The sequence below is a fragment of the Typopeltis vanoorti genome, chromosome 6, assembly GCF_054136105.1.
Source record: "Typopeltis vanoorti isolate ZY-2024b chromosome 6, IOZ_Tvanoo_1.0, whole genome shotgun sequence".
Taxonomy (NCBI): Eukaryota; Metazoa; Arthropoda; class Arachnida; order Uropygi; family Thelyphonidae; genus Typopeltis; species Typopeltis vanoorti.
In genome coordinates this window covers 154,579,327-154,701,222 of record NC_143554.1, presented here as the reverse complement: position 1 = coordinate 154,701,222, position 121,896 = coordinate 154,579,327, and the positions used below count along the sequence as shown (strand labels likewise).

General features: G+C 35.0%; 3 protein-coding genes across 4 annotated transcripts; 1 reads left to right on the top strand and 2 right to left on the bottom strand.

Moving 5' to 3' along the window:
- Nucleotides 1-1,462: 1,462 nt before the first annotated feature.
- Nucleotides 1,463-12,062, bottom strand: LOC150106120 (TNF receptor-associated factor 4-like). 2 transcript variants are annotated; one of them, XM_090393865.1, is made up of 7 exons: nucleotides 11,907-12,062; nucleotides 11,634-11,792; nucleotides 11,416-11,532; nucleotides 9,557-9,709; nucleotides 6,325-6,447; nucleotides 6,021-6,179; nucleotides 1,463-1,770 (listed from the first exon to the last, which is right to left on the bottom strand). In XM_090393865.1, exons 1-7 carry the CDS (start codon nucleotides 12,006-12,008, stop codon nucleotides 1,732-1,734), a joined length of 852 nt encoding a protein of 283 aa, XP_090249991.1. In that variant the 5' UTR covers nucleotides 12,009-12,062; the 3' UTR covers nucleotides 1,463-1,731. The 2 variants fall into 2 exon arrangements, with proteins under 2 accessions (XP_090249991.1, XP_090249992.1); XM_090393866.1 differs by lacking the exon at nucleotides 9,557-9,709.
- Nucleotides 12,063-14,154: 2,092 nt separating this feature from the next.
- Nucleotides 14,155-41,799, bottom strand: LOC150106119 (XIAP-associated factor 1-like). The gene is made up of 12 exons (XM_090394633.1): nucleotides 41,692-41,799; nucleotides 39,392-39,549; nucleotides 38,932-39,090; nucleotides 30,158-30,316; nucleotides 26,916-27,074; nucleotides 26,462-26,620; nucleotides 21,077-21,235; nucleotides 17,812-17,967; nucleotides 16,103-16,261; nucleotides 15,629-15,784; nucleotides 14,785-14,943; nucleotides 14,155-14,211 (listed from the first exon to the last, which is right to left on the bottom strand). Exons 2-12 carry the CDS (start codon nucleotides 39,452-39,454, stop codon nucleotides 14,155-14,157), a joined length of 1,545 nt encoding a protein of 514 aa, XP_090250759.1. The 5' UTR covers nucleotides 39,455-39,549; nucleotides 41,692-41,799.
- Nucleotides 41,800-57,494: 15,695 nt separating this feature from the next.
- Nucleotides 57,495-120,635, top strand: LOC150106118 (uncharacterized). The gene is made up of 22 exons (XM_090393864.1): nucleotides 57,495-57,604; nucleotides 59,773-59,931; nucleotides 60,662-60,820; nucleotides 67,274-67,432; nucleotides 68,230-68,388; nucleotides 69,925-70,083; nucleotides 71,517-71,675; nucleotides 75,177-75,335; nucleotides 85,490-85,648; nucleotides 88,432-88,590; nucleotides 95,320-95,478; nucleotides 96,543-96,665; nucleotides 97,939-98,097; nucleotides 105,313-105,471; nucleotides 111,122-111,280; nucleotides 111,471-111,623; nucleotides 114,179-114,334; nucleotides 114,429-114,587; nucleotides 114,806-114,964; nucleotides 115,687-115,815; nucleotides 118,871-118,966; nucleotides 120,247-120,635. Exons 2-22 carry the CDS (start codon nucleotides 59,797-59,799, stop codon nucleotides 120,592-120,594), a joined length of 3,366 nt encoding a protein of 1,121 aa, XP_090249990.1. The 5' UTR covers nucleotides 57,495-57,604; nucleotides 59,773-59,796; the 3' UTR covers nucleotides 120,595-120,635.
- The last annotated feature ends 1,261 nt before the right edge of the window (nucleotides 120,636-121,896 follow it).

Here is a 121,896-nt window from a genome sequence, read left to right as displayed (position 1 = left end):
CCTCTGCAGTGTTTACATTTTCCCATCTTCTTCTTTCTTCCATTTTTCTTATCATTTCATTTTTAATCCATGGATTTTTAATTCTTTTCCCTTCCACAAAACCTATCTCTTCAGCAGCTGTTTCATATATCAAGTTTTTCAGTTGATTCCATTTTGCATTAACATCCATAGTTTCTTCAGATATATTCTCTTTGTTCCTTATTTTATTTTCCAGTTCTTCTTTGAATTTCCTACCTGCATCTCCTTGGAGTTTTTCTAGGTCTTTCTTTTCTTGCTTTTACCTTTGTTTATTTTCTTATATTGTATTCTTAATTCCATAACAAGCAAATTATGGTCTGAGTCAATATCAGTTCCTGGATATGTTGATATCCTTTCTACACTGTTTCTGTATCTGTTTTATATTACATGGAAAATGCCATCTGGTATCTTGCGATATCACCTGGCATTTTCCATGTATATCTTCTTCTCTTTGGAAGTTTAAACCACGTATTACCAATGATTAGTTTGTGTCTTTTACAAAACTCTATAAGCCTTTCACCTCTCGCATTCCTTTTTCCAAGGCCATATCTTCCTGTTATTCCCTTCTCTACTTTTTCACCTACCACCGCATTCCAGTCTCCCATCCAGATGGTACACCTTTTAGTTCTGTCTTCTTACATTATCTCTTCTATTTGATTATACTGTATATCTCTTCTACTTCATTTTCATCATGGTCACTTGTAGGCATATATATCTGTATAATCATTATGTCCACAGGCTTTGCTTTCAGTTTAATCATAATCACCCTGTCACTTTTATATATTATTTTTTCTACTGAATTTTTAACCTTTTCATTCAAAACAACGCTACTCCATTCCCCCCCCCCCACCGTTCACAACTATTCGACATTCTCACAGTATCTATCATACTTTGCCTTGAACTCATTCACTGTCATAGCACACACAATAGACTCTGGCAGCTTATTCCACTCATTTAATATTCCAAATTAATAGTTCAGTCAAATTTAAAGAAGTAATTCCGTAGAGTGACCAATCCTTCTCCATTTTTGGGAAGATAACATCAGCAGTGTTTCAGTGAACTTCGTTCAAATTCTACCCGGGTTAGCATTTTTCTGTATTTTTCTTATGCGTCTCTGTATATAGCAGGATTGTGATAGTAGGGAGAAGAGACTGTTCGATGCATTCTTATTCCATGTTTTAAAAAAATCCATATTTTACCCCCATGGGTTATATACAAAACATTCCATTATTAACGTCTAGCTTCCAAAGGGTAAGATTTACAACCGAAGAAGTCTTACACTTCGACAACTTTTTCAGGATTTGTTACTGGATGTGTAAGTTTGCTCAGTTTTCCAAATTGTTAATCAGGAGAGTTCAATCTCTTTGCAATGATGACAATCAGCAATATTTATCTGGTGAAATATGTATGAAAGGAAATGTGGATATTAATAATAAGAGTCATATATAAATACTCATTTTATTTTGAAAAATCACAAAGTTGTCGGCCATTTCACAAAGACTAATGAAAACAGAGAACCAACTTTTAGAAAGAGAAAAAAAAATAAACTTGAGATCAGGTATATCGCAGCAGATGAGTGGTTTATGTCTTAGAATGAAACCACAACCTCATTTGAGTGAGAGCCGTCTACCAAGCATCTAATTCGAGATTTCTCGGCGTATCACTATGGGAAGTTGCGTTTCTCTGGTCTGGTCTGGTTGGTATTGGTGATAACTAAGGAGTGCTCTCTGTGGCCGCCAAGAATTCGTCTTTCTGCAAATAAACATTATAAAAAGAAATTATTATTATTATTATTATTATTATTATTATTGTTATTATTATTATTATTATGCGGACACCTCCATGGAGTCCGAAGACTCATTGTGAGAGGCCCAATCTATTCACACAATCTATCATAACTTTCTTTGAACCCATTAACAGAAAAAGCACTCACAGCTGATTCTGGCAAACCATTCCACTTATTCACAACTCTCCAAGCAAAAAATCTAGTCCTCACAACCCTACTAATCACATCTTTATTCAACTTTCAGGGATGATCTTTTGTTCTGGTCTCTCTGGAGAAGTGCTTAAACATTTCTCCTGCATCTATCCTATAAAACCCTTTAAGCAACTTAAATGTTTCTATCATATCCCCTCTTTTACTCCTATCAACCAACTTCTGAAGTCCACACACCTCCAATCTACCCTCATAGGGAACATTTCACGGGCCGTTCACCATCTTGGTCACTCATTTCTGAATCCTCTTCACCGCTTCCACATTCCCAAGAAACCCAGGAGACCATACACGAGCACAGGTCATCTAGAATCGGGCTTTATAAAAAGAAATGACAACTTCCTTATTTCTACTTGTTAATGTGTTCTTCAATAGCTAGGTAATCTTATGGGCTACCTTAGCAATATGTCCTCTAAACTTCAACTCTCTGTCTACCGCTACCCCTAAATCTCTAGCTTCATCTATTTCCTGGAGTACAGTGCCAACAATGTGATACACGGCTTGTAATCTATTTAACCCCAAATGAATAACTTTATATTTCTCGACATTAAACTGATACCCACTAACTCTTGTCCATGGTGGTCGTTTTCCCCTTTCAGTCGTTTCCGACACCAGGTGATTTTGTAGGCATTCCCCACAAAATTTTCCTTGCGAGATTTTTACAGGGAAGGATAAGTTCACCATTGCTTCTCCTCCTTCCCAATTTTATCCAGGCTCGGGAGCGGCATATGGCTGGGACTTATTCATGACTATAATCCATGTATGTTCACGGGACCGGTCTGCCTGTTCTAGGGACGAAAAACCTGAGTTTCCAGGTGAACCCCCCCCCCCCCCCAACTCCGTATGAGACCAGCTAGCTCACTTTTCGTCAAAAGAGAACAACCAGATTAAGGTTCCTCATGTCACTGACATGAATCAAACTCGGGTTTTTCCAACTGAAGGGATTCGTCTATATTGACTGAGCTATGGTGGCTCTAACTCTTGCCCATACTGACAGCCTATTGAAATCGTCCTGGAAGCTTTCTACATTGCCTTGATTAACTGTTACTCTACCTAATTTTGCATCATTAGCAGTGGCGACCGGTAAAAAATTTACGTGGGGGTGCTGCATATACAAAATAAAAATTTAAAAAAATATATTTTTTCCTAATCAGTAACCAATTTATTAATAAATAACTTTACATATTAAAAAATTGCTTTATTAAAAATATTTCATCCTCACCACCAACAAACATCAATAATAAAAGTTTCGTATCTCACAGAAATAACGCACACAAGCATACGATACACTGCCCAAACGAGCCGTGTCGGAATCACTTGTAACGTGCAATCAAAAGCGCAAACGAATATCGGCAAGTCTAGCTGCAATTGGCCGAACGTGATAATTCCGACACTGCGTTAGATCGCAGTGCATTTGTTTCGTAATCTAAAGCGTTAATCGAACAATTCCAATTATTTACTATTCAATCAATGTCAACACACAAGCTGCAACCTTTAACATGTTGTATTGCATTTATATAATGTTGTAAGCATTGTTGTTATTTATAAACACAAACAAAATTTAATTTTTTTCATTTTTTCCTTGGGGGTGCTGCAGTGTCGCAGTGTTTATGTATGGGCCGACACTGATCATTAGCAAACAACTGAATATTTCCTATATCATTTATGTACAAATTAAACAGCAACGGTGGGCTATTGCTGTTACCCTCTTGCCATGATCATAGCTTATAGCTCAATAACACATTATCCCTACACTCTCCTCTACAGACAACGGGGAATATGAAAAGCTTTCTTGTTTCGCCCCTTTAAGCCAATAATGACTATAAGGATAGCACTGAACCTTCCAGCTCACCACTAGTGACCTATTTTCGCCTCGATTTTTTCCATTCATATATCACTTTTTGATATCTGTCCAGCTGCCACTTTATCCATTCGAGCAGTGTCGCATCCCATTATTGTAATACTTTTCCTCTGTGGTGTTAACGTTAAAAAATGATAAGAATGGACGAATTTAATTTATTCTTAAAATACATAAAGTTCAACAAATAAAATTCAAATACTTGTATATCCATCCACGAGCTTCTTAATACTTAGGTTTAGGTGTTCCTACAGCACCCACAGCTTTTTCCCTTCGTAATGAAAAATGTTTTTTTTTTTTGTTTTTTTTTCATGCAATTCTCGTCCATCCTAGACGAGTTGAGATACTCCAATATCTTCCTAGGGGTTTTAAGCAATTAATGCAGCTAGTTTACCACAGCTACCCTAAGGGTGCGTATGTTTGTAGATTCAATTCAACTGACATCAGTTCGTATCTAAGCGGCTTAATATCTAGCATCTCAAAAATATCACTCAGTAGCTTAGAACAAAGCCAATGAGAGTGATTTAAGGTATAAACATGTTGCAATATTGAGTTATGGTAGTTATTTTGTACAACATTATGTCCATAATAGAATGAGTGTAAATGAATGGGATCCGGAAAAGTGGCCCCTCGCATTTCGCCTCCCACATTTCGCTCCCGGCACATTTCCCACCCTGTAGATAATGAGTATGAAACAAAAATGTAAATAATACACCTATTTTTTTAATAATTCTAATTTATTTTGTTTTAATAAAATAAATGCACATTATTATTGTTTAAAGCTCGAAGTTGTATGCAATGCCTTTAAGGTAATCCATCGCATTACGATTTTGAAAATCTTGGACTATTGTTTTGATTCTAGCAGAAATTTCAGGATACTTCTTGTTTCTTTGATTGCCTGAATTACCGGCAATTAGTTGTGTAATTTCGAAATTGTGCAGTCCTTGTTGTTTCTTTAAAGAATCAATGAATCGGTAAATATTTGGGAATAAAGTAGCACAAGTTTCCTGAAATCCCCTGTGCTACTCCGCCACGCCGTTGTTGATACGTTGCTGATCATTCAGTATTCGTGTGTAAACATTCCACAATTCGATGGCAAATATGGGTAATTGCCGGCCTCTCCGTTGTCTTCTTCCAATATATGTATCTTCAAAGTAGTTTGCAATCACCATAGCCTCAATGGGGAAGTCATCAACAAAATCTTCAAATGCTTGAATAACGTTAGCAGGAGGAATAAATGCCAATGTCGAATCATTCGGATCTAACGAGCAAATTCATGGTCTTGTTCGTATCTGGCTTTTAAACATTCATTGTGTACCTTTCGCCAAATGCTTTGGGAAAGATAAAGACAACAACAACCGGTATTTACAATACCAGGAAATTCTTGTTGAAAGCTTTGCACGGCACTTTGTTCGAAATCTGTCATAAGTCGCTGTGGTTGGAGACCGGGTGTAGATTTTTAACTTCTTTGAGGTATGTGGCACGAGTTTTGTTTGGCAGAAGAGCGTAGACCAATAGAATAACTGAATTGGTTTGAACCACATGAATTGTATAAAGCTACTGGAAATGCATGGGTACTGTGCTAAAAGTTGCGCCAGCAAACCACTCCTGGCTACGCGCTAATAACTGAAGATTGTTACTAGAAAAAAAATAAGCATGCGACCCGGGAGGAGTTCATCTTGAGAATCATACATCAAAAACTCTTGTACATTGGCATCGATAATATCGATAATGAAAAAAGACATACAAAAGCGGAGAAATTAGTTTAAAAGCTACGTGACAATTTGTACACGAATGTAATTTTGGAATTTGTCCGGAAAAGGTAAAGTTATTACCGAAGTTCAGTTCGATTAATCGAGAGAGTTTAACATTGAATCTCCACTAAAGGGGATGGGACTTCAATAAAAATTCGAGTTATCTAGAGTTGACTGTATTTATATTTTTGTAACGTACTCATTATCTACAGGGGCGAAATGTGTTGGGGGGGAAATGTGCTGGGGAGAAATGTGAGAGGCGAAATGTGGGGGAGAAATACGAGGGGCCACTTTTCCGTAAACCGTAATGAATATATCAAAATTTGTAAGGAAACACATAAGATATCAATGAAGGTTTTTCAAATATGGGCATATTAACGCACAGTTCACTACCTACCGAAATTTCCTCTTTAAAGATTTCATTCACAGAAAGTAAAGAGAAAACTGTGTTCTCAGGAGGCGTTGAAGTTACTTTCGCAGAAGAATTTATCTTTTTCTTTTTCCCTTTTTGGGCTCCATCACGACTTGCTGAAAGATTGCTCATCTGTTCAGGATTCTTCAAGAAAAAGAAGAACCAGATATTAGAAATGGAGAATCAATGCTATTAAAATAAATAAGCAGTATATTAGACTTGCAGGGTTCATAATAAAATTGGTGTTTATGTGGATGAGAATATACTGAAGAATATAAATCGTACTTACGGAATTTTCTTTTTGAACTTTTCCAGAAGCAGAGCAACTGATTGTATCATCATTTGGGTGTTTCTTCAAATCCTCCTGGTCTCGAACTTTGGCTTTAGCTAAACTGCACGTACGTCTGTGATTCTGTTAGAAATCAATAAAAAAGAGAATACTTGTATAGTTTGTGCACTGAACAGAGATCAGTAATTATTGGTGTATGAATTTGTTGGAAATACTTTGGTTTCATATGCAATTTCTAAATAAGCAAATATCTGTAGATTTTTAGCTTGAAATATTTAGCTTGAAAAATATTTTGTTTCGTTTTAATTAATTTCAAATGTATTTTAATTCATTTTAAGAGCTACAATTCGACCTGAAGCAGACTATAATTCAAAGGTGAATATTATCAATATGTGTCGCTTATATTTGACAGGGGCATTCAACAGAATCGTCTTCAAATGTGAAACGTAAAATTACACACTTAACAAAAATTCCAGCACTGAAAATAAAGAAAACCTGATCAACACAACGTGATTTTTTATTCACTTTTTTTTACCTCTGCAACAGCTTTTACGCAAATCCTTTTACATGCTAAATAGTTTTATCGATTTTGATCAACCATTTCGTATTCCGTCAACCACACTGGACTAAAATAAAGGTGGAAGAGAAGAGCGATTTTTCTTCATATATCCACATTCACAACCAGGGGTGTTTACAACGTCCTGGTAATGAATTTTTGAACTTTTTCTTAGATATCGCTTTTGCATGATGCCCAATATATTCTTGCAAAGAATACATTGTGTTTCGAATCACATGGATCACTGGATGGCGCTCCATAAGGCCTTAAACAGTGATAGCATGATCGCCTTGTGTATTCAAATAGGAGAAACCATATTATCCTAAACGTACACATATTTATGAAAGCCGATCTAGGCAGGTGAGTAGAAAAGGTTTCAAATAGTGGAAAAAATCAAGGGTAAGGTTGACTGCAATTGAAAATAGATTACTTGTTGATATTATTTATTGTTTTAATTACATAATATGATTTTTTGTTTGAATTGTTAAGGATGTAAATTCCTCTTCAAATTCTGAGAGTACTACAACAGCACCATCAACCATCCCCAATTATCTCTAGTAATGTTAGTAAAGTAATCCCTTCTAAACTGCAGTCAATCTCCTGTCTTCTCGGTAGTAGCTCACTTTTCTGCATATGTGATGTTTTATGAGATTTCAATATACCATTTTTGCTTCTTTGAGAGGTATCCTGTTCATTGATGACATGTCTCGAATCTTGTTTCTACCATTAATAATGGGAGTACTATTGGAGTGGATGTCCCAGTCTGTTAAACTTTTGGTACAAATAGTTAGTACTATTCTTTTACTTAGAGGTATCACCGCTCATCAATATTTTGGCGATAGCCCAAATAATAACTGCGAACTTCTATTCAACATCAATCTCCCATTGTTACTAAGCGTACTGTGATGTCCTGAGTAATCATTGTGGATGGGCATACAGTTCTTTCTTTTACAGTATGATACTTGTTCGTCCATTTTGTTACACATGAATGGTAAATAAAAAGCGTGACAGAACTTTATAGCAAAGAACAGGATGATTAGACGACTCATAAAAGGTCAGAATAATTCACCACCAGCAAAGTAAGCTGTTACCTAGCACTTACATTGCTGCTGGCGAATCGTGGAGCGCTGTGGGATGGTAATGGAAGAATTTGCTTATATTGCATGATCCCTACGTAAACTATTCTATCGAATAGTTTATGTAGGGATCATGCCCTCTCCCCGTTTATTTATTATTATATTTAATTAAGTTATTTTTATTTTAATGTTTATTTATTTTTAATACAGCCTGTTTATAATAATAAGCTGACCTAAATTGCTATTTTGGTAACACACGGTATTTAGTTTAGATAGTCGTGTTTTATAAATGCTAATATTAACCACCATTTAGTAAAACATGCTGTGTATTGTTCTAATAATTCATAGTTAATACCAGTACAGTGGTATCTCTCTAATCCGAACTAATAAAAACCGCGCTCGTTCAGATTAGCTAAAAGTTCGGATTAGCGAATTTTCCCCAAGAGACAACAATAGCGTTTAAGACAAAAATAATCAGATTCCAATGGTACATCAATTTAATTCTGTAAATAAATGAATTAACCGATAGAAAAAAATGCTACTGTACTGTAATATAAAACTTAAAAAAATAATACTGTACGCAAGTTTATTTTAGTAAAATATTTAGTTTGTATTTACCTGTATTGTTGAGGATTCTGATTTCATAAAATTGCATAGTTCAGTACATAACTTAATTTGCGTAAAAATATAACTTTCTTGTACACAACACACAAAAAAAGTTTCACAAAATAACACAAAAAGTTTTTTTTTATTTCTTTTTAAAAAAAGTCACTGATTTTCTTTTGCTTCTTGGAAGCTAAACTTTTTTCGAATGCTTCTTCTCGGAGCCGCATTAGCAATAAAATTTTGTGGAATGGCGTATCATTCTGCTTAGCCCATTCTATACACATATTAAAACTGTCAACTGCTTTTTTCGTGTTTTACTTTTTTTTTTTTCGAGTTCTTTATCGTCATCATCGTCTGCTAATTCATTCTGTAGCGTCATATTTATAATTTAAGCATCTGATTTGATTTCGAATTCACTTTCGGTTCTACCTGCAATCCATTCCGTAACATCTGTTTGTGAAATTTCAACATCTGAATTTATATTTTTAACCAAATTATGCCCGTTTTGAATATCCGCTTTTTGTGTATCACCGTAGTTATCTTGGTAAATTCTAGAAGGCCACAGTTTTTAACGACAGCGGTGATTCATGCCGACAATACAGTATGTACTGTACAGTAAAAAAAGGCAAACGTGAACACACAATAAATCAAAATAGGCCTGCAGTGTAACCATACAATCGACAGTATGAAAAAAATATATACCATACTGCAATAATAATAAAATAAATAATAATAGTTAAAATAATAATTATTAAATAAAAATAATAGTACACAAAATAATAATACGTAATAAATAAAACTTTTCTTTCTTTCAAACCGCACTTCGGATTACTGGAGGGTTCGGACTAAAGAGGTTCGGATTAGCGAGATACTACTGTATATACTTTTCCTATTCTTATAACTTTCTGAATGCATTTTAGATTTAGCTTTTAATACATAATTTAACTTATTTATTTATGTATCCTATAATAGTTACAGAATCTGTAAAACTTACAGGAAGATCTCTTTTCTTCATCTCATCGCCACAATATGAACACTTTGCAAGCAACATATCGCATGCATAGTCGACATGCCATTCGTAATCTTGTGCTTTCACTTTATTTCCACATTTTTCGCATGGAACTTTCTCAGATAAGGGATCGTAGTTCTAATAAAATAATAATAATAATAATAATAATAATAATAATAATAATAATAATAAACAAATATATATTGAGTACAGAGCGGATGGATTTCCAAAAATATTCCCGCTACCTAGAAATAGCAGCATATTATGGAATCATTTCTGAAAAGCTTTTAAATTTAAAAGCTTTTAATTTAACAAACTGAATTGCTTGATCGATCGCCACTCACAAGCATACACACTTACAAAGTGAACAATTTAAATACAGCTTGATTCAGAAGCATTTCTCAATATTTATCATAACTTTATTTAATTGGCTGTGCTGGATGCAATGTCGTGTATGAGAATTTTACATGGAATGCCCATTTTTTGTAAAACTTATTTTATTTTCCTTAAAAACAATAGTGTAACTTATATTTGACTCCAATAAAAAAAACTTTTTTTATAATATTGAAAAATTTCTCTAAAATTCTAGAACTATATGATACACCTACAAAAATTAAGCTAGTGGAAGAATTATAAGTGCCGCAAACGATGTTTGCGAACAGTATATTTCAGTCTATTCGCATTGTCTGTCAGAGATGTCAGAGATGTTCAAATTTATCAGGACACCGACATCCCTTACATCTCTTTCCTTCAGTCTCTTGCAGCAAAGTATTTCATAAAAACGTCTACACATCCCAATCTGCAGGTGCAAGAAGCTTCTGACTATGATGAAACGGATCTCTACAAACACGAAATACCTAAAGCCATCCTAATTTCAAGAAATGATCTATAATCCCCTTGCCCTCTCAGGGCGAGCATATTGCTCATAAACTTTTTCCTTCACTGTATCCATTTCAGACAGCGGGGAATATGAAAAGCATCTTGCTTCACCCTTGAAGCCAGTAAAGTTGAAGTTGAATTGTAATCAGTCTATTTAAAGACGGTGGTAGTTTATTGTGCGATTATTTTCATAAATCCCTTACCTGCTTCAAACATTTCGTGTCATCTGTTTGTCTCTAGCAGATAGTCAAACAGATGGAAATATGAATGCAGGTGCGTTGATCATGCTCCTCATCATTCCAAACAACAGGCTGCACGTTGGAATTTAATCTTCGGTTTGATTTATTCTTCCTAAATTTACTTAAATATATTTAAAAACTGCAAATGTCTGCTGCACTCTCTTCCTCGAATGCCATTTAAAATCACTGATGGTCTTAGGCCAGCTTTCTGTGATTGGCTAAGAATGAAGATTGGCTTCTCCCAGTTTCCAAAGGTTAGGGTTAAACGGCCTCGCTTATTCCCTTTTGGGAATAAAAAGCGTTAGCGAACTTTTTATTCGATTTTCATCTACTTCTAATACGAGGAAAATTGTTATCCAAAGTCAAGCCACAGTACACATGGCTGTGTGATACAAGATACGGTCTTGTTGCACGTGTTCTTTCCTCAAGAATTCCATGACTGTAGCGTTATACAGAACGCAAAGACACACTTCGACGCTTATGACGGTATCAACAGAAAGAAGTGGATCGATATTACGAGATATGCCCGCACACTTTCAGTCGGCGTAGAGTTATAACAATGCTACCCGGTCATACGGGTTGCCAAATTGGCGCTACATGCAACTTTTCTTAAGTTGTTTCTTAGTTGAAATCTTACCCATAAATTTCTATATGTATACAGCGGACTTTCTGTTTTAAATTTATATGTATAAAGCTTGCATAAGACTTTGTATTTTGAATATTTACCTTCACTTGTAATTTAGGACACATCCCATGCACGTGAGTATCGTAATCCTTTCGATTTATCTCAAACCCGCATTTATCGCACTTGACTTGAACAAAATCACACACACTTTCGTGCTCCTAAATAAAACAAAATAAAAACATTGAAAAAGCACATTGCACAAGAAGCAAAGAGTTGAAACATGATCCCAATTAAAATTTCAATATCAGATTAGACTAACTTTCATTTCTTTTCTTCGATATAACTTTTCACAAGCAGAGCACTTGACTTCGGCCTCTGGACACTCGTTCTTGACGTGCCCTTGAACGCACATGGGTTGTATTTTAGCGCTGCACAACATGCATTTGATTTTATTTAAATCGCAGATGCCTTCATGGATCTATGAGAACAAAATTTCCGATAATTATAGAAAAATATCGTAACATTTTTTTAACTACTTAAAACCAGTTTCACAAATAAATTGAAATGATATTAAATCTGAGGATACACTAACTAGAAGTTTATCTTGTTCTAATTCCTGATTACAGTATCGACAGTTTACAAGCATTTTTGGGCATTCATAGTTGAAATGTAACTCGTATTTCTTGCGTGTCATCCTGGCCCCACATTTCTCGCATTCGACTTTCACCGAACTCCAGGCTGCTCTCTGATCCTAAAGAAAGGAATCAATCAAACGTGGTTATATTTTTAGATTTCATTCGTTATTCACAGAGAATTAAAATTCTAGAGTATATTACTAATATATATATATATATATTTATATAACTTGAGATAATATTAATAAATTCAAAGCAATTCTCAACAAATGTTTCTACATTACAGATGTAAGAGATTATGCTACAGTAATGCTTTATAGAATTATCTGAAGCTATCTTTCTATAGAAAAGCCTATAGAAAGGAATCTTTCTATAGGCTTTTTCAGTTGAAGGTGAGTTAGCCATCTCATATGGTGGTAGCAGGGTTTTAACATGCACAGACAAATCAGCCTTTAGAACACACGCAGTTTACAGACAAAAAAAAAAAAAAATACTGTTCATGGTGATGGGTTATAGATGGCGTTGCTGGTATTTGTGTGTATTGGGGAATTACATAGTAGGGAGAGACAGTGTGATGTTTGTAGCGGACTGGAGTAGAGTGCCTTCCCGCGATGAGTCCCTGGACTTCCAGGAGGTGTAACGTAATAATAAATTATCGCAAGTTATACATATATTAGCAATCTAGCTTATAAGTTTAATTTAAGTTCAACATTGCCAAGAATTTGATAACTCCATTTTAATGATATTTATCACACATATGATACACCTATAAAATGGGGGGGGGGGGGGGTGGGGGGGGGGGGGGGTGGGGGGGGGGGGGGGTGGGGGGGGGGGGGGGTGGGGGGGGGGGGGGGTGGGGGGGGGGGGGGGTGGGGGGGGGGGGGGGTGGGGGGGGGGGGGGGTGGGGGGGGGGGGGGGTGGGGGGGGGGGGGGGTGGGGGGGGGGGGGGGTGGGGGGGGGGGGGGGTGGGGGGGGGGGGGGGTGGGGGGGGGGGGGGGTGGGGGGGGGGGGGGGTGGGGGGGGGGGGGGGTGGGGGGGGGGGGGGGTGGGGGGGGGGGGGGGTGGGGGGGGGGGGGGGTGGGGGGGGGGGGGGGTGGGGGGGGGGGGGGGTGGGGGGGGGGGGGGGTGGGGGGGGGGGGGGGTGGGGGGGGGGGGGGGTGGGGGGGGGGGGGGGTGGGGGGGGGGGGGGGTGGGGGGGGGGGGGGGTGGGGGGGGGGGGGGGTGGGGGGGGGGGGGGGTGGGGGGGGGGGGGGGTGGGGGGGGGGGGGGGTGGGGCGACGATTTCTAATATATATATATATATATATATATATATATATATATATATATATATAATGAACATAATAATAATTCACACATGAACAACCTTTTTGGATATTCTTTGAACACGTGTTCTTCTTCAAACTGGACAGAGGAGGTTTTCATCACTATATTATTATTATTATTATTATTATTATTATTATTATTATACAGGTATCTCCATGGAGTCCGAAGACTCATCGCAGGAGACCCAAATTATCAAAACAATATTTATCATACCTCTTCTTGAACTCATTTACAGACGAACTCGCAACTGAGGTCAGGCAACGCATTCCAATTATTCACCACTGCACAAGCAAAAAAAAAAAAAAAACCTAGTCCTCTCACTCTTACTTAATTTCCAGTGATGACCTCTGTTCTGCCACAACTATCCCACTGCTGAACCATTTCTCCTACATCAATCCTATAAAAACCTTTGAATAATTTTAACGTTTCTATCATATCCCCTCTTCTCCGTCTATCAACTAATCTCCGCAATCCACAAGTTCTCAATCTATGAATGTAGGGAGCATTTTTACATCACTCATCAACTTAGTCGCTCTCCTCTGAACCCTCTACACAACCTCCTCATCTCCGAAGAATCCAGGCGACCAGACTTGAGCACAGTAATCCAAATGTGGAAGTATCAACGCCTTATAAAGGGGAATAATAACCTCTTTATCTCTGGATGTTAGTGTGTTCCTCAATAACCAAATAATCCTATGTGCAATCTTGGACACCTTAGCAATGTGTCCTCAGAACGTCAACTCCCTCTCTACCAACAACCCTAAGTCACTAGCCCCATCAATCTCTTGAAGTACCGTTCCATCAATGTGGTACATAGCTGCTCATCTTTTAACCCCAAAATGCATAACTTTACACTTTTCCACATTGAACTGACATCCATTACCCTTTGCCAATTTTATAGCCTCTTAATAAGAAATCACATACAGCTCGATGGCCCTATGAAAGAAATATATGCAAATGAAATAAATTGCACCAGAAGAATACTGATAATAACAATTTCTAAGTAATTTTCACTGTGTCGCACTTAAAGTCTCACAACAGCTAAATCAGGAGGCACGTGAAAGCCCCAAGGCCTTCATACCATAGCGTGAAAATTATTATAAAAATTATTTGTGATGCACAGGGAGTCACGTGAACTCGAACAGTACATTCAAGCCAATTGTTTGGGACGAATACCGTGTGTGGAGTAAACGACCTTTTTCAGGTGTTTTTACGGAGGCGGGGGAATTTTCTCCAGAAAATAAGATTTCCCATCCCTAAGAAGAGGCAAAGCGTTTGAGGATTTATTTTACCAAATCTTCTATACACTGCTCATTTTAGTGCTGTACATCAGTAGTATTATCCTTCGATTCCACGGTTTTAATATACGTTAAGCCTTAAGAAAACAAATTTTCTATTGAATTGCAAATTGTTCGTTTTTAATTTGACCTTTAAAGGTCAACGTGCAAGATAAGCGGTGACTTTGTAAACCCACTAAATATTAACAGAGGTTACAATAACAAAACTTACTTGAAGATATCTTCTTTGAAACTCTTTTTCACAAAGGAAACAATTTACGAGTACTTTTGGACATTGTTGATCCACGTGTGTCTTGTAGTCTGCTCGGATTATTTGCTCTGAACACAGCTTACATTGAACTTCAACAAAACCACACACTTTCTCGTGATCCTATTATAAAGAAAACAAACGTTTTAACAACTATCGTTCGATGCGCCCTCTACAATAAATTGAAACACTTAACAAATAAAAAAAAAAATATATATTCACAAATATCTTTAAATTAATTTAATGTTTAAAATTATTATATAACTTTGTTATCGATATAATTAATTATTCATAATCTGAATCGTTACTTCTTTTATCTATTTTTCATATTTTATTTTACGAATACTGTATATTTTTCAAATATTCATGTAATAAATAAATATTATATCAAATAAATATTTTATTCAATAATTTATTCAGTGGAATTTCATTGTCTCCTTTGAGGACTAGAAACGTCACGTTACTTTTTAAAAGAATTGTAGCTGTTTTTTTTAGAAATAATTATTTCGTTGAGAAGAAATCACATAAAAATCTTCACATTGCTATGTAAGTGGTAACGTAAACCAGATGGATAATTCAGATATTACATCAGAGCTATCTTATTTAGAGCTCTATACGCTATCTTTACTTATAAAAGCTATATTATTTATGGAGAAATAATTATCATATAATTCCACCAAAGGGAATGTCACTCTAAATCCTAATACTAACAAACTAGAAAAATATTTTAATTTTATTAATTAATTTATTTTTTCAATATTCAAACAGGAAACCAACATTTGAGAAGTTCAATAGCAAATGGACTCACTTGAAGTTTGTTTCTTAGGAACTCTTTTTCGCAAAATTGACATTTACCAAGCATACTTGAACATTCTTCATCCTCACGTGATGTGTAGTCTTCACGAATAACTTCCCCAGAGTACTCAAACTTAAATTCAATCAAACCGCAGACTTTCTCGTGATCCTAATGAAACAAAATTAGTTCGTTCAACTGTATTGTTTTACAACAGTAAATATAGTTTTTTTTTATTAATAAATGGTAATTTTCATTGGCTTATCAGTGGATATTTCGTTGCCTTGTAACAGCTATGTAATACTTGCTGCTATTTGTGATAATTATTGTGTTATTATCCCTTTTCATAGTCATTCTAATTTAATTACCAATAAAATATAGTAAAGCAGGTGATGCGCTTTCTATGAACATGAGTGTATATATACTATTTTAAATATTGTATCAACAAATTTTGAAATAGTTTTATTATTTATTTAAAGAGCAACCTACCGGCAAGTATTTTCGTGCCATTAACATGTCACATTTTGAGCATTTCCCCTCTGTTTCTGGGCATTTCTTATTAACATGATTGTCTATATTTTTGCGCAAAATTCCATCATTGCAGTGTGGATCGTTTATTTCTTCTGCATGACAGCTGACTTCGTGTTCCTTAAAAAACAGAGAAAGAAAAACGAAGATAAATTTAGTGTTCATTTATTATTATTTTTGGTGCTTGTTTGAGTGAATAACACGATTCAAACAATGAAACTACCAGTTATCACAGACACACGAACAGAAAACAAATGAATGTATAAGTATCAACGTAATATATTTATTTTTAATTAATTTATTTTTCTCGAATAAAAATGGATTTTATTTCATTCACGTTTTTTATGTATGAAATAAAAGCAATTTATTATTTTTATTTTTATTTTTATTATAATTGTTTTTAACAAGCAATGTCTTGATGTGCATGTAGTAAATTATGTAATGCCAAAGCTGAAGCAGATTGGCATTTAATGTTGCTCATATTGACATCAGTGTCATCAACATGAGCAAGAGAGCATTTCTCTAAACTATTATTTCCAGCCCAATTCGCAAATATTGGGTCTTCAGTTTACCTGATAAATTACAATCATTAATATATTGTATAAATATACCTTTTATTTAATTACAGATTTTGTATTGCAGTTAGACATAAGTATCTCATGTTTGTGTCGGGAATAAGCATAGTTTATCTCTTAAACTATAGGAAGATTTAGAAAAATTTACGATGCAAAAAGAAGAATTTGCAATTAGTGCTTATTGTAGCAAATTAGTTACTTTTGATTATTTGGATCATCTCTACAAAAAGACAAACAAAGAAAGAGTTCACAGTCAGAATTGGAGAATAGCATCTCTCCGTATTCAGCTGAGAAGGCACAAGATTAAGTTTATATATATATATTGTAAAATAGAGTTGAATGACTAAAACCGAGAACTTTTAACTCGGTTTTAGTCATTCAACTCTGTTTTACAATATGTATTTTAAATCAACCGAGTCAATGAATCTTCGCGCGCATGCACACACAAACACACAGAGCTAAGGACTAACTATATTTTTACTGTATTTGAAAACAATTTCATTACTGCAGCCAATGTGGAGTGAAATTTATTGCCAGCTTACTAATCAATTATAACCAATTATAAAGATAGCTTACAGAGCTCTAAATAAGATAGCAAATTAAATTTCAATACCAAATCTTTACTTGTTTTATATATTTTTTATGTTATTTTACTAATATTGTATACTTTCAAATAGTCATGTAATAAATAAATATTATATCAAATAAATATTTTATTAATTTATTCAGTGAATTTCATTTTCAACTTTGAGAACTCTAAACGTCACCTTACTTTTAAAAAGAATTCTAGTTGTTTGTTTTAAGAAATAAATATTTCATTCGACAAGAAATCAGAGAAAGAATACAAAGTTGAAAATGAAATTCACTGAATTAATTAACAAAATATTTATTTGATATAATATTTATTTATTACACTTATTTATTACTGCTAACCTAACCACCAATAGTGGGTGACATAACACAGCTATCTTATTTAGAGCTCTGTAAGCTATCTTTAGCTCATAGAACTATATTATTTATGAAGAAATAATCAAATAATTCCAATATTCAAACAGGAAACCAACATTTGAGAAATTCAATAGCAAATGGACTCACTTGAAGTTTGCTTCTTAGGAACTCTTTTTCGCAAAGTTGGCATTTACCAAGCACACTTGCACATTCTTCATCCTTACGTGAGGTGTGGTCTTCACGAATAACTTCCTCAGGGTATTCAAACTTAAATTCAATCAAACCGCAGACTTTCTCGTGATCCTAATGAAACAAAATTAGTTTGTTCAAATTATTGTTTTAATAGAATATATATATATATATATACGTAAGTGAAATTTTGAACCACCCTCTATACATATTTTCTTCTTCTTTTTTTTTTTCATCGGTTTATCATTAGATATTTAGTTGTGTTGCATCATCTATTATTCCCACGGGTTTCCGCATAGTATAATAGTTGCAGCAATTGCGTTAGAATTTTTATACATAAATAGACTGCAAGAGATATTTTTGTGCTGAGATCGCTATGGCTAGTTACGTGCAATTAACAGCTCGCAAAAAACTGTGTTCAAGCTTTCACTTGAGAAGACTGCTCGTCTCGTGAAATAGCTAAAAGGGTGTCCTGTAGTCAATCTGTTATGATACTGCTGCTGTTGAAAGTGAAGAAAACCAGATCTGTAGAAAAGAAGACGGGGACAGGAAGAAAGCTACTGTTATACCATGCCAAGATCGAGTTCAAAAGCGGGTCAGCCTCAAAGTTGCTGTGAGTCGTTTGGAGAAACGGGATTGGGAAGAACTGAAACGGGATTGGGAAGAACAAACAGGAGTTGTGGCAAGCTCTGTAACTGTCAGCAAAAGACTCATTCGACATGAATTGATAGTTAGGAGCCTAAAAAGAAGCCTTGTTAACCAAGAGAGAGAGAGAGAGAGAGAGAAAGAGAGAGAGAGATGGCTCAGTTAAGTGGGTGCAAAGAGCATACCAAATGTATCCCTGATCAGCGAAAGACAGTAATTTTTCTGATGACAAAAAGTTCGAAGGACATCAGTAAAAAAATTGAACCCTGATTGTTTAGTGTCAGCAGTTAAATTTTCATCCATTCAGATGATTTGTGGCTGCATTTCGTATCATGGTGTTGGTCCCTTGCATTTCACAAAAGGTTCAGAAGGTGTACCAGAAAATTATAAAAGAGGAATTGCTGCCTGCTATCAGAGATTACTTTACCGTAACGACGAACTGTATTATTCAGGATGACTTTATCCCTTATCATGGGACAAAAAATTTAAGTAATGTTATTATAACCATAAAATGAACCAATTGAGTACATTTCAGGAATTGAGTACATTGTACGAATTGAGTTTAGTACTTAGAAAGTTTTAATTTTTGTTGCAGGTAGCTCAATGAACAATGGATTCAGATACTAAAGCGGAGAGAAAACAGAACTTATGGTACCAAATGAAGAATTCGTGTGTACTTATGGTACACACGAAGAAGCTGAAAACACTTCGAGAGAGAGACCAAGATGCCAACGGAATGGAACTATTAAACCAAAAATTGCCAGTTGCATCAAGCAGGAAATTGATTTTCTCAATGCCCGCCGAAGCTAAGCTGTAATAAAAACAAGAGGAGGACCCACGAGGTACTAAACGGCAACATGCGAGTTGTTTAGCTTTAGATGTTAGTAAAACTGGGTAGTTGGAATAAATTTTGATATCAGTATTTTATTTTGTTTTGTTTTCCCAGTCAAAATATCACTGTCCACTCCAGTTTGAAATACGAGCGTGGTCTGAAACATTCTCGGCGTCTACCATAGATGGCAACACTATCGGCAAGATTTTTCTTCGAAGGTTGTACATCTGTCATAAGCATCCATGTGAAATTGCAAGTCATTCTATCAAGTAGTTTGTTGTATAAAGTTCTATGAAGCAAAGGTGTTGTCTGTATCCCTTGAAACGGATAAAATTGAGTATCGTGCGGTTATAAAATTCTTTGTAAAAGAAGGTTTAACGTCAAAAGAAGTTCATCGACGTTCATAAAAGTTTATGGGCACTCGTCTTCTTCGTTTTCGACAATTAACAAATGGGCTGTCGAGTTTAAACGTGCTGTACCAGCCTTGAAGATAATCCGCGTGAAGGACGTCCAAAAAATGTAAAAACACCAGAAATCATTGATCAAGTGCACGATACGGTATTGGATGACCGCCGAGTCAAAGTGCGTGAAATTGCTGAGACCATAGGCATTTCAAAAGAAAGTGTAGGATATATTTTGCATTCAGAATTGCAAATGAAAAAGCTTTGCGAAAGATGGGAGCCGCGCTTGCTCACAGGAGATCAAAAACGCACACGTTTAAAAATCTCTGAACAGTGCTTGGAGCGTTTTAGCAAGAATAAATTTGATTTTGTGCATTGAGTTATTACTATGGATTCACCATTACACACCAGAATCCAAACAGCAGTCAACACAGTGGACAGAAACCGATTGTTGAGCGCCAAAGAAGAAAAACTCAGTTCCATCATCAGGAAAGGTTATGTATCAGTGTTTTGGGATGTTAAAGGCATATTATTTATTAATTATCCTGAAAAGTATAAAACAATAACCGGGGAATACTACTCCGATCTTTTAACCAGGCTGAACGAAAAAATTCGTGAGAAAAGACCCGGTTTGCAGAAGAAAAAATCATCTTTCATTAGGACAATGCACCTGTCCACAAAGGTGTTTTGGCAGTCGGAAAATTAAAGAATCTGCACTATGAATTACTAGAACATCCACCCTATTCCCCAGATTTGGCTCCCATTGAATCAAGGGGTGATTGCAGCTGTGATGGAGTATTTTGCAGATCTTACTGACACCTACAGGGACGGGATAATGGCGCTGGTGCATCACTGGAATAAATGTATTAGTCTTCAGGGAGATTACGTTGAAAATGAAAAATAATTTTGAAATTATAAATTCGTTTTTTCATTGTAAGGCCGAGAATGATTCAGACCACCCTCGTGTTTGTCACGTTTGTTGTCATTTCCTAATTATGTGACATATTGTTGAAAAAGATCCAAATATTAATCAAAAATAAAAATAATATTATTACCTCTATTAATAATATATTTAATATGTGATAAATAATATATCTCTATAAATAATATTATTAGATATTACCTCCTTCATTATTTGTGACAATTATTGTGTTATTATCCCTTTTAAAATAGGCATTCAAATTTAATTACCAATAAAATATAGTTACAGCTGGTGATGCGCTTTCTATGAAGATGAGTATATGAATAAGCATATGAGAATATGAATGAGCATATATATAAGATTTTAAATGCTGTATCAACAAATTTTGAAATATTTTTATTATTTATTTAAAGAGCAACCTACCGGTAAGTATTTTCTTGTCATTAACTTGTCACAATTTGGGCATTTCCCCTCTGTTTCTGGGCATTTCTTATTAACTTGACTGTCCATATTTTTGAGCAAAATTCCATCATTGCAGTGTGGATCTTTTATTTCTTCTGCATGACAGCTGACTTTGTGTTCCTTAAAAAACAGAGAAAGAAAAACAAAGGTAAATTTAGTTTTAATTTATTATTATTTTTGGTGCGTGTTTGAGTTAATAACATGATTTAAACAATGAAACTACAAGTTATCACAGACACACGATCAGAAAACAAAGGAATGTATAAGTATCAACGTAATATATTTATTTTTAATTAATTTATTTTTCTCGAATAAAAATGGGTTTTATTTCATTCACCATTTTTATGTATGAAATAAAAGCAATTTATTATTTTTATTTTTATTTTTATTATAATTGTTTTTAACAAGCGATGTCTGGATGTGCATGTAGTAAATTTTGTAATGCTAAATCTGCAGCAGATTAACCTTTAATGTTGCTCATGTTGACGTCAGTGTCATCAACATGAGCAAGAGAACATTTCTCTAAACTATTATTTCCAGCCCAATTCGTAAATACTCGGTCTTCAGTTTTCCCGATAAATTGCAATCATTAATATAGTGTATAAATATGCCTTTTATTTAATTACAGATTTTGTATTCCAGTTAGACATAAGTAACTCATGTTTGTGTCGGCAATAAGTATTATTTATCTCTTAAACTATAGGAAGATTTAGAAAAATTTACGATGCATATATATATATGCATATTATGATAATATATATATATATATATATATATATATATATATATATATATATATATATATATATATATATATATATATATATATATTGTAAAATAGAGTTGAATGACTAAAACCGAGAACTTTTAACTCGGTTTTAGTCATTTAACCCTATTTTACAATATGTATTTTAATTCAACCGAGTCAATGAATCTTCGCGCGCGCGTACGCACACACACACACACAGACACACAGAGCTATGGACTAACTATATTTTCACTGTATTTGAAAACATTTTCATTACTGCAGCCAATGTGGAGTGAAATTTATTGCCAGCTTACTAATCAATTATAACCCACTAAAAATGAGTTATAAATTTCGTACAAATTAAATTTCAATACGTTTTAGGCCTAAGTTACAAATTTTCTAAGGACGTAGTTAACTAATGAAAGTAAAGTGTTTACAGATGACTATGCGGAAAGACATATTAGTATGGAATGTGTCCACCACGAATTGAAGTGCAGTTGTCACAAGTCGTTCCGTCCTTAGCAACAAATTATTCGGGAATTCGTGAGGCAAACTGGCCCGACACTCGATTCGACTCGATTACTGTCCTCGGTCTCCACAAGATCTCCACTGCTCGTGCATATCGTTCACCGGTCATAGTTCATTTTTCCAGCAGTTGTAGCTCGTTGCGTCTCTTAAGCACAACGCCTTCCCACCCCATGATCCCAGCACCACCAACACCATCCCTTTGAAGATCATTCTTGCAAAGGTAAGCAGTAAAACCTTCAGTCCCAGACATCTTAAGGGATTACAAAAAACCTTTTGTAACAACACACACATAAATATAATACAATAGTGAGTGAAACTAAAGTCCTATCTATAGATAGGACTTTAGTTTCACTCATTGTTGTATTGTATTTGTATGTGTTGTTACAAAACGTATTTTGTAATCCCTGAAGATGTCTCTGTGACGGAGACGAAATATTAGAAGTATTAAAATTGTTTTTAATCCTTTCTCAGTGCTGATAATATTCCATTAAACCTCCAACATGAATCCATAAAGAGTGCATGAGCCAATTTGTGTCTTGTCCCATTTTTATGAATACAACTCTATTGAAAACGTCCTCTACGTAGAAAAGTGACACAGGCTACTGGAATTCGGGCGTATAGGCTTATTTGTCGCAGACGTCTCGCCACATTTGTCAAGATATCCGTGTAACTGGGCTTGAACGGAGCCGACTTACAAACTGACCTGCCGTGGTGGGTCAGTTATGTTTTGCTGTTGTAACCAAAAATCTGTGATGATGACCGTAGTAAAGCGAGGCACGATCCAGAGCATAACTTAAACGCTATGAGATTTAAACCTCTCTGGAAATATGAATAGTTTTGGGCAGTCTTTAAAATTTACAACCCCCCCCCGCGTGAAACAATGTAGATGATGAGACATTGCAAGACATCGAAGTTTGCAATTTTATTCCCTAAAAAGAAAAAAAAAAAACTTCTTTCCAACACAGTTCGCTTAGCGAAGCCTATTATCCTGTTGAGTGATATATACAGGGTGGTTCAAAATTCCACCTAAAGACTTTGAGGGCAGGTGGAAAACATCAAAATAAACCATATTCACATAGGAAAGCATGACCGGAAACGCCACCGGAAGGTACTAACAGGGCCACAAAGATACAGAAATAACACAAGGCAGTAAGTAGAGTAAAAAACTTTATTAGGCGTAACTGAACAGTCCAATAGTAGTTGCATGCATATGGTAAACGAGGTGGATGTCTGCTATCTCAGCGTTCGTAAAACGACGCATGTTCTTCGTACGACGTTGAAAGCTTGAATGAAGACGCCCCAATTATTTACCTGGAGCGCTGGGGAACAGCGTCACCTATCACTTTCGGGTCGTCATGTTTCCCTACGTGAATATGGTGGATTTAGATGTCTCCACCTCCCCTCAAAGTTTGTACGTGGAATTTTGAACCACCCTTTTGAACCACACACACACACACACACACACACACACACACACACACACACACACACACACACACACACACACACACACACACACACACACACACACACACACACACACACACACACACACACACACACGCATATATATATATATGTGTGTGTGTGTGTGTGTGTGCGTCTGTGTCTGTATGAGTGCGTGTGTCTGTGCGTGCGAGTGTTTGCCTGATGCAACGGATTTTCTCGGCTATGTGACATAATAATGAAAGAAATTTAATAACTGGTAGCCGAGGGGATTCCAAAACAGAAATATAAGTAACTATTTATTATTTGAAGACATAACTACTTTCGTCCTTTTAAAAGACTTCATTAGGTGCATGACATGAAAAGAGAAATACAAAAAAATATAAAAATTAAGTTGCAAACGTGTTTCTGATATTTGGAGACGTTCTCGATGCCAAAGTATTGTAGGCCCGTTCACGCTTTAAGATTTCGTATACGGCCAAGCTGGATGGCAGAAGAATGACAATTCGATAGATTATAACTAAGGTTAGCATTAATGTCAACCGGACTGAGGACAATTTATGTTGATTCCGCGAATCCAGACTTTCAAATCTCACTGGCAAATTCATTCTGAAAAAGACATTGATGGATTCATAAAACGAGGAATATAGTGAAGTTTTCTAGAAGGATAGAAAAATAAGAACTTCGTGATGGACACAAAAAATTAAAGAACCAGTCCTGGAAAAGAAGAAAGTGTACCAAACTATTCTAGAAAATAAGTTGCAGCTGCCCTAAAAGAATGCAGATGAAAATGTAAGAGAAGTAAACTGTTTGTAAAAGTAGCTAAACGAAAGTTACAACAAAATTACTTTAAGTAATTTCAGAGTAATTACTTTGAATTGTTAAATGAACCAAGCAGTGACAGACTAGAAAATATTCAAGAAGAATGCAAAGAGGATTACATATCAATACTTGAGGTAGAATAGAAGTAAAAGTTGAAGTGTGGAAAAGCAGCTGCTGTATATGGTTTTCGACAAGAAGTATGGAGGTGAAAAAAGATCTGCAGTTGCTTCGCTGCATAATTACGATGGCCTAGTACGAATGTTGAATTCCCAATGAGTGGAGCAGAACTCTCAGTGTACTCATCTGTAAAAGGGAACAAAGAAGAATGTGAGAATTACAGAGGAATTTCTCTACTAAGTGCTCCAGGTACGATTTATGCAAGTATACATGAAAAGAGGTTGAGTAAGATTGTGGAAGAGAAATTTGGAGAACAAGTTGCGATCAGGCCAAATGGAGGTAGACAAAATCAGATTTTCAGTTTAAGACAAATAGCGATTTAGCAACTATAGGAATATGACAAGGATCTGTACTTATGTTTTGTATATCTGGAAATGGCATACGGCAATGTGCCCAGAGAAAAGCTTTCTGGAACACTGCAATCATGTTACGTAAATGGGACATTAAATAGAGCAAAGCATAGTCTATATTTAAGTTGTCAATCAGCAGTTAGTATTGACGGAAATACAGAAACATGGTTTGATATGAAATCAGGGAGAGGACACGGATGCAGATTATCTCCACTCCCTATTCACCTTAATTCACTCGTTATTATCTATATAGATCACATTATGAAAGAAAGTGGATGAGGCCTAATATTAGAATTCAGTGGTCAATTTTATCTCTTTGCTTTAAGCACGTGATGTTATACTCATAAATACATCTAGTGCAAGTATCCAGGATTCTTTAACTAAACTGAATAATAGATGTAATAAATTTGACATAAAAAATCAACAAAAAAAGACTAAAACTATGAAAATAGGTGGGAGCCATTTTCCTAGTTTTCGAGCCAGACGCTATCCACAGAAAACATCACCTGCATTTTAAATAGAGATCCTATAAAAGAAGTAAAACATTTAAGCTATTTAGGCATCGTTTTTAATGAAGAAGGCAAGTTAAATCTGGAAATTGACAACAGATCAAGCAAAGCTGGTATCATGGGTGGAAGCCAGTTGAATAATTGTGTATGGAATAAAAGAGAAGTTTGCTGAAACACCAAACTAACAATACACAAGACAGTTGTACTGTTAGTTTGGTGTTTTTAAGTTACAGATCTGGAAGTTCGGTTAGAGACCACAAATAGGAGGGTTCTGAGAAGAACTAGGGAGAGAACCGATGGCATTAATGGCAGAGTTATATATAAATGAAGATATTAAAAAGGAAGGTGGCATTGTTAGCATTCGTGAATGTGTTAGCAGAGCTAATCTAAAGTGGTATGGCTACTTAAATTCATGTCAAGAGGACAAGACAAAGACCCAGAGGTAGACCAATATCTAGTAGACCAATATCTAGACCAATATCGAGCAAATTGATTCAGTCAGAAGCACGAAATGCTAGAGGACAATATTGGAACGCTCGGGAGTAGATTGGTTTGGAGAAAAATTGTTGATAACAGATTAATAATAATGTAAAATAATCATGTAGTACTGTCATAGTAACTTAAATACCCATTTGGAATTGATGATGATGATGATGATGCGTGCGCGTGTGTGTGTGGTGATGATTCATTTCTACAAAAATGGATATAAAATTGAAATATAAAATCAGTATCTGGATCAAGATTAAAGAAAAAAAATCATCCTTACTGTAATGTATTTTCGAGCCACACGCTGTCCACATCCTGAGCAGTTTGTCTTTGTTTTTGGGCACTCCGTACTTAAATGCTCACTCAGATTCTTAAACCAAACCTCAAGACTGCACAGAGGGCATTTTATTTCTCCAAGAACGCAGTTATCTAAATGATTCTGGACAATAAAAAGAAAGTGATTTTAGTATTAATATATGTGACTCCATTATCCCATTGATGTGTAATTTCACTATTAGCGATACACATTGTTAGAACCAAATGATATAAGAAATTGCGAGGATTGCTACGATGACTGCAAAATCAGATAACGAATAAAATATATATTTTTTAAAAAATTAATATCGGTTTGGTAAATGTACTGGTTGCAAAAGAGAGGACATTTCTAGTATGAAACATTAAAAATCGATGCTCGTATTTTTCACAGGAGTGTGTGCTTCTTTTAAAATACTTACAGTCATTTCACTTCTTTGCACAAATTCACCACAAAACGGACACGGTAAAATTGTCTTAGAACATCTGCCACTCAGATGACTGTCATAATCTTTTCTAAAAACCTTCTGAGAACAAACTTCGCAGTTGACTTTCATAAACTCGCATTCCTTTTGATGATCCTATTAAATACAGAAAAATTTCTTTTCTAATTCGCAGAAAATAAATTGATTCGTGATTAACATACTGAATGTATCATCGTCACATAGATTAGTCAAACAATATATTTAAGTTTAGAATCTTTACTGGGTTATGTAAGATGATTCATTTTAGTAAAATATTAATAACCAGTAAAATCAACCAAAAGTTGAAATTATTTTTGTAACTTTACTGATTTCACTGTTTATGCACTCAGCTTAGTGAGTGCACTTTTGTCGCCTGAAATATCTTACAGATTGTAAAAAATTCAGTAATTTCTTGAAAATACATCTAAAATAATGTTTTGAAACTAGAGTTCGGATTGCACTTTAGGACGTGAATAATTGAGTCCCAAATGTTTTTGTGTGAGTTTTTTTTATTTGTTTTCTGCAAACCCACAAAGGGGCTATATAATGCACTGATCTAACTGATTTATATATCTGCCACGCAGTCCTACCAGCCAGGCTATCAGAGGGATTAACGCATCCGCTCTTCAATCGATGGCTCGTAGAATCGATTCCTACCATGGACATGGATTTTTGCGATATTCTGATATGAGCGAATTAGAAATGATAATATCAGTTGCCCACACCTCTATACTAGGAATGAAAAGAGAATCTCATCAGCAACCACCTTCTTCACTACCTAGTGTTAGATCTTGAATGGGAAATTTTCATCAGAAAATTATTTCATTCAAGATTTAACAAGAATAGAATAACAACTGTAGGTACAAGCGAATTTTGTTCCTGTTTTTCGCTTGGACCTGCAGTTTATGACCAATAGAAAGAAGAACTACGACGTCAGACGGCGAGCTCTACCCATAGATAGATGCTTGATGGGTACCAGATGAGCAGTACGCAAGATGTCGGCATTCACCAATTTGGGCCGTCGGTAGAAGCCCTACCGGAATAAGGCAGCAGAAAGTTCTACCCGAGAGGGACGGTACCGCTGACCGTAGTGATCAGCAAGAGATCAAGACGAACGCTAGCAAAGCTGAGTGCAGAGAATGGCCTTATGTGATGAACAACGTGACCTCCATGTGGATGCAACCTGTTGAAAGTGCCAAGTCTTATGCAGCAAAAGAGGACGGACCAAACGGACACTGTAACCAGATACAGTGATGGTAATGTACAGAACTTTCTTACTTATTTTCCAATTGCATTAGAGGGAAAGGCGAATCAGTTTCTAGTGAAAGGAAATCATGGACCGATACTTAGAGAACTTCGAGTGACTAATATGCTTAGCAATGTGTTGGTTTTCATTAGACTGGTTGTCTGAAACTTATGCGCGTGTGTGAGACCAAATTAATGAGAGGAGCCAGTATTGTAGTTAAAAATTAGAAATTGTATTGTGTATGTTATGTGTGTCATTGATTAACCTAGAGGCTAGAGTTATTGTTCATTTATTAGAATGCTCTCTTGCATTAGTCAGTTTGATTTGGTGTTAATAATGATTAAGATTTGTGTAAGCTTGAATCAAATTGTAAGTACTCTAATGAACATGTTTTATTATGTAAACCTGAGTTTTGCGTGGGTATGAAACCAACCTACCACTCATAAAATCTGAACCTATGCATGAGGGGAAAGAAACGAGAATTTAGAACGTTAGGGTCACGACTGCAAACTGAGAATTCTACAGACGTTGTAGACCGTTAGAAAAAGTAGGATTAAGATTCTGGGAAAGTTTCTCTGAACAAGGATTCTTCTGTCCTAGGACTCTGACTGACGCAGCTATAAAAAAAAAAATTTGTCAGTGTCTGAAAAGGAAACGGCCGCAGAAAGAAAGTCTAAAGAACTCACTCTTCGTTGGTGGGTAATTTTCACTTTCATAGGGAAATTAAAAAAGGGGTGAACCTGAGTTTTAAGACTAGAAAAGTTTGCAAGGTTAGATCACAGAATAAGAAAGGAAGTTACACTAAGGAAAATATTAAGAATTAAGATTGAAAGGAACTTCGTAACACTAAAAACAAAATGGGGTTTAGTTATTTCTGATATGGATTCGACCATCTATTTCTACAACAGTCCTTACCAAACTTATGCACTTTTGGAACAGACCTGAAAAAATTTGGTTTTCGCTTTAACATAAGGAATTGTTAACATAAGGGGAAATACGACTTTAAACTGGCAGTGCATCCCTTACCCAATTGTAAATATTGAAAATACTTCAAGATATGTTTATTTGCAAATATTTTGTTCTTGAAGATCTTTAAACTTCAAAGGGGGGGTTTAACAAAGGGGGTTTTACCATTATCTGCAATACTTAAATATATAAATTTCTTTTCTGTAAATTACATTTTAGAAAATATTTAATTTACTGGATGTGATTTGTGTTTAGTATAATTGCACTGCCTGCATTGGATCTTATATTGAAGAGATACCTTTTCACAGAATAGAAATTCGTCCTTGGTTTGTTGCTGCCTATTTACTTAGGCACTTGATTGACTATAGCTTAGGAAGCTTAGTGAGCTTTGATGTGTTCACTATTTTCCTTAATGTTCCAGTGGAGGATACACTACAACCTTTTTTCCAAAATAATCTCCCTCATCCAAGATTTGGATCTTCTTAAGCATTGCCTTTAATCTGGGTATTTTTGCTACAATAATCAACTCTTTAAACAAACTGAAGTTTAGCAATGGACTCCTCATTTGATATCGTATTCAGAGGTTCTTTTGAAACTGACCCAGTTCACTCCCACTGAAACCCAAAGTATGGCTGCTATATATTGACGATGTCATTGCTTAGTCGTATGGTCCACAACATGCCTTAGAAGAAAACTATTTCATCAGGTCGAATAAAGCCAAGTTGTTTCAGTGCAAAGATCTTGTTTCAAATCACAGAACCATTCAAATAACAGAAACTGCACCGTCCTGCTCGAATCTGCAGAAGTGGGTTCGAGTACGACAGTGACATGAGTGTTTATCAATGTGTTTAGGTGAGAGTTTTTAGCACCAACTATGAGGCTACTCTCCTACTCATAGATCAATGATAGCTAACTGAAAGTACTATTCAGCGTTCAAACGAGATTTTCATCCTATTAAAAGATGTGTACTATTTTTTACTTAACTTACCTGCACAAATTTGAACAACATCTCTGTTTTACAAAAGATACATCGACCAGTTCTCTTCGAACACCTCTGTGTCACATGATTTTCATAATTCTTGCGATTTAACTGAGCATTGCAATGCTCACACTGAATCTTAACGGAGTAGCATTTGTTTACATGATCCTTAAAGAAAAAAAAGGAAAACAATTTTAGGTTGTTTATTTATAAACGAAATAATTTGATATCGTTTAACACAATTTGGTATAAAATTCTGCTATAACGTAAGATGCTTGATTTCCATGAGTGTTATATGTTCGAATGCGTGTTAATTTTATATTAGAGTTATACTTGACTCACGTATCGAACATCTAGAAAAGTAGCGCTGCTCTTTCAGAGTCATAATAAATTCATATTAAATGGAAGAGGTTTATGGCATGCAGTTGATATGAGGCGAAAAAACGTACTGTCAGAGAGTATTTTTAGTATATTATTGTAGTTCCTTTAGTATATTATAAAATTGATGCCGAGGGAGTCACCACTTCTAGTTTTCCGGGAGCGAAAATTAAAAATATGACAAACGTAATTGAAAACCAAAAAAGAAATGTAAAAGAAATAGTGGTTTTGGTAGGTACAAATAATTTAAGTGGTATGAGACAAACTTAGTATGAGAGAAGATATGAAAGGTCTGTTAGAAGAAGCGAGAAAGAAATGTGAAAGAATAAAAATTGTACCAAGATATGATAGTACTGAGTTAAGAAGGAGGACGATGATAGCAAATGATTTCACGATTATGGAGAAGATATGGATGTGAGTTTCTAGACGTGTGGGGTGTGTTTGATGGCAGAAAAGATTTGTATAAGAATGATGGCCTACACTTGAATTCATTTTATGGCATCAGAAGCCTGGAGAAATTATTTCTTGGTATGAGACTTAATGCAGAGAGTTAGGGAAACTAGATCATCAAGGGCGGAATAGGAAAAATGTGTGTGAAAGTTCAGCTATGGTATACAAGAGTGATAAAGATATAAATGCCTTTGAACATGGTTATGTATGTGGCGAAAGAGTGGAAAAATATGCTTTGGATTCGGACCTTTTAAGTATATCTGGGGAGGGAAAGAGAAAATTCTAGAACAAGACCAACTAGATTGCATATCTAATTATAAGAATAGGCTTGGTCGTAATTTATTATGTCTACACACAAATGCCAGGAGCATTAGAAACAAAGGGGTTGAGTTTGTTTCTTTATTGAACATGATGTGGCCTAATATTGTTGGCATTAGTGAAACCTGGCTATCAGAGTCAGATATGGTAAGTGGGATCGAGTGTAACGGATATACTATTTTTAGGAATGACAGAAAAAAGGAGAGAAGGAGAAGTGCTACTAATGATATCAGATGACATAAGTCCAGTTAAGGTACAAATACCAGAAAACAATAATGGTAACAAAGTCCCATGTAGTGAGGAGTTTGAGTCTATCTGGTGTGAAGTGAAGGTTAACAGAATGAAATATATGGTGGGGGTGTTGCTACAGATCTGGCGGCTCAGTTGTAAGGGACGAAGAAATGCATCGCCAATTCAGCCTTATGGGTACTAAGCATTGATCGTTATAGGTGACTTTAATTTTCCAAACATTGATTGGGTAGAAGAGAAATCTTATGATAAGAAAGAACAGGAATTTATTGAATTGTTGCGAGACAACTTTCTTAAGCAGCATGTAAAAGAAGGAACTAAAGGTCAAAGAGTGTTTGATTTGCTCATAGCGTCAGAAGGGATCTCTGTCAGGAAGATGGCTATTTTACTACCTATTGGTGAGAGTGATCATGCTGTTCTTTCTTGGGAAGTATTTTCTTATATTGAAGCTCCGATTAAAACAGGCTACATGCTGAATATCAAAGCTGGAAATTATGATCAACTTAGAAGAATACTATCTTTGGTCCCACGGGACCAGTTAATGAATGGAAAAAAATGTCAGCAATGCATGGGAATCTTTGAAAAAATGCTTGAATGAGGCAGTATCTCAATGTATCCCTAGTGTTCGAAGAACAAATAGGTTGGGAGTGAAATGGATGTGCAGCCTTATTAAGCAAGAGATCCACAAGAAGAAGATGATCTGGAAAGAATACCGTGAGAATAAGAGTGAGAGGAGTTATGAAATATGTTAAGTTAAGGCTAGAAAAGTAACGAGTATTATGAGGAAGGTTAAAGCGGATTATGAAAAGAAAATTGTCCATGCAAGCTAAAGGCAATCGAAAATAATTTTATCTCAAATTCCACAAGCAAAAGAAAGAATGAACGTGGAAGAATAGCTTTATTGAATGCAGATGGTACACGAGTACCATCTGCATTCAATTAATAAGGAGATTGTTCAGTCAGTTAATGAGTGCTCACTTTTCTAAGATATATCAAGCAGGTGTATGTAACGTGGTGCACAGTGCTACTGCTACATTGGATGAAGAGTTAGAAGTTCATGAAAATGAAGCTGAAGAGCTTTTGCATAAACTGGATAAGAATTTGTCAATAGGGTCAGATGGAATATCATCCCATTTTCTAAAGGAATGCTCAGTCGAATTGACTACGCCTTTCACATGTTTGTATAACTTGAGTCTCAGCTCAGGAACGATACCACAGGAATAGAAGGAATGTATGATATTATATTGTACAAGAGTGGTACAAAACCTGACTACCGACCTATTAGTATCTCTGGTGTGATAATGAAGATTTTAGAGAAGTTGGTAAGAACTCGCATACAGAAATGGGTAGAAAACCATGCCATTTTGCAAGGAACAGCATGGGCGTACTAAAGGAAGGTCATGCTTTAACAGTTTGTTCATATTTTATTAAATGTTATAAAATATGAACAAATTGGGCGAGTTGGATAAAGGGAATGGATACACTATGATAATGTTGAATTTTTCTAAGGCATTTGATAGGATACCACACGATAGGCTGTTGTGTAAACTGGAGAATATGAGATTGGAATATAATCTCTTGACGAGGATCAGGGGTTGGTTGACAGACAGATATCAAAAACTTGTGTACAGTCGATGTGAATCTGCCAAATTTAAAATGACCAGTGGTGTATCTCAGGGTTCAGTCCTTGGGCCATTATTGTTCAATCTGTACATTAATGACTTCAAGCAGGGTCTGTCATCAGATTTGCAATTGTTTGCTGATGACGCGAAGATAGGCAGGGCAATCAGGGATGATACTGATATTCAGAAATTACAAAATGATTTGAATAGACTGGAAATCTGGGCAAACAAAAATGGCTGTCAGTTTAATGTTAGTAAGTGTAAAGTTATGCACGTTGCTACAAGAAACTGAAGAGGCAAGGGATCTTGTTGTATTGGTGGATAAAAATTTAAAGTTCAAAGGTCACATAGCAAAAGCTTCAAATACAACTCAGAGGATAATTGCGATGTTGAAGCGAACCTTGACATGTAAGGATAAGAAAGTCATTTTTCCTCTTTATATGGCTTTGATAAGACCACACCTGGATTATGGTGCGCAGATTTGGTCTCCCAGGTTCCAAAGGGATAAAGAAGCTGTGGAGAGCGAGCGTGTAAAGAAGAATTACAAAGATTATATCCGGATTATGGGATTTAGATTATGAGGACAGATTGCGAGTATGTGGATTGCAGACTCTGGTTAACAGGAGAAAGAGGGGTGATATGATAGCGGTCTATAAACATTTGAAGGGGTGTTATAGCATTTCAAATGATGAAATTTTTCATTACATACAAGGTGGGGAGAGAATATGGGGGGAGGGTATCCATGAAAGTTAAGTTTGTTCACAGTCAAGAAAGGTGTAAGAGCTAGGTTTTTCTCTCAAAGAGCAGTAAGTGAGTGGAATAACATGCATTCAATGTACTCACTGTCCTTAGGGGTAGTGAGTGCATCGAGTGTAAATGAATTGAAGCGGGAAGGTATGATAGCTGGGTTGGGTAATTTACAGCCTCCCTTGATGAGTCCTTGACTTCCTGGAGATCTCAGATAATAAAAATAACTATTATTATCATCACGCAATTGTAAATGCGTAAATTTTCAGGATGGTTTGTTTGTCCATGCGATTTGCATTAAAGCAAGCGATGATAGCATGAACATCGGCAAGAATTTGAGCACTGCAAAAATCAGGTTGTAGGCGATGTCATTTAGAAAAAAAAGGCGAGAAAGTTTAAAAACATCTAGGATGAATGAAGATCAAAGCAATAATGAATAAAGCAAGAATAGGAGAAACGACAATTAAACATGGCATATACATTTCTATTTTACTTTTAAAATTCAGTTAACTACATATTATAACCTGAATAACTGAGTAAAACAAATAAATAAACTGTATGTGAATTATTTTCCCACACTGTTAATTTTCATTAGACTTGTTTGTAGATAACTGAGTGACTCATATCCGGTCAGAACTCGTTCAGCGCTTGGGAACATTAGTTAGACATTTGTAATAAATAATCACTTTCATAGTGATTATTTCATAGACGTATCGTGGTTTCTTCAAAGGTAAAATTTTTTCCGGGGGTTGTACATTACTCATGATTACTGATGTGATTAATTGTTTTCGAGGTGATACAGGAATTCATTACACTACTGTTGGGTAGCAAAGGTTTGCAATTTGACCTCGTGTGATCGATGAGAACTAAGTTATTCGATGTCACATGTTGTCGTTATCGGTTTTCCATTGGTTCCGATTTTTTTAAAATTAACTAATGGGCTCGGTGCTTCCCTTTGTCTTTCTAGTATTTGGAATATCTGTATGCATTCAGAGGTTCGTAGTTCCAAAATGAGTTTTTCTGGAGAAAATGTAAGTTAATTTTATGTCATTTTTACGGCAATGTCATTTGAAAATTTTAGCATTAGTTGAATTTTTTTTAGTGACTACATTAGCAAATTTTGTCTATAAAGTTAAAAGGTGGTTTTTGCAATGGAAAATTAAAACAGATTGAAAATCATGTTCATGATTTTCAATCTGTTTTGTGTTAAGTGAAATCCCATAAGTCATTATATATATATATATATATATATTGAGTGTGGTTATTTATTAAAATTGTGTTAGTGAAAGCATCGCATCGCGTAATGTCAAAATTGCAAAAACACTTTATGATGAGTAACATTTATCTGAAATCTAGAAAGTAATTTTTTTTTAATGTCTAAGTTTTTAACATATAACTTTATAAGGTGGTTTTGCAATGGAATTAAAAACATGTTCATGAAAATACTTCAAACTGTTTCGTGTTCAGTGAAATGTCCATAAGTCATTATTATTTTTATTTTATTTTTGTTTTTGTTTGTTAGGATTTTTTGGAAAGATTTTGAGGGGTGATGTTTAGTAAAATTGTGTTAGTGAAAGGATTGCGTAGTGTCACAATTGCAAAATCACTTTATGATGATTAACATTTATTTATAAAAGAGATTTCTGAATCTAGAAAGTAATTTAAAAAAAATTTTTTATAGCGATCATCAGTCATTCGGTTTGTTAATGGCAGCATTGTGCATAATCATGCACCAGTTTTTATTGAAGTTGATTTAACAGATTCATCTGTAAGTGAATATGAACAACAACACACAGATCATGGCATTAATCCACATGTTTCTCTCACTGGTGTGGCTGGAAGCTCTCGTGACCCCCCCCCCCCACAATTTTTACATTCTGAATGTGAAACTAAAAGCTCTTCTACCACTACTGACCCCTCACTTTACAGGGATTTTTATAGTGTTTTGGTGGGCCAATCACGTAATTCTATCAAATATCAAACTCATCATATGGAGTTTCAAATTCGATTTCGTGATCTTGAACTCCTACCATCAGAGTGTTTTTTTTTTTAAATGTGTTGAGATATGCTTAATGAGATCTTTCAGCATTTATCGAGTTTAGGGACTTTTTCTCACGTTTAGTTGGGCGTTAGTGCATCCAGTTTAGAAAGCAATATTAACTTATCATTCATGTTGTTTTCTGAATTAACTATCCAAAGGATAGTTGATGCATTTTATGCTGTCACCCAATCGAAACGTGAGTTTCTTTTGGCAAATGATCTTACTATTGATATTGTACTTATTAACATCAGTGACAATGGTGGAGGCAGATCCAATGTAAAAAGAAGAATGCTGCTTAGCCTGGATGAATTTGTGAAAATAAAAAAAGCTATTGTGGAAATTACCAACAAAGACAATCTTTGCTTGCCCAAAGCACTTGCTCTGGGTGTTTCTGCACACTGATGATGCCCAAACATACAGACAAGTGCAGTTAGATTGAAAAAAGATACAAACCAAGAAGGCTTTAACTGTCCACAAAATTGCAGGGGTTCTGCTTATTTCTTGCAGTATTCCAGAAGCAGGTCTCTTTCAAAAGCATTTGACTGTGGAATACAAAATCATAATTTTTTGGGGTGATGCTCATTTTTCTGTGGTGTTTCGGGGACCAAAGGCCAAAAAGCAGATCTGTCTTTTATACCACAGCTCTCCTTATGATTATGTGCGTAGTGTGCCAGCTCTGTTTGGGAGTTCCTATTATTTCCCCAGCTGTTTGAAAACATAAACATTCAAAGAATCTATCCAAATGCAGATGCATAGATGTATAAATGTATGCATCTGTTGTTGTACAAATGGGTTTCATAATGTGCAGAACCTTCTTTTGTGTGAGTCATGCAATAGATTTTTCTATGGCAACGATTGTCTGGATTTGCACATAGAAAATAATATTTGTTCAAAACTCCATCGTTGTGGACAGTGTTTGGCTACTTTTTCTACAGATAAAACCCACGTCTGTCCACCTGAAAATTTCTGCACCCCCCTGCAAGTTAGTTCACCCAAAACAGATGTGCTTTGTGCAAAAATCGGAGGTCTCAAATAAGCAGGTTTCTATGATTTTTTTGACACAGAAACTATAGCTAAAAATCATTGTCATGTACTAGTCTTATATATAGTTGATTTCGGTAGTCAGGAACGCAAGTTCTGGGGTGAAAACTGGGTGGGTCAGTTCCTAGACGAGTTGTTTTCTGTCAAGAATATCATGAAAAGGGATCGAGATGGTAGGATCCTTTGGACTGTTAAACCAAAATACGAATATATTCACGTGATTGCACACAATTTTCATGGTTTTGACGGGTATTTTATTTTGGAATATCTTTTTTCAAAACATTTCCAACCCCATGTAGTGTTTGATGGATCGAAGATACTTGCTATCTATTATGACCCATTAAACATCATATTTCTTGACAGTTTTTCGTACATAAGTGTCACTCTTAGGAAACTACTAGCAATGTTCGATCTCCCAGAAGTTTGTAAGGGTTTCTTTCCTCATAAGTTTCACACATCCAATTCTCTGGATTATCGTGGTCATCCCCGAAAAATCATATTTCCAGCCGGAATTTATGAACAAAGAAACTTGTTCAGAGTTCGAGACTTGGTACGAAAATCAGCTAGACACTGAATACTGTCTGAAAGTGGAACTTTTAGCTTATACGAAAGATGAATGACATGCATCTTTTGGGTGACAGTTGCAATACTTTTCACACTCTTTTCATACCGCTCACCCAGATTGATCTTTTTCTCCATGACATTACAATTGCAGGGGTATGTTTGAGAGTATTTCTCCAAAACGTTTTCAAACCTAACACTTTGGCCATACTTCCTGCTCGGGATTACATAGGGGTAAACGTGCAAAGTTGAAAGGCTTTGGTTTTGCTCAAATGTCTCATTCTAAGTATGCAGACTGTTCCTGATTGATAGCAGAATAGATTTTTATCCGAAACATCCTGGTTGAATTTCCGTAAAATAGTTGGAGTAGGTAGTGCATTGTGCCACATCCTCCACTGAATATTTGCATTGGTTTGGTAATCCTTGTGCGATATGGTAGGGCCACTGAAATGGTGTTTGGTTGGATGATGCATAATTTTCCAATTAAGCGCTTTGGTTCGACTGTTGTATGACAGTGCTGTAGATTTTGTTTATGTTGCGGGATATAAATCTCTCCCATGCATTGTTGGTTTTTATCAGAAAGATAGGCACTGGATCTTCTGAGTCAGGAGGACTGAGCCTGTTTTCCTTTATTCTATCAGGCATAGCAGCTTGGTGTCACCCAAAACCTTCATGTTTCGCCACCTCCATGGAGGAAAGAATATCTCTTTCTGAGTGATGAGTTCCTTACAATCGTGTTGTGGAAGATGGATTCCATGAGGATTTCAGGAAGGAATGCTGTCTTCACGGTGTGCTGGAGGTGTAGCTTCTTCTGTCTTCGAAGGGCGTCTTTATAGAAATTTGTTGGATTCACTGGCACGTGCGCTGTTGTCAGTTTTAAGGTTTTGGAGAAAGAGAGACCTCTAGTGGCAGAAGTGAAAATATATTCGGTTGAGCGTTTGTGTGCCATTTCCTGTTGTACAAAATTAATTAAAAAGAATCGATTAAGGAACCAAAATAGATATATCAATGGACTGTGTTACCATATATGAAGTAGATTCAACCCTTTCGCAATGAAAGAGGCGTTTAGTTCATCTTCGCAGAGTGTAGACATATTTGTATGAAAGAATGTAGGAAGAGGAAAGATAACCACAGTCATCCATGCCGAATGATGGCTGCGGTCATCGGATGTGTGTGTGTGTGTGTGTGTGTGTGTGTGTGTGTGTGTGTGTGTGTGTGTGTGTGTGTGTGTGTGTGTGTGTGTGTGTGTGTGTGTGTGTGTGTGTGTGTGTGTGCGTGCGTGCGTGCGCGCGCGCGCGCGTACGTGCGTACACGTATATAATTGAGTCATTTTCACAAAAATTTGGATTAGGAATTAAAGAAAAAATCATCCTTACCGTAATGTATTTTCGAGCTAGACGCTGGCCACATCCTGAACAATTTTCCTTTATTTCTGGACAAACATTAATTAAATGGTCGTTCAGATTATTAAACAAAATCTCTTGATTGCAGTGAGGGCATTTCATTTCCCAAGGAACGCAGTTATCTAAATGATTCTCGAGAACAAAAAAAAAAAAAAAATTAGTATTAATATATCTCATTCTATAATCTTGTCTATATAATGCGCATATAATGTCTTGTTTGATGTCTAATTTCACATTAGCAAATTTATGTAGAAAATTGCAAGAATTATTAAGATAGTTGCAAAACCTTCTGATAACGAATAAAATATTTTCTTTATTTAATATCGATTTGTTAAATATACTGGTTGCAGAAGAGAGGACATTTATACCATGACAGATTAAAAATTAATGCATGTATTCTTCACAAGAACGTATTTTTCTTTTAAATACTTACATTTATTTCACTTCTTTGAACCAATTCAATACAAAATGGATACGGTAAAATTGTCTTACACATCTACCAATCAGATGACGCTCATAATCTTTTGTGAAAACCTTCTTAGAACAAATTTCTCAGCTGACGTTTATAAAATTGCATTCATTTTGATGTTCCTATAAAGCAAAACAAAAATCACTTTTATGATATTTTAGTTCATAATTCATATTTACGATCGTAACAGAGATTAGTCAAACTCTATAATCAGCACTGATCTTTATTACGTTATGCATCATCATTCAAGTCAGTGAAATAATAGTAATAAAATGAATAAATATTTATAAAAATTTATACGATTTTATTCACCAAAAGTTAAGATTAGTTTCATAAAGGTTATGTTTCTTTGATTCGCGTTTCTCTCGACAGAAACCACAGGGACAATGTTGTTTAAAATGTCAGATTTTACTTCACTTTGTCATGTACTCTGCTGACTGCATTCGTTTCATATCACCTACGGTCTTACTGGATACTGAAAAATGCAGCCATTTTTAGAAAAGCACTTGGAAAACGTGTTTTGAAACTAGCATGCGAACAACAGCCTAGGATGTGAATAATCTGGTCACAGATGAATAATCTGTACATCGTGAATTTCTATCTTCAGTATATGTTCCCTTTAGACAATTACAGGGAAGCTATTTCACTGAAAAATGCCTGGATAAGCGACGGGATATCAATTACCCACACCCAAATATTCTTCAAATGATGAAGAGACTCAACAGTTATCCTCATCTTCGTTATCTGGAGATCCAGCGATTATTTAGTGATTACCAATGTGGATTCAGTCATTTGCCTTCTACAACTGGCTTCCTCGCTAAATACAGCTTTGGATCAGATTCTGGAAAGATTGGACCTTTCCGGCGAGAATTATGTGTCAACTCTTCAAATTTCGAAAACATTTGATCAACTCTGCCATCAAAACCGTCTTACGCAAGGGCCATCATATAGTCTTTATCGTGCTCTTTGTGACTGGATCCGGGCTTCCTCTCCTGTTGTTTACTGGGTGCTATGGCGGATGATTCCTCTCATCTGATTTTTCATTCAATGAGATCAAAGAAAGACGTTGCCCATCCCTCGCGTTTGATAATATTCCGCTAACCACCAAGTTCTTTCTTCTTCGATTGACTTTTACATTTATCCAGCCTATCTGCACATAAACATTTCACTTAGATGATCTCTTCAGCCTCAACTAGCTTTTCATCCTGTTACTTCATTCAGCATACATCTGTCCTTTGGAACAATCTTCGCATATCATTTTTGTCAAAGAATACATCCCTCACATTCCTTTCTTCACTCAGATAACTAGCGTACACTCTCGGCACTGCCATGTTAAAGGTCTTGAGATCGCTAGAGTGTTAAGTCGATATAAAAAAAAAGTTCCAATAACATTACCAGCCAGAAAAGAAAAAAAAATACCGCATAATGAATAAATTAACAAAAATTGTAGTTGATTATGTCTCATATTTTTAATCACAGTAGTAAGTTTTTTTTTTTTTTTTTTTTTTTTTTGTACAGCCATTTGTATGACTGTTCGAACATCTGCTATCAGGTTTTCATACTAGGAATAAGGATATTTAATCGCTCTATGACTGGAAATTATACTCTACATTGAAGGATGAGTGAACAGTCTATAACATTTGCTTTATCTTTGTATTATATATTATCTTTATCTTTGTATTGTATTATCTTCACTCTTGAATCTATATGTGCTACTTTATTACAGAAAAAAGAAAGTCCAATCATTTTTTTTTTTATATTTGATCCACACACGAAAGGCCACAAGACATGTTGGATTATGTGGACCAATCTTATTGTTTGAAATTGAAATATTACGGATCCTTTACCCAAAAAACTCTTTCTACCCCATTCTACAGATTTTCAATTCTGTTACGATGATGATTGTGTGCCGACGAAACAGTGTAGATTCACCCGCATGTTTGCAAAAGATCTGTGTTTTGTAGCACGCGTATTATCCTGATAGATATTCAGGTTTATTCGCTTGCCTTAAAGGATATAAATATCTTGTGGTTCGAATCGTTTAAAAGTCGTAAAGTAATGAACATGAGATCAGTATTTGAATAATATTATTTTCCCATAAATGTTTAAATGATAAATATCAGAAAATAATTAAAATTCGGTAGTCAAAATTTAGTGACATAAAATAAAATAATAACTTAATAAATGAAAGACGTATAGCAAGCGATAACCTAAGATAACAAACAATATATATTCGATTGAATGTAATAACGAATGTTACTTACCGAACCACTAGCTACAAAATTCAGCGGATCTTCCCATTTAGAAGAACATGTTTGAACTGTTGCTACAGCATTACGATTTCAAACCAAAACTATAAATTCAATTATCTTTCTGAAATGATGCAATTGAACCTTGCGCAAAATGAAAAGACTTGTCTTATTTTTAATTTTCCCCTAGGGAGCATAAAAAAAAAGATTATCATCTTGATACCAGTCTTATCTCTAAAATGCGCACATGTGTGCTAGCATTGATATCGACAGGCATTTACACTCAGCTTTAAGTAAAACTAATTTTTATCATACTGAAGTTATTTTTATGTTAATCATTTAAATAACAGATGACATAAAAAGGTTTTGATTAATTTTTTTTATCCAAAACATAGAAGAGTACTTTGAGTTACCCAACCTGCTTTACAGCTAATTCGCCAACTACACAATCCACAATACATCGTTAGCACTATGCCATCTACCGTCGACTAAACACATTATAAAATACATCATTCAAGGCACAAATAACACACAAACAATACGACTACAAGAAATTTTGTCTTTTAACTGCGAGTGTCCTCTGCGTAATGCGGGTAGAATATCCCGAGTTTCTGGGAGGAAAAAGCCTGCTGCCAACATGAGAACGGCTAACTCATCTTTATTTTTTTAAAAAAAAGTCCTTATAAAGATTCCTCTAATCTTAAGGAGAATCGAACTCTAGTCTTTTCAAATCGAAGGATGCTATATAACCCACCTTTCCTCCAGGCTTCAGTAATATAAATTTTTGTGGCTCTTTTCATCTCAATTCAGGATTATAAATACAATTCAGGATTATAAATATATTGGAATCTTCATTAAAATATTATAGTCCTTATACCTTATAAGGACTGTCTTAAAGGGGCGAAGCAAGAATGGTTTTCATCTTCCCCGTTATCTGTAGGACAGTGTAGGGATAAGGTGTCATTGAGCTATTAAAGCTCTGATCATGGCAAGAGGGTAACAGCAATAGCTGAGCCTCAGTTAAAACTTCATTGGCTACAGCACTGCCATTCATTACCCTCCAAGGGTATTAATCGCCGCATCTCACGGTCGATTCTCTTGCCTCCCAATAAAATATTAATATCATGAATAACATTATTATAATTATTTATAAAGGTTAAAATATGGTTGAAGAAAAACTATTTAAATAAACGAAAGTTTATTAAAACAATCCTGTAAAAGCGAATATTTTTCTATTTTAACAATAGTTAAAATAATATTTTAGAATTATTCTCGAAAGTTTATCAGTCTGTTCTTGTATTATCTCGATATTCCAAGTTACAACATTGCCCTCTGGTGTGTAGAATAAGAACTACTTAAACAATCACTGATAGAGCAAATACAGTATTATAAACAGCGATGACTTTTTTTTTTTGTATGAATGAAACTGACTTAGTTCCTTTTTTTTTTTACCTTGGGTAATGTATATTAGGGTTACTAATAATTAAAATTAATTACTGAATAAATTAATGAAACTGAATTGTTGATTAAATTCGTGTCTTTGACGTAATACAGCTAATGTGTAGTTTGGAATATTCATCTCAACAGTAGTTGCAATTTCAGTTGTAGTGCTTTCGAGTTCTGAGTGAAAGTGATTGGAGAATGGCCTTGAATCACAATTCTTTAAGGTATGGACCATATTGTTGATACTTCTGATTCCAGCTACTCCTTAGGTGAGTATTTTAATTAAAATATTTTCAAGGGTAATTTCGTGCTTTCAATACAAAAAAAATTCCTTTGGATATGTCGAACATAACTGTTAAACATAAAGAAACAAGTTATCACAAAGACTTCATTTTGCAATTAGAAATACATTAAGATTAGAAATATATTCCGAAATTAATCGTGTTCGAGTTGTTATAACATAGAGGATTAACAAATTAGGGACTTATTTGCAACCTTCAATGAGGATCATACATTCCATAATTTGAATATTTAATTTTGAACTAAATTTCTTTACATAAAAATTGTCATTTTATATATTTACTTTAAAATCTTCGTAGATTTTAAAAATGGATACAGAAATTAATTATTTTATGATATAATAAAGCACGATCCAGAAAAAAAAAGATGGCGAAACTGCCTTGTTTAAGTTTGCCTTGATAGTTAAAACTAAAATGTGAGTAGAATTGTTTATACAGTGGAATTTCTCTCTCTTGCAAGCTTATAATGCCTTCTTACCATGGGAGGGCTAAGAATCTCTTTATATATATAATGTATGTTTTATTTATTTTTTTCAGAATCCGAAACCCCTCCGAGAGCTACCTGAGGTCTCCACTAAGGGGAGTGGTGATTTCACATGGGGAGATAGAATTTCATCTTCCACCTAAAGACAATCACAAATATCGATGCCTATAGCGCGATTCGAAGTAGTAGCCCGTTGATTGAAGAGCGGATATCCTAAAAACCAGACTGGTAAATATATAACATAAAATTATATAAGCAAAGTGGATATTAGATCCATCATTATTCAAAGCCGAATGTAGAAACTAATGAAGTTTCGTAAGTTGACCAGAGAGCTTACTGGAATACACTCCCCGGCATTCACGAGTCGCCTTAGTGTTAAAAGACATAGGCGCCACCCAAGCGTCTATATATTCGCTTTTTATTAGTCCATTTTGATGAGGTTTCGTTGACCTGGTAGCTGTTTCGAACTAGTTGGTTCTCTTCAGAAATCAGGTAGAAACCTTAAGAGAGCAAAACCTCTCGTTCAGTATTACAAAACCCTTATTTTCACTAAAATGTCCATGATAATTTCTTTGGAGTTTCACTGAACAACTAAAATATGCACACGGGATGTCACTTCATTACTCAATCTTTTTTAAGTGGTTTGTGCAATTTAAAAAGAAAGCCAGTGTCGAGAAACATCGAGAAGGTACCTGCTAACACCTGGTGGAATATTCTGGAACTACCATAACCGTTGAATTATTCATATAAGAGTTGCCAGGCCAATTAAAACACTCGTTTATGTATATGCTAAGTATAGTAAATGTTAACCATACAGCAGAAAATTGTCGCACTTTCTTAAAGACTTGCAATTCCATGAATATTCGCAATCCTTCTAGGAAAATCTAAAAAACAACATTTGCATTCAAACATCTTAAGTCAAATCCACTTAGGAAAACACAAAGAGTATTTACCAGGTTTTAGGTTCTCTTCTAAAATTCGGATGAGGTTTTGTACCAACAAAACAGACAAAACAGCTGCAGAACACACCATAATACACACTCCTCATTGCCTACTGACTTCGTTAACTTTAAGTAACTGAAGTTACTCGCCAGAAGGTTTCTGCTTCTGGCGAGTAATTTCAGCAATGTTCATCAAAGGTCGCCACAGTAATGGCAAAGCTAAGTGTGGGATGGGAGGGTTACCCGTAAGGAAATTCATATGCTAAGCAGACCAAACTGGATATATTCTATAACCAATTTGGTGTACTTAACAGGAAGATCGAAAAAATAGAAGGATAACAAACCGACCAGGGATTTTAATTGTCCATTGCTCAAGTGTTATGCACGGGAGTGTAAAGGTTTAATGTACGTGATGCAATTTCAGATCGGCATTCTGCAATGAGTGAGACCAGTTCTTTGGAAAGAAATATAATTATCCACAGAAATTGTTAAATGATATCAGCAGTCGAAATCAATAACCTCTTAAAATGGCAGGAAATCAGAAGTTGTCTGAAAGGAAAAGTTGCTATGCATTTCGTCATCCAAAGGTGAAATGAATGACTTAAAAAAAAAAAAAAAATTCGAGTTCCATATATTGTGTAGCTGTGAATTAGAATAACAGGTGTCGTTTCAGTAGACGTCTGTAACTTGAAATAAATGTTAATATAAAATTTCAAAAAATATGGAACAACAATGAAAAACAAACGCCATCTATTATTTAGATGGCGTTTGTTCTTCATTGTTGTTCCATACTGAACCATCATATGTTTCCATGCTGTAGTAAGTCGAAGTGGATAAAGAGACAAGGGAAGATAAATTATATAAGCAATCTCTGAGCGTTTTACATTCTTAGAATTTTTCAAATAAATTAAAGAAAAAAAATGAAATATACTGAGTGCCAACTCACTTATATAGGAATATTCTGACTTTAAAATAATAAAAAGGTAAAAGTAAATATAAATGTATTTCAGTCTTACCTCCATCTCTCCTCTACTGACATCGCCAACGCCCGAGTCCATACAGCTTTCTGGGGTCGAACATTTTGAGCTTTCGTCGTCAGAAAACGAAACATCGGAAGTCTTTTTACTACAGGAGATTAACTGATCCTAAAGAAAGTAGTAGAGAAATCATTTAAAACCGTATTTAAAATAAATACCTAATTCGAGAGAAATTATAATACTACCTAGAGACAGACTAGCCACGGAAATCATTGACTGGGAAGCAAACGAGTCATCAACACGCATGCGTTTGATAACTACAATTTGATTTTAAGGTAATGATGCGGTGAATAATAATAAACATCCACCAGGTATCCGAATATGAATTTAATATTGAATATATTTTTTAAAAAATTTACCAGTTCGAAGAACTGGTTTGTTTAGCAATACGAAATGTTTTCTCATTTTCCCTCCAATATTTTCCTAAAAATAAAACCGCCTGAGATCCCATAAATTAAGGCCAGAGTTTTCTTTGCACTATCCATTGTTTAAGGAAATAGGATACTGAGATAAATGATGAGTAAACAAAATCTCAGGAAAAGAAAAGTGAAAAATTCTTACAAATTAAATTTTATTGGGAAACAAATTGATGATAGATGGCTTTCATCCTCCGATGTGACACTGAAGGAGTGGACTTAAGTGACTTACAAATATCATATTTGATCTTAGAAGATAGTTTCTGCACTCTTTTCAATCCTAAGGTCACTCAAGGAAATGATTTCGTACCTTTCTTTGATAAATTCGTGATTAAAATATTTAAGTATACCCAATAAAACTCGAGGAAGCGTGTGTAGCTCAAGAGTATCGTTAAAATCTCACAACTTCGTGTGCTATTGTCGTTTGCACTCTGCAGCGCTTGACAGCACAAAGAAAGACTTTGGTTCAAATCTAGTCGCCGACTAGAAGAATGTACTAAGCCTTCTCTTGATCGATTAGTTAGTCGATCTCTGGAACGGGCAGCGGGTGTTTTCTGCTGGAAACTCGGTTTTTTTCGTCTCGTAAATTCAACAAAATCGGCCGCCGAATCGACACTATATTCAGTGATTAAAAATATTCTTTTAGGGTCAGGGACCACAAGATAGCGGCACTTGTTAGCCGTCTTCTTCACTGCGTACCGATTAATTAGTAATAGCCTTGGGCCAATTATCTCTGAATGGCTACCAATGGAGAAAGAACTGCCAACTCAGTCTCCAAAAAAGTTAGATAGGGCTAAAACAACCTCGAATACTCCTTGTTCCCTACTCGCTATACGGGAACAAAAAGGCGTTGGCTGATTTTTTTTAAATGGATCTCGAGATAGTGCATGCGTATAATACGTTACTCTTTTATAGAACGGTTATGAAGAGCCAATGGAATTTTGCTAAAACGTACTGAACACTTTTCATCTGCTTCTGGACACTGATTAGTCACGTGATACTCCAAATTCCTGCGAATAACTGCACGGTTGCAATGCGGACATAGTGCTTCCGCCATCTCACAACTGCCCTGAGGAGCCTTAAAGAAGAAAAGACAAAAGGCTTGAAAGTTCATCATGTGTCAGAATAGAGATAAAAAATAAACCTTTATTTTACTTAAACTACAACACAATTAGCTATGCATTTAAAAAGATAATAGTGAAAGATAATATTCTAAAGAATGCATATGTCATCTTTCCATTATCTTCGTTAGCATTGAAATAAGAAGTTCATCCTGTTCTTAATAAGTAGAAATTTACCTGCATGTCTTTCCGAGGGAAAATATTGCAGCAGTTAATACACTTGACTTCTGCCTCTGGACAATCCTGATTGATGTGTCGCTGCATATTCTTGAGACAGAACTGATCGCTGCAGTGTGGACACCTGATTACTCTCCAGTCACAATTTTCTTCATGATTCTATAGCGAAAATAAAACATTGACATACAACAGTCTGCAGATAAATAATGAATAAAATTCAGGTGTTTATATTATTAGCGAATGATTGGCATATAAAAATCAAAAAAAAAAAAAAAAATCCAAGATGGCTGAAACATGAACTCACTGGGATTTCATTTCTTTGGAATTGGGTTTCACAAAATGGACATTTTACGGTCGCCTTAGGACACTCGTATTCTGTGTGAATCTTGTAGTGACTGCGAATGATTTTAACTCAGCACAATGCGCATTGAAGTCCCATAAAATCGCACACCTTCTCGTGCTATTGGAAAAAATAAAAGTTTGTTATGAAACAGGAGGTACTCCTGTTGTCTGGGAAATAATAAGATGTGTAACACTATTCAGATAAAGAATGAAATAAACAAACTAACGTTTACTTCAAGAAGTAGTTGTAGGTCAAAAGATACACGACTAATAAAACTACTACAGTACCGCCATCTTGCCCAGAAATGTTCTTGCTAGTACCGTACTGAAATGGCTTATTTCGTGTGTATTCTTTTGAAATGTCATAATGAAACACATTTCTGGGCACTGTTGGTCGAGTGGTTGCCTATTTTCTCCCCAGTTAACAGACTGTGGGTTCCAATTCTAGCAGGGCATTGGTCATAACCTTAAAAGTATTGTATGAGCGGATAGTTGTAAAGCGAAGCCTCGTAAAGCGGGGTAATACTCTGTGTATACGCACACACAAAGAAGAATTCATTTGCTGCATGCAACATGCATTAGATTTTGAAAGTTTTGAACATTATCACTTACTAGTAGACTGTCTTGAATAAATTTTCCGCATAATTCACAGCGAATCAACATTTTAGGGCATTCCTCGAATATGTGGTCTTCATAACTGCGAGAGTTCAAATTCTCATTGCACTACAAGCACTTTAATGAGAATTCACACGCAGCTCGATGGTCCTATGAAAGAAACGTAAATTAAAAAGGTATCAGATGAACACTCAGAATATCTTTATTTCTAGAGCACTGTGAAGTGACAGTAAAATCGAGTATGAGGGATGATGGGAAATCCAAATGGATCGAAAAATGTTTGCTAATAATAATAGTTATCAAAACTAAAATTAAGAAATGCGACAATAACTAAACTCACCTCCAGATCGCTTCTTTGAAATTCGTTTTCGCAAAAGGAACATTTTACGAGTGCTTTTGGACCTTGTTGATCCACGTATGTCTTGTAGTCCGCACGGATTATTTGCTCAGAACACAACTTACATTAAACTTCAACAAAATCACACACTTCCTCGTGATCCTATTATAAACGAAACAGATGGTTTAACAACTATCTTTCGATGCGCCCTCTGTGATTAGAACACTAAATAAAAACTATTCTTCATATAAACGTTTACATATAATGTTAATTAAATTGGACTAAATCGATCAAAGAGGCATATCTAAAGCCATCTTTTTCTATCACAATTTCACAGCAGTCTTTTTAAACATATTTAAGTTAAGGGATATTACATCCCATATTGTTTCTTAGTCGAATAAGAAACTCAAAGAGTTTCATGCCGAATACAGAAACTATATAAAGTTCGGCGATTCCAAGCCGGTCTGTGTAGTGACCTTCTCTCATAATGTTGAACAATAATACAGCTCCTGGGAGTTTTCACATTATGGATAAATATCAAGAATAGTGATCGGAGCTTGCTTTACCTTTTACATGAAATGCCTCAGCTTGCACTACCTTCAAGGGTCAGTTGCTGCACTATCCAGGTATTTGCTTACGCTTGGAATCGCCGAACTTTATATAGCTTCTATATTCGGCATGAAACTCTTTGATAGAGAAGTCAGCATTCCTTACATCTCTTCTCTTCTCCATGAATCTAGCAGAAAAGTTCTTTACCAAGACTAGCAATAACCCAAACCCGCTGTTCAATCAAGCTACTGACTGCAATGAAGCAGAATGTAGAAAATACAAGAGACCCAAGTCGAGTTTAATATATTATTTGAACCCTTAATTCTAATAAATCTGAAATCGCTAAATTCATCATCTGCTACGTACAGTACTCACAAGATGTAGTCGTGCTTTTACGAGTATTTAAACTTATGTGTCGGTTGCTTTATTCACAACACAGCATAAAAAATATTGAATATATTAATTTCTACTAAAAAAATATTTTTTTTTGACACTTCCCTCTTAGTTTCACCTTTGACACTACCATCTTGGCAGTGTCAAAGGTGATCATTTATTCATTCATATATTTAAAAGCAGAATTATAGTCTGTCAAATGTTTTGAGTAATTTATTGGCAGATTCTAGCCAGTAATTATAAGGAAGGTATACGCTGCTTGGAAAGAAGTCAATGGACACCCCAATGGGCAGGGTACATCATGCCATGTAATGACTCATTTTCTGTAGCCGGTATAAATTGGAGGAACATCATGCTCCCAATTTATAGCAGCTTTGTCCCAATGAAATTGCTGCTAGAAGGGAACTGATGGAGTTTGAAAGAGACGTTATGAAAGAGACGTTATGACAGGATACCATGTTGCAAGCCTATCTGTTTGGCTATTGGCCATCCCAGGTCAACAATCAGTTATGTCCTACTGAGATGGAGGCGCAGGAGTCAACTGTGAAAGTTACCCAGTGGACGATCTACCACATTCACCGGTGCTACGAAGGATAATATGGAACATCGGCCATTTCGGACGATACGTTGAATACGTTGTTCCGGGCATCGATTGAAACATGAGTCTGCACAAAAACATTCAGAACCGAGGCTCACAACAAGGGTTTCATGGTAGCACTGCAAAATGCAAGCCCATATTACCTGACATGCAGCGTCGTCTTCAGTGGTGCAAAGAGGATGTATAGTGGGAAGCGGAAGCTATGTTGTGCCTTGTCCGTTGACTTCGACGAATCATGCTACACCCTCTGCCGAGCAGATGGACGGCTACTGCTGTAACTGAACGTCGCCACACTTGAATGGCCTCCACTGAGCTCTGATCTCAACCCTACGGAACATCTGAGGAATGTAGTAGAGCATCGGGTGAGGTCAGCGGACGCCCGCCCCACAACAGTCCAGTACCTAATTATATGCCTACAGGAGGGAAGGAAGGATGATCCAACATTCCCATTGATTGCTATCGTACGCTTGTGAGTATGCCTAGCAGGATTTCTGAAATCATAGCGGCGTAAGGGGATCCTACATCTTATTAAGGTGGTCCCCATCGCTGTTTGTTCCTCATAATATGGAGTCCGTTGAGTTCTTTTTGACTAGTATATAAGCATCGTACACTTTATAAACATTTCACTATGGAAATACAAGATCATGAAATCATTGAATGTCTGTTGTGTTAAATTTTGGAAACTTTGATGCTCCTTTTTATATTTAACTATAAAATATGGCTGGATCCATAATATCCCATATTATAGTATCTTATTGATGCCAAATTGAAGCGTTTCGACTCTAACCAATCAACAACCAACACCCGGGATTACAGTCCGTTGTGAGACTCAGCCTCCTGTGCAAATTGACTCCACAATATTCTATCCTTGGTTAATCTTTCCCAGTCTTTCACTTTCATAATAGTCAAGTCTTGGCTTACATTATCGATCCATCTTAATCTCGGTCTTCCTTTTTTTCCTTGTTGCATATATTCTCTCTCTCTCTCTCTCTCTCTCTCAGATTCTTCTTAGCATACGAAATTTTTCTCATGACCATTGCAATCTTCGTGCTTTTATGAACCTGATAATATCTTCTTCATTTGGTATCTGACTGATTTCCTTGTTGTATGTTGTACCATATTCTCCATACACTGTTTTCTTCAAAAAGTCCATAAATTCTTCTTATAATCTTCCTTTCAAATTTCCTCACACTCTGTAGGTCTTTTTCACTAAGAGTCCACGCTTCGCTTTTGTGTAACCACGGGTCTAATGAGCGTTTTATATATACGTATTTTAGTATTTCTGCTTATTATCTTCCTCTTAATCATTATCGTATTTGCATGCTGTGCTTTATTACCAGCTTGAATACTTTCTTTAATTGCTGTGGTCGATCCTGCTTCATTCTCAACAATATCTCCTTGATACTTAAATCTAGTTGTCCTTTCAAAAATGTTCTGTCCAAGTTGTAGATTCTGTGGTTTTCTTTTTATTTCTGAAGTTGACATCACCATTTATTTAGTTTTATTTACATTGATCCCTAATCCCATTAGTTTTTCTTCCCAGTTCATTATACACACCTTGACACGATGACTGTATCATCAGCATAAGCACATAATTGACTTGATTTATTAAAAATTGTCCCTCTTTGATCTAAATCTTTAATCGCATGATTAAAGCTATGATGAGTAATGTTTCTGATTGTGCATCTCCTTGTTTTACATCTTTATTAAATTCGAAGGAGTCACTAAATTTATTATCTATTTTAATATTTTCTTTTGTTTTTTACATCGTCATCATTACTAATCTGATTAATTTTGGTGGTATCTCTAATTCTTTCATAACCTTTTGTAGACTATCTCTCTTTAGACTCAAACGCTTGCTCAAAGTCTATACATAACACATGTAGGTCTATTGCGTGTTCAAACCATTTTTCCACCATCTGTATGATAAAAGTTGATGAATGGTACCTTCTCTTTGATCTCAATGTACATTGATATTCTCTTATTTTCTTTTCCGTAATTTCGATAAGTCTGTCATTTTTTTATAGATGTGATAATTTTACAAACTACATTAAGTAACGTAATACCCATGTAGTTACTAGTCAAATTTATCTCCTATTTGATAAATAGGATAGATTATGCCAACATTCCAGCAGTGTGACATTTCCTCCTTGGTCCAGACTGTCGAAAATATATCCTGTAGCACCAAACATATTGAATTGAATCCCCTCCATGTTTCATTAATTCTGCAACTGTATATTGCCAGCAAAGGTTGGTCGATTGGTAGAGCCTGTGCTAGTAATGGCTCGCAAAAAGTTAAGCAAGTTTGTGCGCGGTTAGTAGTTGGAAGAGGTTAATCGTTCGATGCTGTTGGCACGTCCTCCCTCGATGAGTCTTTGGACTCCCTGGAGGTGTCACATAAAAATATTATCTTCTCCCGGTGTTTTATTATTTCTCATGTTTTGTATTATAGCTTCAATCTTGCTAGTTGTCGGTGGTTTTATGGGAGTATTCTCCTCTACATCAATGTCCTTTCTTGTTTCTAATTAAATATTTTCCTCATTTTCTTCACTATTTAATAAATTCGTAAAATATTCTGCCCATCTCACTACTAATTTCTTTCCTCTCATAGTAAATTTCATTTCTTCTCTTTACATTCGCTGGTTCTTGGTTGAAATTATTTTTTCATTTTTCGGACGGCAGCATAAAATTTTCACTTTTCATTTTGAATATTAAGTTGTTCTATTTCTTTAATTTGTTTCATAATAATTTTCTTTTTCTTCTGTAAAATATTATTTGCTTTTCTTCCAAGTCCATTGCATCTCTCCCGATTACTTCCAGCATTTAGCTGCATCATTTGTTCTCTCACTCTGTTCTTCTCTTTTATAGCTGATTCACATTCTTCATCAAACCATTCTTCCTTACGAGTTCTTTCCTTTTCACCTATCATTTTAGCAGCCGCTGCTTCAATCATATTTTCTACTCATTTTTCATCAATACTATTAAATCTATCAGTTACATTATGTTCAATTTATTTAATTTGGTTTTCAAGTTATGTTAGTATTTCTTAGTTTCCTTTACATCATTACTAAGTTTATCGTCCCATAACCCAACCTTCTTTTTTTTTTATCAATCTTTATCATATTTCATAATCGTTCTCTTACAATCATGTTCATTAAATAATGGTTTCTGTCAGAATTAGGGCCTTTACGCTCTTGACCTCAATGACTGAGGAGAACCCTCTCATTTAAACAGAAATCCCTGTAGTGTTATTTGTTTTCTTTTAATTGAGTTGTGGTTAATGAATTATCTAGTGTATTTAGTGGACGGTAGATGGCGTAGTGCGGATTGTGCATTATGTAGTTAGTGAATTTAGTGTTGTACACCAGCGCTTCCCAAACTGTGGGCCGCGGCCCCCTTGGGGGCAGTAGGTTTTGTTAAGGGGGAATAATGAAATAATGAAAACAAATTTAAATAATGAAATAATGAAATAATGAAATAATGAAAACAAATTTAAAATGTTTTAAGACTAAGTAGATTTTTTTTATTTTAAAAGAAACGTATTTAACTTTTATTATTTATTATTATTTTTTGTTATTTTTTATATTTTAATAGAAAAATTAACACATTGGTGTTGGTTCACAAACTTTGCTTCCTGCGTATTTCGGCGCTTAATGAATATTAGTAAATATTGCTTATTCATATGTTTCATTTCAAAGCAGTGGTTAATTGTATTTACTTCGAATGCTCTCAAGCATTACGTAATCAGGGACTGTTGATATTGAGTTTATATACATACCAAAACTCGTTTTATATTATCAATGTCATCTGAGCTAGTTTTCTGTTACCAATAAAAGTTTCGCATATGCTTCACACATGAAGAAAAGCTTAAACAAATTCATGTGGGAGATAGTAAATCGCTTGCAGTGGTAAACAACACCCCTCCCTAACAGCCACTATACTGCAGAGGCAATAAAAACAAGTACTTTTATTATGCCAGTGAATAAGGTATGAGGAGTCTGTGTAATATATTTTTCAACAAATAGTGCAATTAGAGACAACTGGGATAAAAACACACTAATTAATGAATCACATGTTCCCTCATATAGAAAGTATGCTGTATAGACTGAAACAAAACCATATGTTGCACGGGCAAACACAGTATCTAACTAAAAACTATTGTTATTAATTAGGTGTGTGCGAGTTCGATTTCCCAAGGCAGCAATAAAATTCAACCGAACGTGTTAAAATTCGTAAAAGTGTTAAATGAATGTTATGGCAGTTTCATGCTAATTTCATGTTATCAGTCTGTGGTGTGCCAGTATCGGTAAGTGGTGATATTATTTGATCTATTCTACGTTAAAAAATTTAACCCTGAGATGGATAAGTGGCTGATAAAAAATAAAAAAAAATCCCGCGAACAATCAGAAGAAGAAGAAACAAACTAAAAAAAAAGGACAGTATTTCATATTTTACCAGAACAGCCCGCATCGTCTTCAGAACCAAACGGTAAGAGGCAAAAAATGTAATATATGCATTTGATTTTTGCAATATTCGCTGTGTATGTTTTGTATTGAATATAAATACAATATTATAATAATATATCTCTCTATTACGATTTTTTTTCGAGGGCGGCCATGAAATATTTTAATTTTTGCAAAGGGGGCCCTGACATCCAGAAGTTTGGGAAGCACTGTTGTACACGGTGTATTGTATAGTGCAGTTTCGATTCGTTCTCGGACATCTGGGAGGTTTCATGTGATAACATTTTTTTCCCAATTATAATTTCGTTTATTTTGATTTACAATTTACATTATTAATTTTTTTTCTTTTCTGTTAACATACAACAGGAATATTGAATACATTTATTTCACTTTTTCACAATGCTATTTTTAAATTTAAAATTTTTTGCAGTACTTTTACAGTATTTATATAATAACAATAAATTATATATATTTGCAATTTACAAGTTTTACTTTAATGTATTTAAATGCTGTAGTTGTAATAAATGTTTTTTTTTTTATTTTTTTTTTATTCATGTTGTTCCCAGATGAGGTGTAATGTCTCAACTTGCATGTGGAACCTTTTTTTTTTTTTTTTTTTTATTAAGCTTAGTTATTGTTTATTGGTTTGATTGCTGTATTGGAAGCAAGATGATGTTTGATAGGTCTGATACTCACCACAGCCGTGGGATGCGAAATTCATTCACACACACATGCGCACACGCGATATTTTGAATGTTATGACACCTGACTGAACTGGGAAGCCTGAACTAATATTTTGTGTTTGATTAAGTCTGTAAGGTGCGTAAGATGCGTATTTCTCTTTCATAGTTACGTTCTTAAGTTGTAGGGATGTAGAAGTTTCGCGTGGCCTTTCCGTAGTGATTATTGTATTTATATGTGATATAATTAGTAGTCTGAGGTCTTGTTATACGGTATGTATTTCTAACTGTCCTGCAGTTGGCATCGAAATAATGTTTTAGCAAAGCTGCATAGTGACATAAATGTTTTGCTGTCAGTATTTTGTGCTCTGACATTGCAGTGTATATAAAGTCGTTATTTTCTCTTTGTTCCCAAAAGATCAGTTTTATCATTTTGCACTGTAGCGACATTTATCTGTTTAATTTGTAAGGTGTACAGAAAGCATACGTTGTTATAGCGTATCTTAGTATATTTTGGCATAGTGCTTTGTATATTAGTATTTTTAGGAGTGTGGGAACTATGTCTTTTAATCTGTAGAGTTTGCCACTTATTGTTCGGTGTTTGTTGTGTAGATGTTTTATATGGCTATTCCAGTTCATATCTGCATCGAGGTAAATTCCAAGGTATCGCATTGTTTCAACCTGAGTGATTGTAGTGGTTTCGCTGTTCTGTGTGTTTTTTTATGTTGGAGAGTGGATGTTGGATGGTTATATATTTGTTATAAACTGGTCGAGTCAGTGGATTTCTGAATATCATTAATTTGGTCTTATCTGAGTTTAGGTGTATGGAGTTTTTCGTGAGCCAGTCTATGATCAGATTTATATCATGTTGCATATTTGTTTGGGTTATGCTTGCGTTATTATGGATGGATATTATACTTGTGTCGTTTGCATATTGGAAGATCTTGCCTTTGAGAGGTAGCTGGTTAATATCGTGCATATAGATGTTGAGTAGAGCTGGGGAGAGAACAGCTCTCTGTGGCACTCCACAGGTTACTGGTAGCGCTTCACTGCATTTGACTCGATGTATGTGATATGTTTCTATTTTATATATAATATATATATCATATAGTACAACAATTCGTGTGTTATGAGCAGTAACAACGAGTTTAGTAATAGTTTATAATCAGTTATGGTTCAGTTACACAGGATAGATTACACAATTATCTATCTATCTACATATATATATATTTTTTCAGTACAGAATGCTAGGAAAATATCTTATTTAATTTGCATAAATAATGATATTAACAATGTATTTTACATCTTTTTTCACATTCATATTTATAATAATTCATTTAAATTTACAATGATTCATTTTGTATTATCGATTATAATATTTAGTTGGTTCTTTGGGTGGCTTCTTCCTCGAATCTTTGCAGAGTTTATCTGAATAATGTTATCGGTATCTTCATTATTGTATATACCTTACTGACTATTTTGTTACATAATTTGCAGTCTTTGATTATAAGGATTACATGTGGATGAATGAGGTGAGTTAATCCCACCTACTTCGAAGCTTGGGTTCGCTTTTATGAATACTACTACTACTAATAATAATGTAATCGACAATTTAAAACATCTATATTTGGTGACAAACAGTGAAAAGGAAGTGTTGCAAGGGCATCTATTATTTAAAACTTGTGATATAAAAATAGCTTCAGTATTAGAAAAACATGATATACTTCGAGCCTGGGTGAAAAATTGTTATCAACGATATTGCTACAAAGCACACAGACTTGCTTTATCGATGAGACCAGTATCAAGGCAACACTCATTGTTATCTTCCCTAGCGGATATTACAAAAAAAAAAAGAAAGAAAGAAAGAAAAAAGATAATTCTTTTCATTTTGTGCAAGGCACAGCTGCACTTTCAGTAAAGATAATTAATTTATAGTTTTGATTTGAAATGCTAACACCACAGAGAGGGTTTTTGCAAGTATTTTTCTGAATGCTAGAAGATCCGCTGAATTTTGTAACTACAATAAAAGCTCGGTAAGTAACACTTATTACATTCAATACGTTATTGTTCATTATCCGGTTGGTTATCACGTGCTACATTTCTTTTGCTTAATTCGTCTGCCTGCTTTGTGTATGTTGTGGATATGTTTTACTGGATTTTTGAACTTAGAATGATTGCTGTATTCAATAGAAAATTATATTTATAGGAAATACGATAGGAATTATATGCAATTCTTTTTCGAGGCAGTTCAAATTTCAGTCGAATAAGTTTTGGTCAACGGAAAATATTTCTAAATAAAGCAGACAAATAAATTTTCACTCGCTAAACAATGTTAAAGTTGATTTGTTTAGACAAATATATTCTGCTTATCGACTACTTCTGTGAAAATTAAAGATATTTTATTTGTTTCGTTTTAACAGATTTTGACATGTCGAAATCGATTTGAGTTAAAATTGAAACCAAACCAGAGTTTCTTTGCTTTAGCCTGTAAGAGAATGTTACAAATAACAATGAAAAAACTCACTACGGTATATATGAACAAATCAGCATTAACCAGGTGTGATTTGGTTTTCTGAGATTAAAAAAAAAAAAAAAAAACTGAAATTAAATGGCTTCTAGCAAAATTCAGACTGGTCAAAGCGTCTTAGTTATTAAAGCTCTAACGAGACCAAAGAATTCCAACTCTCCTTTCTTTCAGAAGATTAATGTATTTTCACAACTCATCCACATTGCATTTAAAAACTTTTGGGGAAATCCCTTCTTATAAATGAGGTCAAGTTCCTTTTCAACTGCCATTTTTAAATTCACTGTAAGGCTAATTTCGAGCACAAAAATCTAAAGCAAAGTGTTCGCTACGACCCTATCAAATGTTAGTAGTTTGGAGTAAGATTATGACGCATATATTTATCTGATATATAAAATCTTATCTTAACATTCTGATATATAATGCTATCAAGAGACATACCTATGACTTTAGTCCAAATAGCCAATAGTTGTTACTGTTAAAAACTCGACTTATTTTAAACGTTTGTTTTAAGCAAAATATTGTCCATCTGTCAAATTTGTAGAACAAATTTGACACACACACACACACACACACACACACACACACACACACACACACACACACACACACACACACACACACACACACACACACACACACACACACACACACACACAAATTTCATTTTTTATTTGATTTATTTGCATCTTGTGAAAACATCTGCAAAGATGTTTTCACAAGATCCTCCGTAAGTTTCGCTTGTCCTGATTTGCATTTATAACTGTTAGTTCGCCAGTCATTACATCCAACAACCAAACCGGGCATTCAATTTTAAATTTCTAGGTAATGTTTTTAGTGTATTCACGCAAAGAAGATTCAATATACACGTTTGATATCTGAGTATCGAAAATCGAATACAATAGTCCAAAATTTGATTTTTTAGCGATTATTCTGTATCGGTTTGCTGTTGTGATACTCTTTTAATCACAACAGGCACAGATTATGAACTGAGAACAAATGTAGCAAAGGACTGCATTCGAATTCATGTGTTTCGCACCACGTTAATATTTAAGGCATCTGGATGCATTATATAATATTGTTATTATAATGATATAATATAATATAAATAATATTATTCATACGAGAATTAACAATAAAATTACCATGAAAAGAAGTTCGTTTTTTTTATTAGCTCTAAAATCATTTCTGTTTTCAGCTCACAAATAGTTTGATGACCCTTAGGTCATCAAGCTATTTGTGATATACCAGGAATAAAATGTCCGCTTTGCGATCATCATATTTTGCCCAAAGATCCTGAAAAGGAAGTTAACTGTTCACGATGTGAACCTAAACTAAGCTTCACATTTTTATTTAATCCTAACATAATTTTTTTTATAAATTCAATAAAATTTTATCTAGAATTTCAAGTACAATTACAGAAACCAAATACTTTGTTAATCCTATTTTAAGAAATGCCCTAATTACTTTTTTGATTGTATTCTTTTCAATTTTTTAATTTTATTTATTTCATTTGATTATATTTTGACTAAAATTAATGGTGTTTCATGAACTAATAAGAATTTTATATGTGATGATATCGTTTGACAAGTGTCTGTTACGATACTGAATAGGAATCATGAAATAAAATATTATACGCAAATTATCAAAGCGATTTCATTTTTGTTTGTTTTAAAGGAACATCAAAATGAGTGCCATTTTATGAAAATCAAATGCGAAAAGTGTTCTGAGAACATCATCAGAAAAGATTATGAGGGTCATCTGACTGATAGCTGTCCCAAGACAATTTTATCTTGTTCATTTTGTAGCAAATTGTTTGAGAGAAGCGAAATGAATGTAAGTAATAAGAAAACACACTGTTGTAAAGAAAACATGCATTAATTTTATTTTTAATTTTTTAGTTTTTACTTGACCATCTCCTGTATAGGAGATGGTCAAGTAAATGTTAGCAGATCTTCAATATCTAGATGCTAGATCTAAAGACCATCCTTGAACTTTTTCGACTCACTTCCGTTCTCCAATAAGTGTGATGTGGTCTCACACCTGGCGGTGAAATTCATCTATACCACCTAACGACATTCACAAGCATCATCCTACAATGAGCACCTAACGACATTCGGTGCTCATTGTAGGATTCGAACTCATAGACCATTTGGAGAGCTTACGTACGATCCATTTGGTCAACCAGGCATGATAATGAGTTGTGCAAGTATTATGTGTGTGTGTGTGCGTGGTCACAAATGTCGTTATATGTTTGCAAAATTTCTGGATATTTCGATTTATTGGAGAAATGAATTAACACGAAAAAAAAACCAAGATTGTTTATAGGGCTTTTTTAATGTTACTGACTATTCAATGCTCTAATTGGTGCTACAGAATTTTCAATCAGCAATAACAAAATTACAATAGCAAATATAACTGGAAGATAAATCATTTTATTCTAACAGTATGTATTGCTAACATGAAAACAAACTGAAAATTAACAATAAAATAAGACATATTAGTACTGCAATCAGATTTGTCCTGCTTAAATTTACTAAAATCGCCCGTTTTTTTCCTTCTCAAGAATTATCAAGATAAGTGCGATCTTGCAGAAATAAAATGTCCTCAGTGCAATGGCGAGATTTTGCTGAAGAATCTCAGTAAGCATATAAGTGAGGAATGTCCAGAAACAGATAAAACATGTTCCGGATGTCGAATGCGTCTTGCTCGAAAATACGTCATAGTAAGGCTGGATTTTTTTTCCCTTTAATACTTAGTACAAATACTTGTTATTTTATATTTCAATTTTATATAGTTTTGGGGGATATTATTGTAAACGCAATTTCACCATTAATCTCGACACCCATAATCCAGTGTATTATTATTTTTTGTCGTTTTATTGCTGATTTGCATACCAAACTACAAAACTTATCAGTTTAGGTCCCAAATACTTGAGGTGGAGTTGCTTCTGGGAATAACTTGTTTTGCATAAAGTGTTAAAATAGATATCTGCTACTTATTAGCTTTAACCTTTTTCCTTCCATAATGTGATCGATGTAGATCATTGGTTCCCAACCGGTGGTACGCGTAAACCCGGGGGTCATGCTGGGTCGTCAAGAGGTACACCAAAAAATAATCGGTAATGGAGGAAAAACAAGTAAAGTACACAAAATGCAAAATGTTAGTTATGGAACAATAAATGTTAAGTTTGAATCACCGCTAATGGAGACACTTCAAAACTAGCTCACATTAGCGAATTACCCATTTAACGATGGATCAATGGGTAATAAAACAACAAACAATGTGCCGGTTAAAAACGCTTCGATTAGCACCAATGAACAATCGAGTGACGTGCAGCCGGGCACGAGTCCAAACCTGCCTCCAAACCTGAAGTTTCTAGTTAGCAAACAACAGCATCACACTTCTCATTAACAAATTACTTGGCTTTAGTTTAATTTCTTTATATTTTTGTAAGAGTAAATGCTTCTTTATTATAATAATAATAAATGAAAACTCTATGAACATTCAAATCTGTTTTATTTTACCTTTTGGCCATAAAAAGTTTAGTGGGTCACGAAGATGAAGTATTAAAATAACTGGGCCACGGAAAAAAGTTTGGGAAACCTTGCACTAGGGCATTATCTTTGGGTGGTTCGGCAATAATTCCAGGCAGTTAGCAACTGATTTGAAATATCACCAGCCTAATTGGACGAGTGGAATAATTCGTTCTAAAGCCTAGATCATGAATTGGAAAGCCCTAAGGCATGCTGTTTGAGAATGTTTTTAGAAGGATTTGTTGAGTGCTAATTTTGTAACCCATATCATTCTTATTTATAGACTTTAAGTGGCTTGAAAATTTTAAGTTCGCTTAGTTCATTTTTTTTCCCTTGAAATGTTTCATGTTGTTCTGTATGTTATCTAACACTTAATTTCCCAACTTCTTAATGTATTATTAGTTTGCTCTCTTCAGTGAATGACAGAATGTTGTAAAAATTGATTGAATTTGGTCGGATCATTCGACTATAGGAATGAGTACCGAGGAGAGGAAAAGTTATGAAACAGAATTGCGAATACTTACACTGAACAATCTGAGAGAGATAAAATTTATGCAGTAATATTTCGAAACAGTTTCAATTTATTTATTTATTCTTATGGCAAAAGCAATATAGAAAACTAGTCAATGTCCAGTCTGGAAAGCCAATCCAAGGCCTCATCTGTCACTTCGTGGATGTCCTGTAGACCACCATCGTGAAAATGGCACCTTGGACAGTAGTTCACAATATGAGTAATCGTCTAAGCCACTGGAGAACAATCACAATAAGAGTGGTCTAAAAGCTCCCATTGATGTATTAGGTAGCCACATCTGCCCTGGTTAGTACTGATCCTGTTGATTGATGACCAAATCTTCCTAGGAAGAGCAAAACCAAGCTGCGGAGCACAGCGATCTTCTACCAGGAAGCCGTTTGTTGGGAGATTGTTGGACCAGTATTCTCTCCACAGGGGGGATTGAGACAGCCTTCCGTTCCCCCCGCCAGTAGTGTTACCTTGTGGTACATTGGTGGTGCTTCACACAAAAGAAACCCCAGAGATGAATCACAGGTAACATGAAGCTAATGTCGCTAATGTCTCAAACAAGGCGTCCAAAGGTACCAAGCTTCCTGGACCACTTACAGCAACTATGATGAATACAAACATTTTCAATGAACGTTATTCACTATTAGATTTAATTAAGAAAATTGTGGAATAATCGGAAAATAAAAAATAAATTAAGTTACCCAAAAGGAGCTTATTTCCTTTAAACCTATTTCGGTTAGGTTATACAATCAAATGGCACGTTTTATTAAATATTTGAGACCTGGAAAATAAATTTGGAAGAAACTTGTAAGGATTAAAGTATTGTAGTAATACCGACTTAAGCAGGGAGTACTAACAGAAATGTAATTTTTGCCAACCTAAAGAAATATCTCCTTCTGCATCCATGTCCTGAATCATTTTCTGCACCTGATAAATAGGATTATCTTTCCTTCATACGTTTCGCTTTTTTCTCATTCTTTTCTACCTTGTTTTTATCTGAGTCCACGGGATAGTCTTTCATTCTCATTCGTTTGTGACGAGAAAAAAAAAAGAAACAAATGCTGAAATTTAATTATTTATTTTACTTAGATAGGTTTCGTAACAAAGGTTACATTAATACTTAACACGATTCTTAAATAAACACGTTAAACACATATGGGTTACTTATCATGGGGATACTTCAATACGAACTGAATCCCAAAGTTAGAGACTGTTAGCATTGTCACTGCTAATATCTCTGATGCATGAATGATCAGGGATTTTAGTCATTCCCTCCACCCTTTCAATCTATAATAATGAACGAATAATGTTATTATAACAATTTTAAAGACTTTATCTTCTGAATTAAAAAATATATAACAATGTTGTTAATTGGTCAAAGAAACTACGTGTATGAAACCAATGTGTTATAGTGCATTTGATCCTGCAAACGAGGTTGATAAAAACCTTCAAAAGGACATAAATAGATCAACTTAGATAACATTTCCTTCCTAGTTCTGATCACCGTAACGAATTGGCATAAATTGTTTCCAGTTAACAGACTGAGTTCGAATTGCACTGCCACGACGGATGTTTGTGAATGCCTTTTGCCTGTAGAAGTATTTCCTTACGACATATAACACCACTTATTTTCTTAGAGGAGGTTTGTTGTGACTAAAAAATTCCATATTTAGTCTCCAGAATGGACTTTCCGAACTTTGTAATCCTCTGCTTCGAATTACCTATTTTCTAATATTGTTACCATTAGGATACTGGCATCAGGAAAGTCAATATTCAGTCATAAAAGAAAACAACGAAATGACCTAGACATTTCGTTGTTTTCTTTTAGTTGCTTTGAAGTAAACCGAAGATTAACAAAAAATGGAAAAAAAACTGCTCAAGTAAGTAACACTCGGATACCCTACTACACGTTTAAATATGTTATCGAGTGTAAAGGGTACAGTATTTGAAGGAAGGATAGAGAGAATAGGAGAGGAGAGGGCGTGCTGATAATGATATCGGCTGACTTGCATCCAGTTAGAGTTGAGATCTATGAATGTAGTAATATTACTAACAGTATTTCATGTGGAAATGAGTTTGAAGCAATCTGGCGTGAGGAGGAATCTAACAAGGTGGATTACATAGTGGGGTGTTGTTACAGACCTGGTGGATCGGTTGCTAGTGATGAAGAAATGCATCACCAAATAGAAAAGATGAGCGCGAAAAGAGAAATCATAATGGGAGACTTTAATTATCCAAATATTGATTGGTAGCAGTAGAATCTCACGAGAAGAATGAAAATGCGTTTATTGTGACAAGCAGCATGTGACAGAAGGAACTCGAATAAAAGAGTGTTAGATATGATTATAGTGTCAGGGGGTATTTCAGTTAAAGACGTAACCATTCTGCCTTCGGTTGATGACAGTGATCATGCAGTACTCACTTGGGAAGTGACTAAGTTTATGAATGTTCTATTCAGAAAATACTACATTCTGAACTACAAAGCAGGAAATGATGACCAACTGAGGAGCATACTGAATTCAGTGGAATTGGATCGGTTGCTGGATGGAAAGAATATCGACAGGACATGGGAAGCATTTAAAAAAATACTTACATGATGCGATATCAGAATGTGTCCCGAGTGTTCGAAGAATAAATAGGGAAGGGGCCAAAGGGATATGTAATCTTATTAAGCAAAATATTCGTAAGAGAAGGATGATATGGAAAGAATACCTTGTGCATATGGATGATGACCGTTATGAACGTAATAAGCAGCAGACCAGAAGAGTCACAACTGTTGTACGGAAAGCTAAGTGTGTGAGTATGAAAAGAAACTGAATCTGCAAGCTAAAGATAACTCCAATGAATTCTCTTGATATACTGCAAGTAAAAGAAATAATGAATTTGAAAAGGTAACTCTTTTGAATGCAGATGGTGTAAGGGTGGCAGATGCAGAAGAGTTTGTTTAACAATGAGTGTCCGTTTTGCTAAAAGCTATCAGCATGGTGTAAGCAACATTGACTTCACTGATAACTATTCCGAAGAAACTCGGGTGGATGAAGAAAAGGTATTAGAGCTATTGCACAAACTGAATAACAATTCAGCAATAGGGGCTGATGGAATATCAGCACGTGTGCTAAAAGAGTATGCAGCTGAACTGGTTATTCTCTGACCCGGCTGATTAATGTGATTCTGAGAACGGGGAATGGAAAGAATGTATGGTAATTCCATTGCATAAGGATGGTGCAAAGAACGGCGTATCCAACTATCGACCAATCCATATCTCAGGAGTGGTGGTGAAGATTTTGAAACCATTGGTTAGGGATCGCATTCAGAAATGAATTGACAATGAATCTCTACTTTTCAAAGCAATATGGGGTTACTAAGAGTAAGTCATTTTTTAGAAACTCGCTCACATTCTATAACAATGTTACCATTGAACTAGATAAAGAGAAAGGATACACCTTGACACTTTTGGATTTTGTTAAATACAGCATGGCAGACTGTTGCATAAATTGAAGAATATGGGTTTGAATTATAGAATATTAGCGTGGATAAGAGGATGACTGACTGACAGATATCAAAAAGTGGTATACGGGGGATATGAGTCGGCAAGAATTAAAGTAATCAATGGTGTGCCACAAGGATCAGTGCTCAGTCCATTGTTATTCAGTCTGTACGTTAATGATATTGGGAAGGAATTCACAAGCGACCTACAACTATTTGCTGATGATACAAAGATAGGTGGTATGTATTCAGGAATGCTACTGAAATGCAGTACTTGCAAAATGATTTGAACAGGATGGAATTGTGGTCATGGGAAAATGGATGTCAGTTCAATTTCAGTAAATGCAAAGTCATTCGCTTCGGCATGATGAAATATCCTAAAATATCCAATGTCGTATTATATTGGTATGCTTGAAGAAACCGATGAGGCTAGGGATCTTGGAGTGTTAGTAGATAGGAATGGAAATACAGAGGCCATGAGGCAATTACATTCTGAAATACAATATAATTGCCTGAAACGAACGTTCATATGTAAACATAAGGATGTTATTTTGTCTCTTTACTAGGCCTTGATAAGACTTCACTTGGACTATTATGCGCAGGTCTGGTCTCCTGGTTTCCGTTGTGATTCTAATACAACGGAAACCAAAGAAGGATATGGGGATTATGGAACTGATTACGAAGACAGATTGAGAATTTGTAGATCGACTGCAGACACTAGCAAACAGGAGAAAGAGGGCTATTATTGAGAATTACAAACTCCTGAAAGGGTCATGCAGGATTTCAATTTATGGAGGGTGGAGAAAGGACGAGACAGCATCCTCGAAAGCTGAGAATGAAGGCCGCTAAGAAGGGTGTGAGAGCTAGATTTTTCTCTCAGAGGTTGTTGCGTGATTGGAATGGATTTCCATTGGATGTTGTGAGTGCAAGCAGTGTGAATGAATTCAAGAGTAAGTATGATAGCTGGTGTGTGTAGTATGTGGCTTCCCTCGATGAGTCCTTTACTCCCTGGGGGTTTCTCTTAATAATAATAATAATAATAATAATAATAATAATAATAATAATAATATACAAAAACCTTCATAAAATCTTTTTAACCGAGGATGGATTGAACTGTTGAATAAATAAAGAAGAGTCAAGTTTCTGTCATGGAAATTGATTTTTTCATTCTTCTAAACAAAGATACCTTCCACAGAGCATATGGAGTTACAGCATAGCAGTTATCCTAATGTGATAGACCAGTGAAGTTGGGATTTTAAAAGTTAAACATTGCCCACTCAGTCTCCAAAAAGTTAGATAGGGCTAAATGGCCTCGCCTACTCCCGTATATACGGGAATAAAAAGGCGTTAGCTGATTTTTTTTTTTTTTTAAATATGTAATTTCTTGATATCTTTAATTTATAGTATAGCGAAGTGAAAAAACTTCCAATAACTGTCTCCAATCCGGAGTTATTTGTTTTTAAATGAAGCGTTAATTAGCTTTTTTCATCGAGGAATCCCATCCTCAACAAACTCGTTAAAATGAAAAGATATAAGATTTACTTTTTGATAATTTATACCCAAAAGAACTTTGCAGTTAATGATTTTGCGTTTTTATAATAAACAATCTGAAAGATTTTTTTGTGATTTTTTTAAGATTCACGAAACCAAATGTAAATATGTTAAAATTCCTTGCGGACATTGTAATGCTAAGGTAAACCGAAAGAATTATGAAGATCACGTGACATCCAGGTGTCCCAAAAGAATGGACCGATGTACCTTTTGTAAAAAAGAAATTTTGTTCAAATGCATGCAGGTAAGTCAAAGTAAATACTTTTCATTGTGTAAGGTAAATAAACGGCATATTCGTTTTAACTATGTAGCAAGTTAGATTCTGCGATTTCATTTTTTTAGGTAATCTCACTTCATCATTGAAATCCCAGTACAGGTTTGGGCTAAGTATAACAAGTACCGAGGGTGTGTGCATGTAGAGATGTGCATGGAATTAAATGTCCAATTTAATGTGTGTACATCGGGATCTAGATCGCATGCGAGATCTATGATACAAGTGAAGCAAATTGCTGCTAATACTGTACTTGCTAATTTCCTGCAGCAGAGATCGGTTGATTCTAGCGCAAATATCTACAAAAAGTGCTAATTAATGACTATAATTGAATATACATTTTGTTTTGTTTTGTGGTGTTCCCTAATTACTAAAATTAGCACGTTCTCACGCATTCACCTACTTAATTATATATAATAATACAAATTAAAAACTAAAGAAAAATAAGTGTGTAAATCAATATAAACAAAATGAATAAATTAACAAATCATTTGTTACATTGTCTTTTTATCCATTTGTTTTGTTTGGAAATACGATATGGTGAGGGAAAACAACAACTGAACTTCGATACCCGTTTACTGCATAATGTACATCGTTGTAGTTATTCAGTCTTTTTTTTCCTTTGCGTCATACCGCATTATGGCGCTGTGTGAATTGACATCTGTTAGACTCAATCACTTTCTGCACATTGTATGCGCATTTTGTGTTAGTCATTCGATTAAGTATCAAAATTAACAAGAGTAAAATTGTTGCTTTTTCGTTTATTTAAGGAACACATATCAAACTGTGACGAAGCAGAAATAAAATGTCCACACTGCAACAATACCATTTTGAGGAAAGATCTCGATGACCATATAAAGAACAGATGCTCTGAAACAGAAGAAAAATGCTCAGGGTGTAACAAGTCACTTGTCCGAAAATACATTCAGGTGAGTTTTTATTATTATTATTATTATTATTTAATACTGTATATGACACGATGAAGCTACTAAATTTAAAAAATGATATAAAGTTCTAATTTTTTAATACCCGATAATACTATTATATGGGGATCCTTTAACTTGATTTAATTTGTGAGATGCATAAGGAATGTGAATTAGTTTGCTTTCTAATATCTACTTTGAAATATTCTTCATTTTCGAATTCGAATTTCAATTCTGAACTGGAATCCATTTTAACACAGCAGCTCGCAACAGTTCTAGCCTTTTCTTCAAGCTGAGTGTGTCTCCCTCTGGTGGTAAAGTATTATCCGGTTTGTTACGTCACATTAAATACAATCCGCTTAATATCAGTAACCTGAGATCCTAAGAAATTTTAATATGGTGAGGAAAAGCGAAAAAACAAACACGTTATGTAGATAAGTTATATAGATAAATATCCAATAACTACAAAAGGCTTAAACTGTAACGGAGCAAAAAGGTAATGATATTATTAAAACACACATCATTATTATAAGAACGTTTTGAACAGAAGTCACGAATAATTCAAGTAAATATATTATTTAATTAAGCCAGAAATGAAATGTATAATTCATATACACTGATGAACCAAAACATTATGATCACCCAGCCAGTTTCCAACCATCCAGATTGCATCGTTAGCCGGAAATATTCCGCTGATAGTAGCGCTATCCTAGTATAGGGGATTGTTCTCATGGGCATCACTAGATCTTCTCGTTTCCTTTCAACACACCTTGATATAATTCTTATGTAGGGATTGTTTCAGACTAGATATTATCCTACATTTTGACACTATGACCCGAATGATCTAGACTCTTTCAGCAAGCCAACGCCAGATGTCACAAGGCTCTTATTTTATAAGTAGAGCAGGTAAAAAAAAATCCTTAGTCTAGGGTACAAATGTACTATAGGTCTACTAATAGCCTTTCGTATGTGAGAACACATAAAATATATTCAAGAGTTATGTGAGTCCTTTGACCACCTAATTCCCCTGAGTTGAATCCAATCAAATATTTGTGGGATCATGTGGACCACAAAATGCGCTGGTCGATGTCATTGTACCTCTCGGTGGCTGACCTCTGAGAAGTTAATCTGTCTGTTTGGTCCAGTATATTAAGGACACCTCAAGTGTCTAGTGAATCAATGGCAAAGTGCAAGTGGTGATCTTGGCTAAAGAAGGCTTAGCAAGCTAGTAGGGTTGTCATAGTGTTTCTGCAAATGAGTGTTTTAGTAGATGCTTCGCTGATCCATAGCTCATCTGTCAACTAATCTTGTATTTGTTCTTTGTGATTACGTAATAATTTTCAAGCAATTAGCATTTGTCTAATCAACATTTCAAGTTCTTTCTTTTTGTGTCCTAAACCTCAGCTAATTAAACGGCCTTTTATGGATCAATTAAACGCATCATCAGGTAAACGCAGAATAATTAAGTTAGTGACAATTTTATTTATAATTTGAAATATTGGATATGAGTTTCAAAATCATTCCCTTCTTTTTATCTCACAGGATCACGAAAATGAATGCGATTATGTCAAGATTAAGTGTGAATACTGTGATTCTGAAGTCAATCGCAGGAATTTTGCCAATCACGTGTCCACGAAATGTGTGAATAGGAGGGAGGAATGTTCCATTAGCGAGAAAAGTATTTTGAAGAAATCGATGAGTGTAAGTTACAAAGAAATGTAAGAAAGGGCTAAATCTTTCTGTCTCCTTTTAATATTTTTTCAAACAGAATTTATGTTTTATTAGCTAGAATTTATTTCTTGTTTCAGGACAATCTTCAACTCTCCCATTACTGCATAATGCTTCTATTTCACTGATTAGTCGTTCCTTGGTTAATTTTTTATATCATTTCAAATATATACGAAGCCGATTTGCCTGTTTTGAGAGACGATAAAACTGAGTTTCCGGGTAGAAAAAACCCCTCTATCTCCATATGAGATCGGCTAACTCACCTGCAGTCGGAAAAGACCAGATAAAAATTCCTCGCGTGAGGGAATGGAATCGAAGGAGGCTCTGGAATGGGAATAAGTTTGTTTCGTTGCTAGTCAGCTCGGATGCTCGTTACCTGATAACAACCAAGGGATTATTAAAATATAACCCAAGGAAGGGTTATAAAATTTCTCTTAATTTTTTTAGGAAATTCGAACCAAAGTGAAACAGGATATGCCTTACAAGAAGCATTATCTCTGAAAATTGTTTGAATAAAACATATTTCCAAATGAACTCCGTTATAAATGTAACTTAGCATTACTTAAATATAAAGAGCCAATAGGCTTCACTTCGGCGATGTAACATTATTTAAATTCGATTTTGAAACAATGTGGGATTTAATATCCCCTTAATTGAAATAATGTAGCTTAGCATTTTCCCAGTTCTTTTGATTCTCATCATGCTGCAATTCGTCGCCATCTGTTGACGGTTCGACCCAGAATTTATTAATCAAAGTCTTTGTTCCGCTTCCTCCACTTTTTAAATTTTATCTGTCGCAATATGTTCTATGCTGATTCATTTACTGTCATTGAATATTCACTAACTTTCTCACCGTCATTTCTGTATAGTTCATAAGGCAGAGGCGATTCTGCTAGAAAGATATGGGATGATCAATTCTTGGATGCCAGAATATTTTATAAAGACTTTACAACTGAAGGTGGATTGATCAGTTCAGTAAGAAAGTTGAAAGGTTTCCTTCCAGAATGTTGAAGGAAACTGTCCAGACCATGCATGCATCTACAGAATAATAGGTTGTGTTAATAGGAATAATGATAAAACGCTAGTTTAATATGAAGTTATTGTTTAACTACGATAGACCAGTTATATTAATACCTTATGGGGAATAGTGATAGTGGATAGGAACCTTTTTATTTTATTTATTTATTTTTAGTTATTTAATTTTAAATCGAATTTTAACTAGAATTTTTCCAGTTGTTCAATCCATGAATCCATCTTCAATCGATGAGTTAAAATTGAGTGCTAGATAATTTACTTTTTGAATAATTTTATACCAAATAATGTAGAAATTTGAACTCAATGATATTATCAAGACAACTGCATTTATAAATTCATAATCTGAAAGCTTTTTAACCTTTTTTTTAAAGAATCATCTAACCAACTGTTTGTCGATTGAGATTCAATGTGGGCATTGTAATGCTAAGTTAAACCGAAAGAATTATGATTTTCACCTGCGATTCCAGTGTCCTTTCAGATTGGTTTCATGTGCCGTTTGTGGGAAAAAGATGTTTTACAAATATATGCAGGTAAGTTAAGGCAAAAATAAATAATACCGATCTTTATAGAATTACATGCTTAGCATATTTGCTTTAAATGGGTAGCAAATTATACTCTAAAATTTAATTTTTTTAGGTATGTAATTTGCAAACATTATTGTAATCAAAGAGCACTTCACCCTTTCATAGTATGGAAAACACGTAGTGAGATATCCAGGAAGTGTGCATATATATGTGAATGTGCAGAACAATAGCCTGACTTCATGTGCAACTATGGGGAACTAGATCTTCAAATAGGCCCTCCTGTTATGCTAATGAAGAAAATCAAATGTAATACCACTGTCTAGTTAAACGGTGGTATCGGTCCAGGTGCAATCCTTATATTATTCATCTAGACGAATATTATTCATCTAGTGATCCTTGTTTCTCTTGAGATAATTCACATTATCTGTCAGCAGTTTTCTTCATATCAGATGGAAGTTATTGATAGTAAATCAGTTACGAATTATTAGTTATGTCGATCTATCTTAACATCGCACAGGAAAATGAGAGGTTGTACATCTACACTGCCGGAACACCTCTCAACTTAAGCATGATGGCAATTTCACAGATGTTCCCACCTCCCTTGCATTCTGATGACACTACGGCAACCTCACCCAAGGAAAAGGCGGACCTTTTGGCATCAGTTTTTACTCCAACTCCTGCTTGGACAACTAAAGCAAATCACCCTCCGCACTTCCACTTCTGTCCACTCTGAATGAGAGGAATGATAAGAGGAAGCTATTCATCATGACATACACAATGAATGATCAGCGAGGAGGCTGACTATCCAATTCACATTACTCTCATTTCTCTTCATCATTCGATAAACTCTGCAGTACCTTAATTTTGGCTACCTCAAGATCCATAACCAGTGACTTGATCAGTGACCTCCTCAAAATCCCGAAATGGGTTGAAGACAACTTAGTAAATTTCATTCCAAAAACAAAACAAAAAAAACTCAAACTTGTGTTATTACCCGAAAGAAAAATGCTCCCTCATCTAATCTAACTTTTAATAATTTCCAGTTTCCTTTCAATATTAGTTTCTCTTTTTTGGGTTGAATGTCACTTCTAATTTACCTGATACAAACATATTACTCACATAGACTCCTTCTCCTCTAAAAAGCTTGGTTTTACGTTCTAAACAATATTATCTTCCTCTCTATAAGTCTCAGATCAGTCCTATTTTGGAGTACTGTTTCCTCAAGAATTCTCTAAAATTCTTGAGGATATTCAGAAGAGGACAATCTGCTTAATAGATGACCCTTCTCTCACAGACTTACTTTAGTCACTCCCATAGGAGGCCGTCTGTTTCAACGCTATGCCTTTTTTATAGATACTTTTATGGATACTGCTGCTCCTCTGAATTGGCTGCTACCATTCCTCTACTTTCTTGTAACCATAGAAAAACTTGACCAGCGACTGGCCAACGCCCATACACTGTCCAGCTTCGAACACAGCGAACTATCTTCTCATCAGCTTCCTTCATTCCATCCTCCTCTATTCTTTGGAACAGTCTTTTCCATACTGATTTTACCACTAAGTACAACCTCCCACACTTTAAAAACATGTCAATAGGGTATATTGTTCTGTTTGGTCACTTGCCCACACATGGCATTGTTGTATTGTTGATCTAGTGACCTTTCGTGTGTGGGGTGCACATAAAAAAATCTAAACATATGCATGCCACTATGATGTTCGAACCGGATCAGGCAGCCAGCAGATAAGGAACAGAGATGATATCCATTCGGGTAACTAGGGTATCTGATCTGGGTTTTCGAGAATCCATATTGTGGTGATTCCACTAGTGTGTGCAAGAGTTTGTTAAGATACTGAAGCGACTTCTTTCCTGATTGCATAGATTTTGTGCATGAATTATTAAATTGTAGTACATCCTTGTTATTTCAATGGCACGTTTTAATGCATTCGATGGATTACGAAGTCAGCTGAGATTTCGGGAAGCCTGCGATGGTAAGATGACTGATTGCAATAACAAAAACAATCAAATTTTATTCCTTCGCGAGAGGAGACGAATTTAGGCTCTTAGATTTCAGATGCCCCTGTAATTTCAAAAGGTCCTTCAACAAATCCAGACGAAAGAAACTACTGAATTTCAAAGGCGAGTATATGTAATCGTTGCCTGTGATTCTTACAGATCAGACATGTGATAAAATGCATGGTAAGAGATGGAGAATTCTCACTCATGGATATGTTTTGAACAGTGCTACTGTTTAGCAGGTTTCTAGTATCACTGAGTCAAAACTCTTACATGTCGTCACCGTTAGTGAGGATATATGTATATATATAATATGTGAATGAATGATCATTGACTCGGTTAACATACATATTTTTTAAAAGATTTGAATGACTAGAACTGAGATTTAAGTTAAAAGGTTTTAATATTAAAACACTACTAGTTTTGGCTTGTTAATGTCACCTGATGAAGGCTGTCTGTTACAAGCCGAAACTAGTAGTGTTTTAATATTAAAACCTTTTAACTTAAATCTCGGTTCTAGTCATTCAATTTTTTTAAAAAACATGTATACTATGTATGTACATGGAGAATGTAATGACTGAAACCGAGAATATTTGTAAGGTTTTAATGCTATAACACACAACTAGTTTCGGTTTTTGACGGCCTTCTTCAGGTGTCTTTTAAAAATAGGAAACAGCATTTAAATGAAGTTTAAAAAAACTGAGAAACAGGAAACAATTGCAGTAAATAACTTGTGTGTATGTATATATATGTATGTATGTATGTATGTATATGTACACACACACACACACACACAAACACACACACACACACACGTGAAACTGTTCGCAGTTGATAATAAATTGGAGTGAAGTGAGATTTTTTATTACAGAATGCAGAAACCCAAAATCATACTAAAATATGTGTTCAATTTAAAAGTAATGCTAATTATTAACATTACTTTTAAATTGTATACATTTATAGGTTTAGTATGTATTCAGCTTTCTCTATCTTTTGAGAAAAGTCATTTCTGGTTTTATTGTATTCTCTATCTTATCGTATTCTTATATTTTAGTAGTTATTTTAAGTATATTTATTTTTCTCAGTTATTATTTTTATATTCTTGTGTTGTTTTTAATATATTCAGAGGTTGTTTTCTTTGTATTCCTTAATTTTAACATCCCTATTCTACGATATTTACATAGTTTTAAATTTCTTATTTCTAACGATGCTCTCTTTGAAACTGCTGAAAATTATTGTGCTTCCAATGATTCCGTGATTTTGAAGAGTCAATACGACTATGTGTGTGTGTGTGTGTGTGTGTGTGTGTGTTAAGAAGAGTAAGGGAATGTTGTTGCTAAAATGAGGTAAGCAGAGCCGACAATTCCTTATCGGCTGTGCTTCCCTCACCTTATTACGTTGTTTGCCAGATCTTTGTTATGATAAATATGAACCACAAATGGAAACATCACACCCATATTACGGAAATAATTTATTCTTTTATTTATTTTGCAGGAACATCAAACCGAATGCAAGTTTAAGACAATTAGTTGCAAAATTTGTTCTGAGAAAATTTACGAAAAAGATTATTACAGTCATGTGACTAATAAGTGTCCGAAGGCAATTGTGCGGTGTTCCATTTGCCAGAAATTGTTTCAGAGATGCGAAATGAATGTAAGTATTAGAAACGAAAGACCCTCACATTAATGTGAGTAGTTGTATGTAAGAACCTTTTTATTTTATTTTTATTTTATTTCATTTTTTAGGTTTTCATTTAACCGTCTCTTTGATTAAATACAACACTCATACAGTGAGTTGGATTTGAACAACTCACACTGGTTGAGTTTCAGCTCTACTGGTAGAAACACCGACAGAGTAAGCAAAACTAGGAATTAAATATTATCGTTCAAACAGAATTATGTGATACAGGAAGGAGATTTATTGTTTTGATGCGATGGAAGAGTGAAAACTGTTAACCTATTACCCAGATTTGATAGTACTGACTTCAGAAGGAAAGCTCTGATAGCGAATACCCAGGTTGCGTAGAAGAAAATGGTGTGGCTCTCGTAATAGTTGCCTCGCAGAGTCCAATGAAATCAGTGGATTCGAGTGTAAAGGATACAGTAATTTTGGAAGGAGACAAGAAGGAGGGATATTGCTAATTACATAAGATTTCAATCCAGTTGGGTGGTAATGCATAAAAGGTATAATATTAATAATGTATCATTTAACAGAGAGTTTGAAGCTACCTGGTGTGAAGTGGAGGCGAACAGAATGAAACATACGGTAGATGTTGCAAGAGACATGACGGTTCATTTGCTGGGATAATTACGTGCCAAAATCTCTGATGGGAACTCAAAGAGTAATCATTGCGGATGAGACAGTTGGTGTGATGGCTGCGGCAATCGTCGCAAGTTATTTCTCGGATTAAAAATTTTCGTGCAAATAAATGGAATTCGTAAGGCTTTGAATTTTAAGTGCAGATCTCATGACCTGTTTAAGATCAATGTTGTAATCGTTATGCTGTGATGTGAATACTCTTTCGGTGAAATTTTTAATCGGTTTTGGGAATCGGAATGAGGGGCTTGCTAAACCTAAAAGTAATTTCGATAAGGTATATGTTGAACTGATCTACATTGATTTTTAATCGGTATGCCAAAATTACTGAAGAAATATTTATCGGATATGCTTTTCCAATTATCCTAAAAGTACTTCAGTGATATTTTATAAATATGTGTTGATATTGTGTTAGATATCTAATTGGATGCTTCTTAAAGTTTCTGATGTAATTCACGTGTAGACATTTTTGTATGTACATGAACATAATTGTATGTGTATATTTATGAATTGCATATTGTTGTAGTGGTTTGTGGATGTGTAAGTGGTGGTAGTTGTTGTTAGGTATTGCCTTTATCTCTCATTGAACATTATTTCTGAAAGTATGAGAATAGATTTTCATCAATGTTGCTTTTAAAGTCGATTGATCATCAAGCCAAAATGTCCGATGTTTTTAAGGGCTTGCTTTCTAGTGAATCGCTTGTTGAAGTGACTTTATCATTTGAAGGATTAAATTTAAAAGCTCACAAAATAGTACTTGAAGCATGTAGTTCCCTGTTTCAAACTTTGTTTGTGGAAAATCCATGTAAGCATCCTATTGTAATTATGAAAGATATTGGATATGAGATTTAAAATTGGTTGTGGATTTTATGAACATTATAATGGCGAAGTTACTATATCTCATGAACGTTTGCCTAAACTTTTGAAAATTGCCCAAATGCTTAAGGTGAACAGCCTTACAGAACTCATAGGCATTAATTGCCAAGACCTAAGGAGGATCAGATCTCAATGCTAATATACAAAAAGGAATCATCACGTGTTGAAGAAGAACAAGTGTGGTTCTATTAGGAAGAGACCGAAGGTAAACAAAAAGAAAAACCTTGATGGTAAAAAGAACATGACCTACAGGTCTAAGGATGAAATTTTAGATGTTGGTAAGACTGATTGTGCACAAGGAATTAAAGAGTCAACGTCTAGCAATGCAAAGGACTGTAGCGAATATAAAGAAAATTTGACAAATGGAGTAACTGTTAGTGCATCTCTTTTTTCTCCGCCAACAGTGCTCAAGGATATTAGAAACAATGTTAAATGCTATGTTTGTTCAATGTATGCCTCATGTTTTCAGAGAAACATGTGGTATGTAAGAAATTATAAGTGAAAACATAAGCCAGAATGTGCATGTAAATGGGAATTATTCTGTGATCAGTGAAGTACCGAAGTGCTGTAATGAGATTTTAGGGAGATTTAGGGCGCTCTGGAGTTCACCGCAGACGGCACAGAGTGAGGTTGGGGGTGTTGGATAAGAGAATGCAAAGGATGAAATTGGTAGATCTGGATAGACAAAAAAAGGTTAAAGTGATGGGTTAGGTTAAGAAAATAATAATAGGGGATTCAATGATTCGTAAAATAAAAACCGGAGATATCTTTAAAATATAAGATTAAGGTCTCCCAAGTCTCTAATTCTATTGCTGTGGTTACGAGTCTATGTTTAGTCATATCCAGTGGTGAGTTATGGAAATTTAGGAAAAGGGCTTGCATAGTCCTGCAAAAAAAAAAAAAGGCCACTTAGCCCTTATAATACTTATATTGCGATTTTGTAGAGCTTCTGACAGATATGATAATTCCTGTAGGATATCAATCATTAATGCTAGACCTTTTAAAAATTCCAAATCGAGAAGTCGCTTTAAAAAGCCCTTATATTTATCGTTCGATGCAAAATGCTTGCAAAAAGTTGAGTAATTTCTCCACACAGCAAGAGCCATTCGTAAACTGCAAGCTGCCCATCGTGGTCGAAACATACGGCCGATCTTTAAAATTTTGATTCCAAGGTCTTTTGCAATCGTATTTAATTCTCCTTGATTTTTTGTTGATTGATGATAAAAAGCATATAATATATCCATAAATATTTCAAAATGCTTTATTTCTTTAATGTTTTTTATCGAATGGTCTAATGCTAAGTGTAAACGATGAGCTACGCAATGCCAAATCACAAGGTTGGGAAATTTTTGTAGAAGTTTGATTGCAACACCTGATTTGTTTCCTAACTAGCTCCATAAGAACAAAATACAATGAAATGATTTTTTAAATAGTTATCAGAAAATCCATATGAATTTAAAGTAGCAATTATAGTAGTATGTATACATTCCATGGTGGTATTTTCTAGTTCTACAAGATTAGTAAACAAGAACAAGGGGCTCGCAAATTTTAGAAAAATTTAACAAAAGGCTCTTATAGTTCACCGCTGGTCATACTTTTCCAAATGTCTTTGCTTAATATGAAGCCAGTATACACAACTGACCAGGTCGTTCAATGGGAGCACTATAAACAATGTTATTTATCGATTCTCCTCTGTCCTTGCCATCATATTTCTTGTAGTGTTCTATTTTACATTTCAGCATTTCATTAGCAACTTCATTCATCTTTGCTATTTGTTTCGTTGTCCTTACATTCCATGTTGCCAGTTTGATATCTCTTCTTATTTTATTCTTATTTTTCTGCCTATTTCGTAATCCACTCATATCCTTTTTTCATTCCAGGTGTGTTGCCATTGAGTACTATTCCGAGGCTTCATTTGTGGTTTCGTAGCATAAAGATATTTTTAGGTGATTGAGTTGCTGGCCCAATGCTCAACCCTCTTCCTTTATCCAGGCTTGAGATTGGCTGGAGTGATCACTACTCAGTCATCAACTTCAGGCGGAGTTATGACAAATGCACTGCATATCACAGAATCCTGTAGTGTGCTTTGTAAAATGTAGTCCTTAAATTGTGGAGGACACACCAATAAGCCATTGGCAAAATGAAATGCGGCTGCTTTTTCAAACGCTGCACAAAGAATTCAAACAAACGATACAAAATATTATGCTAAAGTAGAAATTTCCCGAGTGCAAACTATCCACAGACTATATGTTCTATCTAGCTTAGATTCCACATGAATTTAAAGCAAAATAGTGATATGGGAGAGAGAGAGAGAGAGAGAGAGAGAGAGAGAGAGAGAGATAGCGCCTTTATAACTAATTAAACATTTTCCATATTTTTTTTTTTTAATTTAGGCTGTTCATTAGACAGGTAAGAATAAATGTATATTTGTAACTAAAGATTCAATTTTCAATTCTTCTTCAAACGTTGTTAGCGATGATAACTGTGTATATGATTACAATCATACTAAAATGTGTGTTCATTTTAAAAGCAATGCTAATTATTAACATTACTTTTGAATTGTACGCATTTATAGGTTTATTATGTATTCAGCTTTCTCTATCTTTCAAGAAAAGGTCATTTCTGGTTTTATCTTATTCTTATATTTTAGTAGTTAGTTTAGCTATATTTTTATCAATTATTATTTTTTATATTCTTGTGTTGTTTTTAATATACTCAGAGGTTGTTTTCTTTGTATTCCTTAATTTTAACATCCCTATTCTACGATATTTATATGAGGATGTTGTATTTAATCAAAGAAACGGTTAAATGAAAACGTAACAAATAAAAGAAAAGAAAAATAAGGTAAAAAGGTTCTTTCATACAACTCCTCACAGTAATGTGAGGGTCTTTCGTTTCCAGTACTCATTTCGCATCTCCGAAACAATTTCTTATTTCTAAAGGTGCTCTCTTTTAAACTGCTCAAAAGTATTGTATTTCCAATGATTCCAGTGATTTTCAAGAGTCAGTACTACAGTGTGTGTGTATGTGTGTGTGTGTGTGTTAAGAAGAGTAAGGGAGTGTTGTTGCTAAAATGAGGTAAGCAGAACCAACAATTCCTTATCGGCTGTGCTTCCCTCACCTTGTTACGTTGTTTGCCAGATCTTTGTTATGATAAATATGAACCACAAATGAACATCACACGCATATTACGGAAATAATTTATTGTTTTATTTATTTTGCAGGAGCATTAAAACGATTGCAATTTTAAGACAATTAGTTGCAAAATTTGTTCTGAGAAAATTTACGAAAAAGATTATTACAGTCATATGACTGATGAGTGTCCTAAAGCATTTGTGCGGTGTTCCATTTGCCAGAAATTGTTTCGGTGATGCGAAATGAATGTAAGTACTGGAAACGAAAGACCCTCACATTACTGTGAGGAGTTGTATGTAAGAACCTTACCTTATTTTTACCTTATTTTTATTTTCTTTTATTTTTTAGGTTTTCATTTAACCGTTTCTTTGATTAAATACAACATCCTCATACAGTGAGTTGGATTTGAACAACTCACACTGGTTGAGTTTCAGCTCTACTGGTAGAAACACCGATAGAGTAAGCAAAACCAGGAATTAAATATTATCGTTCAAACAGAATTATGTGATACAGGAAGGTGATTTATTGTTATGATGCGATGCAAGAGTGAAAACCGTTAACTTATTACCCAGATTTGATAGTACTGACTTCAGAAGGAAGACTCTGATAACGAATACCCAGGTTGCGTAGAAGAAAATGGTGTGGCACTCGTAATAGTTGCCTCGCAAAGTCCAATGAAATCAGTGGAATCGAGTGTAAAGGATACAGTAATTTTGGAAGGAAACAAGAGGGAGAGATACTGCTAATGATATAAGATTTCAGTCCAGATGGGTGTTAATGCATAAAAGTTACAATATTAACAATGCATCATGTAACAGCGAATTTGAGGCTACCTGGTGTGAAGTGGAAGCGAACAGAATGAAATATACGGTATGTGTTGCAAGAGCAATGACAGTTCATTTGCTGGGATAATTACATGCCGTAGCAAAATCTCTGATGGGAACTTAAAGAGTAATCATTACGAATGAGTCAGTTGGTGTCATAGCTGCGGCAATCGTCGCAAGTTATTTCTCGGATTACAAACTTTCGTGCAAATAAAAGGAATTCGTAAGGCTTTGAATTTTAAGTGCAGCACTCATGAGCTGTTAATGATCAATGTGATAATCGTTATGCTGTGATGTGAATATTCTTTCGGTGAAATTTTCAATTGGTTTTGGCAATCGGAATGAGTGGCTTGCTAAGCCTAAAAATTCGATAAGGTATATGTTGAATTAATCTACATTGATTGTTTTTATAATTTGACATACCAATAATTTGATTTATTATTGGTATGTCAAAAATTACTGAAGCAATATTTATCGGATAAGCTTGTTCGATTATATTAAAAGTACTCCAGTGATATTTTATAAATATGTGTTGATTTGTGTTAGGTATCTAATTGGATGCTTCTTAAAGTTTCTGATGTAATTTATGTGTAGACGTTTTTGTTTGTACATGAACATAATTTTATGTGGATATTTATGAATTGTATTTTGGTTGTAGTGGTTTGTGGATGTGTAAGTGGTGGTAGTTGTTGTTAGGTATTGCCTTTATCTCTCATCGAACATTATTTCTGAAAGTATGAGAATGGATTTTCAGCAATGTTGCTTTTAAACTGGAGTGATCATCAAGCCAAAATGTCCGATGTTTTTAAGGGCTTGCTTTCTAGTGAATCGCTTGTTGAAGTGACTTTATCATGCGGAGGATTAAGTTTAAAAGCTCAAAAATAGTACTTGCAGCATGTAGTCCCCTGTTTCAAATTTTGTTTGTAGAAAATCCATGTAGGCATCCTATTGTAATTATAAAAGATATTGGATATGCGGATTTAAAATTGGTTGTGGATTTTATGTACAGTATAGTAGCGAAGTTAGTATATCTCATGAACATTTGCCTGAATGTTTAAAAATTGTCCAAATGCTTAAGGTGAACAGCCTTACAGAACTCATAGGCATTAATTGCCATGACCGTAAGGAGGATCAAATCTCATCGCTAATGGATGAAATGGAATCATCACATGTTGAAGAAGATGATACTTTTTCGCCTGCTACTCTGTTGGAGGAATCTGTGTTTGGTGCGGAACAACAGATAATATCTTCGGAGTTAGAAGAAGCTATTCGTGCTTTGTCAACAGATAAAGTCAATGGCTCTTGTTTTGTGGATGCAGGTGAAACGTTTTCATTACAGGCCCAGCCACGAATTCTAGTATCGATTCCTTTGATAGATCTGCCGCGAGGAATTACACCTTTCGAGGATTTGCCTTGCGAGGGAAACTTGCAAGCGAACAAGTGTGGTTCTATTAGGAAGAGACCGAAGGTAAACAACAAGAGAAACCTTGATGGTAAAAAGAAGATGACCTCCAGGTCTAAGGATGCAATTTTAGATGTTGGTAAGACTGATTGTGTACAAGGAATTACAGACTCAACGTCTAGCAATGCAAAGGACCGTAGCGAATATAAAGAATTTTTGACAAATGGAGTAACTGTTAGTGCATTTCTTTTTTCTCGGCCACCACTACTCAAGGATATTAGAAACAACGTTAAATGCTATGTTTATTTAACGTATGCTTCATGTTTTCAGAGAAACACGTGGCATGAAGTTAAGAAGGGTTTGTATATATGTGGGAAATGTAAACTAATTTAAGAAATGATATGTGAAAATATAAGCCAGAATGTGCATGTAAATGTGAACGATTCTGTGATGAGTGAAGTACCGACGTGCTGTAATGAGATTTTAGGGAGATTTAGGGCGCTCTGGAGTTCACCGCAGACGGCACAGAGTGAGGTTGGGGGTGTTGGATAAGAGAATGCTAAGGATGAAATTGGTAGAGCGGGATAGACAGAAAAAGGTTAAGGTGATGGGTTAGGTTAAGAAAATAATAATAGGGGATTCAATGATTCGTAGAATAAAAACCGGAGATATCTTTAAAGTATCAGATTAAGCTCTCCCAAGTCTCCAATCTTATTACTGTGGTTACGTGTGTATGTTTAGTCATATCCAGTGGTGAGTTATGGAAATTTAGGCAAAGGACTGGCATAGTCGAGCAAAATAAAAAAAAAATAAAAAAAAACCTCTAACTTAGCCCTTATAATACTTATATTGTGACTTTGTAGAGCTTCTGACAGATATGATAATTCCTGCAGGATATCAATCAATAATGCTAGATCTTTTAAAAATTCCAATTTGAGAAGTCGGTTTAAAATGCCCTTATATTTATCGTTCGATGCCAAATGCTTCCATAGAGCTGGGTAATTTCTCCACATACATATTTTTTTGTATAACATAAAAAATATCTGCGATGATTTTGGTGCCCTGTGCCACCGCACACTTCGCACACCCATGAATACGGCCCTGGCTACAAGGTGTATTTGTATTATATTTTATACAAAATAAGAGAATTGTATAGGATTGTTGATGATAAAATTAAACATTACAAGCAAATATAGACAAATTAATAAATATATTTATATATCGAGTAAAAATTGGGGTGCTGTAGTTCCGCAGTGACTGTGGACGATCCGCCCCTGCTCCTCCACAATATCTTTTTCTTCCAGATTGCACACATTTCACAGCAACTCTTCACTCATCCATTTTACACTTACTTACTTTATTCAATATCCTGACCTTTGGAATACACTCAGTCACTGCTTCTGCCAGATACTTCCGGAGTGGAGACCAAGTGGCATTGATTTCCTTCACATGCAATTCCTCATTTCACGGTTTCCTCACCTGCCTAATAGTTCCCCCGTCACCACCACCATCCAAGTGATCACTTCATGGTCACTTTCGTCAACTGAAGGAAGACGTGACACTCCATTTACAATGACATCTTCTGTGATGGGATAATCAAATCCAAAACTGTTAAATTAAGTACTATGTTAAATACTGCTTAAAGTAGTTATCCCTTAAAAACTAAAGAAATTTATTCTCTTTGGTTTCTGATACTCTCTCTCTCTCTCTCTCTCTCTCTCTTCATTCCAGTTTATATCAACATAATTGAAATTTCCCATAGTGATCTCCCTTTAAAAGGGTGATCACTATGGGAAATAGTGATCACCTAGACAAATTGGTCTACCTTGTTAGGTAGACCAATTTGTCTAAACATTTCCTTCTTACTGCCTTCCATATTATCAGGTAGGAACACCGTACGATTCATTTCATCCTGTCCACTTCCACTTCACACCATATTGATTCAAAACCATTGGGAGTATTTGTTCCTTGCATCTTCACCCTAGATGGCCACAATTCCTCTGCCATCATCAACAACACTCTTCCTCCCTTTTTGCTTTGTCTGTTTTCATGAAAGATTACATATCCCTCCATCTCTATTCCTGGCATAATATGATTCTCATTCAACCGTGTTTCACTTATGCTAACACTTTTTATTAGTATACATTAGCTCGTTTCTGTTTCTATAACAAGTCTCACTAGCCCCATTTCTCGGATGACTCTTCTACAATCTCCCATGTCCATTCCTGTCTATCATTAATGATATTACTCCTCTCCGTCAGACGTAAACGTCATCCCAACATCTTTGACTGTCTTAATTCTTTCTTGCACACTCACACATCTACTCCTGAAACCATCATCTACGGCCTGTGTGAATGCATAAGATTACTGGCAGTTATTCTCACTAAGCCGTTTAATCGAAACAATCTTACCCACTTTCCACTCCCTAATGTTCTTAGGGAGTGGAAAGTGGCTAAGACAGTTACATAAAATTCCTCTTTAATGTAATGGCTATCTTTTCCTCTCTGTAGACCAAATTATTATCTTTAATTAAGGAATACAAACCAATTTTTATCTTAGGAGGTGGTTAAGGTACTGGGAAGATTAGTTAAAGGTAAAATTCAGGAATGGGTGGATAGTGGGATATGTAATGGTGAAAAGCATGGCTTTGTAAAAGGTAGGTCCTGCGTTTAGTAATTTACTAATAGCACATGGTTGTTTAAGAAAGGAGTGGGAGCTAGAATTATCTCTCTCATAGCAACCAGTGAGGGAGTAGAACAGTTCGGGTGTTACGATACGCATGGTGTGAATAAGTGTAAGAGAATGTAGGACCACTGGTGCGGGTGGTGTATGAGCTCTCTAGATGAGTTCTTGATTACCTTGGGGTCGCTGTCAATGAGAAGAAGGAGAAGGAGGTGCACTGGGTCTCCTGCAAGTGATACAAACTGGGGAATAAGAAATTTGTTTAAAAAGGAAATTGCTTCAAAGCATTTCACAAGATGTCAAAAAAGCAACAAGAAAAACATTCGATTGCAGGAAAGACTACCAAATAATTGATTTAACCTCTGCTGTAAAATGAATACCACTTGGTCAATTTCTACGAGACACCAAGAAAAAATTCACAAGACAAAATGTGCTATTGGATTTCTTTCATTATAATCGAGTGGACAAATTGCTTGGTGAATCATGATGGTGTATGTTGTACGTTGTATGATGTTTAATCATGAATTAAAACGTCATACACATATTATAAAAATATTTCGTTTGTTTTATAGGAGCATCAAAATGAATGCGAAATTATCCACGTTAAATGCGAAAAGTGTTCTGCGAATGTCCACAGAAATGATTACGACACTCATCTGGCTGACAGCTGTCCTAAAACAATGTTTCCATGTTCCTTTTGTCAAGAATCGTTTGAGAGAGGTGAAATGAATGTAAGTAGTTTAAAAGACAAATATCCGAATTGTTCTAAGGAAAATATGTATAAACTTTCTTATATTTTAAGGTTTGGTTTTACAATTTTCAATTAACTATCTTCTTCATGAAATAGAGAAACCTCATTTTAGTTTGGTGAGTTGAATTTGAAGAACTCAACAAACCGATTATTGTTTTAATGATGTAGAAATATCTACAATGCAAGCAAGCAAAATCAGAAATCCAATGTGATTCAATGATTGACATGATTCGGATTGAATTAGAGTATTGAAATTAATTTTTGGTTTATGATATGAAAGAAGAGTTGGCAAGTGAAAATTGTTGGTTTTTTAACGAAATGTGATGGTACCGAACTCACAATTTCAGACGCCCACTAACATTTCACATGCAAGTCTTTTCTACAAGAGGGATGCCCTGCACGTAAATGTGTTTGGATCAAAATCCTAGTAAAATTATTTATTGGAGTAAGACATAATTCTCAGAGTTTCGAAAATTAGATCATCACGAGAGAAACGATAAGAATTTGTGTACGTACTGCCAAGGTATGCAAACATGATAGCGACACGAATGTCAAAGGGCGTGGTTATGCATCTAGTAAAGTGGTGGATCTACGCTTTGTGTGCAGACATTTTTGTGAGCATGGAAGGCGAAAGAAGAAAAAAGAAAGAAGAAAGCTTTCAAATAAAGAAACAAAAAAATTTAGATAAAATTATATCTGAAATCTTTCCAAGATTTCGGATGTAATTGTACGAAAAAGTCAAATAATAACATATTAATTCTGTATTTAAAGGTCAGGGACAAAGCGCTTGTTGCTTTACTGAACACTTTATGGATTAAGGTTGTTGAAATTGTTCAAATCTGTCTCTCAGTAAAACACGGAATATACGTATGTGGGGTTGTTGCCAAAAATTGCGGTTCTGCTAGGGAGGATGAAATTCATGCGAAATTATTTTGATGAGTATTAAACGAGTAAATATTATGAGTCGCTAATTATCTGAATACTGATCAGATAGTACGAAGGACACATGATCAGAATGAAGGGAGAATTTAATAAGCTGCTGAAAAACAAGAAGGAACTCAAGATCAAAGAATGTTTGATTTGATCATAGCAGCAGAAAGGATATCAGTGATGAGTCTATTTGACACCAGGGGCAGATCATCTTGTCGTACCTACTTGGGACGTAGCTAAGTATATGATTGTTCCAGTTGGACAGATTAGATGCTTAGGAAATTGTGACATAATACTAAAGAGAATACCATATTCGGTTCTACTGTATCAGTTACTGAATGGCAGAGATATCAGCAGTGAATGGAAAGCTTTTAAATATGATTAAAGGATGCATTTAAGAATGTATGTATGAATATGAATGTATCCCTATAATCTGAACAACAAACAGGGTGAGAGTGAAATCGATGTGTAACCTTATTAAGCAAGAGATCCATAAGAAGAATATGATGTGCAAGGAATATCTTGAAAATTAGGATGAAAGGAGTATGGAGAGCTCAGTCTGCCTATGAGGACTTGGATTTGAAGGCTAAATGCAATCGAAAAGAATTTATAGTTATGTTGTAAATGAAAAAAAAAATTAATAACTATTGAATAATGATTACTCAATTCGCAAAGATTGATTAACTGAGAGACGAAACATGGGGCACTGTGGATTAAGGAACACTGCATTGGATAAAGGGATAGATGTGTATGAGGATGAGGAGGGGTTAAACAGTTTTAGCATAAACTGGATAAGAAGTCTGCAATAGGGATAGTTATGATATCAGGACAAATAATATTCAATGCAATAGCTTTTGACGTGTTTGTATAATTTGAGTTTCAGCTTAGAATCGATATAATGCATGCTAGTGCCGTTGTACAAGGGTGGTGCAGAAAGTGATGTGTATTTAACAACCTGAACTATCGGTGTCTACCTCTAGAACGGTTATGAAAATTTTCGAGCACTTGGTAAGCACTCTCGTACAGAAATGAGTTCAGAAGCAAGCTAATTTACAAGGAACAGTATGGGTTTACTAAAGCAAGATCACGTGTAAGCAATTTGCATAATAGGCCCTTACATACATTGTAAGACATGCAGTGAAGTATCAAGTATGGACTTATAAGCAAGTAGCATACAGACAGGTATCGGATATTGGCATATGGGGTTATGAATCTGCCATATTTAAGGTGTGCCTGAGGATAACTCTTTGGTCCATTGTTGTTTAGTTTATAAAATAATGATATCACGAAACACCTAACAGGAAATGATGATCTTGTTCGTAGGTAGAGCAATCAAGGATGCTACCAATATACAGTACCTACAAAATGATTTCAATAAGCCGGAAGTGTTGAAAAACGACAATGCTATCATTTCAATATTAATAAGTGTAACACCATGCAGTTTGGCATGAGATATCCAACAGAATATTATATTAGTTGGATTATGCTGGAGAAAATTAAGAAGATAGGGATCTTGGATTTATAGTGGGCAGAAGGTTGAAATTCAAAAGGTCACATACCAAAATTAATTGATGTGGTCTTGAGAACTGGACTACAATGATATGAATGCGTTCGGGCCTTTGTTGTCATAAAATAATAAAATGGTTTTAAGTTTGCCTCAAAACGTGGCAAACTCTAACGGTATTATATTAATATGAATTCTTGCAATTATGCAAGAATTCATTTCGTTCTTAACAATATGCGTTATAAGTAGCGAGAATAGATATCAAATTATCAAGAAAATAATATTTCTAACCTTGAAATGAAAATCACCTTTTTTTTTTTCTTCTCAAGAATCATCAAGATCACTGTGTCCTTGCAGAAATAAATTGCGATCTGTGCGATTCTAAGATGTTACGCAAGAATCTGAATGACCATACAAATAATGAGTGCCCCAAAACAGAGAAAAGATGTTTAAAATGTGGAAAGAAGGGTACTAGGGAATACATTGCAGTAAGTGTCCGTTTTTTTTTCCTTTAATCCAAATACGTTTTGTTAATAATATTACATTAGTTGTACTTAAAGATTTTCTGTAAAAGCAATTTCATCATTGGTTACAAAATGGATTTATTTTAATAGAATATATTTTAATTTATCGTACATTATACTTTTGTTCAATAATTTCGTTTCAGCGAAATGTATATATAGACTAGACTATTTGATCTTGACAAAATCCTAAATTACATCTACACCAACCCAATGTACCTTCACCGACCAAATCACACAGTTTGTTATTCATTTCACTATAAGGGTGGCAAATATCTCTTCGTGCGATCTGACAAAGCCCGTCAGAGAATGCCACATTTACATTTTCTGGCTCAAAGTTTTCCCCATTCAACTGCTGTATTTACCGCTTCCCAAATTCAGAAAATCACTCTGACCTCTTCATCTTCCTGTCCATGAAGCCTGACCTTCTGCAATCCAGTTATCGAAATAGTGAAGTCATCTTCTTCAGTAACCTGAACGTCCAAAACTCCAATTGACTCCTCTTTTCCAATACTCTTTTCCACACAACCAACCAAGCTTGACGTGATGCATAACTTTTTATAATGAGCAATGGCTTAATGCAAATAGTACATCTACTTACCTGAATTCCTGATAACCCTTTCCATTTGCCCAGAACACTTAATCTTTTTAAACCAGTTTCTCTTTGATCACTTTAGAGATCACCTTTCCTGTCGGCAACCCAGATCACAATCTTGTGCAAGCTTTAACTCACAAAAAATTAACTAACAAACAATTCCAATTGATGTATGACAGCAGTTGAAGGGAAAAAAATCGCTTATAGCAGGTATCGCGTAAGGAGAACCCCAGCTTCATACTCAGCCTATGCTGAAGCAGCAGTAAATGTAAAACAGCCATCAGAAAGTCCAAATCAACTTCATGAAAGCCAATATAAGAAATTCGCCAAATCCAAACAAAAGCTGTACCTTCTGGGCGCTTGCGAAGGACATGGAGTGAACTTATGGTCACTTGCACTTCCGTCACTTTCTCGTCCTGATGACACTAAGTTATAACCCAAAGATAAAAGTAACCGATTAACACCACTCCTCTAACTACTGCTTAGATGACAACGGAAAGTCACCTCCTTCCATGCCAACAAATGAGCACAGTATCCTTCCTATGATCTTTGGCAAAAAAAGATATAAGAATAATATTAGATAACCTGGATATTACAGTCTCCTACCCCTGAAGGCATCACTCCTATTGTACTTAAACGTTGTGCTCCACAGTTAACGTCCCCTTATCGTCTCTTCAGTATTCTATACTCAGACTTTCTCATCTTGTGGTGATAGAAATTGGTTGGTAGTCTGACGGTAGACTTTTATTTCATTTTTTGTAATGGGATGGATATACAGTATTCTTGCTTCCATGTGATGGGAAGAATTTTGATTGTTGATAACTTTCCCTACTAGTATGGATTTGGAAAATCTAAATCCCGGGCAGTTCTCTTGACTTTCGTCACCAGCCACTGAACATGTGCCATAAGTTCAGAGAAGAGTGGGTATTTCCCTCCTTGATATTTTCAAGGTTGTTGATTGTGTTTGATGCCTTCTTAGCAAACTGCCTTTATCCGTTCTAATTGCTGTCCTCTGTAATCGGGTAGTCAGCTCTTTTTTTGATCGTTCACTGCGTATCATGGTAGATGGTTTATATCATTCGACCTTCATATTAAATATCCGTTTTAATGGTATATAAAAGTTACGAATTTTACTCGAGAGTTTATGAAGAATATTTTTCTCTGACATTGGAGTGCTGGTATGGAACAGAGATTTTTGCCCTCTTAGATTTCCACCTGGTCTCTAATGAGCACTAACTATTCGAAACAACTGTCAGGTTAGTGAGAACTAATAAATGTACTAATAAATGACGAATATAAAAGCTTTTGAGCGGAGTTTCGGTCTTTTATGTGATGCAAGCCAATGTAATGTCTTAAATTTGCTACATTTGATTTTCAAATAAATGACCTATATTTATTATCGTTATTATTATATACTAATCCTTTCAAATGGAAGCTGTCGAGGTTCTATATTTTGGTGTTTGTTTAGATTTTATCTTTTTTGTTACTGATTTTTATGCCAAACTTGTTAGAGCAGTTATTCGATTTAGTTTAGTTTTCCGAAATACTTGGCTTGGATTACTTAAGAGTATAACAGGAGTTACCCAAAGTAAATGCGAACATATCCGATTTAGATATCAGGTTTTTATTACACTTGGTTTTTTATTAAAATGTCTCCTTTTAATCTAAACTGCTAACTAATAAATCGATTACGGATTTAGTGTGTTTTGTATGGAATGAAACCACAAACAAGGATTTTCACTTTTATAAATTTTAATGATTTTTGTGTATTTATAAATACAACCCGATACGATTAAAAGAATTTTGTTTATTACTTGTTCCAGCAAGGATATAGCAAGAACAATATCTGTTATTTTGTGTATTCCATGATGAAATATTACCCATTACAATGGACTCACTATAACAAAACAATGCTTGCTATTTTTATATGGTATAAAAGTCTCTATATCAACAAAAATGACGGTGAGATATCTTGAAGCAGACAGTAATTTACTAATTTTCAACTCCATCTTTTTTTTGTTGTTTGGAGTCACGGCTATGGCAAATTGAGGCCATTTTGGGGTTTTTATCTTTTGTAAGATGAGAAAAAAAATCTCCGATATCCAAAATCCCACTGCCTGCTAATGTAACTGGTCAATTCATTTTCAGTCAGTGAGAGAGCACCTATAAAGGGGAAATTCAAATTCAAGTCTTTCGGTTCCAAAGAATACATAGAACTGAATTAACTCAGCAATTATTCATACAGTTGAATTCAAAATTAGAATTCAATTAGAATCCAATTTTTTTCTTCTGGTATATTTTATTTTTCATTAATTTAATTTTTATTTTCATAAAATTTTGTGCCTCAGTAGCTCATTCGTGGAATTTAAACTTTCTTCAGAATCAACTGGATTCTGATCCACCCCTATAAAATAATCTGCATCCGGTTAGGGACCGCCAAGATTCTTCTAAGGGGGCTTTAAGCAGGTTGGGAAATTCATATTTATTCCTTTTTTTTTTAAAAAATCCTATGTGTTCGAACAATTCCATGTTGATCTCCACGAAATCCATGTTTCGAACTAATACACAGTACTAAAGATTTCCTTTGGTTTGAAAACTTTTCGTAGTTGGACTCACGAATATATTAGAACTGTTAGATCACTTTATAGAAAACTGTTTTCAATAGAATTATTGAAGCAGTAAAATATTGTTGATATTAGGGAGTGAGATGCTTATTCCATAATATCATTTCTAATTAGGAAAGTGGATCAAGAGCAAACCAATATTTGATAAAAAATATGTTTACAATTTCTAGTTGATTTGCAATAAATGAAACAAAACACAGTTGTCTGCAGGGTTGACCTAGTAGATTAATGTTGTTATAATAACGCAAAATTGTGTAGTTAGAGATGGGGATACTAAATCGACAGATTCATTTATAAATAAGCAATCTTATTTTAGGATCATGAAGCCAAATGCAACATTGTTAATATTCAGTGTGAGTATTGTGATACTTGGATAAACCTTAGGAATTATGATGTTCATGTGACATCCAGGTGTTTGAGGAGAATGGGTCAATGTACCTTTTGTGAAAGAGAAATGTTGTACAAATATATGCAGGTAAGTCAAAATAAATATCTCTGATCACATAATGTTAAACAAACAGTTTATGACTTTTAATTAGATAGCATGTCATATCCTGAGATTTCAGTGTTTTTAGGTGAAATACTTTGAAACTGTTTCCTTATCCAACAGAACTCTAATGAACCGTTCGCTTCAGTATAGTAGAACTTAAGGAAAAACTACTTTACTGTCGAAGATAATTATTTTCCGGTGTGCTTTACCGTTGACCCACACAAACAATATGTTGTAACTAGAATTTCCTATCAGCAACTTCCGTCTAAAGTGAAAGAATGTTGTGGAATGAACAAATTATTATGAGATAAAAAACTATCACAGACCAGCAACCTATGAGAATGAAGAGATGTTCAATTTGGATCAACGATTTCGTGGGCAGGATTAACTTGAAGATATAGGATCCGATATTGGAACATGAAATTCGACATTTAATTCCGCATACGGACCGATGTGCACCCTCCTCGCCCCTTGGTATCTAGCTGTTCAGTTATACATAGCCTGAAACTGTAACAGCTATCACTGGATTTCAGCGATGATTGTGGAAATAACTATCACATTCAACAACTATTGGAATCCAGTCCTTGCAAGAGCGATGATTACAACATCTTCTACTACGCTTACATCCGCTCATCAGGTACCAGAGGACATTTGGGAACTCGTTTGGATGTGAGGCGTGACGTATTTTGACCTACTCAAAACGCAGGTTTTATTTTAATTTGTAGTAAGCGCATATTTCACAGCTAATCTTTACACTAATCTCTACTAATCTCTTCGCCTAAGATGGACTCATTTACGTAGCTTTCTTTGACATGCTCTTCGAAGGTAAAAGAGCTTCTGTTTTATCGCAAAAGTACTGTCAACTTGTGTAAGTGATTACATGCAGAACGTGAACAATTGTAACGAATTCTGTGATTACTTGTGCTCTTACTTCTCAATATCAATGTTGGAACTCAAACCATAATGAGATTTCCAGTGATAACTGACTCAAAAATCAGAGAGTAATAGTTTATGGCAGGAAGTAAAAAATAAAAACAGGAAAGAAATGAAAACACGTCTTAATCTAAATACAATTAAAAAAAAAACATGTTAAATTATAGTTGTGTGTATAAATATAAAGGAAAAGACGAGTTAATACAACTAATAGCAATATAAACCAATAATATAAATAACTAAATTTAATTTTCCATCAAGCACGGGCAAGATTCATTTAGGCCTAACTTTTCGGAAATCGTTGCCATTAAACTAAAGTGATCCACGTTTGCCATGGTCACAGTCGAGTGCAATTTGTGACGATCTAGAAATGAAACGGTCGTCATCTTTAACAAAACACACCTTCTTATCGTTTCTAATCTTGAAAGTAGTTTTCTTTGTCCTACTAAGACATGTTTTATTGCTTTTGTTCACTTGTAAGATTATCAGCACAACGTTTTTTCAAAAGAAAATATTGTTGCTGCTAATCTGTGCTCACTTCCATCACCAGAGACTGGCGAACTTACTAGACTTCGTGACTAGACTGGACCCTACTAGTTTCTTTCTTCCGAAAATCTCGCATTATGAAAGCTATGAACCGTAGGCATGCATTCACTTACATAAAATACACTGCTCAAAATAAATAGCGGTATTTTAATTTCTGTCGGATAATTATAAATTTCTGCAAATAATAATAACTATTGGGTACTTTATACATGCATAAATATTCTTATTTATGGATAGGGTGTAATTGATGAGGAATTGTTTAAATAATCGATATTTATTACAAATTTAACAAATTATACAATACGGCGTCAAACAATTTTAACAAGAATGACAACAAGAATAGCCGAAAACGCTTTCTTTAAATTTAATAGGGCGTACGGTCTTCATTAACATCGGTACATCTTGATTGCATGGCCCGGATAAGATGATCAAACACTTCTTGTGGGATATTTCCCCAATCTTCTGTGAGAGCAATTACTAGCTCTTGAAGCGATCGTGGTGGCACCAGTAGAGCAGAAACGTACCTACCTGAAGCATCCCAGGCATGTTCGATTGGATTACAATCTGGTGAACAGGCAGGCCAGTCCGTTCGTTCAATACCTTCTTCCTCAAACCAATCTTGTACCAAATTTTCACGCTATGGACGAGCATTGCCGTATAGGTTCTATAGGTTCCAAAATCTCATCGCTATACTTTTGGGCTGTTAAAGAACTGTTTCTGGTAAAATAGAGATCAGTATGGCCACATATATTATTTTAGCCCATACCATCAAGCTCCCACCTTGAGGTTGTAGTCTTTCACGAACAAAATGTGGATTATTTCTTATTCCACTTTCACGCCATATCAAGATACGTCGGTTATCTGATTGCAGACTGAACCTAGACTCGTCATTAAAAAGTACACGAGCCCCATACTCATTTATCCAATTGCGTTGTTCCTGTGCCATGGATTCCGGGATATCATGTTGCTCTGCTATTTTCAACAAAATAATGGGTGTTAGGTGACACAAGTTTACAATTGAAGTGATAATTATGCACTGTGGAAATGAGTACAAGAAGCCACGCTTTCATACTCCCACATGCTAATACGGCTAAGAAACGCTTAGACAAGTCTTAACATCATTCTGTACGCATTTGCGTGTTCTACACTGTTGTATATTAGGAATATTTTAAAATAAATGTGTTACATTTGTAAATTGTTTTAATAACTTCATAATTTACAAGAAAACAAAAATATTCGCTAATTGTTTTGAGCAGTATATAAGAATTCAAAGTACGAAAACTGAGAAAACCACAAAAAATTAAATAAATGAAAGGAATAACTGGTCATGTCTTTTATTTTTCTATTCGTTTGTTTTCTTACATAACGGCATGTCCGAAATGATGTCTGTTAGAATCAATACCTTCTTCGTAGACTACGTATATTGTGTTAATGATTCGAATGAATATCAAAATTAACTGTAAAAGAATAATTAAATTCAACTTCTTTCTTTCTTTTCTTTTTACAAGGTACATAAATCAAAGTGTGAACTAGCAGAAATTCTATGCCCGCTCTGCAATCATGGGGTTTTGCGTCAAGATCTCGACGCTCATTTAAGTATCGAATGTTCTGAAGTAGATGGAAAATGTTTCGACTGTGGAAATCCGCTTATAACAAAATGCATTCCGGTAATTTTCTAACTTTTAATTTCATATTAATATCCTTTTAAGCCTGCTACAGTTTAAAAATCATTTTCTGTACATCGATATAATTCTAAATGAGATTAAAAGTTTATTTTTCTCTTTATTTTCCCCACTTGAGTATGTTTTTGACATTTTAACTTGTTCGAGTAAATAATTTTTTCGAGTAAATAGACAAATAAACATGTTAGTAATGCAACAATAATAATAATAATGCAAATCAATAAAACTAAAATATAAATAAATAAAAGAAATATCGCGTTACATGGCTTTTATTTTTCCATTCGTTCTGTGCGTGTGTAGGAAAGAGAGAGTGTGTGAATGAATGAATAAAAGAAAGAAAAAAGTTGATATTCCCTGTGATCTTCCTCTCTTTTGTGAACACAACCTGCAGTTTTTGAGGTTTTAATCTCTTAGAAATTGAATATTCTGCACAGGTAAACGTCTTAAAACTTGTAAACAGTTAAGAAGGTTGTTCGTATACCCTAAGATGTCTTTGCGAATGGAAGAAACAGAAGAATACTTTACGTGATAGGACGATACGTAGATATGATATGTTTATCATGGACATTTTGGTGTAAGACGAACCAAGATATTTATTGATTACCTTCTTCCTACTAGACAATTCGTAATGCGAATTACAGCAGTAAATTTGGGATTTTTTCAATCTATTTCTGGAATCCAATAACGGGACTAGAAATGAAACGATGTGCATTTAAAATTGCAGTGTGAAGATTTACCCCTGAAAAAAAAATCGCCACTCACCATTCGTGGTCACCTTGGAATAATCGATGCAGTGTTTCTTCAACATTCGGACTGCATTTTTTTTCTGTTTTTAGTCTTGGAATGACTGTTCGTTCTTAAAGTAGTTTCTTACAAGCAATATGATTTCTCAAAATGAAGAGCTCATGAATCCCTTCTTTCCAAACTATCAAATGATATCATCTTTCTTCCATAAATGTCTCTTCATTCGAACATGGATTTTTAACTGATAATTACAATTTTCTTTAAACAGACACGAGCACCGAAATCACTTCTTTTTTATGTCGTAGGATAAAGAGGACGACAGTGATTACATTAAGATCAAGAGCGAATATTGTGACCCCACCAACTGCGAAAAGAGAAAGGAGGATTGTGCCTTTTGCGGGGAGAGCGTGTTGCAGAGCGCACTTAGTGTAAGTTCAAAAGGATTTTAATAAATGAAATATCAAATCTTTCTGTCTTCTTATAACTTTTCTTATTAGAACGCTAGGAATTATTTCTAGTCGAAAGATAACTTTATCCTTTCTTAATGCAGAATAATGTCGGTATTATACTTGGGCACACACCCACACACCCACCCACGTACACGCGCGCCCACGCACTCACGCAAAGTCTGAAGCTTATAGCGTGTAATATTCATATGGCGTAAGTACAAAGCCCATTACATAAACGTGATAGTAAAATTCTTATTGACAGCTTGGCAGCCACCACTGTGGCTGCCCAGTTGCTTTTTAATTATTTCCGAATTCGAGAAATCGTTGCTTTTAAGATCGTACTGGTCTTTGTAGACTTATAAATTGTAGACTAGTCAAGAATCGAGGAAACGTTTTGTAGAATTAATCATTTTCTATTGAATTAGCAGCACGAAGATTAAACCTTACTCTATCGACAGGAGAGCGCTTTGGTAATCTTTTGATGGTACTGTAATGTGAATAATTTCTGCATCTGCGGATAAATTATGTGATCCATCTTTCTGTTACTTTAAGTAATATATCGTTTTGGTATTAATTTTGCTACCTGTACCGTAATATCAACATGAGGTTCATTCTGTTGGTAGAGATCTGAGTTCTTGCAGAGGTCGATTCTCGTCGTGACTAGAGAATTCTTTGCGTGGATTTATTCCGATCTCGTAAGCAAGTAGCAGGACTAGTGTTTGCTCCAATAAACACTGATTTTAAATCCACATCCAAAGAGGCGCTAGACAACAGTTAGAATTGGTGAGCAGTAGAAACCGCAGTGTTTCGGCAGAGAAATGGATTATGCGGTGTAGAGCAGTGCTTCCCAAAATGTGGGCCGCGGTCCCCTTGGGGCCTTTACTTTTGTTGAGGGAGCCGCGAAATAATGAAAGCAAATTTAAATATTTTAAGACCAACACCATGTCAAATGTGTATGCAAGGTGCTAAAAATGTAATATTTGCATTGATTTTTTAAATACTTGCTGTGTATGTTTTGCATTGAATATAAAAACAATAAATATGATAACATATGTCTACATTACGATTTTTGTTTTCGATGGGGACCGTGAAATATTTTAATTTTTCGAAAGAGGCCTTTACATCCATGCGTTTCGGAAGCACTGCTAGAGTGCCTTCCTTCAATGAGTTCTTGGACTTTTGAGATGCGCCATGTACTACTACTACTACTAATGATAATAATAATACGTATATGTTTTATTTCTTTTTGTAGGAACACCACAAAAACTGCGAATTCTTCAAAATGAAATGCCGACTCTGTTCAGGTGAAGTCAACAGAAAAGACTACTATGATCACATAGCCATCTGTTGTCCTAAGACAACTGAGAGATGTTCCTTCTGCTATGAACTAGTTGAAAGAGAAAAATTTAATGTAAGTATTTTGGAAGTTAAATTTGAAAGCTTACAAATTTTACGATAGCAAACAAGAATCTATTCAGTGAAAAGATATTTTTTAAAAATAATCTGCTATACCAATAGTGCAATGATAAAAAAATAATAATTTCCTACTTATAAAATGCATCCAGTAAATTAGACCTTTCTTAATATAATGCACTTAATATAATTTACATTTATACATTTCGAATATATTAAAGATTAACAGAATACCTTTCATCTACAATTTAAATCGTTTAAGTGCGAAATCTGTGCATAAAGTTATACTAAACTACAATCAATATTCTCACTTGGTCCATTTAGAAGCTGGTATTATGCATGTGTGCGGTTTTCAAAATTAAATCCCACCTTTGGTCATAATGAAGATGCTGATGACTTAAACTTTAAGGCTTGTTTTGGTAATCTTTCTGTTTTCATTCTTTGAACGTGTTCCATCCATTTATGTTTATATTTTTTATTTCTATTACTGAATCCTGGTTTAATTCTTTCATAATTTCTTTATTTCTTTCATGATCAAATAGGGTATACTTTGCAGTTTTTTCTCACAAACTTCATTTCTGCTGTTATTAATCTTTGTTTTATTGTCCAAATTTCACTTCCATACAATAAGACTGGTAGGGCTAAAGTATTGTATACTTTTAGTCTGGTTTCTTTTTGTACTAGGTTTGGCTTAAATATAGACATGTAAATTATAGACATATAGACAAATATATAACAGAAATTTAGAATACATATACCTCTATAATTTTTACGATGATCTCTACTAACTTTTTTAAAGATAGGGATCACAACTGTTTTTGTACATTCTACCGGTGGGTTACTTGTCGAATAGATTTTATGTTAAAATAATAGGAATCTTTTTTGAACCTTAATCCTGCATATTTATATAATTCTGAACCTAACCTATCTTTTCAAGGTGATTTTGCATTTCTTGTTTCTTTCAGGCCGATTTCTAATTCCTCTTTAGTTATTTCCTTATCATTTTCATTAAATCTTTGCGCGAAATATCTTTTTTTAAAATATTTATCTGTCTACAATTCTGTATAGAAATTCTTCTAATTTCAATTTGCTTTTTAATTTTCCTCTTTCTTTAGCAGCTGTACTTAAATCTTTCAAAATCGAATATACATTGGTGGGTCTTATTTTATATAAATCATGTTCTAAATTAGAAACAAATTTGTTCCATGATTTTACATGTTTTCAGTTTTTTTTTCTTTCTTTTTATTGGATTTTTTGGCTTTTCCTAAGTTTTCATTTTCTTCTGTATTTAGTATCATTTTTATATTAAGCCATTCTATTTCTTCGTTTTTCGTTTTATTTTATCTAAATATTGGTTAATTCTTTGTTCACATAGCCATTGTATATTTCTTTTATTTAATAATCTAGTTTTAAAAACCAGTGTTTTAAATTTTCTTTCTATTCTTGTTATTTGTAGCCATTTGGGTGGAATTTTAATTTTATTTTAACGAGGAATTGGTCACTACTTATTCATATCCTCTGTGAGCTCGAACATCTAAAGAGAACTTCGATTTCTTTTCATTTAAGATAAAAAAAAAGTCTAATATTGATTTCCATCCTCTTGCTGTTCAAGTATATTTATTATTGTCTTTACGTTTATAGAAAAAATTCATTATTTTAAGGTTATTATAAACTACAAAGTCCATCAATTTTTTACCATTCCTGTTTGGAGTATGCTCTTCATATATTCCAATATTATTATTAGTTTTCGTGTTTCCAATTTTTGCATTTAAGTCTACTGCTAAAATTATGTAATCATTTTTATTTATTTTATTATATATATTTTGTAGCTGATTATAAAAATCAATATTACCTGTTGTCTTTCTTCTTCTGGGGCATATAAACCAATTATTGTTAAATAACCTCTAACTATTATTATTCTAACTTCTGTTCCATAATTTATAATGTTTTAACTGATTTAAAAAGGGAATTATGAATCCAAATCATAACACCCGCTTGTGCTCTTTGGTCTCTGTCACAGGGGTGGTTCAAAATTACACTTACAAACTTTGAGGGGAGGTAGAGAACATTAACATCAACCATATTTACATAGGATAGCATTGCCGAAAATTCCACCCTAAATTGATAGGTGGCGCTGTTCGCCAGCGCTCCAGGTGAGCATTTGGGGCTTCCTTATTCAAGCTTTTGACGTCGTACGAAGAGCATGCGTCGTTTTAAGCATGTTCTTCTTTTCACTCACCTGATGTGAAACCATATTATGTATCCAACTACTATTGAACTGTTCAGTTAGGCCTAATAAAGTTTTTTACACTACTTAATGACTTGTGTTATTTCTGTATCTTTCTGTCCCTGTTAGTACCTTCCGGTGGCGTTTCCGGTCATGCTTTCCTATGTGAATATGGTTGATTTTGATGTTCTCTACCCCCCCCCTCAAAGTTTGCACATGAGGGGTTATTCAAAGTTGGAATTTTGAACCACCCTATATACACTAAAAATTTTCAGTTATCATGGTTCCTTTTCATTTCTTTTTTGTTTCAGTGATTACTGCTATTTGGAAATTTCTTCAATTTAATATTTGGTCTAATTCTATTTCTTTATATGCTATTCCTGTTATGTTCCAGTTTGCTATGTGCATTATATTTTGTCGTTTTCACTTTCGTTTTACCTTTTCCATTCCAGGGCCGTTTACCATTGATTCATTCCGATTACCTTTCTCTATTAGCATAGAAGTAGATTAATTTTGACCATGTCAGCTTACTAGCCCGGTGATGGAAAGTCTAGTCGTAGCGCAGCTACCTTAAGGCTTCTGGACTAGCCTTCTTCAAAATTCAATTCCATAGGAGGAATAGGGTATATGAAAGAGATAAGAGTAGGTTATAGAGGGGACATCGATATAGGCCAGAAATGGACAGACGTTATAGCCCTCGAGCATCTACAATAGCATATGAGTCACAAAATAGGCAGAGATGGCTGATAAGGCATTATGGAAAAAGATTAAAGTGTGCTATGCTCTGTTAATATACTCCCTCAAAGACCACGTCACGTATTTCTTTCTCGTGCGCCAGATGAACGGTTGATTCCCCTATAAAAAATTCTTTCACATTTTTTGTCATCTCCCTTGAGCTCGACAATTGGGACATTCCTTCAAAGACTTTAGCCAAGTTCTTTTTTTGGTCTGCCTCTTGATGCCTCTCCAATATATTTTATGTCTCACTGTCGAGGCATTTTATGGATCAGCTGAACAGAACATGCGATGAAAGAGCTGAAGACACACTATTAGTTTATTTTTATAGCTAAATAAGAACATGTAAGTTATGTAAGTTAGCCGAAATTGTGTCTGTGAATAACAGGATTGAGAAAGAAGTTTATATGCATGGGTGGGTGGGTGGGTGAGAGTGTATTTGGCAAAAAAAAAAAAAAAAACCATCAGCAGAACTATGATTTGGATGCGTTAGATCTTTCAGGTTTTCTTCTAATTGAATTTAGATTTTTAGTTTGCTTCAGGATCATTAAGCTAATTGCGATCTGGCAGAAATGAAATGTGAGCACTGTGCAGGTACGATCTGTCGTAAAAATTTGAAGCATCATCTAACCAAAGCATGTCCTGAAACAAATACCAGATGCGCATTGTGTAAGAAGGAATTCCCAAGGGAAAACCTTCAAGCAAGTTTTCAAAACTAGCTTATAAGGATCAACAAACTAAATATAGACATCTACATACTCTTCACAATTTTCGTTACTAAGTAAAGAAGTTTAATGGTTTTAGTTCAAGTTAGCAATTTATATATTTTTCCGAGTTTAAGTATTTTGTTAAAATTTGAATTTATTTTTAATTCATATCACATCTTCCTGCATCTATGAATGGAAGACGGCTTTGGTTGGAAATAATGCCAACAGATTTTTGTTTTGTTTTTATTTAATTACAACTTTTGAAACAAGGGTTTCGTGAATTACCGTATTCGTATTCAAAGATATTAGGAGTCTCTTCTTGCCATTGCTATTACTGGTCTTCGTTCAGTAATAATATCCTAATTAGTTGAACCGGCAACTAACACGAAGCTGATTTAATTTCTCTTTCGTTTATTTGATGTCATTCTTTTTTTTTTTTTATTGTGCATTTATTAGTTTAATTTCTGGTGCAATTTTTATACATCAACATCAGATATGTAACAAATGCAATTAATAACTTATAACACAGACACTTCAAAGATTTCGAAAATGCCCTTCAATATAAGAAACTTGAATCAGTTAATCAGTTGTTTCATTGGCCAATGGAATTAAAAGTTATTTCCAAGAGGAGAATGATCTGACTGATCTCGTACTGAAGTTGCAACATTTTCCTCCTGGAAAGTTATGCAGATTAAAAAAAAAAAAAAGCGTAACATACTTAGCGTTGATAGTTCATATATTTGCACTGGCTTAAGGAGGGAAATAGCTAGATTCGTTTGAAGTACGAAGCAGGCTGACATTAACTAGTACAATGATCAAGAAAGATCGAAGGTTTAATTATTCGCAGGAAATTGTTTTATTGATTGCAACGATAATTCAACAAATGATGTCCTTTCTTCTACAGACTGATCTGAAGTCAATGAATTTAATGCGAGCTTTCGCAAACATCTACTTGATGAAATACTACTGAATACTAATAAACATTCATAAAACTCAGATATAAAATCAAAATAAAACTTTAAATCAAGGAAATTAAAAATTATTTAATTAATTAAAAATGTAAATGATACATTGAATACATCTTGTAGCTTTGTTACCTGTTCGTGAGTGCGTGTGTGGCCTCATTGTGTACAGTTCTGTCAGTGGTTCTAATAAGTACAAAATTAGCAGTAAAATAGCAGGAGTAATACTTAAATCGCTTTTTTTTTTAAAGGATCACAAAGAAAAACTCTGACTTTTCGGAAATAAACTGCCACACTACAAGGATGGGATTTTGCGCAAGAATCTGAACAATCATGTAAATAACGCATACAACAAATAAGGCTACAACATGGGTTATGCTTTCCCCAGGTCTTCCCAACGTTGTATCATCTGCAAATAACTGTATACATCACCATTCAAGACCTTCCCAAAACATTTACATACAAATTAAACAGCAATAGCAAGAAACAGACCCTTGATGTAGCTTTCCTCTTCTGGAATATCGCGCCCACCCACATACTCGACATTTGCTGATACCAATCAGGCAGCTATTTTCCTATCCAGCTCACTAAACTTTCATTACTTTAATTTGTGATGTAGCAATCTATTAAAGGATCCTCCTTTTAATCTTGGGTAAATCTGACTCGTGCTAAAAAGGAACGTTAAAGCTGCTGTTAACTCCTTTGAACATTCCCACAAGACACGCGGTGATATACTATAAGGTCTTACAGCCTTCTTAACATCAAGTTTACTCAATTCCTCATATAGCTCCTGCTCATTCACTACTATTGACTCCCCCCCCCTCTCTGATCTCGAGAAAAGATTGTTTACATAATCTTTTCCATATTCTGTCAAATATAGATGAAATACACGAAACGCATATATGACTGAAAAAACTATCCCAAAAAGTGACACACACTGCTACAAAACATACGCTTGAGAAAAAGCCAACGGACACCCTGATGAGCAAAGTTGATCGTGCCAGCCAGTATGAATTAGAGGAATATGAAGCTCCCAGGTGCAACAGTGTTCGAGTGAAATAGCTGCGAGAAGGGAACTGGTGGAGACTGAAAGAGGAAACACAGGATGTCATGATGCAGGACTATCTATTCGGCAAAAAGTTAATAAATTGGGCCATTCCAGATCAATAATCGGTGATACCATATTGAAATTGAAGAGCATGGAGTCAACTGCAACTGCTATCAGCAGTGGACCACCTATGACACTCACCCATACGAGACCTTAGGTTGATGCAAAGGATACTATGTGAAAACGGGCATTCGTAGGACTGCACTTTGAATGCATCGATGGAACACGAATCTGCACATAAACATTCAGAACCGAGGCTTACAACATCAGTATCCACGCTAGGATCGCAATATGAGAGCTCCAGATTACCTGAACAACATGCAGCATCGTCTTCCGTGGTGCAATGAGTATGTACAGTGGGATGCGGAAGCTTGAAAAACTGTGTAATGGAGAGATGAATCACTCTACACACTCTACCGAGCAGATAGATGGATATGAGTGTGGTGGATGCCCCGTGAACATCTTTTACTAGAGTTTGTAAACCCAACTATGAAATTCGCAGGTGGCGGTGTGATGGTATGGTCCTGTTTTTTCCTGATTTGACCTCTGACCTTTGTTGTTTGTGGTGCCAGGAACATTGACCTCCTCCGAGCGGTATCTGAACATTCTGGACACAGCAATACTTTGTAGCGTTTCTACGGAACTGACCATTGTCTCTTTCATGAAGCAAGACAGTGCACTGTGTCATAAGGCTACTGCTGTAACGCGTGGTATGTAAAATAAACTTCACCATACTTGACCGGGCTCCACCAGAGCCTTGATCTCAACGCTACTGAACATATGTGTGGATTAACTGGAGCGTCGAGCGAGGGCAAGGAAAGTCCATCCCACAACAGTGCTGGACCTCATTACATTCCTACAGGATGAATGTTCTAAAATTCCCATTTATCGCTATCGTACGTGTGAAGACACGATGTTCCTGACACTATGGCCTCCGTTGGTCTCTTTCCATGCAGCGTATAAGGGGAATAACGTGCTGAGCTTCAACAGCGTCATAAATTAATGCAATAAAAACAAAAACTGCAGTTCTTTGTGATAATTAATCTTCACTTAACTTCTCTATGATTCATTTTTCGGTGTTCATCTGGTGAATTGTGATATTTCGATGAATTGCCTTTCAGTAAATTGTGTTTTCGATTAACTGTTGTTCAATGAACTATTTTTTGATCAATTGTTTATTCGATTACTTTTTTACGATAAATTGCCTTTCGGTAAATTATCGTTCGATAAATTGTTTTCGGTGAACTCTCTGGATATCCATTCTTCAATCAGTTTAATGGTTGTGCAGTGTAACGTTAAAATGCTTCTAATCTCATCAAAATAGCTTGTCAAATCGAGTATATGTTTAATAAATAAAAAATAATTTCGTTATCGGATTGTTACATAACAGACATTTTTTTTAAAAGAAAATTACACTTAAATATATTCAGTGAATTCTACTGGACACGATGTTGAGCTCATTTTGTTTGATTAGGATCACGAAGACGCCTGCAATTTCGTGGAAGTCAAGTGTGAGATGTGCGCCGAGAAAGTTATTCGCAAGGAGTACCAATCACACATGGAAGAGCAGTGTCTAAGTGCGCTTGTCAAATGTCCATTTTGTGAAAAAGAGTTCCGAAGAAGTGACCTTGAAGTGAGTTCACTTATTATTGCATTTCGCGAACTTTTTGTTTGTTTGTTTGTTTTAAAATCGAAAACAAAAATTACCGAAATTAAACAAGTTGTAGTCCGCTATTATTGAATTTGATGAAACACAGCAAATAATAACCAGAGAAAAATGTCCTTTGACGAATCCTTATGAGGGGATAAACGGGAAAAAAAATATGGGTAGAAATTTCTGAAAAAATATCAGAAAAAAAAGAAGAAAAACTTATAAAACTGCTTTCAAAACTATGCAGAAGAGTCTCCGCAGCTCAGTCAGTATAGACGAAGCACTTTGGTTGGAAATACCTAGGTTCGACTCCCGTCAGCAACTTGAGGAACTTTTACCTGGTCTCTTTCGACCAGAGGAGATAGTGGTTTGTTTTTTTAACCAGGAAACTCGTGTTTTTCGTCCTCCTGAACAGACAAACCGGCCCCGTGAACACACACACGGATTAGAGTCATGAATACGTCCCAGCCATATGCCAGTCCTGAGCTGGGATAACATTGGGGGAAATAAAAGTCGCCTAAGGTCGGAACGACTGAAAGGGAAAATTAGTAGTAGTAAACTATGCGAATTTTTTCAGATATTCATTAAGTTGTAGAATTGAATGAGTATTTGAGACTACCATATTTTTCGGAAGCCGTTTGTAATGAAGGTTTTAAATTATTACAAAGGCTTGAATTAAATATCTTAACAGCGTTAGAAATTTTCATATACATATGCTTTTACTTATCTTATCTCTATGATAAATTTACGAACTAAATCAATGTCTTTCATAAAAAATATAGATTTATATACGCTATTAATCCGAACAATGTTTTATCTTCACCTCCTTATCATATCCATAGCTTTACTTAATTAAGAAATAAAAACCAGACCCAGTCTCAGATAATACCTGCTCATTGTTTAATGCAATACCCATCATCTCTTTCTGATAATTTTCCTGTGCATCAATGAATGAACCTTGCATAACGTCATAGCATCTTTGAAAAGTTGATCAGGAAATTTCATATTTCAAAGGATCCTGAAACAAAACATATCACTTTGCATATAATGCAAAAAACTAAAAACAAATTTTAGCTTCACGAGTAAAGCGCGGGCGCGCGCGCGCGCACACACACATACAATTTTTCTTATTTCATGTTAGCTATTGGGAACATCGATAAGAAGTAAGTTCTGAAGACCAGTGCATCTGTTATCTGTGCGTTCTCTATCCAATTTATCTGTTTTGGGGATGAGAAGAAAAACAGCTTTCTGGAAAAATAAAATCTGATATTTCTATGAGGCCAGTTAACTCACGTTCAGCTGAAACGTCGTAAAACGCTCTGTGGCAAAGCCATATCACCAATGTCTACATAAATATGAAGAAGATTTCATGTTTTTTTCCCAGCTCGGTGCTATCTGTTAATCTTTCAATTCATTAATATGCTTTGTACCCTCATCCTCGCATTTGTCTTAAATTTATTCAATGATTTTATACATTTTTATTTAATAAAAAACGTATAAAAAATAATAATTATCTCTATACATTTCTCCAAATGTCTAAATCAAGCAGGGTAATTGAACTATTGAACTATTTGAGTCATATAAATGCATACTGAACTTCAAAGACTTTCTATCCTTATATCTTACAAGCAAATCTGCACAAAGAATATATTTTCCAACAACAAGTGGTTGATTCTTAGTAGGTTTAATCGGATTCCATTTTGGAGAATGGTGATCATGCAGAAATGGAATGTCCACGCTGCTCTTGTAAAGTTGTACGCAAGAATTCAGAATACCATTTAAATAATACATGTCCAGGAACAGATGCCAAATGTTTTTCCTGTGGGAAACTATGCGAAAAGATAGGAGAGCAAGATTAACTTGATTCCTATATATCTACATTGATCAGTAAATGTATATAGATCGCTAATAAGCTATGATAAAATAATAGGGTATATTAGGGTATATAAATGAAGAATATTACGTTTCGGGAAAGTTATCCATAAATCCGGTGCTTTCTATGTTCTTTTTTTTCTTTTTCTTTTTTAGCTTATTCTCGTCCTTGATATTTGCAGGGTCACAATCACAATTTATATCTCCAATGATTTCCCACAGAGACTCTATTATTATCATCCATTTTTACGTCCAAATCCTTATGAGCTGTCCATTATGCTCTTCATACTGTAGACACCGTTAATTTTTCTCGTATCTTATACTTCTACTGTTTGAGACGCCTTCGCGTTGCTGTCTATACTGATAACACCTTTATTTGAACAAACAGAATGCTTGGTATGCTCTTTGAACCATGGTTGCTTAATGCGAAGCATGTGACCCTGAGTGTTTTCTTCTGGAAGGGTCTAAATCCATCAAGCCGCTTTGCTCTTATGTAAAGCAATACCTGATCAAAATAATCCCTAGGTAAAAACTAGCGACCAAGATGTGTTCATTGAGAAGTTATCCAGTTATGTTCACGAGAACAATGACGTAATTCTTAGAGCACATATTACCATTAGATTGGTAATACATGCTCTACGAATACATAAATCGACCGGTTGGGTATGTTAAACGAAATTTCTGAAGCTTTTTATAGTTTATGTAAGCGGTTCTTCTAACATAAACTATAAAAAGCTTCGGAATTTTTTTTTTTGAGTGTTCGTACAATTTTTATTATAATGTCACTCTTTTTTATCACGTTGATTTTCGTCTGATCAATCTGTTTCTATCTTCTGTCTTTAGTGAATAAGAACGACTTTTTTTTGTCATTGACTACTTATTCTAGACGTATATCAATCTCTATAACACAGGTAATCTTATTTATGTGTGTGTGCGTGCGTGAAAGAGAGAGAGAGAGAAAGAATTTATACAGATAACTGCCACATTTTGTTATTATCTGAAACCTAGATGCAGATCACTTGAACAAATAATTACTCGCAAAGTAGTACAAGACACTACTTTGCGGGTCACCTAGACTTGCACTACGTGCAGGCGCAAACTTGACTTATTTATCTGTTTGCTTACTTGGGAAATGGAGTAAAACTAGGTTTAAAATAGCTTGGCATCTTTGTATCTTTAATATATATTATATCCAAGGTAAAAAACATTCTACACAAATATATATATATATATTTTTTTTTTCTGTTCCCAGATGGCGTTACTTTCGGATGTAGTTTCGTTTCCGCCATCACGGTGACTTGCACGCTTGCAGTAGTAATGTAGTGATGAGCGATACTGTGATTTTTCAATCACACTACGAATTGATATTGCAGAATTTCTGCTACGTAATTTAACGTGTGGAAGTTGCTTTCAAGTTGCGGTGGTGGATGATCCAAGTTAGTAACATGGAGATAAAAGACAGAAAATGTATTTCGGTAGAAGAAAAGATGGCAATTCTGCGACGTGTTTCAATTAGCAAATGATCTTGGTCTGTCCGTGTCCACTTTGAACACGATAGTAGAAAACAGGTCAAGCATTGAACTCAATGCAAAGCAATGTGGCGCTATGTCAAAAAAATGAAACTATATCCGGACATCGACATACGATGAATTGGATAAACTTGTGGCGGAGTAGTTTGTTTCTACGAGAGCATCGGGTATTCCAGTCGATGGTACTATACTCCGAGCGAAAGCCCTTGAATTAGCTGCCAGGTTGGGGATTATAATCAAGTGTGTGGAGAAAGTAATAGTTTTTCAGGGGAAACTGTAAACCAGTGTAAACATTAACTAAAGACTATTATTCAGGACTTCCAACCGAAATATATTTTCAATGTTGATGAAACTGGGCTCTTTTATAACATTCTGCCCAGTAAAACATTGTGTTTTAAAGGAGAGAAGTGTCACGGTGGAAAACTCAGCAAGCAGAGGGTAACTGTTTTGCTCATGGTCAATGCTGATGGATCAGAAAAATTATCTCCACTGGTAATTGGTAAATTAAAAAAGCCAAAGTGTTTTAAGAACGTGAAAAATCTGCCTACTAAGTATGATGCCAACAGCATAGCATGGATGACCAGCAGCATCTTCACATCCACCATGATGCTAAAATGGGGACAAATCACCGCAGAATACTACTACTGATAGAAAAATGTCCTGCACACTCTGAAAATCTGCAGCTCAGAAACATTACATTAGTGCTCGTTCCCCCTAAATGTACAAGTGAGCTTCAGCCATCATTAGATCTGGGCATCATCCATGAATTTAAGTGGAAATATAGAAAAATGTTTGTTGAAAAAACTGTGTTTATGCATGATTATGGTATGGACCCAAAACAAATGACCATATCAATCCTTGATGCCATGCATTATGTAGCCAAAGCATGGTTGCATGCTACTCCTGAAACCATATCCAACTGTTTCCGGAAGGCAGGAGTTACGTTTACAGAAGAGGAGGAACAACTACAGGAGGAAGAAGATATGTCAGAGCCCAACAACTGGTATGTGATGGATGAATCTTCCTCATTTCAAGACTATGTTGATGTTGGTGGGATCACATCAATGCTACCAAGTGTAGAGGACATCCTTTCCAACCACCTTGGTGAAGAAGAAGAAGAGGAAGAAGACTGTGATCAAGAACCTACCGTCCTTACTAGTAAAGAAGCAACGGAAGCTATCTCTGTTTTGTTTTGAGGTGGTATATTGCAAGTGCATCAGGAGGCGATGGGGCATGTAATGCCTTATACACTGTGGAGAGGCAGGTGGAACTTATATGAGTGCAGAAAAAGTAAAAACAATCCACAATTAAAGATTTTTAAAATAAATAAATATAAGTAATTGTAAATTCATTTATTTTCAGTTATTAAATTTTGGAATCTAGTATGTAGACTCACATACTAGCAGTAAGTAATTTTTTAGCCTTTTTTAAATGATGTTTTACATTTCCTGCAATTTACACTTTTTTCCATCAGTTCCCTAAAACGTGTAAAAAAGGGGTTTTACTATATATATATACATATATGGATCCTATTAGAATAGCTATAGCTACAGGAACTGTAGCTTTTCTTGAGAGCAATTTTATTATTCTGTCGGTGATGCCATCTGGACCTGGAGTCTTTTTGTTGTTCAGATGAGTTATGATGCATTATTTTTGTTAGAGTAGTGGGGGGGGGATGATAGGTTTTGAATTATCTTTATGCTGTCGCAAAGCTTTTTCTTATGGCTAATTAGAATAGTAAAGTTATATTAAATAATTAAAGGTGTATTTATATTAAAATGAACTATTAGTTAATTTTTTTTATTTAGACTATGTATATATATACATATATACAGAGTTGAAAATAAAATTGTTTGAATAAATTAATAATAAAATATGCATTATTAAGAGTATTCACTTACGTGAATATTTGAGAGTATACTGTATTAGTGAAATAAAATATAACATAAATACAATGAGTAAAGAATCATATTATAAATATTTAATTATATAAATAAAAGTGAAGCTATGATAATGTTATACGTATAATAATTTAAGCTATATTTAAAAAGACTGCTGTGAAATTGTGATAGAAAAATATGGCTTTAGATATGCCTCTTAGATCGATTTAGTCTAATTTCATTAACATTTTATGTAAATATTTTTTGGGAAGAATAGCTTTTGTTCGATATTTCAATCACAGAGGGCGCATCGAAAGATAGTTGTTAAACCATCTGTTTCGTTTATAATAGGATCACGAGGAAGTGTGTGATTTTGTTGAAGTTCAATGTAAGTTGTGTTCTGAGCAAATAATCCGAGCGGACTACAAGACACACGTGGATCAGCAATGTGCAAAAGTACTCGTGAAATGTTCCTTTTGCGAAAAAGAATTTCAAAGAAGCGATCTGGAGGCGAGTTTAGTTATTGTCACATTTCTTAATTTTATTTTTGATAACTATTATTATTAGCAAATATTTTTCGATCCATTTGGATTTCCCATCATCCCTCATGCTCGATTTTACTGTCACTTCACAGTGCTCTAGAAATAAAGATATTCTGAGTGTTCATCTGATGCCTTTTTAATTTACGTTTCTTTCATAGGACCATCGAGCTGCGTGTGAATTCTCATTAAAGTGCTTGTATTGCGATGCGAATTTGAACTCCTGCAGTTATGAAGCCCACATATTCGAGGAATGCCCTAAAAGGTTGATCCGCTGTGAATTATGCGGAAAATTTATTCGAGACAGTCTACTTGTAAGTGATAATGTTTCAACACTTTTAAAATCTAATGCATGTTGCATGTAGCAAATGAATTCTTCTTTGTGTGTGCGTATACAGAGAGTATTACACTGCTTTACGAGGCTTCGCTTTACAACGATCCGCCCATACAATACTTTTAAGTTGTGACAAATGCCCACTTAAACGACGCTAATACGAAGGTTTTAGCCACATGACGCTGCCAAACTATAACACACATCTACAAGTCAAAAAATAAAAAATAAAGTAAAACTGATACAACGAAATTTTCTATACGAACATGACCGGAGTATATATAATATGTACTATAAACCAGTGACGTTTCGTGTCCATTTCGGTTGGGTGTGCTGTCTTGGTTTATGCAACCCGCGTTACAAAATTCACGTCAGCTTGACACTATGATTATTTTTTCGATGTATGAAAGTTTTAAGATTGCATAGCACATCGGTGTTCATCTTAATTGATCTAATGAAATTAATTGTAGGATAACTTTGAATACTTTAATTTATCAATTAATTGTAACAAAATCTGTGCAGAGTACGGATCAATTTGTTTGTTATAAGTTAGTGTATATTAGAAAACAATAATGAAGGAGAATGCTATATTTGAATTTCTCAAAGGTGTACAATTTGGAATACGATGGCTTACCTATTTCGGCTAAAATACTGTTTCCCATTGTAAATATGGACAAAAAAGTTATAAATTTATCGAAAATTATAAATTAAACACTTGTCTATATTATATATAAAAACTTGCCTACCACGGCAATTCATATTTCAAGCACGCAAAACAAGTGAAACTCAGAAAAAAAAAAACAGCATCCTTGTGACGAATGACAACGTGTTATTGGATGATACAATAACCAATCATAGCCTTTAGTTGCTATTGTTTCAGCGCTCAACCTGCCTCGCCTTCTGAGCGGTGTAAAACTACTAGAACGCTAAGAATTTGACTCGCTGCTCCATCTATACACCTTTTTAAAGGACTCAAAAATGTATGTAATTTGAAGGCTCACTCCGGCTATTAACACGAATGCGATGCAATGCTTACCTCGTTGAAAAGTGTCCTCTTCATGAGGCATTAGTTTGTGTTTACGTTTAGGAACCAGGCGAAGTCTGCAAACAGTTAGGAAGGTTTTTAACGGGAAAAAAATGCAAAAATATGATATTGGTGATATTGCTGTTCGGCGGATGAGCACCATATATATATATATACCCAAGGTAAAAAACTTTCTACATCTTACTCTCATCTTGACATTTTTATTTAATGAGGTCAAAGCACCTTATGGCAACTTGTTTAGGTAAAATTTATAAGTTCTGCATTACTTCAAACTTGGCATTTTCGTGACCCTTACCTTTAATGCATAGCATCATACATCTCCGCAAGGGGATGTACTTTGCATTAGGGGAAAATACTAAGGTCCGGAATTCGGACTGGCAGACCGGTTCTTCCTGAATTCTGAAGACTCGACACTCTGGGTAGCCCCTGAGTTTCAAAATGTTTCAAATATCTTGACCAAAAACGTGACACAAAAACGTTTCACAAAAAAGTTTTATAAAAAGGCTTATCATTTTATATTATACAGTAGATATATATGTGTGTGTGTGTGTGTTTGTATATATATATATATATATATACAAACACACACATATATATATATATATACAAATTTGTATATATATATATATATATATATATATTGACTTTTTATACACTTCCCATCCAAGAAAGGTGTATTAGTGTATAACCTATAGCGTGTATTATGTGTTGGTTAAGAGTTTCATTATTATTACTATTATTATCAATTTTGCCAATGCAAAAATGAGAGGGCGTAGGTAAGCAGACGGCTGCGCTCACGCTGGTATCGCTGCTCCCGTTTGTATAGATTTAAAAGTAGCTTTACCTCATGTTTTTAATTAGAAAGTGCTGCTATTTAATTCTTCTAGTCACGCTGAAGACAGGGACGTTTAAATCATCAAAATCGGCTAAGCAATATCCAAATTTGCAGTGCTAAAAATCATAGAGTGAAATTATTGTTGTTGTTGTTGTTGTTTTGTTGTTGTTGCATCTTCTACGTACACCAGAGACCCTGCTCTAGAGAACACACATGAAACTTGTTTGAGTCAGTTCGAGCTTCCAATAAGCAGCATGGAGATGAATTTCATTTTCCGATGTGAGATCACACCGAACGATGAAATTCATCTCCTAACCAAAAACGACCTATGCTCAGTTGCAATTGAAACTCATAGCCGGTTAATTAGAGAGAAGACAGGCAACCTCTCGACCAACAGTGCCCAAAAATGTGTTCTGTTATTACTCTAAAAGAATCCATAATCTGCATTTCAGTCTATAATACCAATGGCATTTCTAGGCAAGATGGTGGTACCGTAGTAGTTTTATTAGTCGTGTATCTTTTTACCTACAACTACTTCTTGGAGTAAACGTTAGTTTGTTTATTTCATTTTTTATCTGAATAATCTTACATTTCTGATTATTTCCCAGACAACAGGAGTACCTCCTGTTGCATAACAAACTTTTATTTTTTTCAATAGCACGAGAAGGTGTGCGATTTTATGGAACTTCAATGCGCATTGTGCTCAGTTAAAATCATTCGCAGGGACTACAAGATTCACACTGAATACGAGTGTCCTAAGGCGGCCGTAAAATGTCCATTTTGTGAAAACCAATTCCAAAGAAATGAAATCCCAGTGAGTTCATGTTTCAGCCATCTTGGATTTTTTATTAATTATTTATCTGCTGAATATTGTATTACAGTTTGACAATGTTTTATTTTCGCTATAGAATCATGAAGAAATTTGTGACTGGAAAGTAATCAGGTGTCCACACTGCAGCGATCGGTTCTGTCGCAAGAATATGCAGCGACACATCAATCAGGATTGCCCAGAGGCAGAAGTCAAATGTATTTACTGCTGCAGTATTTTCCCTCGGAAAGACATGCAGGTAAAGTTGGAATTTTTCTACTTTTAAAGAACAGGATGAACTTCATGTTTAAATGCTAATGAAGATAATGGAAAGATGAGATTTGCATTCTTGGGCATATTATCTTTCACTATTATCTTTGTAAAATGCATAGCTAATTGTTTGGTTGTTTATGTGAAATCAAGTTGAGATCTTTATCTCTATTCGGACACATGAATTTGTGTCTTTTCTTCTTTAAGGCTCATCAGGGCAGTTGTGAGATGGCGGAAGCACAATGTCCGCATTGCAACGGTGCAGTTATTCGCAGGAATTTGGAGTGTCACGTGACTAATCAGTGTCCAGAAGCGAATGAAAAGTGTTCAACATGTGACAAATCATTTCCTCGAAAAGATATGCAGGTAGGTTTTAGAAAAAGTTCCATTGGCTCTTAATATCCGTTCTATAAAAGAGTAACGTATTATACGCATGCACCATCTCGAGTTTCATTAGGTCTATTTAAAAGTTTATAAAGATCTTATCAAGGGAAAGTGCAAAACCATACTTCCTTACCTTGAGTGAAACTAAGGGTTTAAATGAACACGAAACCTTCTTATAGGACCAAATATAATATGTGTAAATCACTTGTCTTCTATTAAAGTGCAGTGGTGGTGTCACATTGGAAGGCGAAAATCATCTATCATCAAGTTGTTCACCAGTGAAATTTAATTTGTAAGAACTTGTCACTTTTCTTTTCAAGAGATAAATTCTATTCCCCCATATATCTATATCAGTCCACAAATAACAGCTCAACGAGAACACTGGCCTTAATTTATGTGGTGTCAGTCGGTTTTATTTTTAGGAGAATATTGGAGGGAGAGTGGAAGAAAATATCAATATTCATATTCGGATACCTCGTGGATGTTCCTTAGACTATAAAGACTCAGTTCTTGTATCGGATGTTAAAAGAGATATTTCAAGCGCATACGTATTGAGGCTAAAAACCTAACTCAAGAGAAATTATAATACTACCCAGAGCCAGACAAGCCACGGATATCACTCACTGGGAAAGCAAAATAATTTCTCTTGAGTTAGGTATTTCTTTTAAATACAGTTTTAAATAATTTTTATATTATTTTTTTAGGATCACTTAATCTCCTGTAATAAAAAGACCCCCAGTATTTCGCTTTCTGATGACGAAAGCGGAATATGTTCGACCCCAGAGAGTTGTATGGACTCGGGCATTGGCGATGTCAGTAGAGGAGAGATGGAGGTAAGACTAAAATACATTTATATTAACTTTTACCTTTTTATCATTTTAAAGTCAGTATTACCCAGAATATAAATATAAGTAAGTTAGCACTCAGTATATTTCATTTTTTTTCTTTAATTTATTTAAAAAATTCTAATAATGTAAAGCGCTTGGAGATTGCTTATATAATTTATCTTTCCTTGTCTCTTTATCCGCTTCGACTTACTACAGTATGGAAACATATGATGGTTCAGTATGGAACAACAATGAAAAACAAACGCCATCTAAATAATAGATGGCGATTGTTTTTCATTGTTGTTCCATATTTTTTGAAATTTAATATTAACATTTATTTCAAGTTACATACATCTACTGAAACGACACCTGTTATTCTAATTCTTAACTGCAACAATATATGGAACTCAGTTTTTTTGAAGTAGTTCATTTCGTCTTTGGATGCATAGCAACTTTTCGATTCAGACAAGTTCTGATTTCGTGCCATTTTAAGAGGTTGCAGAATTCAACTGCTGCTATGATTAATCGATTTCTGTGGGTAGTTATATTTCGTTCCCAAAGAACGTGCCTCACTCATTGCACGGTGCCGTTCTGAAATTGCATAGCGTATATTAAACCTTTACATTCCGTGCATAACACTTGTGCAATGGACAATTAAAATCCCGTCGGTTTGTTTTTCTTCTATTTTCCCAATCTTTCTGTAAAGTACACTAAACTGGTTGTAGAAGATATCCGCTGGAAGGATCATATTTAGGAAACAAAAGAAATCCAAACAGAAAAGGCTTGGCGAGTAACTTGAGTTACTTAAACTTAATGAAGGCAGCTTGCGATTAGGCGAGTGTATTATGCTTATGGTGTGTTCCCCAGCTGGTTTGTCTGTTTTCTTGATACAAAACCAAACACGAATTTTAGACGAGAGCTTAAAACCTGGAAAATACTCTTTGTATTTTCCTAAGTGGATTTCACTTAAGATGGTTGAATGCAAATGTTGTTTTTCGATTATCCTAGAAGGATTGCGAATATTCATGGAATTGCAAGTCTTTAAGAAAGTGCGACACTTTTCTGCTCTTTGATTAATTTTTACTATACTTAGCATATACATAAACGAGTGTTTTAATTGGCCTGGCAACTTCTATATGAATTATTCAACAGTTATGGTACTTCCAGAATATTCCATCAGGTGTTAACAGGTACCTTCTCAATGTTTCTCGACACCGGCTTTCTTTTTAAATTGCACAAACCACTTAAAAAAGATTGCATAATAAACTGACACCCTGTATGCATTTTTTTATTGTTCAATGACACTTCGAAGAATTTATGATGAGTATTTTAGTGAAAATAAAGGTTTTGTATTAGTGAACGAGAGGTTTTGTTCTCTTAAGGTTTGTACCTGATCTCTGAAGAGAACCAACTACAGGGTGTCTCAAAATTCACGCAAGAAGTAATTTTGATAGAAAACACAGGTTTTGAATTAAAAATTGTAATTACGTATTGATTCATAAAGTATACAGTACAGGGTTATGCATGGAATAGCATATCGGGTAAATGGCCTCCACGGCTTTGCTGGCACGTACGCACTCTTTTGTCGAAATTTTCCATCACCGTTTTGCATAAATGTGGCTGAATTTCGTTGATACAGGCGCTCAATTTCCTCCTTCAAGGCGTGGGTGGTCGTGGGCTTGGTGGCATAAACCTTAGACTTCAAAAAACCCCAAAGAAAAAAGTCCAACGGCGTTAAGTCACATGATCTGGGCGGCCAATTCTGATCACCAAAACGGGAAATTACACGACCAGGAAATGACTCATGCAGTAATTGAATTGTTTCTCAGGCTGTATGGCATGTGGCACCGTCTTGTTGAAACTACATGTCGTCCACATCCATATCTTGCAATTTAGGCACAAAAAACTGGATTATCTGTCGCGATAGCGAGCACCATTTACTGTTATTGCCTTACCAGCCTTATTTTCGCAGAAGAATGGACTGATGATGCCTCCAGCCCCAAATCCGCACCAAACAGTGACATGTTGTGGATGCATTTGTTTCTCAACAATCACTCATGAATTTTCTGAACCCCAAATGCGACAATTTTGTCGATTAACGAAGCCATCAAGATGAAAATGAGCCTTATCGCTGAAGATGATTTTGTTCAAAAAAATAAGCATCCACTTGGTGTTGTTCCATAATCCATTCAACGAACTCTCTTCGTTGTGTGTGGTCATTTTTAATAACCCTGAACTGTCAGCTGTCACGTGTCTTTTGTTTTCTCGTGGGCAACACTTTATCTCACAAATAGCGCTAAAATTAATTCTTGCGTGAATTTTGGGACACCCTGTAGTTCGAAACAGCTACCAGGTCAATGAAACCTTATCGAAATGGACTAATAAAAAGCGAACATATAGACGCTTGGGCGGCGCCTATATCTTTTGAGTAGTCCACACTAAGGCGACTCGTGAATGCCGTGGAGTGTATTCCAGTAAGCTCTCTGGTGAACTTACGAAACTTTCTTAGTTTCTACATTCGGCTGTGAAATAATGATAGATCTAATATCCACTTTGCTTATATACTTTTCTATTATATATTTACCAGTGTGATTGTTAGGGTATCCGCTCTCCAACCAACAGGCTACTAGTTCAAATCGCGCTATAGGCATCGATATTTGCGATTGTCTTTAGGTGGAAGATGAAATTCTATCTCCCCATGTGAAATCACCACTCCCCTTAGTGGAGACCTGCGGTAGCTCTAGGAGGAGTTTCGGATTGTGTAAAAAATAAACAAAACATACGTTATATATATAAAGAGATTCTTAGCCCTCCCATGGTAAGAAGGTATTATAATCTTGCAAGAGAGAGAGAAAAAAACTTTCGTGGTTTTATGGGATCCCCATAAAAATAAGAATACTACAATATCTGTTATGCTGTAATGTAATACATTACATTTATAGATATTATACACTACATACCAATAAAAATGTTATACTAATTAAAAATGCTAAAATGTTCGAATTTTGTGAAGACCTTTAAAAGATTTACAGTCTTAATGCGTGGTATTTCACTTTTCTAGTATTTAAAGAAGCAAAATGAAGAACTGAAATGCGAGTTGCAGATGACAACAAACAGACTCGACGGCTTACTGTACGATCTCTCACTGTATTTATTGGTAAGTAGCGACCCCACCAATGAAAAGAAAACTAGTTCTTTTAAGTTTAATCCGAGTAATTTTTTTTCTGAAGACATTTCCCCATACGTGAAATGTCATTAGAAAAAATGGCTCGTTAATTATTAAACAGATTGGCATCATATGAAACATTTTTTATCAACTAAAACTGACCGTGTCCAGCCTGTCTAAGTAGATGACTTAAGATTCCAACCCTCTGGCTTGGGTTTCGAATCCTTCACATCATGGATGCTTATTGAGAGTCTTAAGATGAGTGATGATTTTTATCATCTGGAGAAAGACCATCGCTCTGCAAACTGGACACCTGACCTAGCGTGAAAATATACGCAACTTATCAGATCTTTGACTATTCATCTTAGTATTATATTTTATTTGGTTAGATAATTTTGCAACCGTAACACACACTGAACGAACCGCTAGTCCATTGAGAGGTACGTTCAAATTTTAATAATCATAACCATAATCAAACTCAATTTTAATGTCTTCCACCCACCTACAAATCATATAGTACATTAGTACTGTGTGTGTGTGTGGGGGGGGTGAATTATGGATTATTTCATTATTTTGTTTATAATTATTTATCTTTTACGTAGTCTGTTAACTCTGCACAAGAGAAAAACCAAACATTAAAGTTTTTATGATACTTTGAAGTGCATTGTAATTTCACGACGAATGTGCTCGTACATAGAGGCTGTTGACTTCACATCAGTTGGCTTAGTATCAATAACCTTAATACATTAGTCCGTAACCTTTTCCAATATTTGAAATATAAATAAAAAAGAAACAAAAATAGGAAGAAATGCTTAGACCATCCACAGTACTAATATACTATAGGTTTACAGTTTTTCCTGGGAATCGTATTAAGAAAGAATCTTTGGTTGGCGCGTTATTCTCCCGTATGTTGTGCTCAGTATAATAATGGTTGTCCTTAAGCAACAAGTGTCAGCCCTTCCGCCTATTTCTTGCACCACAAGTCACGTGACACGGCGATGTCGGCTAGGGCCATCACCAAGTCAGGCAACTGTCAACTTATCCCTTAACATTCTTTAAATGGTGACCATGGAATGCTTTGTTTTTCTCTTCTGGTCTTTTTCTGCATTCGTCTCAATTTAGAGAGGGAAAAGGCTTAACAGTAGCTGCAAGATCGCCCCTCTCATGAACATATGCATTCAATGACAGTAATTAAAATTGATAAAAATAAATAAATTTGAAATATTTAGATGCTTTGTTTTCTAATGTGTGCTAATTTATAATCCATACAGAGACAACGGCCGGGAACCAGCCGTACTGGGGGCATCGCAAATCCACCTACCGACCCGGAGAAGCAAAAACGTCTCAACGATCAACTGCGTGTCCTTCTGCATGCTCATCAGTGTGAACTGTCAAAGAAACCCAAAGATAACGGTGAACGAGTTTGTTCTGTTTCTTTGTGCAGAAGAATGAGAAATGTACTCGACCACATGAATTCTTGTCAAAATGGAAAGCTTTGTCCAGTGCCGCACTGTGTGTCTTCAAAAAAGATCATCGCCCATTGGAACATTTGCACTCTCAGCGAGTGTCCCGTGTGCACTGTTTGTTCCGATTCTTCACACCAGGGGGCACTGAGATGACTATAATTGTATAATCTGTAAGTTTCTGTATATACATAAGAAAACTCAATAAATTACTCTATAAAATAAAATAGTACAGATTTCATGATAACTAAACTTTTGGCAGCAAATGCATCGAACAATGAATTCAACATTATCCTGTTGAAACACATCTTAACCATTTGCGAAGACTACCTGATCAGCTATTATGGAAAAGGACTTTGCAGTATTTACATTAAACTCCGCAAATATCAGCTGTACAAAAAATTCTTAGGAAAATATTCCCCATATTATAATGCTGCTACTTTCTGCTTGTTTGTTTTTCGCCATGACATGAAGTTGATTTCTCTTTCACATTTTCGCCTAACTTTCTCGCTATCACAAGACAAAGCTGGAAACAGGATTCATCCAAAAAATGAAGGCAATATTTTGGGCGCCTACTTCGGAAGCCCATATACAGGAGAATACCTTTGATTGGTAAATACCATCCTTGGTTAAATCCATATTCGTCCATGATTGGTTATTCTACATTTCTTCGTGCATGGGCTCGCACAAGCTCAACAACCTGGTTTCACCCTGAGCATCAATGCGGTTTAGATAGAGTCGACCATGGGCTGCTCTTCTGCACTATTCTTCCATTCTTGAAATACCTTAATTAAAGCATTCCCGAACAGCCTTCAATACTCACAGTGTCCTGAAAACTGCTACCTTTGAACCACACCCTGCAATCAATAGAAATCTATCATATCACTTGGCTTGCGCATGTCGATGAGCAACTTCGATTGAAATAAGTGTCATGGTGAAAGGCAATTATACACTGAACTTCACCTGACAAGAGTGACACCTGGCGGAGTGTAATGGCCGACTGAGAAACGAGTTCATGATATTTTGACAACAATATGCTTAACCCTAGCATTCTAAATACAATTACCTCTTTCTTTGATGTTTCGATCTGTTTAATTATAGTATTTCTCTACAGTTCATATGTTATGTAGATTTGTATTTTTCTAGTAAGCTAATTACTGAACAGTTTTCTAAAAAGAATAAAATAACTCAAATGCATATGTAACGAATAAAAAGTTACAGAATGGAAAATTAACAAAACTTAGAATATGTGGTGCAACTCGTACAATGCGATAAAGTATGGTATGTAGGTCTACAATAGAAGGACAGTGAGATGAGGGGGCAGTGAGCGAAACACGTTGGACAGGTATAAGGGACGTCACATAGGGGATGTTTTCATAGTTGGCCATTGCAAACGTTTCTTAACTCAGGTGTTGGATTTTTTAGTCCTCTTATGAGAATCTCATGCACTTACGTTCT

What these genes read in the sequence shown, in the direction of transcription:
- LOC150106120 (XM_090393865.1), bottom strand. Translation starts at nt 12,008, where the DNA reads ATGACACGCAAGAAATACGAGTTACATTTCAACTATGAATGCCCAAAA. An exon ending in AAGTTCAAAAAGAAAATTCC is followed by an intron (nt 6,180 to 6,324) that starts GTAAGTACGATT and finishes TTTTTCTTGAAG; the next exon opens with AATCCTGAACAGATGAGCAA. An exon ending in TCTTTAAAGAGGAAATTTCG is followed by an intron (nt 1,771 to 6,020) that starts GTAGGTAGTGAA and finishes GTTTATTTGCAG; the next exon opens with AAAGACGAATTCTTGGCGGC.
- LOC150106119 (XM_090394633.1), bottom strand. Translation starts at nt 39,454, where the DNA reads ATGTGTAAGACAATTTTACCGTATCCATTTTGTATTGAATTGGTTCAA. An exon ending in TAGCTCGAAAATACATTACG is followed by an intron (nt 30,317 to 38,931) that starts GTAAGGATGATT and finishes TTTTTCTTTAAG; the next exon opens with GATCATGTAAACAAATGCTA. An exon ending in TCCTAAGAAACAAACTTCAA is followed by an intron (nt 14,944 to 15,628) that starts GTGAGTCCATTT and finishes TCTTTATAATAG; the next exon opens with GATCACGAGAAAGTGTGTGG.
- LOC150106118 (XM_090393864.1), top strand. Translation starts at nt 59,797, where the DNA reads ATGAAAATCAAATGCGAAAAGTGTTCTGAGAACATCATCAGAAAAGAT. An exon ending in TTGTCCGAAAATACATTCAG is followed by an intron (nt 68,389 to 69,924) that starts GTGAGTTTTTAT and finishes TTTATCTCACAG; the next exon opens with GATCACGAAAATGAATGCGA. An exon ending in TTGAAAGAGAAAAATTTAAT is followed by an intron (nt 98,098 to 105,312) that starts GTAAGTATTTTG and finishes TTGTTTGATTAG; the next exon opens with GATCACGAAGACGCCTGCAA.